Here is a 144,179-nt window from a genome sequence, read left to right as displayed (position 1 = left end):
AACAGCTATGACGGTGCGCCAAACTCAGAGCTAGATACGGACTTCACAGAAAGTGAAGTACGCTTCGCAATGCCCGAACTCAACAGTAACTCTGCAGCCGGCCCCGATGGTATCACAAATCGGGCTCTCCGAAACTTAGAGGACGACTCGGTCACGTTATAACGCAACAAATCAATGAAGTCTGGAAAACTGGCCAACTACCTGCAGAGTGGAAGCATGCCAATACGATCCTCATCCCAAAACCGGGCAAGCCGCTGGGCCTACCCAACCTAAGGCCGATCTCACTGACGTCCTGCCTAGGAAAGCTAGCCGAACACGTCATCCTGAATAGACTATCGGAATACGTAGAAGAAAAGGAGTACTTCCCTTACAATGTGATTGGCTTTAGGCCAGATCTCTCAACGCAAGACGCTATGCTACGCGTCAAGAAAAGTCTGTTGGATCGCCCCAAACGAGACACCAAGGCGCTACTGGGACTCGACGTGGAGCAAGCTTTTGACAAAATCCAACATCAAGCCATTCTCAAAGCCATATCTGACCACAATCTCGGAACACGCTTCTACCACTACGTCAAGGCGTTTCTGCAGGATCGAACGGCCACTATCCGGATAGGCGAACACGTCTCGGAGAGCTTTAATCTGGGTGATAAGGGAACACCACAAGGCTCAGTGCTTTCACCATTCTTATTTAACTTGGCGATGACAAAGCTTTCTCGCGCATTGGGTGAAATTGCTGATGTGGAGCACACCATATACGCAGACGATGTTACCATCTGGAGCACCGGTGGCAGCGATGCCGAATTAGAAGCGCGCATGCAAGAAGCCATCACGGTTACCGAGGCCCATCTTGCCCCAATGGGACTTCGCTGCTCTTCTAGAAAATCCGAGATACTCATCTACCACCCCCCAAGACTAGGCCGCCCGTCCAACGACTGGCGCCGACACCACACACCATGCATAGAGTTACACGACAGGGATGGAAATCGCATACCCACGGTCGATAAAATACGAATTCTAGGACTAATCATCCAAAGCAACGGGTCCAACTGGGCGATGCTTTACAGCATCACGATCAAGATTGCAAAGGCGATCCGGATGTTTCGGCGCATCATGAATAGGCACAGGGGACTGAGCGAGGACAACGCTATTCAAATGGTCCATGCTTTTGTACTCTGTCACATCACATACGTGGCTGCAGTGCTCAACTGGAAAAAGGAACATCAGAGAAGGCTTGAGGTACACATACGCCGAGCTTTCAAGACAGCGTTGGGGCTCCCCGATAATGCCTCCACTGAACTACTCTTACAGCTAGGAGTGCACAATACCCTTGCCGAAATCATCGAGGCACAGCACACGGCACAGATTGCACGCCTATCAAGCACCAAAGCGGGCAGAGAGATTCTCGTTAAGCTCGGTCTGAACACCATAGTAAAAAAGGACAACGTCCTGCAGTTACCTAAAGTCGTGCGAGAAGCGATCAAAGTGTCCCCCTTCCCAAGAAACGTACACCCTATCCACAATCAAGGAAGAAGGCTCGCCCGCGCCAAAGCCCTCGCTGCGGACGCGGCACAGTTCCCCGACCAGACAGCTTTCGTGGATGCAGCGTACATACCGGGAAAGCATGCCTACTCGGTAGCAGTAGTCGACGGACACGGGCGTACGCGCAACTCACTCACACTTTACACCAAGAAGCCAGAGGTAGCTGAACAAGCAGCGATAGCACTAGCTCTAAAAGACTCGGACTTCACAACTGTATACAGCGACTCTAGAGCAGCCACTCGAGCTTTCGCCAAAGGCGGGATAGACAAGACGACGCTACGGATCTTAGGCGGAAGTAACATCACCGATCACTCCATCGTATGGTTCCCGGCACACATGGGCAGCTAGGGGGCAGCCTGCGGAATCTCAATGAGATCGCACACGAGGCGGCGCGAGGACTCATCGACCGCGTCCCTCCGGTTTCCCCTGCTACTCCACATATCGAGTACAGAGATCAATTATTCACGTACAACGAGCTCACTAAGCACTTTTATCTAGGCAGACGAGCATTTCCCCTCCCGGATAAGAAATTAACCCGCAGCCAATCAGTCACGTTACGCTTGCTCCAAACGAACTCATACCCCAACCCCTGGCGCATGAAGTACATCGACTCAGACTACGACGGACAACATGTGTGTGAACGGTGCAGTGACCGTGTAGACTTAAACCATATGCTGTATGGTTGTGCATCGAGCGACGCCTACGCCAAGAACAAGGAACGTTGGGACAAAGTTTTAAAAAGTGCTTCACTACATGATCAGCTTCGGGCTGTCCAGGAGGCCCGCGCGGCGGCGGAGAGCTTCGGGCTCTCTGTTCCGACGTGGGAGCTGCCCTCTACACCTGTCGCCTAGCCGAGTGTCCTCCAGGACCCGTACTGTGGGAAATAAAGTTTTGCCAAACCAAACACCACCAAGAGACATTCCCTCTGCCCGCGAATTTCAAAAAACGCTGTTTCTAAAAATTAATAATAAATCGCTGGCTTTGTTCCAAGGAGTTATACTTTGCGTTAATGCTCAAAAGGATGTGTTCTACACACTGAACACGTTTATCAGTGGTTTCTTGGGGGCCGTTTCTGTGGACCTTTAAGAGAGCCCCCGATCTCCCCATGAACATCCAACCAGCGTCTAATGGGCCTGGGCATGATGAATATGTTCCGGGAGATCCGAGAGGCTCACTTAACCAACCTATACAAACATCTTTCTAAGACACAGTGAGGTCGCCGCCTCCTTGCCCAGGTACACATCCAACATACCACCCTTATGGAAGATCGTGTACGTCTCCCTTTCGAGTGGCGAAGCGCCCTCCACGTACGCCCTCTCCCTAAAAACATGACGCGTGGAGAACAAAATGGCCGGAGCCTGGCTCAGGTGGAAGCCCTGCGCCGGCATTATGGGTCGAGACCCGGCATTTATTACGTGGACGCCTCCGCCCCCCCCTCCTCCCCCCTCATGGGGAATGGTACACGGCCGCAGTGATCCACAAGTCGAAAACTGTTAACGGGCTTAAATTTCGCGCCCGCGACATAACTCACGCGGAGGAGGTCGCTATTGCGCGAGCAGCTACCCGCAGTGATTCCAAAATAATTATCTCCGACTCGCGATGAGCCTGTCGGAACGTCGAGCAAGGCTGAGTTCTATACTTAGCCTACCAACTACTTCAAGATTGCACCCATACCGGAGACCCCGCTCACAGGAAAATAGTATGGGCTCCAGTTCATATAGGTCTCGAGGGGAATGAGGCAGCCGATGCCGCCGCCCGCGCGCTTTTTTTTCCGGGCTTCCCATCTCGACCCCCTAGATAAGGATCTCGAATTCGAACCCGCGTATTCTTTTAAAGACATTGTTCTTTATTATCAGTCTTGCCATAGCCTTTACCATCACCCGAGTAAAGATTTATCTAAGACGGAGGAGCGGCTTCTACTCCGTCTCTATACCATTACTCTGCTGTGCCCGGCAGCACTCCTCCTCACCCCAATCCCACTCGGGAGGACAGGGAGGCGACCCTGCTCGGCTGATATTGAGCCTAATCCCGCTAAGAATACTCTCCCTGTAATGTCACAGGCAATGTCACAGGCAAAGGATTAGATAGAAGCTGTTGTATTACCTGGCGCCTCTGATGTTGAGTGGCCTGCTCTACCATGACAGGCCACCGTCAGGCCTCATCCCAGTTTGGTTGACACAGGTGCAGAAAATTCCGACAACCCCGATAGTCAGTAGGTGAAAGAAATGCTGAAACAGCTTGTTCGTTCAATGCGGGTGCTGCTCTCTAGCATCAACACGTAAACAACAAAGTTTGTTGTTCAGTTTATGGACGCATTTGAGCGGCTCTTGGCGGAATTGCAATAATTCACAATGGCACAACAAACTAACGCCACCTCTGTGACGATGCAACTCCGCCGGGGTGTAGTGATGCAGTGGAATGCCCGAGGCCTGCGTGGGCGTCTGAGTGACTTCCGACAGCAGGTACAGAAGTACCGCTTTCTGGTGATTGTGATCTGTGAGCCCAACATGCCAGCTGCTTTACGCCTTTTTGGATATGTGCTGCTATGGTCTCGAGAAGCAGACGAAACAAGCAAAGTGCTGGTGTGTGTACGCCTAGACATTGCACACGTCCGCCGTGCTCTACAAATACACAACACGAATCACTACATCTGTTTGACAATAACCCTGAAAGGACGAGGATGTTCATTAATTGCGGCTTATATTTAACCGAGGGATGGCTTGGACAGGTCATATCTATTTTCAACAGTCCAGTGTTGTGCAACACCTCATATTATTGTGGGTGGCTTTATTGTTCACCACCCTCAGTGGGGTAGTGCCATAATGAGCAACCGAGGAAGATATCAGGAAGACGTTATGCATACGCAAGATCTTGTCAATATAAACTACAGCTCACCGACGTTTCTACGCGGAACAACCTACAACAACAGCTTTGATGTGGCGTTTGTTTCCAGAAGCCTCCATCCCTCTGTTTCTTGGTGTAGTGATGTGGAAACGCATGGCAGTGATCACATACCAACGTACGTATCAAGTGGTTCGCACATGCCACTTCACCTCGTGTCCAATACACAGACTGGCCCGCCTTTCGGGCATCGGTGGAGACTTCCAGCGTCGACCTCCAGTCACTATCTCAAATAGAGGGCCTCATTACTTCCTGTCTTAGTGAGAACACTCGATATGTTTGTGTGCCGGCGTCGGTGTCCAGCATCGACGTGGAATTCAAGCGGCTTTGCGCGGTCCGTCGGCGAGCTGAAAGGAAGTACAGAAGATCTCGCACTTTCTCGCAAAGCTAACTGACAAGTTTTACGCCACCTGGAGAGGTTAGGATGACAACGTTGGAGGCAGTTCTGCTCATCACTGGATCCCCGTAAGCCCCTTTCGCGTATCTGGCATGTTGCAAGCTTGCGCACACCTCCGCAATAAAGGCACCCTTTTCGTGCGCTGGCCCTTTATCAACGGCGCAATGAAATTGGCGTAGCTGAACTATTTTGAAAAATGGTTGTGGGGCTCAAACTAGCCACAGTCACCAATTTCAGAGGTGTTTGCGACACCTTCACTGAATGATCAATACAACTTGCCCCTTGCAATAGCTTAATTAGACGCTGCTCTTGCTTCTTGTCGGCATTCATCTGCACCTGGTCCTGACGGGATTACTTATACAACATTATCAATCCTAGGCAAGGATGGTAGAACTGCACTACATAAGTATTTCAATGACATATGGGCTTCTAGTACTGTTCCTGAATACTGGAAGATTAGGCGTCTGGTTCCTCTTTTGAAGCCTGGAAAACCCCCTCTCAAACTTACCTCATACCGGCCAGTTGCCTTGGCAAGCTGTGTTGAAAAAGTTATGCAGCAAATGGTGCTGGAAAGACTTGAGTGCTTTTTAGAGAGCAATAATCTTTATCCGAATATGATGACTGTATTTCGCCGGAGACGCTGTTCTATCGACAGCGTCATTGACCTTGTGGCGACAGCACAACACGAAAAGCGTCACCGTCGACTAGTAGCTGCTGTCTTTTCAGATATAAAGGGGGCTTATGACAACGTCCTCCATGATGTTATTCTTGATGGACATGACGACGTGGGATTTGGTGGCTGGCTGTTCATGTGGATTGTGAGCTATCTCAGTGGCCGGACTGTTTACATGACTACGCCTGAAGGAGATACTACCCGCTATCAGGTCGGTCGTGGAGTTCCACAGGGAGGAGTCCTCAGCCCAACTTTATTTAACGTTGGGCTAATTGGCCTGGCGAGTGAACCGCCAACTAACATTCCCATCAGTGCATATGCTGGCGACATGTGCATCTGGGCTTCTGGTTCGACGCGCCCACAACTGCGTGCGAGATTGCAACGAGCTGTGTCATCGACATCGATACATCTACGGGGTCAAGGTTTACTTTTAGCGCCAGAAAAGTGTGCAGCGATCGCATTTATGGGAAAATGCGTCAGCTGCTACCCGATTAGTCTTCATGGATTCGTAATACCGTACGTATCCAGGCACATATTATTGGGGGTAATTATTGACTTAATGGACTGAATCTCGCATTCTTAGGTGCAGTAATTAAGCGCTCTAAAGCCTGAATCGCACTGGTGACTTACGGAGGTCGTGCGACACGATTCGTCACGGAGGGGGAAACCCGAACGAGTCGCCAGTGACCTGTTTGAGGTAGTCGCTCACTGACCGATTTTTTGCGATGCGACTTCAGGTCGCAAAACTCCTCAGCCAGCTTGCGGCCCTTATGCCTCCTTCCTAGGCAGGGAATATTCAAGTGCGCATGCTCGCGTGTGCACGACTTGCTGCGCATATCACGTATGTCAAGGATGTCTGCGAGAATGAAGCCTAACAAATCGCATTTGTTCTCGTATTTTTAGTCATGAAATAAACGGTCGCGAATGAGGCTATTTCGTGATCTGCTATTTCGCGAGACCGCAAACAACGGCGCGCAACCCACCGCTACTTCCGTCTTCGTCGAACTAGAGCACGTTTGGCTATCGAAAAAGTCCTAAACATGGACATAACCATAACATATTCTTCCTCGCTGATAATTGCACATATACATACCCGAAATGATTCCTAACTAATCTACCCCGAGCGCGGTAAAAGGCCGTAAAAGCGCGAAATTCGTCTCTTCGTTCAAATCTAGTTCGGAGGGAAGGTTGTTGTGAAGCAAGCCGCACGCCGGTTGTGAACAATCGGTGTCGAACGGCGCTTGTGGCTGGTCGACGAAACTCTGTCGCGCGACCTTTGCAAGTTCCAGGTCGGAATGCGGATTAGCCCCTCAGCCATCACAGCTGGTCTTGTGCTGTTTTCTAATACAAACGGTGCATCTGATATGGCATTCGGCGATCAAACTGTATTCTGGCGATGAGAACATCTCATTTTATTTAAAATATTTATTTCGCTCGTACGCAGCACCTATGTGAGCTAATTTACCACTCACTAAATGAGACCTATGTGGTCGAGTGGCTTTCAGGCGTCATTCTTTACAGAGCGACGCAGGCCACATATAATTTACCGAAGTGATCATAATTTCCTGCAAAAATCAATTCTCATATAAGAACAATTTGTTAGCACTATGAATGAAAGTTCGGTTCTACACGGCAGCCTATACATCTTTGCTTAAGTTTTCAATAGCGTTCTTAACCAGTTCATCGTGCTGGGCGCACTGCGGAGTCTGTGCCCAGACTAAAATATTGGTACCCGCGCACACATTCGTCAATGTTTTGAGGCAGTCATCCTCCTCGTGTTCTTCCTTTTTGTCCACACCCCAAAGCATGCAATAGGGATTTCCTGCAAGCAAAAAAATGCATTATTGAGTTGGTGAGGCTGAAACAAGTATTCTGAAGATAGTAGTATCACGATTATATTGCAGATCACAAAAGAGGTTAACATTTCTGAAGTATGTGTGCCTGTAAAATGACACTTATTAAACGTCAGCGCACTTAGCAAAATGCAGGCTGAACTTACAGGAGTGCATTTAAGTCTCTTTTCATGTGGAAATTCGGAAACATTACTAGCTAATGACCTGCTTCCTTTATGAGATCATTCTAGGTTTAATTTTATTTCCGACGTGCACAGCTTTGGTTTTCCTATATTTACTTTATTTTTCTAAGATTTTCTATTTTTTGTTTTTTATTTTTAAATGTTTCATCATTGATTTTCTACTATGTGCTCATATTTTATTTCGATTTCTGTGTTTTAATTTTGCGTTTAATATTTATTCCTTGTATTTATTGTATTTTCACTTACGTACATGCTCTACTTCTATTGTCAGTCTCATTGAGCAAGGGAAATTATGACAAGTTCGCGTGAAGTCGGCATACAATTTTCGTTAGCGAGTTCGGCGGGGGCAACACCGAAGTCAGTGTTTCGAGTCATGGCGTGGACATAAGTTCCCTTATTGACTGACAGAGAAAGCTGGTAATACTTTCTCCAGATATTATGTTCACAGCTCCTTGTGATATGAGCAGACTAAAGAGGGCGTTCGCCTCGGCATATAGACTGCAAAAATTTTGTACTTGCAAACCATGCTGACGAAAGAAAAATCGGCAAAACAGCGCATAGCGCTTTGCGAAATTGCGTTTTTCTTTCAATATCTCGTAATATGCTCGGGATATAGCAAATAGCAAACACACGGTGACGACTCTCAGCACTTTCAAACGGAGCTAATCACCTATGTTGCGATTGCGATTTGTGTCTTCTAGTACTAGCCGCTGCTTATTATGTGTCACTCAAAACTGTCCCGAAATACCTGTTTTACTGGTATCGTAAAATGATTGCGGTGTCTTTTGGAGTAAAATACATCTTCCGGGTCTCTGGTGATTGCCTACCTCCTTCGCCTGGCATCATCATCATTATGCGTCGGACTGTACCCACTGCATAGCGAAGGCCTCTCCCATTTTACTTCTATCAGCCCGGTCGTGTCCTAGCTACATCCACGTGACCCCCGTGAACGTCTTAAGCTTATCTGCCCAATAATTGTCTTCTGCGCCTTGCTAGGCTTTTCTTTCCTTGGAATCCAATTGGCTAGTTTCAGGGTCCTTAGGTTATCTTCTCTTCGGACTAGATGTCGCGAACATGACCATCTCTTCTTGAGTTCTACTAGCATATTCGTATCTGGAGTTAATTCGATTACCAACTCTGCACGCTTACTATCTTTTCTTGTTAAACCTGACATCTTCCGTTCAGTAGCCCTTTGTGGTCTCACATTATGTAAAACCTTTTCCGTTAATGTTTATTTTTCAGCTCCATAGGTGACTACCGGTAAAATGCAACGCTTACATACTTTCCTTTTGAGCAATACCGCTTAGCTGGTAGTCATAATCTGCGAATATCTGGCAAACATTTAGTGAAACTGGTGTGAAGTCGAGAGATTTAAAAATTATTCTTTCTCTTGGCGAGGCCATGTTGGGACTATAGGAGAACACGTTGGTGATTGGTCCCACCCATGTTCCTTTTTAAAGCGGCGATGGCATACATGTACTGTGGTTTGTGTGGAATCGACATATATCTAGAAAGGCATTGCGTACTGAACAGAATTACAAAAAAAATGTGTACTTCACATAATTTTTCTAACTCGCAGGAGAAATAAACTAGAACTTAATCCCCTCGCGCTTTCGTGTAACACTCTGCACGTGCAAATTCGCCAAGCCATGCGGTCACACAGATAGCCAACGCACAAAATATTACACATAATTGAAGGTAAATGTTTTCTTGCTCTTTTTCAAGCAGTTGCGTAGTCTGGCCATGAACTGTGTTCTGGCGCGCGCCTCTCCTTTGCTGCCTTTGTGAATTGCGCTAATGGTCCATGAAGCAAAGCGCTAAAAGCAAAAGGAATTTCAGTACTCGCAAGATCTAGCGAGCGCTGTCATTTTGCTTGAGGTTTAGCTAATACGTGGATAGAGGCTTCACACTACAAATATAGGGGCGCGTCGGATCTGAGCAGGTTGGGTTCAAATATGGGTACTGGGGACCAGTAGCCCAATGTTTTAAGCACCTAACCTCTGCGGCGTTATTTGCATAAGGCAGCAGTAAATAGAGCGCCAGCAGCTGCGCAACCGAAGCTGCTGACAGTATCCATCAAGAGTTTAACATCCCATTCCTAAAGGGTAGCCTAAAGGTGTGTTTAATATTTATTGTAGGGAAAGCTACACTACTCTACCCTTGAGCATTTCGCCGGTGCCTTGATGCCTGAAAGAGCGCCAACTCGGGCCCTCTTTTCATATGGTATGGGGACATTAGCATCACTCTGCCGTGACATTTGAATTCACATTATCACTATTCTAATTAGGCTAGTTGATATGACTTAATCGAAGGGAGCCTTTATATATGGACTGGTAGCCTACGCTATCGTGTTATACCCTTCAAATTGGAGCTTAAGTGTGAGCCGTAATTTTATAGCGAAAGCTAGGCTACGATAACCTTGAGCATTTTGCCTGTGCCTGAAAGAGCATGAGCGTGTCGTTTCCTTGGAACCTGTTTGGCCATACATACACACAGATACATTGGTTTTGACTAAGGGGCAAGAAAAATTCAATAAGGATGTCACACAAATTTCCCTATTACCCAATTTATTTTCCCGTATGTTTCTAATGATATATATATATATAACAGTGCCTTGCGCTATCAGCTTCGTTGGTTTCGATTCCACAATTGAACACTTTACCATGACGTTTATCACCCTATAGGCCAATGCTGAGTACCCGTTGTACCTCGGTCACTTCGTTTTTATAGATGGAGCCATACCACGATGACTACACTGCTGGACATTTAGGCCACGTTAAAACTTACGAAAACTTATCAAGAGCCGCTACTTCTGGCCTGGACGTTCTACCTGCGTCGTCAAATACATTTCATCATGTCCCTCTTGCAGCATCGCAAGCGTTCAACATCACTTTCTGCTGGCCTACTGCAACCTCTACCTTGCCCATCTGTGCCTTATGACATGGTCGCCATTGACTTGTTTGCTCCACTTCATTTGACGTCAGACGGCAACCGTTGGTTTGGCACTGCCATCGATCGTCTGACGCGGTACGCTGAAATCGCCCCAATGAAAACACCAATCATTGTAGTTTTTCCTGGAATCTTTTATTTTCCTTGCAAATAAATATTTTCTACTACTACTACTACTATACGCTCCGGTGCCGCCTCTTGAGTCGCCGATTTTTTCCTACATGCGATAGTTTTGCGTCATGGAGCTCCCCGTATTCTCATTAGTGAACGTGGGAAAACATTTCTTTCTCAAGTCTTTGAGGAAGTACTGCACGCAGTCAACACCGTTCATAAGACTTCTAGCTACCAGCCTGAGACCAATGGACTCAACGAGCATTTTCACCGCACTTTGTCCGACATGACATCCATGTGCATCGCTCCTGATCACTGGAACTGGGACTACGTTTTCCCTTTCGTCACCTACGCCTACAGTTACGCTTTTCAACACACTACTGGTTATAGCACTTTCTTTTAGCTTATGGCCGTCAACCATAGGCAGTATTCAATACCACTTTCTTCTCTGCTCCCTCCTCTACGTCTGAATCTCTGGGCGAGGAGTTTGCTACTCGTATCGCCCAGTGTCGCCAATTTGCTCATTTGTACACTGAAGACGCCCAACAGGAACGCAAAGCCCTGTATGAACAACGGCATCGAACTCCCTCATTTTACTCCGGTGATGAAGTTCTCCTGTGGACCAGCCCGCATTCCTGGCTTGTGTGAGAAGTTCCTCCATCGTTACATTGGCCCTTACACAGTATTTCAATAAACGTCTCCTCTGAACTATCGCGTTATTTCTTCGCACACCGTCGCAGATCGACGTCGCCGCTCCGAAGAGATCGTTAGCATCTCGCACATGGAGCCTTATGCCCGTCGTCCTTCATCCCTGTAATCTGCGACCAGGGTAGCCGCTTTCTTCCCGGGGAGATTTTTATGAGCGCAGTGCTCGGACTTTCACCTTTTCATCTATATAGATTCATCATCATCATCATCGCTCATCGCTGCTAAGAGCGTCGCGCGCTGTGCGCCAGCTGGTACTGAAAGAACAGACTTTCGTTCAAGTGCTACCTTAAAATATATATACACTAGCCTGGATCGCCGAGAACGAGCGGAAAAGGGTTTGCACTCTCGCATGCAGATGCCGAACGAGACTATAACTATGTACGTGGAGGACATGACCAGGCTGTTCCGACGATGTGACCCGGCAATGCCCGAAGAGAAAAAGGTGCGCCCTCTCAGGAGCGGCGTTAAGGAGCAACTGTTCGCTGGCCGCGTGCGCAATCTGTCGACCGCGGCTGCCGAGTTTCTTACGGAGGCAGTCACGATGAAAAGGATGCTCCAACAGCGGTCTACAACCTACAGGTCGGTACTCGCCGCTTCGCTCCAAGAGCCGCTTTCGGCCTTCGGGGCTACTCCTGATCTTCTCCGCGATATCATCCCCTACAGTTTGCGAGAAGAGCTTCAGACTCTTTTCGGTGCTCCCCAGCTGACGGTCGGCTCTGCCGCTAGTATCCTCCGAAAAGAGCTTCAGCAAGCATTTCGGCCTGCGGTACCGTCTGCTGACCCGCCATCCTTTTCCACCGAGTCCTGTCGACCAACGTATGCGGACATCTTGCGATGTCCTCCGACTGATTTCACACAATTACTGCCACCCGACCAAGGCTCACTGTATTCAGTCCACCTTAAGCCGTACATCGACAACTGCCGACGACTCCATCGAAAGGAAGACCTGTGGCGTGCCCTATATCAGCAGCGCCTGCGCTTCACTGCGGAGAACCAGGTCACCTGTATCGGCAGTGCCCATATCGACAACTAGGACTGAAGGGTTTCCCGTCGACATGCGTCGCCCTCCATTTGTCCAACGACCCCAGGATATTGAGGACTACGAAGCCCAGCAGCGCATGGAGCCAACTTTTCGGCGACAGTCACCATCTCCGTCTGCACGCCGACCATCCTCGCTGCCCAGCTCCTCCTGGATGGAGCAGCGACGGTCACCTAGTCCGCGTCGGGAAAACTAAAGACAGCGACCTCAGGGGGCGAGGCCGCTTCAAATCGACGCGACGAAGACCGACGGACAACGCGACCTCTGAGCGACCGCGACTTGACGGTCCCGACGACAGTTCGTACATATGAAGATAGATTCTCGCTGGATATACCCGTGGTTCTCGACGGCTATAAGGTTAGCGCATTGGTGGACACTGGCGCTGATTTTTCGATTTTTTAGCGAAATGCTAGCAGCGCTTTTAAAAAAAAGTAATGACGCCATGGTCTGGCACACAGATTCGCACCACAGGCGGGCATGTCGTAACTCCGAGCGGTCAGTGCACGGCGAGAGTCCAAATTCGTAACTCCACGTTTGCTGTCAGCTGCCTTGTGATACCTGACTGCTTCCGCGACTGTATCCTTGGTGTAGATTTTCTCCGGGAGTATGGGGCCAAAATCAATCTCCGGAAGCGTACCGTGGCCTATTCCACCGAGAAAGTTGATAAAACTGACACCGCGGACCGCCAACGCCGCGCCACCCTTCGAAGTTCTGCTAACTGCGAGGAACTACGTGACGGAATGGCGGTTGCTGAGGGCACCCAGTCCCTTTTGCTCACCCAAGGCATCACCTCGGCGCGGAGCCTCAACCACATCCGTAACGGCCGATCTGAGCTCCTGGTGACTAACTTCACGAACGAAACCTGTCACCTTTTCCGCGTTACCGCAATCGCATTCACCGGCTCCTTAGCGGACGTTTCTAAATGTTTTACTTCCGGAGAGGTTGAAAATATGCGCCCATCCCTTGATCGTCCTGATATTAGTACAGATCTCTCGGAAACACAGCAGCGCGAACTGCGTTCTCTCTTCCTAGGATACAGTGCTTGTTTCGCTCATCGAAAATTCGGCAAACGCTTCTTGCGAAGCACCGCATAATTACTCCCGACGATGCCCACCCTATACGCCAGCAGCTGTACCGCATCTCAACGACGGAACGTGAAGCGATTCAGACACAGGTTCAGGAGATGCTTCGTGATGGTCTCATCCAACCCTCCAACAGTCCGTGGTCGTCCCCGGTCGTGCTGGTAAAGAAAAAGGATGTTGTTTATCGAAAGTTGAACGACATCACTTATCTTTAATATAGTCGCGACCGACTATCTCACACGGTATGCGGAAACCAAGGCAGTGCAGCGCGGCACATCAATTGAGATCGCTCAGTTCTTTATGCAGCAAATCGTGTTGCGTCATGGCGCACCGTCCTTAGTCGTCACCGATTGAGGCACCGCGTTTACGGCACAGCTCATGCACGACGTGTTCGAGCTTAGTCATACCAGCCACCGAAAAACTACTGCATATCACCCGCAGACAAATGGCCTTACGGAGAAACTCAACAAAACCATCGCCGACATGATCGCAATGTACATAGACTCGCAGCACAAAAACTGGGATGAGATTCTACCCTACATCACATATGCCTACAACACGGCCACACAAGAGACAATGCGTTTTACACCATTTCGCCTGGTCTACGGACGTGACGTTCAGACAATGTTGGATGCCATGCTTCCGAGCTGCACAGATTATCATCCCCTCACGCCAGACGCCGAGCAGTTTGCTTAGCACGCTGAGGGAACACGTCAACGTGCCTGCATTCACATTCAGCAACAGCAGGGCACGAATGCACGCCGCTACAGCCTCCGCCATCGATACGTCACATACCATTCTGGAGAGAAAGTTTGGGGAGACCGGCTTGTGTGACAAACTGATTGCCTGTTACTTCGGACTTTACGAAGTTCTGCGCCGTGTCACGGAAGTGACATACGAAGTTCTTCCAGCAAGTACTGTACAGCCCTCGCGTCGGCGACCACGTTCATAGGTCGTGCAGGTTGTCTGCATGAACCCTATTTCACGCGGTAGTGTGCTATGCGCTTGTTTCGTTGTCGCGTAGGACACCTTACCTCGCCTCTCTTATCTATTTTGTCCATGTGTTGATCTTTCTTTTAGGTTGCATTGCCCATCACTCGCGCTCCGTCTCTGATTTCGTTTTTAAGAAGGGGAGTAATGCCACCTGGTTTCCCTACGTTCTTGCTGCGCCTGAAAGAAGAGGACACTGAAGTCGGCTCGCGCGCTGTGTTCAGAACGCTGCCTGCTCTTACAGCTTAGCCCTGTCGTTCACGTCTTGCCCTGTTGTCCGCGACAATATTGACACACGCCATTTATAGAAGACGACGGAGAGTGAAGCGCCCGATTATGAAAGGCGGCGAAAGGAAATTGGTCTGAGGCACGCGCTGACCTAATTGGCTGCTGATTAGATCAGAGCCTCGGCCGCCGCCTACGTGGAGAGCCTCGGGATTCGGACCCCATGCTGTCGCTACCAAGATGACGCAGCCTCAGGCGCAGTAGAACCTGCTGCAATGACACCTGAGAAAAGGCTTCCCGTGCACATCCTATGTCACCAGGCGTGAACACGACCGTTGTTTCATGACGACGTGGTTTAGGACGCCGATGACTGGCTTCAGACCTTCGAGTGTGTTACTCGTTACAGCGGGTAGACCGATAATCGTAAGCTCCACAATGTGTACTTCGCTCTTGAAGAGTCGGAACGGACATGGTTTGAAAACAATGAGGCTTCTCTTCATTCCTGTGACGAGTTCTGTTGCGACATGAAGGCTACTTGTCCAAGTACCGAATGCCGGAAGGGAGCAAACGCTGCGCTACACTCGCGCAGCCAGCGGCAGAACGAGAGCGTGCGTATGTTCTTTGAGGAAATGGCACGCCTCTTCAAACGCGCAGATCCACAAATGCCGGAAGAGAACAAGCTGCGCCACACGATGCGGAGCGTGGAGCAAGGGCTATTCGAAGGACTGGTACGCAGACAATCGCGCACTGTGGTGGAGTTTCTCAGTTAGGCTTCCAACATGGAGACAACGCGGCAAGACCGAGACTGTCAATACAACCGAGACCTGAACATTAATGGGTCCGACGCACTCCATATGCATTGAGTAGCGACACGGACGCATTACTCAACTTTATCTGTACTGTCGTGCGAGAGGAACTGCAAGCGCTGCGGATGGCTTGCAACACGCCATCTTTCCCTCATTGGCTGAAGTCGTCTGGGACGAAGTGCGTATGGTAGCTGGTAGCAAGTGCCTGACGTTTATCACTAGTTCGACGCGAGACCCACCTACGAAACTGTCTTATGTAAGGTTCCTACGCTGGACCACGGTATCAACGCCGCAGCTCCAACAATGGAGCCGCAAGGTGCTCCATGCTACTCCCCTCCGCCAACCTACCAGCGACCCCGTAAGAGTCAAGTATGGCGGACCGGAGACCGTCAGCCACTCGGCAATTATTGCGGTGAAGCAGGTCACCTCTACGGGCGTGCCCGTATCGCTGTATCGGCGTGCGAGGTTTTGCACAGGGCAACCCCTGCCCTTAAAATGGCGAACGGCCTGATGATATCGCCAGCCACCTTGCAGCGCGACAGTGTGCTATCACGTCCGGCTACCAAGAGCGTCCGTCTACGTGCACGACTAGCTGCCATTCGCCAGATCCCAACCATTCCAGATGCCACTCTCCCAGCCCTCGCCGGTGAACTAATACCAGTGTCTTTCGGAGGCAGGGTCGCTGATGTCATAAAATGTGAAGATCCTCCGTCATCTTCAAGCCGATTCGACGAGATTTCACTGGTGTCAGGTAGAGACAGCATCCGATATACTCACTCCGATTTGTGCGTAACGATTGATGGAGTGCATTTTACCGCTCTTGGCGTATGCGAATGCTTGTAGATACATTATCTTTGTCGAATGTTCATATATGTGATTTCCTACAACCCTTCATGAAGTATCCAATGTGGTTTACCTTTTATTACCATATATAGTAACTGGAACAAATGTTCGCATTGTTATCAATTATTTGAAAAGTGTCATTTTGTCTGTTTGATAAAACAACATTCTGGCACATAACGGGAAAAAAACGAAGGATGTATTGACCCCGAGGAGGCATATATTGTGCCAATGCAAGCAGGCTGCAGGAGGGGTATTGTTTCTTTGTTATTGCTGATTGCCAGTTGTAGAAATCAATGCATAAAGCCTATCCACAGTTTTATTTTCACATTACATAAACCTGGGATGCCCATATGTAAATAATTTTAGAGCTGTACATCTACTAGCTGCACAAACCGATAACCGTTCGCTTTTTTTTGTTAGGATCTCGGTTCAACCCTGAGTACAACTAAGCATTAGGCAAACTCAAATTCATACTGAGATTTACTCATCGATTAAAATACGATCACCAGGATCACCATTGTTCACAGCCTTTGAAAGCTCCTTCGACCATTTAATTTGACGTTTACTTGGAAATTTCGCTTATATATAACCGCCACGAGGAAGCATTAGATGTGGGTCATTCGCTTTCTGCGTACTTTATAAATATCGGCCGAGCGTCCTGCCTAGGCAGAAAAAGAGAAGCTGGCACAGTCTAATCTCTGTGATCTGCACCGCCGGATGGCAGAACCCGGTTACCCTGTCGACATTGCTCTTAAGGACACACAATTGCCTAAGAACCTGCAACGCCAACGGTAAGCGACAAAGAACCTTCATACGAGCGATTTTCCAGGTCTAGAAATGTGTTGGGGCAGAAAACGTACAAAAATGTAGAAAGCTTTTCACCGAAACTGAAGAAACGAGCTGATTAATTGTGAAAGAATCGAGATGCGCCTATCGAAACCATGCTAAACAGGGCTGTCGCAATTTCAAACAAGGTTCGACATTTACAAAACCTTTCCCAAAGTTTCTGAATTTATCTGTGAACTTTTTTATATCAATTACCACTATAATGTTTTGGTTACGAAATCTTTCAACCTCTTTCTTATCCTGACGTAAATTTATGAACAGCAAAATAGCGGCATGGAATACCAGTACAATAAACGTGAGAAAAGATATAGTTCTTAAGGTTGCAGACTTGAACTAGTTGAGAATTTTACATCAGGAGTCCCAGGTGAGTGTTAATGCAACCGTAGCTTTAAAATGTCTATGCACATTGCTACTTCGAAGCATACAATTGATTACTGATGATTTGTTTTCCTGCTGTATACGGGCAGTCGTATTTTCTCACAGGATCATAGCATAATTCCATTTAAAACTAATTGCTCGGCAAGTTGGTGCATTGCTCTTAAAATGAAAAATTAACAGCGGTAACAAATACACTCACAATCTTTTAAACATAATTCGATTTGTTTTTGCTGCCCGAAGGCCCTGTCAGTGACGCAGGCGTAGACGTCTCGAGGCCACTGCGTGCTCTTCCATCACACTGAATGTGATGTACTGAATGTAGAGACCCTTGGCGACTAAGTACTTCACAGCCGTTCAAAACACGTACATAAAAAAGGAAACGTTATAAAAAACTTCACTGTTTATAATTCAGTTAATATCTACGAAGTCCTTCGCTAATGGTTTATTAGTGAATAAAGACCCGCTTGAAGCTGTCGGCGCTATCAGTTCTAGAATGAAAAATAAATGAAACTAGAATTATCTCAATATTATTTGCAAAGAGGTTTGCTGCGAAGTGCTTCAATAATGAAAATGATTTATTATACAGGCGCTGAAACTTTATCTTTGCACTTGATACTTACGAAAGTGCTGACTTTTAAGCTATCTACCATTTTCGTTGGGGAAGCCAAAAAATCTTTGAACGTGCCATATGAGCTTGTGGGTTCGATGCCAATGAAAAGCAACTCTACAGATGTGCCATTTAGTTTGCTGCTTGAAGTAGCTGAACTCTCCAGGTTGGACTGCTCTTGGCGTACGCTTTACATTTTTACACCAGTTTCTTAATAAAAAAAAGAAAAAAAGACAATTGCTTATCTTGAATTTTTTCATGATATTGTTACGTGCTTAGTACGCACAGGGGGGTTTATTTACAGAGGGATTGATGAAAGTAGGACCGCGACTACAAACGTCTTTCTGACCCTCGTTGTTCTTCTTCATCTCCCGATCGTCCGATAGTTCATCTTCTTCCGCCGATGTGCTATGGTGCGTGACATTTCCCTTTTCGCAGACGAAGCCCGTAGGCCGAGTTAAATAGACCATCTGGAATGAAACCGCTTGAGGCGGGCGACATGCGCCCCCTGAGACTGGCGTGAGCGTCGACTACTTGCAGTTAGGCGTGTTATAACATAGTTCAAATCACAGATGCACTCTAATACTACAAACGGTCCAGTGTAGTGGGACAGCAGTTTCTGACACTCTCCACGCTTACGTAGAGGGGTCCACAACCACACAATGTCACCATAAGCATTAGAAACTTGGTGTCGCGCGTCGTAGCGGTTCTTAGAACGCTCTTGCATAAATAAAATTCGAACACGGGCAAGCCTGCGAGCTTCTTCAGCTCTGCAGAGCGCGGCAGCAAGAGAAGGTTCTTCATGTATGAAAATTGGCAGTATGGTAGAAGCGAGGCGTGCGAGCATAGAGAAGGTAGAAGGGGCTGTAGCCTGTTGTCTCATGTTGCGCTGTGTTGTATGCATGAGTAATGAACGGTAGAACGCCATCCCAGTCTTCATGTACTGCAGCGACGTACATAGCCAACATGAGGGTGAGCGTCCGGTTAGTGCGCTCTACCACATGCACCGTTCGTTTGGAAATGATATGGTGTGGAGCGTCGAAAACTGCAGGCGCTGATGAGAAGTAGTTCTTCGACAATGTCCGCTGTGAATTGGCGTCCACGGTCACTACTGATGAATATGTTTCGCAATGAAAGGGGGGATTTAAAATTGGTTTTAAGGCTTGCACTGCTCCTACAAACTGTGTCCTACTTTCTCTGTCTATCGTAGACGATCCAAGTATGGGGGGCCCTTGTTACAACTTGCAAGACAGGTGGCCTTTCAAAACGCCGGTTCTTGCACACCAACCTCTCACAATAGACTTCCTTGGAAGAATTTTATTGTTTCAGCGTTAAATGCGTCTTTCACCACAACATCCGGTGACGGTGCCTTTGTCGTTGGCGGCTTGAGCGTTGAATCATTACAAGACATCAGGCGAACCGAAAGCTGGCAGACCACATGATCAGTGTTTGACTGATATATGGGCTTTCAGGCAATGCGAAATCTCATGAAGTGGCATTGCTGGAAAGAGTTTCTCATGCCGATGGGAGGAGATATGCTGACAGGAGAGGTACCGAAGCTGCACCAGCGTTGAATCGCATGTCTGCCATGTTATTTCTAGACCACCCAGGTCGGTTCGCATGGTCGAGCTACAGCAAGCTTTATAATATGCTGATTACCTATAACATTTTGAGACAGCTAACAAATGAAGAAAATATGTATACTTGAGGTGAGGTCCACAGAATAAAAAAATTATGAAGGATGCCCGACAATGAACGCCAATTTTGTTTTCCTCAAAATCTATTTTTTTTTTCAAGTTTTGTGAAACTGACTAAGTGCTCTTAAATATATCACGCGGTTTAATATTACTTTTAGGCGCAGTGTCGGTCAGCTCGTCTGATTTCTGCGCTACTAGTTAAAAAAAATGATTCCTCCTTTTCTACCAGCACCCCTTCCGTTAAATCCACTCGGTTTTCAAATCTCAGTTTATATTGTTGTTCTGAAACCCTTATACCTGAAGCGCAGAGGGGAAATGTAAAGCAGCCGTGCCAGATCAACAAGGCAGATAGAGAATCAGAGTGAGGCGAATTGGACAATTCATTCTTTTTGCTTTTACTTTATCTTTCGGAACTGCCATGTGTGCTCATGCTAGCGCTAATAAAACGCCGTAGTATAACGAAGGAATCTGCGCCTTTATTCAGCGTCGGTTCAAAGCTGTAAATTTTGAGTGAGATTCCACAAAAAATTGTTCTCGGTCCGTTCTATATGGGACAGGAATATTCGTGAATTTAACCGTTTATGTAAACATTGTTTTCAGTAAAAATAAGGAGATTACTTTCTACGCCATTTGTCGTGTAACAAAGTGCCTCCATGCCAAGCAACATTTGTTGGGCGAGTCAGAGACACAATCCAAAATGTTCTGACGTTGCACCCTAAATGCGACGCTTCAGTGTAGCCCACATTACATCGTGAGAGTAAATGGGCAGATTAAAAGCAGCGATTAAAGCATCTCTCCACAGAGATGGACACAGCATGATGGCAAGACAAGGATTCGTTTGTTCTTTCAGAAAAATAAAGAACTATGGTGGCATTACAAATTGTTATACAGCAGTCAACCGCAGTGTTAGGCCTCAGGGTCTACAACAAGGACTTTTGCTCGCTTGCACAACGAAAAATAGTTAACCATCCTAATATGCTGGCATTGGCCACACATGTCCTTCGTAAATGGTTGCTAATAAATTCTATTTTTAATGCTTCATAGCTCCTACTCTGATTCTTGTAAAAAACTCACTTCACGATAGAGTTGATTCCAAGGCTCACACTGATTTGAAACTAGGACAGCTAAAACGTTTTTCGAATAACAACATCGCAAATGTAGATTGAAGAAAATAACTGAATACTGTTGATGGCCATATTATACATATTATCAGTAGTTAAGATGCGCGGAACGCAGAAGCATTCTACATTCACCTCACGGGATCAGGTAGAAACTTAACACGTCAATAGTACATTGGTTCAAGAGATATCTGAAAATGAAACCCGTGGTACTTTTCTTTCTGTTAAAGGATTGTCGGCTAGCTCCGCTTCACTTTAGCCGTAAGTCGCATTGAGAACAGCTGGTCATCAAGCACTTATGTTCTCGTCCTTCTAAGCTTTCATGTCATCTTGCCTTCGTTTGATGTTACATCAAGGTCATGAAATACCCAAGTGATTATACTCGCAATGTGTCGGCACATTCGTTGCAACCATTTTAGAAACTGCCTCAGTGCATAGCTAAAACTGACGACTAAAATTTGAAGGAACTTTCGCTAAACAGACTAATTATCGCATTTCGGTAATAAAATCGACGCAACTGAACAAACAAAATAAACAAACAAATCATGCAGAATTCTAAGGAATACGTTTGTTGACATCTTGGGCAGAACTTCTTGAGGACCCCTTACAAATGGAATCAGCAAAACTTCTCCATTATCAAAACGGTTTATTTTAACCTATTTTGTAGTCGGTATGGCTGTGGAACGTGCTCATCGTATTAACTCAGGTAATACCAGATATTCTACCATAGTACAAAACATATTTCAGTTCAATGGAAACGCAGACGGAAGGTTTTTCCTTACGTTGTTTCTGTTACCTGAAGTGGTTATATAGTAAAATTGGTTTTGAGATTAGCTGATATAAGTAGAGGTTATCTGCTGCATAGGCACGCAATCTAATAAGATAGGTGAGTTAGCTAGAAGGGACATGAGTTTTTGGTGACTTTGGACATATTAAGCCTACGAAATTGCTCTGCTGTTAAGCTTCAGACAGTTGTACGTGCGCTTTGTGAATAAACCTGTGTTAAAAAGAGAAATGCACACTTACTAGCTAGTTCTAGTAGCCGGTCATATTAGGCAAGCATCATAAGGACTGAGGCTCAGTCGCCGCTTTTATTGCTATCAATGCAAAATTCAAGCGCGCTATTGGTGTATGAACTGTGGCTGTTATAAGGGGCAGCGTATATAAAGTAAAAAAACGTTACCAAGTCACAGGATGTCTCGACATGACTGGGCTAAGAAAGATTCTTAATTCGTTTCATTTCCTACGAAATGCTGCACTCTATATCTCCGCAGAACTCTGTTCATACCATGATTTACATTCATTCCTTCTAGAAATTAAATAGTTATATACTTACCGCTACTGTTCATGCCAGTTTTCAAAACTATGCAATTTGTATTGGCTGCAAGCACCTCGTATTCGTTTTTCACGGTGAAAAACAGCTTGTCTAAAAGAACAAAAAAGCATAAATTCTTTCACTTTAGAGGAATTAAACTTGTTTCGCCAAACTTCGTCGAATATGTGGACTTGATAACAAATTTGGGAAATGTTATAAGTAAATAGGCCTGTTTTAATGTTTACTGAGCTGAGAATCATTGTTTTTTGGCAATTAAAATCGGTCTAATAGCCTATCTTGCCCGGAACCGCCCCCAGTGCTTGGACACCAGAGCAGGGCGCACATTTCTGTTACTTTATTATGCATAGTTGGCTGCGTAATGTGGATGGTGTAGCAGGCGTGCAAGCTGGTATGTGGAGTAGACATTGAGCTTTAGTCGGTGGTTGGGGATACCATTTGTGGACGGTTCACAGGGTTGATAAAGCGTGATTCGGCTGGCGGCAATCTCGCTAGCCGGCATGCTGCAAAGCCCTTAACATTTAATGTAATTGTTCTTGTCGCGGCTAGTCGAGAGGAAGTCGTGAACGCGATGGCATTGTTATTAGAATTGAAGAAATCTACTAGGGGGTCAAAATCTGGAGGTCAAATACTTACAGGTAACCAACAACGCTAAATCCTGCGGTGACTAACATCGCATTCTCAACATTAATAACCATGCGAACGGAACGCGTCTCGAACGTTCCCCTAAACCAACAGGTGACCCGCCCTAAGCAGAAAAATGAAAAAACCAGTATGGGAACACATGTGACAAAGTCAGGCCCTACAATGGACCTGTGTTGCCGCTAGCTCTCCAAAACAGGCAATGCCACTCTGGCACTTTCTATGAAGGCCCTACAAGACATTTGTATTCTCCACATTGGCAGAGCCACTCCATGACACTTTTTATGGTGGCCATGTTTGTTTTCTGTTCTCTTATATAGTTATTGCCACAGCATTACGCTTCAAATGATGGACATGGTTGTCCACTATTCTGCTCATATCGTCAGTACCGAGCCAAAATACTGGGCGCAACGGCCCTTGTTGCCTGCTTCTCCCCTCGCATTGCAAACGCGATTTCTAAACTGGGGCAGTGTAGTACCTTTGCCGCTGATCATACGATCTTCTTTTAAGAATCAGCTATAATTGTGTAACAAATGCGTAATTTCACATGTGCAGTTTTAGAGGGAGACATGTTATATGAGGTCAGCCATGTGTAGTTAATTTCGCACCTATAGTTATTCAACGGAGCTGCAAAAGACTTAACCGAAAAGCACTTGCGAATCAAGTGGTTAACTACTGCGACCTGAAGAGGACCATAGGAAATGAATCGAGCATGACTTAGACAAGTTGCTATTTTTCGCATGAGAAAGACCAGACAAAGCACTTGCGGAATGGCGCTTGCTTGATTGCCGTGCATAAAACCGAGCTTAGTTTGGAAGGATTAAATGGCATTCTTCTCAAGGCGTTTGCTTCGGTTCGCTGGTATGAGTACCTGCAATCAGCCCGAAAGCCGTCTGCCCTAAAATATTCGCTTCCGAAGTCCTGAGCCGGCGTCTGTCCTTTACAACAGCTGCAAAATAAGTGGTGCCTTTTAGAACGGTATTGACTGAGTGGCATTCGCGCGCTGCTTTAGCTAATGCCAAAAAGAATTTCATAATCTAATGTTTTAAAATATGAGACTGAGCGCGCGGTAAATATGCGGGCTCCACGAATGCAGAGAGGTTTCCATTCTACAGTACGAAGCGCAATTTTTAACAACATATCTTTCCGCATTCCTGGATTTGGTGTTTTGTAGTTTTTCGTTTCATTTAAAATGTAGTAAATTTTTGTTATAAGAATATTTGGCTTTGTTGTAGTATTTTTGTTGCTGCTTCGTGCCTATGTTCAGACTTTTTTGCTTTAGATGTATTTATCTAAAAGATGCATATTACGTACTGACCCACTTTGAATTTTGTTTGTGTGTTCTTTTTCTTCGCATAATTCTATAATGCGAAAACTTCGGAATTCACTTCTTTCAAGCAAGCTTACGCGCTCACGTACGGGGCCCAGAATTATGCCCCTGGCCCACCTTGAAAGGAATCGACCACTGTTTTTGGCATTTGACTTCTTACAATGTGTGCAACATGTATTTGAACAAAATAGAGAATTAGCATGCATTTTGCACAATCTTGATTATGTATTTTAAAATTATTTTCTTAATTTTATCGCAACTCTTTATATCAGCTTGAACCAAGAAAGACCACACCATAGGGTTGCACACATCATGGGAGTTTCAGAGCTGCCAATGGGACAACTATGTGAAAGCCGTGCTTTTCGCTGCGAAAAAAAAAAAAAAAAACGCACGAGGACCTTTTGCTATGTTACTTCTCGCTGTGAATGGCCCACTAAACACGTTCCGTGCTTTTGTCTTCTTCCACTACGTTTGCCTCCTCCAGATGTCCCCTTCGAATCTCTTCTCCCAGCTTGTACCTTTTTTTTTCCTGCAGAACGAAGAAGAGCTCCCTCGTTCGCTCCCCACGCAAAGCGCTTTTTTCTTTGCCATTTTCTCACTCCCAGCTCGACCCTATTTTGCCTCTCGCCTGAACGCCCTCTGCGTGGTTTATTTTCGGCTCATCTTCCTACACATATTTTAGCGACATACCTTTTCTTGCATCCGCAAAAGCAGTACAATAGATAATGAGCCTGGCCTTCTAGCCTGCCTGAAAACCAGTGCGACAAGAAAGCTCGCTCACTCGAGGTGAGCTATTCGTGTTTGTCGTGGCCGGACATAAGCGGCGGCAGTGGTGGCGTCTATGTGTGTGTTCGGAGTCGAGGCTTATATTCGTCTATGGTTCTGTGCGAGAGATAACGCAAGCCATATCTTCTGACACCTTACGAGAGCTCCGCTAAGGTACAGTAGACGGTCACAAAAGTCTACTTGGGAGTAGCAACATCTGTTTACCTTCACACAATTTCGGAAATAATGTTGTTCCAGAAGAAAAAGTTTTCATTTCTCTACTTGGCGTTTCATTTTTGTTAGTAAAAGCGATGCACAACAGCTTTCTGGGACAAATGTCACCGCGAAATATCTTAGTTGCATTGTGGAGGAAGTAATGCTTCCCGAATAGTAAGCTGTTTAATCTTATTTGCGTCAAGGTCCAATCAGGGGACGTTGGCCACCTTGTTAACTTGCGGCATTACGTGTTATGTGGTATCGCATCATATGCAATCGGGCAAACTTTGGTCATTCATCATCTGTGCACGACGAGAATAACACACGCTTGTTTTCTATTTCAGCTGGCATTAAAGGCTGTTCACATGCAATTGATTGAGCGAAAGCAGCAAGAAGCGTTGGCTACGTGGTGATATTTTAATTACCCGAATTTTATTCTCAGTCAAAAAGCTATCACACTTGCTTGTCAAGAGATCGTTTTCTAAGGGGTTCGTAAAAAACCCAATCTTATCAATGCATGCATGCATCCGGAATGACGTAGATATACTATGCATGTTTCATTTTTTAATGAAGGTGGCCTCTGACTCTGTGTTAAGCTCATTTCGCTCGCTTCTGTAGTACTTTCGTATAGCAATGATTTATCCTGTGCAAAAATATATCGTTAAATGTTAACATACACATTGTTCATCTCAGTAAAGGGGGCAAAAATTGAAGGTGTTTGCAGAGAATGAGCTTTGGCTGTGAGAGAGTTTACAACTTGTACAGTAGGTTAGTAAATTAGGTTTTGAAGCGCTGAAGGGCGTACCATGAAAATGAATCTGAACTTCCCTTATATTTGATTCTTGTATATTATCAAGATAGTAACTCCTCAGCACACAAAGATTTAGCCACACTATATTGTGCATTTTTGTCAGCCTCGCGTCATCATGGTAAGTATATGCTGATAATGCTTTGATCTAATTGCTCATGAGTTTAGTTTCGAGTCTTACAGGCGAATAAGCTCAAGATAAGAAAACGGATGGCCGCCGAAGGAGCATCACACCACTGGTACCTGCCTCTCAATGATAGATACTTGTTGCAAATGTAAACCATCACTAATAGCAGGCCAACACTTACGAAGTATAGTTTACCGCGTTGTCGCGACAATCTGCCAGCAGTGTTGGTCCAGAAGGCTAGATAAAGGAATGGGTAAATACTCTGTACATTTTGACCATATGACATCGCGTGTTTAATGACATGCGCTCCGCCCTCTTTTGTCACGTAAGTAACTTGATTGATTTTTTGCAGACTGTGCCGCTTTGAAACGTAATTATTGGTCTTTAGTGAAGAATGACCTTGAGCAGATGTTATATGCGAAAAGCCAGAGATATATGCTGCTGTAATACACGCTGCGCAAAGGTGGCTGCCAAGAGCCTGTAAACTAGGGCCCGCAGTAGAGCTTACCAAGATACTTTGTTGGGCGAGTTGGTACTTATTCATTATTAATATAAACAGCGCGAACACGAAAACAAGGAACAAGAAACAAGAAAGCCACAGTACATGCGCTGACTCACAACTAAGCCTAAGCCGTTTATTCCAAGGCCCAGAAAAACAAACATGAAGAAAACGAAACAGTCACGTGAAAAAACCCCTGGGTTCACCTGCTGCATAAAAATTACTTTAAAAAATCACTTAAAAAAGACACCTCTTTGCTTGAAAGAGCCAGAGACGTCTTGCTGACACACTTATTGTCCGTTGAAATAAAATACGCTTCCACTATCTCTCTCGTTATCTTCTCTTTGTGGCGATATAAAATCTTATCACTGTCGAACTTAGGAGTGCACTTCTTCTTCTCCTTCTTCATTATTTCACATGACTGGCAATGGGATACCAGAAACGTTTTGTCCTTTCCAATTTCCAAGTTATTACAGTGTTCCTGTAGTCTCTTATTTATACACCGTCCGGTTTGTCCTATATAACTGGCTCCACAAGAGAGTGGAAGCCTATACACAACACCTGTTTTGCATCCAACATAGGGGTTTCTATGTTTCACCCCACATTCTTGCTTCTTCTCTTCTCTTTCCCTTTGAACAGCCGGGCAGATCCTCTTCATCTTGAGCGGGGCGGTCAGTGCGACGTCCACATTAAACCTCTTGCCTACATTTTTGAGGCCATGCGAAATCCTGCGCACATACGGTACCACGGCAACCTTCCTCTTCCTCTCACCCATGCTGGGCAGGGATTTCAGTCTGTGCGTTCTTTTAAGGTTCTTCAGTATCCGGCAACTGGCCTTAATAATAATTGACTCCCGATAACCGGCCTTTGCAATTCTCTTCACTTGTCTTTCAAAACTCTTGCCCATGCCGTGGTAACAAGATTTCGTCAACGCATTTAATAAGCAAGTGTTTATCATCCCATCCTTTACTAATTTGGAATGTCCTGAATTGGAGCCTAGCAACGGCTTCATCGATCTCGGGTTGTATTCCCAACAAACATGATCATCACCGAATTGAATCAAAATATCTAAATACTGTAACTGATCGTCCACTGGTTTCTCAACAGTAAATTCCAGGCCGGATCCACACTCAGTAAAAACATCCATAATATCGTTCATTCGTTGATTGAATCCCTCACGGTCTGTTAATACTAAAAAGTCGTTCACATACCTGAAGGTGGAATATAGCAAGCCCTCCAAGTTATCCTTCAGATGTCTGTCCACGTACATTAAGAAGATGTCACTCAAGACCGGTGCAACACTCGATCCAATGCAGACTCCAGCCTTCTGCGTATACAGCTTGTTCTTCCATCCTATGAAGGTGGATTCCAGGTAGAACCTCAAAAGTTCAAGGAAACTTTCAACACTATACCTGAGGCGTCAATGAAGTCACATTCATTATTGTCTTCTGTAATGCACATTTGTACTCGCTTAAGGAGGCAGTCATGGGGAAGGCTATAATATAAATCCTTGACATCCATGCTGAAGCCGACACAATTTCTTGGGTTGTGTTCTTTGAGGAACACGAAAAGGGCTTCAGAGTTAGGTAGCCTTAGAGGGTCTGATAAAGTCAACGAGGAAAGGTGCTTCTGCAAATACTTGGACACCAGGTGCTGCCACGTGCTCTTCTCAGATACGATGGCTCTGAACGGAACATCTGGTTTATGGGTTTTTGCCGAAAAGAATACTTCCAAATGTAGTTGCTTGCATTTCTTCACCTGTTCACGTATCCGTTCAAGCCCCAGGTCATCTAGAAGAGCCATAGCCCTTTCTTTTATCTTGGTCGCTTCCATAGGAAACCTTTTGAAATTCTTCTCAACAGCAGCCTCGGCTTTTTCTTGAAACTGATTCTCAGAAAAAATAGTAAAATACTCTTCTTTATCTGATAGTATAACTCTGAGGTCTCTTGAGGCCATCCATTTAGCAATATAGTTAATAGTTCACCGTTTCCCCTTTAATCCTTCTTTTGTGTGCTCTAGCAATTACATGCAGTCATGGATGCACCGCGACCTTTCAGAATCTTCAACTCTGCAATACAGCGTGACGTGGTCACCTGTTCAGCCTCATCAACTCTAGGCTCAAAAGCATGTTTAGGACGCAGCCTCAGCATCTTATCAATACCTAGAGGTATATCTTCATCAGCGAAATTCAATACCTTGCCTTGCTGATCTTTGGTCATCTTCTTCTTCCGTGGAAGCAGAGGTAGAACCACCTTCCAAAGGAATTCCGTCAATCTTTCACTCAGGGCACTCCACTCTGTGTACTTGCGAAACGCACGCTGCTTGCTATACATGCACTCACACACGAGTCGTAGACAATCTTTGAAATGGCGGGCTTGCCTCCACATCTCAGACACCATTATATGGCAGAGTCTCCTGCAATGACCAGTAGACGGCCTCAGGAACCCAAAGGTCTTCAGGAATTCCGGAGGCACTGTGCCGAGCTCGAGGTACCAAGAGGCCTTTCTTGCTTGGCAGACACAAACTGCGCAAACTTCGTTTTCTTCATGTTTGTTTTTCTGGGCCTTGGAGTAAACGGCTTAGGCTTAGTTGTGAGTCAGCGCATGTACTGTGGCTTTCTTGTTTCTTGTCCCTTGTTTTCGTGTTCGCGCTGTTTATATTAATAATGAATAAGTACCAACACGCCCAACAAAGTATCTTGGTAAGCCATATTTCTTGTGCAACGGGCTCTTCGTGTGTCCTACAGAACCTTTCGTTTAATGACCCTGAGGTGTTAGCGCCTGCCATCGCAGTTTGTGTCTGCCAAGCAAGAAAGGCCTCTTGGTACCTCAAGCTCGGCACAGTGCCTCCGGAATTCCTGAAGACCTTTGGGTTCCTGAGGCCGTCTACTGGTCATTGCAGGAGACTCTGCCGTATAATGGTGTCTGAGATGTGGAGGCAAGCCCGCCATTTCAAAGATTGTCTACGACTCGTGTGAGTGCATGTATAGCAAGCAGCGTGCGTTTCGCAAGTACACAGAGTGGAGTGCCCCGAGTGAAATATTGACGGAATTCCTTTGGAAGGTGGTTCTGCCTCTGCTTCCACGGAAGAAGAAGATGACCAAAGATCAGCAAGGCAAGGTATTGAATACACTATAGCGCAGCAAAAGACGAGGACACAAGAGCGAGAGACGAACACCACGAGCGCCAACTTCCAGTAGCGTGGTGTTCGTCTCTCGCTCTTGTGTCCTCGTCTTTTGCTGCGCTATAGTGTATTGGAATCATGTACCAACAAGCCCCAAAAAACCACGCTACTGAAGGTATTGAATTTCGCTGATGAAGATATACCTCTAGGTATTGATAAGATGCTGAGGCTGGGTCCTAAACATACTTTTGAGCCTAGAGTTGATGAGGCTGAACAGGTGACCATGTCACGCTGTATTGCAAATAGAATTGAAGATTCTGAAAGGTCGCGGTGCATCCATGAGTGCATGGAAGTGCTAGAGCACACAAAAGAAGGATTAAAGGGGAAACGGTGCCCTATTAACTATATTGCTAAATGGATGGCCTCAAGAGACCTCAGAGTTATACTATCAGATAAAGAAGGGTATTTTACTATTTTTTCTGAGAATCAGTTTCAAGAAAAAGCCGAGGCTGCTGTTGAGAAGAATTTCAAAAGGTTTCCTATGGAAGCGACCAGGATAAAAGAGAGGGCTATGGCTCTTCTAGATGATCTGGGGCTTGAACGGATACGTGAACAGGTGAAGAAATGCAAGCAACTACATTTGGAAGTATTCTTTTCGGCAAAAACCCATAAACCAGATGTTCCGTTCAGAGCCATCGTATCTGAGAAGAGCACGTGGCAGCACCTGGTGTCCAAGTATTTGCAGAAGCACCTTTCCTCGTTGACTTTATCAGACCCTCTAAGGCTACCTAACTCTGAAGCCCTTGTCGCGTTCCTCAAAGAACACAACCCAAGAAATTGTGTCGGCTTCAGCATGGATGTCAAGGATTTATATTATAGCCTTCCCCATGACTGCCTCCTTAAGCGAGTACAAATGTGCATTACAGAAGACAATAATGAATGTGACTTCATTGACGCCTCAGGTGTTAGTGTTGAAAGTTTCCTTGAACTTTTGAGGTTCTACCTGGAATCCACCTTCATAGGATGGAAGAACAAGCTGTATACTCAGAAGGCTGGAGTCTGCATTGGATCGAGTGTTGCACCGGTCTTGAGTGACATCTTCTTAATGTACGTGGACAGACACCTGAAGGATAACTTGGAGGGCTTGCATTATTCCACCTTCAGGTATGTGGACGACTTTTTAGTATTAACAGACCGTGAGGGATTCAATCAACGAATGAACGACATTATGGATGTTTTTACTGAGTGTGGATCCGGCCTGGAATTTACTGTTGAGAAACCAGTGGACGATCAGTTACAGTATTTAGATATTTTGATTCAATTTGGTGATGATCATGTTTGTTGGGAATACAACCCGAGATCGATGAAGCCGTTGCTAGGCTGCAATTCAGGACATTCCAAATTAGTAAAGAATGGGATGATAAACACTTGCTTATTAAATGCGTTGACGAAATCTTGTTACCACGGCATGGGCAAGAGTTTTGAAAGACAAGTGAAGAGAATTGCAAAGGCCGGTTATCGGGAGTCAATTATTATTGAGGCCAGTTGCCGGATACTGAAGAACCTTAAAAGAACGCACAGACTGAAATCCCTGCCCAGCATGGGTGAGAGGAAGAGGAAGGTTGCCGTGGTACCGTATGTGCACAGGATTTCGCATGGCCTCAAAAATGTAGGCAAGAGGTATAATGTGGACGTCGCACTGACCGCCCCGCTCAAGATGAAGAGGATCTGCCCGGCTGTTCAAAGGGAAAGAGAAGAGAAGAAGCAAGAATGTGGGGTGAAACATAGAAACCCCTATGTTGGATGCAAAACAGGTGTTATGTATAGGCTTCCACTCTCTTGTGGAGCCAGTTATATAGGACAAACCGGACGGTGTATAAATAAGAGACTACAGGAACACTGTAACAACTTGGAAATTGGAAAGGACAAAACGTCCCATTGCCAGTCATGTGAAATAATGAAGAAGGAGAAGAAGTGCACTCCTAAGTTCGACAGTGTTAAGATTTTATATCGCCACAAAGAGAAGATAACGAGAGAGATAGTGGAAGCGTATTTTATTTCAACGGACAATAAGTGTGTCAGCAAGACGTCTCTGGCTCTTTCAAGCAAAGAGGTGTCTTTTTTAAGGGATTTTTTAAAGTATTTTTTATGCAGCAGGTGAACCCAGGGGTTTTTTCACGTGACTGTTTCGTTTTCTTCATGTTTGTTTTTCTGGGCCTTGGAGTAAACGGCTTAGGCTTAGTTGTGAGTCAGCGCATGTACTGTGGCTTTCTTGTTTCTTGTCCCTTGTTTTCGTGTTCGCGCTGTTTATATTAATAATGAAGCCGCAGTAGAGGATACGCAGGGCCTTTCAATCTACCCCCTCTTCCTTCTCGGTGCCACCCGCGAATCTTTGTGCGTGGTTAGTTTCCTGAGAAGAGCCCCGAATACATAGCCCACATCATATGCCTAGAGCCTCACCGGCCTGCTGTCTCTACGACCTCTTGAGAGTGCAAAGAGCATTTTTATTACCTCTACTTTTCAGCCCGATAGGCGAGTAGAGGTGAGATGAAACTGTTATATACATTCGTCTTGAGCGATACAGGTTACCTGCTTGTCATAATCTGCGATTACTTGTTCAATGCTCTTTGTCCAAACCATATTACCCTTGTTACACTTCCATGGTCTGGAACTGCAGTTACTGCCTGTCGTGTGTAGACATATTCGAGGAACTGCGCTTACTACTGCTCCTATGTAGACAATTTGCCTATAAATTCTAGCAGTCGCTAACTTTTGTTCACTGTTGTTGCTTCCGGAGGCTGTTGTACAGTATTCTGTCTTGTGCATAATAATTTAATAATAACATTCTCCTTTCCTACTAAGGTCATCTATCATTCAGTCTAGTTCACCTCCTTAATGATTTTTAAAGGCAATGTCATCGGCTGATCGCAGATTATTCAGGAATTTTTCCGCATCTCTTGTCCCTAACGGCTCCTATTGCGTCCCTGAATATTTCCCTAACAAGTTTTTAATAGCACGGGAAAGAGCGTGTCTCCTTCCTTATAGCACCTCTTTATTATTTATTATTATTACTTTCCTAATGTTTTCCTGTGTTGGAAAAAGACCTTTGAGTAACTTTACACCCTACATCTAGTTTTATTGCTCTTTGTTACTTGCATGATTGCTGTTTGCTGTACGCTGTTGAAATTTCTTTGGAAATCTACGGCTGATATCCTCTTACTGTGAGTTTTATATGTGGGTTAGATCAAAGGGGTCTAAAACATGCCTCGGGGTGCTAGAGGTCTCGTGTGCCATCCAAGAATGCACTTATTTAAACTACTGTGACCCATTCAAAATTTTTTAAGCTCGAGTTAAGTGAAATCGGGGGCATGTTCGCCTGAGGAATCATCTTGTGCTTTCGTACTGATACCCTTAGCGTCAATTCTCCTTGGAGTGTGCCTTGTCCTCGTTGTCTGTTAGAGGATACTTCTGCAATCATCCTGATTTCTGAGCGCAGCATTCGAAAACTGCTCTTTGGCATCGCATTCTGAGCTTGGGAAATTCTGTGATCTCGTTATTGAGGCATATGCTTTACCATTTGGCATTGACCCGTAGGAAGGGGCGGGTTGAGATTTCTGCAGGCGTGGTTAGCGTATATTTTAAAACAATTGGAAGCACATCTGTAATGTTTGTGTTGCTGAAATAATCAAGTCAATATGTAGCGTGTGTATGTCTTGCTCTTGGCAGGATTCATGTAGTGGCGGAATATATCCAATGCATGCGTAAGGGAGAGATTTTTTGTTAGGCCGTCACATACTTTGGTCCAATTAAGCTGACCCAGTTACGCTCAATGTTGTTTACTTCGGAAATCGGTGGTCTACTTCTGAGTGGCATATTTTGTAATTATATTTCGATGGGCTACATGTAAGCGTCCCATTCTCGCATCCAATTTTGCACCTATGTGTATATCAAAGATATGCGTTTACTGCCGCTGTCCTGAAGGGTTAGTCTCACCTATGGCCCTATTTCTATATCGTCTTAAGCAGAGGTCTTTTGACCTTGTTTTCTTGATATTTTCCACTGCACGAAACGACGCTTTAAGTTTCGCACACGACAAGGTCCTGCAAGGGTAAGGGTGATAGTATAATGCTCTCAACCTAACGTGAGCTCGGCTTGTTGCAATAGCATGTGAAAGAGGTGTCGTTCGAGATGTGTCCATCATCCCAACCACACGCTGTCTGGCGGAATGTAAAAATCGTATGCACGTATAACTGGAAGGGTTTTATCTGATCTTACATTACTCCTATTCTGCATATTTAAGATTGTATCACCCATCAACGTGTGCGCAATTCATGTCCCCTGCGAATAATAAAGGTGCCTTTTTTAGCCTGCTTTGTTCCTGTCTTAATGAGAGTTCCACAGCGAGATGCGGGAATACTATAGGCATTCTATATATTAGAAACTAATATTGATTTCATAGTAGCATCATTCGATATCACTTACATGGTTTCGTGAGCCACATCGTGCGTGATGTGATGTACTGGTATACTCCTGATGTATACTCTACATGCGTGCTGGTGCGAGTAGAGTACATGGGGTACTGTATCTCATGAAATGACACATGTTACTACCAGGAGTATACTGTCGGAAAAAAACGAGTTGCTTATTATGCGTTCTCCTCGAGGATGGAACTTATCTATATTGCTCTTGAAGTTTCACTACCAGGTTATTAATCCAAAGGTGAGGACTTTATAAATTAGAGTAATGATTGCCATGTCGCTACACTTCAGATACTACGACGATGGTATTGGAGGTAGGTCAGGAAAGGAAGCGGAGATAAGGGAATAGAGGGATGCTTGAAGGGGAGTGCAGTTAACATTGTGTCCGCAACCTGCATTGGGTTAGTAGCTACCACCAGACTGTTGTTTGTTCATACAAAGCTCTTATCCGCGCCACGGATTAGGCAGGTTGGGGTTTTAAATCGTTCTTCGATTTATACCTGAACGAAGAGCCAGGGATGGGCGCCGCACTCACAAGCTATACGACATTCCAACAAGACCCCTCGACTTGTCTTTGTGTCCGCAAAAATTATACAGCTAATCTTGTCGACCTCGACCTCCAAATTGTATATTCCTATGTGATGGTGACTCTCCTCCCTCTCCGCAAGCAGGACCCACCACTTCACATTCTCAATGTATACTGTCCTCCTAAACTGCAACACATTTCTTTTGCAGACCTCTTCAGCCGAGCGCTGAGAGTCGCGGGTCGAGACCCCCTCCTGATTGTAGGCGACTTTAACGCCCCCAGTCGGCTTTGGGGCTATCACCGTGAAGAAAAGCGAGGGCGCAGGTTGGCGGAGCTTGCGTCTACGCTGGGCCTCACTCTTCACACTGACTCCGTCCACCCAACCCGACTTGGTAACTCCGTGACAAGGGACACCTGTCCGGACCTCACCTTTACTTATAACATCCAACATGCACACTGGGTCAACACCGAAGAAACCCTCGGCAGCGACCACTGCATTATCAATACCACAATCAGAACTCGTCAACTCTCTAAACCCACAACACAAGCCCGTCTCCCAGATTGGACGAAATTCAGACAAAATTTCGACAACACAACATCCATTACAGAGCAAGGGTACACCTCATGGTCCCAGCATTTGGTTTCACACCTTCGCTCCACCGAAACTCAGATTCAGCTTTCAGAGGTGGTATCGGATGTGGACAACCACCTACTCCACCTCTGGGAAGATCGGCACTCCCTCGTCCGCCGATGGCGCCGGCAGAAACATAACAGAAACCTTAAAGCTCGAATTGCCGAGCTCACCCAGCGAGCGGCTGAGTATGCGGCCCAGCTCGCCGACTCTAACTGGGTGGATAGGTGCAACACGGCAGCGCGTCAAATGTCCAGCCGAAACACATGGCGCCTCTTTCGCGCCCTCATTGATCCAACTCAGACCCGTAGAGAAACACAAAGACATCTTCAGCGTGTAATCCACACCTTCTCTGGTAATACTACACAACTCGCGCACGAACTCAGGGACCGATATTTGTGCAACATACAGGACACCCGTGGGCAGGTGTACTCTTATGCAGGCTCTGAGAACGCTGAGCTTGATCAGCCGTTTAAGCTCCACGACTTACGGGCAGCCCTGGGCAAAATGAAACGTGGTACTGCACCTGGCTGGGACAAAATCACTGTTAAATTACTAGCTAACCTTTCCGACTCAGCTTATACCACTTTATTGGACTACATCAATGCAATATGGCGAGGAGATACGCCACTCCCCGTTGATTGGAAAACCGCTGTGGTCACATTCATACCAAAGGCCGGCAAAGCAATAAACATGGACAACCTTGGCCCCATCTCTCTTACCTCTTGTGTGGGCAAACTTATGGAGACGATGGTGCGGGACCGGTTGTCTGAGTACCTTGAGACACACCATGTCTTCGCGGACACCATGTACGGATTTCGCCCACACAGATCCGCACAGGATGTCTTGCTTCAACTACATCGGGAAGTCCTTGACCCCCTCGAGTGCCCTCATAACGGCAGGGTCGTACTCGCCCTGGATCTTAAGGGGGCTTTCGACAATGTAACGCATGATATTATTCTCATTCATTTAAGTCAAACAAACTGTTGCCACCGTGCCTTCCAATATATCCGCCAATTCCTCACAGACCGCCAATCTTACATCCGCATTCAGGATAACGAACACGGCCCCTTCCCCCTAGGTACCAGGGGAATGCCGCAAGGCGCAGTGCTTTCACCCCTGCTATTCAATTTGGCCATGATGCGCCTGCCGGCCCAGCTGGGTGCTGTCGAGGGCGTGCAGCATGCTCTGTACGCCGACGACATCACCCTGTGGGCTACACAGGGCTCACTCGGAGACATTGAGGCCAGCCTGCAGCAGGCGGCGACTATAGTAGACCGCTATGCTAGCCGCTGCGGCCTTCAATGCTCCCCACAGAAATCGGAATTTGTGCACATCCGCCCCTCTCCCAAATGCACTACTAAAATTCAACTTATTCATCAATCAGGTCCAATTCCAGAAACACAAGAAGTCCGAGTACTGGGACTCTTCATTCACCAACACCGCAAGCCAGACACCACATTGGCTAAACTCCGCAAGGTGGGGGACCAGGTGGGCCGCATGGTCCGCCGGGTTTCCAATAAAAGCGGGGGGTTACGAAGCAAGGATGCCTTGCGGCTGGCAAACGCCTTCGTAACCAGTCGAATCCTTTATTCGACTCCATATCTCCACCTGCGGAAGCAAGATGAGGATGCCCTCGAGGTCATTCTCCGTAAAATCATTAAGCGGGCCCTCGATATTCCGGTGAATACCTCAAACCAGCGCCTCATGGCGCTGGAAATGGTGAACACCTTCAGGGAATTGAGGGAAGTGCACCTCACAAATCAATAGACGCATTTGTCGCAGACGCAGTCGGGCCGCCGCCTTCTTGCCCGGCTCCACATCAAACATACGACACTTATGGAAGAACGGGCACGCATTCCAGCGCCGTGGAGTTGCGCCCTCCGCGTACGCCCTCTTCCCGCCAAAATGGCACGCGAAGACCATGATGGCAGACGCCTGGCGCGGGCGGAAGCCCTGGCACGCCATTATGGTTCTAAACCCGGCGTTTTTTATGTGGATGCCTCTGGCCCGCACCATGGGGGGTGGTACACGGCCGCAGTCGTCCACGAGGCGAAAACAGCCAACGGTCTTAGCTTCAGGGCCCGCCTCATAACTCATGCGGAGGAGGTCGCCATAGCATTGGCTGCTTCCCACTCTGACTCGAAATATATAATTTCCGACTCGCGAGGGGCCTGTCGGAATGTCGAACAGGGCTGTACCCCTTAACTAGCCTACAGAATACTTCAACATAGCTCCTACATTGGGGACCCCGCTACCCGATATATTATTTGGGCTCCTGCTCATCAGGGTCTGGCTGGAAACGAGGCTGCCGACGCCGCCGCCCGCGCGCTCTCTCTCCGGGAAGTTTCCTCCTCCTCCCCCTCCGACCAGGACGCTTATCCTAATCCGGCTTATACATTAAAAGATATCGTAAATTACTACCAATCTAGCCGCAGCCTTTACCCCCGCCCATGTAAAGGCCTTTCAAAGGCGGATGAGCGGCTCTTACTCCGCCTCTATACCAACACACTGCTGTGGCCGGCAGCTCTAAAACACTTCGACCCTGCTTTCTCTGGCAGCTGCCCGCACTGTGGGGTGGTGTCTTCGGACATCTACCGCATGGTGTGGGCCTGCCCCTCAAATCCGGCTATCCCCCCTCACCCCAACCCAACCCGGGAGGAGTGGGAGGCGACCCTGCTCGGCTGCTCCGACCTGAAGGCCCAACGGGCCTTAGTCGGGCGAGCCCGAGCGGCGGCAGACGCCACTGGGGTCCCGAACTAGGGACCTCCACCTAGTGTATGTGAGGGTTGGCCCCTTCAGGGTCAGCTCACGCATAACCTCCTGTATTTGTCCTATATAAATGTTTTCTACCACCACCGCCGAGGTGGTGCAGTTGTAAGATACCAGACTACTGTGCCGGAGTTCCCGGATTCGAACCCGACCACGGCGGCTGCGTTTCGATGGAGGCGAAACGAAGTGGCGTCTGTGTGCTGTGTGATGTCAGCACACGTTAAAGATCCCCAGGTGGTCGAAATTACTCCGTAGACCTCCACTACGGCTCCTCTTTCTCTCTGTCCACTTTCACTCCCACTCTTTTCCCTTCCCTTATGGCGCGGGTCAGGTGTCCACAGAGCAAGTGTGACAGATACTGCGCCTTTCCCTTCCTGTGAACCAACTATTATTATTATTTATTTATAACTTAACATTTGAAATTTATTAACAATGTCGCCTCTGACACTGTTTGACTCAATGTCGTTCAGTTTGCGGATTATTACCGTTTAGGTGAGACATTCATTCCCCGACTACCAAATATATTACACTAGTCACCTATAGGGAAAAAGGCTATAATTGATTCTGAGCTCAATGGTAAATTTGCAGCATTCTCCAGAAAGTCAAACCACAAATGCCGCAGTTCTAACAACAAATGGAGCAACATATCCAATAAATTAATGTGCTCATGGAACACATTTAAACATGTGCAAAAGGCCACAAGACAATACTTTGGTTTGGGCTAGTTGGTTCGTAGCTGATAATTATGAGGATGGCGTGAAAAGGACGAGGACAAAGAAGAAACACGAAAACGTTGGCGCATGTCCTGTTATTCTCATGTTCCTTCTTAGTTTTTGTCTCTTTGGCGCCCCCTCAGAATCAACGTCACCAAGAAGACAGAGACGTCGAAACGCCAACATTCACCTTAACCAGGATGGAACACACGATTGATTTCCTGCCGCTTTTACCGCGAACTCATCCTAGCTCCACCTGCCCTTCGCCATGGCGCTATCTATTCAAGCGCTGAAGGGAACGTTTCGAGTATAAAAAATGGCAGCTGTTAGCCTAAGCATTGGCCCAATGTTTAAAATATTACCATAATTCAAAGAAGAACGGTATAATAACAAAAAAAAAACAACGCTGGGCATTGACACATGTGGCGAAATACCTTCCGGGCCTCGTGCAGTTAAAAAAAAAGACCATTTTGCGAATGCGTTGCCGAACATGGAGGTAACAAAATACCCATTTTTTCGTATTTCTTTGTCCCGCAACGAGATCATTGTGAGCAAGAGACGTTGAAGGCATCTAGAGAAACTTTGTTTCATTTGTTCTAAGCTGCCTAAAAAAGAATGGAATGAAAAGGAAAGAATACTTGCCACTATGTTCAGGCCGTAACGTAATCTTCACATGCCCATTTTTCACCACATCAACAATAACAGTCTGCGTCCTATATAACGAAAAAAATGTATAAAAGGACGTGCATGAGAAGCACAAAAAAAAATTAGCAATCGCGATATAAAAAAATGCAGCAAATTAGGATGCAAACAATGAACTGTGTCCTATTCTTTTGCCCCAGTTGTAAATTGTCATTAAAATAAAAGGATAGTCTTTAGCAGTCATCAGCATATGTTATATATTGCTGCAGAAGGAAGCAAAACACATGTATGCTCATTATGAGCTGAAAAACATTGTCCGTGGTTTAGTTCTGGTTAAAACGGGTTGAAATGCGTTAGCAATACCTCCATGGCTGTGCTTATGGTTCACCATTTATTGTACCTCCTGGCGTAGCTTGAGATGCTAAAGCTGGCCTTTATATGTGGGCGGGCGTAGCTGCTAACTTGGGTCTCTCAGTTCCCATGGGACGGTTATGTCAGAACTAGCGGAACGTAGATACCGGCGCACAAATTCTCGCCTAGACCTCACATACGCAAGGCGCATACAGAAAAAGATCCAGCGCAAAATTTAATCCCTGGAGTCGAACCACTGGAGGACATTTTGTGAAACTCTCGACCCACGGAAGTCATTGTCACGTATCTGGACTGTCATTCGCGGCCTTCGTACATCACCTCAACAACGACACCCTTTCAAATCAATCGCGCTTCACCAGAGATGCAGTGAGGTCGACGTAGCCGAATAATTCTGCGCAAGAATAACAGGACCTTCAAGCACACTCGCGCCACAGCAGTGTAGTGATGTTCCGCCATCGAGGGATTCACGGATGGATCTACTGTTCACACTGGAAGAACTTGACGCTGCTCTCGCTTGTTGTAAAAGGTCATCTTCGCCAGGGCCAAATGGAGTGACGTACTCTGCGCTTGCCAATCTAGGCCAAGAGGCTCGACAGGCTCTCTTGCAGACATACAACAGGTCATGGAGCGACGGCAAAGTTCCTAGTGAATGGAAGACAAGTCGTATCATTCCACTTCTAAAACCCGGAAAATCACCGCTCGATATTAATTCATACCGCCCAATTGCGCTCTCCAGCTGCGTCGGCAAAGTAATGGAAAGAATGCTATTAACACGCATTGAGTGGTGCTTGGAACGACACGAAAAATATCCAGATGTCATGTCTAGGTTTCGACACGGCCGCTCCTCTATAGATAATGTCGTAGACCTGGTTACGTCAGTCAATGTCCAAAAGAATCTGAAAAGATTGACTGCGGCATTGTTTTTAGACATTAAAGGTGCCTACGACAATGTAACGCATGAAGCCATCCTAGATGCACTGGAAACTGCTGATATCGGAGGACAAACTTATAGCTGGATACGCAGTTATTTGTCAGACAGGTCACTGTTCATCCAGACAGAGGACGGACGAACATCCTCACATAGAACCTCTCGCGGAGTTCGGCAGGGTGGGGTACTGAGCCCCACTCTATTCAATCTTGTGCATCGGCCTAGTCGACCTGCTGCCTCAGTCAGCTCAGATCTCCATATATGCGGATGATATTTGCATTTGGGCCTCAAGCGTGACTCGACCCCAAGTTCGTGCAAGAGTACAAAAAGCGGCATTCATGGTGACGTCATATCTTCGTGTACAGAGTCTTACTATCTCAGCAGAGAAGTGTTCTGTGGTGGCCTTCACACGAAAATAATGTCGTAATACGCAGTATACATAAATGGCAAAGCTTTTCCATATGAAAAGAGTCATTGCTTCCTTGGAATCGTCATTGATAGGAACCTCTCGTGGAGTCCACATATCAGTGGTATGAAGAAAAGACTGACGGCGATTGCCCATGTTCCTCTCCTTTCTAGGAGGCAAGTCCTGGGGCGCGTTAGTGCACTCTATGCTGCAACTATACTGTTCACTTTTCCTGGGTTACATGCGGTACAGCTTTCCAATATTCAATAATATTAGGAAGACGAACATCAAGATCCTCCAAAGCGTGCAAGCTCAAGCTCTCCGCATCTGCCTTCGACTGCCAAAATGCACCTCAACCGCAGCAACGGTTCTTCTCTCCCGCGAGCATCCCATAGCTACATATATTTCTGTTGAAACCACGAGGACACATATACGACACCTCACCCAGGTTTTCTGTCACCACCTGGCAACTATCCCAACAATTAGACCACATACTGCATTTCCAAAAACCATAGCAGCTCATCGCACCTACGTTCCTTCACAGTTCACTCCAGCTTAAAGATCGAGTTTACCCGTATGGAGCCTACATGAACCGAAAGTTTACCTATCTATTCCGGGAGTAAAAAAGAAAACGGGTGTACCATTGCCTGCCTTGAAGCAAATGACGTTGGGTCACCTGTATTCTATGCACAATAATCGTGAACACGTCTACACCGATAGCTCAGTTGCTTCAACAAGCTCCGCGGGGTCCGTAGTGATACCGTCGAGGTCCATCGTGCTGAGGATCAAGACGACGTACCCCACCTCTTCAAATGGTGCGGAACTGGCTGCCTTACGTGCAGCTATTGAATACATCGTCCAGGAACTTCCAGGTGTCTGGTCCATTTTTACGGACTCGAAAGCAGTGCTTCAAGGCGTTAAAGCTGCGCTACATCGGGGATCACATGAACAACTAACTGCAGAGATCCGCGTGCTATACCACGACGCTACATCAAAAGGTCATGATATAATTTTCCAGTGGCTACCTGGACATTGCGGTATTGAGGGAAACCACCAGGCAGACCAAGTTGCCCGTTCTGCACACAACGACGGAACTACAGTGAACATTCCTATATATAGAGTTGACGCAGCTTGTCGACTTCGTTCCTTAGCGGCGGAGCTAACGCTTTCAGCCTGGAACAAAGGAGAATTTTCCAATCGACGCCTCAGGGAACTAGACCCTGGGCTGCGCCTTCGTGTTCCCCCTAACAAAGGGCGGCGCGAAACAACACTGATGTGCCGTATGTGGCTCGGTGTTGCATTCACCAAAAAATAGGCTTATGTGATGAGAATGGCGGATAGCCCTAACTGCGAAAGATGCGGCTGCGAAGAGACCCCACAGCAACTCCTTTGCGAGTGCCCTGCTTTTTTAAGCGAAAGATATGCGCTGCGTTCGGCTCTGGACCATCTTCACAGCCGTCCTTTCACAGAGGAGAAAATCCTCGGCCCATGGCCACAGAAGGCGCCTAACGGCAAAGCCTTCAAAGCACTTATGTGTTTTATGAGAGACACAAACTTGATTGAGAAACTGTGACTGCGCTCCTCGCCGCCTTACCTTTTCCAATCATTCTCTTCTATCTTTCTCCTTTAAACTCCTCATTCCCCTTCCCCAGTGCAGGGTAGCAAACCGTAAGCTTTCCTGGTTAACCTCTCCTGTTGCCATTAAAATATATCTCACTATCTCTCTGCCTTCTCTCTCTTTCTCTCTCTCTCTCTCTCTCTCCTATAGGCCACTAAGCCACGTGCATACGGCTTGGTTAAAAGCGTATTTGGCTCGGCTGCTGCTCAAGGTCAAACGTAGCTCTTCCTGGGACTACGCGACTGGCTGAAACCTGGCGCAGTATTAGTAACGCAATAAAAGGTTATGCAGCAATAGCGTGCAATTCTCGGTATTCTGTGACGAGTCATAATTCTTCAGTTGCGATATTACGAGTGTATAGTGTCGACAGAGAAGCGGACGGAGCCATCATACTTTTTACAGCACAACAGGCGAGACCCAGAGCCTGCGTGGGGTCTGAATGATACCACCCTGGAGCAATAGATAGACTTGCTCTTCAATAGCCTGACGTTCGGTTGCAGACACGCGGTGTCGTAGTAGTGCGTCACTGCCACTATCGATGTGATACGCGAGAGTTTGACCCAAAGAGCACTGAAGAGAGTCGAAAAAGGAGCAAAACTATTGAAATGGGTTCAAAAGTTGCGTGTGCTGCACCGGAGGAAAATCGGCGTGTTATCATTTGAGTGCCATAGGTTGCTTGCCCTTGTAGTCGGTCGGTGGTATGATGATGCCGGCTCTTGTACTGACCTCGCCGGGCAGGTAGGCGGTTTAGGTCTTGCGAAGATTTCGGATGAGGCGGTGGAACTGCCATAGATCTTGGGGCGACGTCGGCGTAAGTCACGTGAGTAGTAACGAGTCGCGGGACGCCAGCGGACCTTGGACAGGTGATGTCGGATGAGCGCACAGGACTGCCTCAGCAAGTTGATCTTGTATGGTTTGAAGGAGAGCAGAGACCAAATAGGGGTGACTGTTTTGGCGGCTGGGGAGAAGTGAAAACTGAAGGGCTACCTCTTTAAGAACGAAATATTTAATATGGTGCAGCAAGGAGGAGCTGTCAGTGGCTGTCTTCGCTTAAGCACGGGATTCCACTTGCCTTGTGTGCTGGAGAGTCAGCGCCTTTTGCTTGCGCAGCTGCTTGAAATTTCTGCAGAGCGGGAAGACTTCGAAACCGGTGCGCAAGTCCCGGGATAGTTTATGATAAGTGTCATCGTCTATGACTTTTAAGATGTGCTTTATCTTTTACGTTTTCCAAAATGTTGCATTCGCCCGCTTGCAGAAGTCGACGACATGTTCTATGCGCCCATAATGTTTTCGCCCATCTGCTGCAGCTGATCAGGCAAGCGTTCTTCAGCACATAGTTTTCAGACATCCGGATGGCCAACACATTTGTGAAAGTAAATTTGAAGGTGACCTAACTTGGGATGTCCCCTTCATTGTTCCGGTTCTACAAGTTAGGCACAGCGGTAAGATAAAATATGCTGTTGCTGAACTTTGTGTCATCGCCCCATTTGTTGTAAACGCTCACCCATTCGTAGGAGCTGATCCAATTTTCTACGTCGTGGTCATCGGTGTCACTGAAGATAGCTGGGTCCCGCTGGCGATGCGAGCCGGCACAGATGAAAGCCAGGCCCATCTGCGAGGCTTCGTGTCTAGCGTCCTCAGGCATCGTGGATGTCAAGAGAGAGTGGCTGCGCAGCTTCAGGATCGATATTCTTACCCAGTGACTCCCCCAAATTTAGAATGTTGCTTATATAAAAGTGCTTGAACTGGGAATATCTGCGGCGAACATAACCCGTAGACAGCCAGGTCGAACACACACAGCGATAGTAGTTCCACTGACTGAAATGTTCCCCGCGTACTTCTTTCTCATTCACACTACATTTAGAAGGTAAAACAATAGTATCAACTTTCAAACGTCAAAAATAGGTAGCCAGATCATGGAAAAAAACATGATGCACTTGGTAATTCCACCAAAACACTATCAGCCAAAAGTGAAATATCTTAACAAGAGTAGCGTGCGCTGCTGACAAGCCGAAGCGCAGTTTAATGGAAACATCACCATTTTCTTTATTACACGCAGAGCTTTTGCGATGACTCTGCTAGTAGCGAAGATATAAGAAACCTTTCTGCTCATACGAATGATTCAAGTCACACAAATTAGCCGAGCAGCATCAAAAAACTCTGATCGAATGATATTGCACATATCCGTTTTAGCCTGTTCCTACTATTCTGCACCTCTTGACCATTGTTGAAGTTGCAAACTGTGGCCTTTGCCGGAGCGGGGCTGAATGTATTTTATCCGTTCGATACCCGGGAACAACCCTGTAGTGTGTCTCCGCCAATAATTTCACCCCACTATCTAAAAGAAATACACCAATTTGGGGATGTCCATTCTTCTGACCAGTATGCATGAAGAATAAACCACGCGGCTACATCTGAGTGCTTTAGGATATAGGTTTCCAAAGAGCGTATATTACCGAGATGTTAATATTCCTTCCATTACTGTGCAGTGGTACTAAGAGCACGATTATGAACATAAATATAATACATAATCATGTCTGGGAATAAACTCATTTGCCTTAGGATCATCGAGAATTTGTATAATCGTTTTTCAAAGTCTTCTCTTTTCCTCACCAATCATTTTTTCGTATCCCTAACATAGCATTAAGGATGCAAAAAAGAACAGCACAATAGAACACCAGCGAGTGAATTTTCTGTTCAAAGCACGGTTTCTTGAAAGACATGATGTCCTAGCAAGCGTCCGACCTGTTAACGGCAACTGATTGCAAACCCGTAAGCCTTTCTTTGTTTTTACTCGAAATATTTCCTTCTAACACATCCGTGTACCCCAATACAAGAATTTCACTCTACAAATGGTACCGGTCATATTACCGTCACTTATGTTTTACGGATAAGAACATTTAAATATATAAAACACAGTGTCCATATCAGTCTGAAGAAATTGTTCTCAAATGCTTAACACGTAGTTGAATGTACTAACTTGTTACAGTTGCTCTATAGTTGTAGCATAATGCTCCTATTGAAACTTGCTAAGAATTTGCGTAAGCAATTTCTACGCCGTTTTTTAGGGCTCTCAAAATATACCCTTGTGCAAGTCAATACTTCGTTATCAAACAGACCAAAACAGGAAAGAACAGAAATACAAGGGAAGGCAGAGGTTAGCACGCTAGGTGAAATTCAGAATAAAAACCACCGCTCAGCATGCGTGTGAATTCTCTCCCGTATATAGTATTATGAATTTGGTGATTATCTTCTGACTGAACAAAAAGGAAGGAACCCATTCTGCGCGTGTTAAAGTGATAATATTATTGCAGACCGCAACGGGAAACGCGTAAGAAATATTTACGAATCTCCGTTCTCAAAGCTTAAAACCAATCCGAAGCTAAAGGAAAAAAATTATTTGATTCTGCTCAGAATTAGTCTAGCATTCCCTTTCAAACATGCACTTGACGTGTCAAAGATTAACACGAGGACTACTTTGAAATTCAGGTTTTATCCATTGCATAATATCTACATTGTTAGGCACTGATTTTAAGCTTTACCTGTGTGGATTATTTCCGAACAGTGTGTAAAAAATTTCAAGAAAGATGCCATTTTTCACGCAGATATGCTCTTTGTAAAGTTTATGCGGAAAGAAACGAAAAAAAAAAAGCTCTAAGGTGTGAGGCAGTTCGTAAGTTTTTTAGGAAAATATTGCGCATTTTAGAGGCAATAAGCGCATTTCATGAACACTCCCAACGAAGAAAAATGAAAAACGTTTCCGCGAATTTCCGGGAATAGGCGCAGAATGACATAATTAGATGTAACATCGCATGCTGAGAATGGGAGACATACCGCGCCATCGCAAATCTAGAATGCTAAGCATTTCTCTTCAAATTTACCTATACGACCATGTATTTTAGTTTCAAATATTACTCACTGATTTTTGACCACAATCGCAGGGGGTATATGTTCATATCCACATAAGCTTTGTCATTAAAAAATAAAATTAAGTCTGCGCTTATAATGGGCTTTTATTAAGTCCATGTTGATGGAAATCTGCCTCTTTACTTGGGTCCTTACTGCGTCCTGCGGCAACTCACCGATGTGACCTATGAGATCGCCCTTCTACAGCCCAAGTATCTTTCCATAACCCCTAATACAGAACTCGTGCATGTTGCCCGTATGAAACCGTACCATTGAAGGGCTCCTGTGTAGGGAGCACCGGGACGGTGCTTCTCCCGCGCGGGGAATACTGTTACGGGGCGCAGTATCGAAATCACGACGACGTGCTGGTGTGGTGTTGTTAAATAGACGACGCTCAGGCTAAGCTGGGTTTGTTCTGGTGGTGTGTGCGTCTGACAGTTAACTAGCGTTTACCGCTGTGTACCTTTCCCTTAACAATAATAATTATTAAATGGTTAAAATTTTCAAATCATGAATATTTCACTTAAATGTTCTTACCTTTTCATCATAACATGCGAGTTTTTGCTGAAAATGCAAAAAGAAAACAGTACATTTCTACGAACAATATATAAAGTCCACCTCTATCTGGTTTGCTTGCAGTGCACTTCTACTCTATATATAGCACACAATACGGTGCCTCTCTGAGGTCCCTGTGGTAAGCTGGGCTAGGGCAGCCATTTTATTATATATGAGAGCCCCCTTTAAGCGGTATTTACACAGGGGACAAACCCACTCATTTGGACAACGATGTTGTGAAAACGAGCCGCCCTTCGGGGATGGGATGCTTTTGTCGGCTGGCACAAAACCTGCTCCGGGAGGAGGTGTAACCGCGGCCTTTCCTTTGCTCTCCTGGCAACTTCGCGGGCGGCGCTTGGCGTGAAGCGCGTTGTTGTAGCTGGGTACAGTGGGGTAGGGTGCTCCTTTGCTGTAACAGAGCTTACTGTGACATACTAAGAAATATTCGTTACCATTCTGACTAGCTGAAAAGTACCCGCTATATCGGTAGGTATGTCGTTCCCGATGCGGAGTACAATAAAGCAATCTCGAGTATGTATGTATGGTAGATCATAGTAAAGTGGAGCGTGGTATGCCACCCTCTCTGTTTGTGGGACGAATAATTATTATAGAGTGTTCGTAGTAAGTAATATTAAACGGCTGGCATCCACTGTCACCGCATGCTGTTTTCCAACAACAATGAAATTCTAATGCACAGTGTTTTTCTTCAACCATTTATCACGTACAGCCTTCACATCAGCAACGCGATAACCAAACATAATAGTTAGAATATCTGTCGTGCAAAATCTCATTGCGCAAATTATTGCTAACATGCCGAAGTATGGTCACACTGATGCATACTTCATACCTTACCGTCGTCAGATCAGCGACTTTGTACAATCTGATACTTTGACGCGTGTATAAAAGTGCTCTTTTGGTAACATTGACTGTATGCTTAAAATCCTCCACTTAATTTGGTACACGCTTGCTTATCCAGTGCAAGACCACAAATTTTGATCCTTTAAACTCTGCCGCACCACTAATCATACTCAATCATTGTGCTGCAACTTTCCGAAGCAACTGAACATTCTTGCGAAACAGCATGACCATAGAAAACATGCAAAATATTTAGTTGTAATGCCTCACCTTTTTTTGCCACGTTTTTCTGCACATTTTCGCGTCTTTTGTTTCACAGTAACTTTTTTTGCAGCAAGTTTCATCTAACATTTTTTTCTGCCAAGTTCAATGCCTATGCTTCGTAAAATGCTATTCACATAAGCGGTATGCAATTATTTTGATCTAATAAGTTGATTTTTGTGTACAAGCTAGAAATATCATGCTACCTGCGCGAGTGCTCAAGCTCCGTGGGAAGGATATATACAGGGAGTTTTTCGAGCAGAGGCTGGCTGCTTTTTAATCTTTGCCATGAGTTGTAGTATTGAGGAAAGTAAATGAAATACTTTGATTTCATTTGATTTCATTTTTGAAGTAACTGCATTTCTCATCTAGGGACCTAGTAGTACTAATGTGATATTTTGTAATAAATAAAATACCCTCGCTACTTCATTGTAAAGGTGTCTCCGGCATACTCGTGCCTTTTTTGCCCCATCCACACAACCAGAGTTCAAATTCCAACAATGCACATTGAACCCGTCTGCGGCGAACGAGAGAAGCAGGCAGTGCAGACACCGCTCCCCTCTGCGCGCGCCAAACCTCTGTAGTCTGGCAACAGTGACACCCCTCTCGTACTCTGTCGCCCGTGTGAATGCAGGAGGAAGGGAGGGAGTGCCGCCTGCCGGCGTTGCACCCGCACCCCCTCCCCGAAAGGCTCTTCCTTGTGAATAACGCTTTAAGAATAATCAGGCAAGACCAAATTGGGTTCGCGCAATTATCCCATTCGAACATTGCATATCCATGGCAAGGAATAAATGAGCAAATACTTCAACATCAGGCTCTCAAGGAACCCCCTAGGGTACTTTATGGTAGCCGCAAAGAAAATTCAGGTTTCATGCAGAAAACTTCTGGGCTAACCTAAACTGCGGAGCCCATTTAAAATCGCCACAGTTCTCACATGTGCTGTGACGTGCTAAAAATGGGTATGCCCACACGTTGCCTAAATGGGCTCCTTGTGGAGTACGAAGAGCAATGTCCTACGGAACCGTGGGCATTATTCAGAAATGCCTCTTGCTACCCCAAACGAAGTCTCTACCTCGAAACTCGATAGGCTTCCCTTGGGCGGTAAAACCAGCTTTCTACCCACATTAGTCTCCCGCTGGGCAATTTGGCGCATATGTGACGCAAATGTGGGCCATAAGTAAACAGTAGATGGGCTAGCTCAATAGGTCTGGCACGGCCGCGGCGGGGCATAAATGCGGGCATGCCCATACGTTCCCCACACACAAATTTTGCATTATTTGAAGACAATGCGACATGTAGTAGGTTCTATGTAGTAAGGATAAGATGACCCTGATTGGGGCTGCCAACAGAAGGCAGCAGTGGGCCCCTGAATGGCTAAAGCAGGGCTTAAAAACGGATACTGCAGCACGTTTTGCAAAAGTTGGGGTTTCAGAGGAAAGATATAGTTTTTCATGCTGCGAACTTGAATATCAGATTAAAATTAGTAGAAGAAAGCAGACATAGTCTTTTTTCAGCAGAAATACGCAGCCCGCACGACAGGGCTCACCGCGGGTCGCGCCGCCGCCCGTGATTGGCAAACACGTCGCGTGACGACATTCTGAGGACCACTGAAGCTGCCGATGCGGCTTCGTGAATGTCATTATTGCTTGCCATTTTCACACGAATGACCATCGGGTTTTGTAGCGCATGTGTACGCCCACAAACGATGCAGCACTTCCGCTGTGGGGAGCGTAGATTTGGCATGAAAACTTGCTTTGGTTACAGTGAGGCATTGTAAAAAGTAGTGTGTGTCATTATTAGCAGAAACTGCATGGCCCTCAGCAAAACCTCGGCCCGTATTTTCTTGGGAAGGAAGGGCAGCGAACAATTCCCTAGCCGACTACCTCCGTCTCAGGCCTCTCGCCCCGCCTGAGAGGTCATTGTTGTGAAAAATCAACCCAGAGCTTGGTGTACCAAATCCTGCTTTGAATGCCAGTCCTGGTACCTTGGGGAAACGAAGAATGGTATAGAATGGGTGAAGCAGTACACAGCTACCACCAGACAAATGACCAATAAGCGAAGCGCAGTTGTGGAGCTTTGCAATGTATACGAGGCACTGACGGGGCCATAGTGCTGGAGACCAAGTCAAATGCGCGCAGAATCGTGTTTGCGTCATACGGCATTTAGCAGACGTTGAAAGCCTTTCCTTTTTATCGTTCTGTCACAATACACGTTTAGTGAATTGACGGCTGACGTATATTGAAAGCCAAGCTGCAGCTCCTCCGCACCCATACCTTCATGAGAAAACAGTGTTCCGAAATGTGTTTTCTTACAAGAGCTTCGTCGTTTTCATTTCCAACTTAATGTGCATCCCCAAACAAGACAGAACTACGTAAAATGACGAGGCAGTAACGGGTGCAAAATCGTAAGGCCATGTATGAACAACTTCGATGATTGATTGCTTGGACACACCGAATGAAACGTCGCTCTTTGCGCTCCTTACCTGAATGCGCATATACCCAGCTGAGCAGTACACTCCTTATCTTCTAATAACGCACCCGTAAGGGTTCCACGAACATATCAGGCACATGCCGTGCTGGAAAAGATCTCGCAATCTTCACAACCTAGCTTCGACACAACAGTGGACTCTTCATCATCATCATCAGCAGCAGCCTGACTATACCCACTGCAGAGCGAAGGCCTCTCCCATATTTCTCCAATTAACCCGGTTCTGTGCTAGCTCCCTCCAATTGACCCCTACGAACTTCTTATCCTCATCTACCCACCTAATTTTCTGCAGCCCCCTGCTGCGCTTTCCTTCCTTTGTAATCCAGGTTGTTACCCTAAGCGACCATCGGTTATCCTCTCTTCGCACTACATGTCCTGTCCATGTCCATTTCTTCGTCTTAATTTCCGCTAGAACGTCAGGACTTGAGTTAATTCGCTGACCCAGTCTGCACGATTCCTATCTCCTAATGGTACCCCTACAATGTTTCGTTCCATAGCCCTCTCGGGTGTCTTCAACTTAAGAAGAAACCTCTTGGTTAGCCTCCCCGTTTCAGCCTCCCCGTTTCAGCCTCATAGGTGAGTACAGGTAAGATGCAACTGTTGTATACTTTCCTCTTGAGCGATACCGGTAAGCTGCTAGTAATAATCTGTGAGTGCTTGCCAAATGCACTGCATCCCAACCTTATTCTTGTTGTTATTTAATTTTCATGGTCCGGATCTGCGGTTACTATCGGTCCTAAGTAGACTTATTCGCCTACTACTTCCAGTACTTCGCTACTTAATGTAAACTTCTGTTCCTTCCCGAGGCTGTTGAACATTACTTTAGTCTTCTGCATGTTGATTTTCAAGCCTACCTTTCTACTTTTCCTGTCCAGGTCATGAATAATTATTTGCAGTTCATCCCCTGAGTTGCTTAGCAAGGCAATGTCATCAGCAAAATCGCAGATTACTGAGGTATTCTCCATCTACCCGTAATCTAACTCCTTTCTTTATGGGAATTTGGTTACTTTCTTTATGCAGAACTATGGTTACTGTGCAGCCACTATATATATCTTCCAGCACTTTCACGTACGGCTCGTCTACTCCCTGATATCGCAATGCCTGAATCATCGTGATGTTTCAACTGAGTCAAATGCTTTTTCGTAATCAATGAATGCTATGTATAAGGGCTGGTTATATTACGAGCATTTTTCTATCACCTGGTTGATGGCATGGATATGATCGATAGTAGAGTACCGTTTGCGAAAACCTGCTTGATCTTTTGCTTGATTGCAGTCTAAGGTTGTCCTGATTCTATTAGCGAGAACCTTAGTAAATACCTTTCACGTAACAGACAGTAAGCTGATTGGTCTGTAATTTTTAAGGTCCTTAGAGTCCCCTTTCTTATGAATGAGGATAATGTTTGCATTCTACCATGGTTCCGGTACCGTCGATGACACCAAGCACTGCGTGTACAGGATGGCCAGTTTTTCTAGCACGATATCACCCCTGTTCTTCAACAAATCGGTAGTTACCTGATCCTCTTCAGCTGATTTCCCTCTTTTCATAGTTTCTAATGCTTTCTTGACCTCGTCCTTCGTCACTAGTGGAACGCCTGAATGTTTTTCTCTCCCGCCAATCTCATTATGGTCCTGACTGCTTTGGCTACTGTAGAGATCAGTATAGAACTCCTCGGCAGCTTTGACTATCTTGTCCATATTCGTGATGACGTTGCCCGCCTTGTCCCGTATCGCATACATCTGGTTTTTGCCTATGCCCAATTTCTTCGTTGCCGCTTTAAGGCTTTCCCTGTTGTGTACTGCATGCTCAGTTTTCTCCATGTTATACTTCCTTATATCGGCCACCTTGCGTTTATTGATTAGCTTTGATATCTCGGCCAATTCTATCTGGTCAGTTGGATTGGATGCTTTCATACTCTGGCGTTTCTTAATCAAATCTTTCGTTTCCTTAGACAGCTTACCGGTATCCTCTCTAACTATCCTATCGCCTACTTCTACAGCGCACTCAATAATGATATTGTGAGCCCTCCACGGATCTTCTTTCATTTGTACATACCATGATATTCTTCTTCCTCTTGTACATACCATCATCATCGTCCCGCGGCGCTGGCTCCGGCACGCGCTTTTGTTCTGTGGATCGGAATAAAACGCCAGACACGGCATCCGTTGCCTTGCCGTCTCGACCTTGCCGTCTCGACGCGGCCTTCTTCCACAAGTGGTGGAGGTAAGACTTGATCCCCTTGCCGTTTTGTGCCCTGCCTCTCGCTGGAGCTGCGTTCCGGTCGCTGTTTACCGCCTGCCACCATCGTTATGTCTACCGAGAGTACCCACGAATCGGCAGGACCCTCTACCTCGGCTGCACCACCCCCTCCGACTGTGCCCACACGACAACGCGACCCGCCGCTGTTCGCCGGTCGTCGCGATGAAGACGTCGATGACTGGCTGGACACCTATGAACGATGCAGTAACTACAACGGTGGGACGATGCTCTAAAATTTCTGAATGTTTCTTTCTACCCCATTGAGGTCGCCAGAACCTGGTTTATTAACCGCGAACCCCACACCACTAACTGGACCACATTCAAGCAGCAGCAGTTCCGCCAATATTTCGCGGACCCAGCAGTTCGGACTGAGGTCGCGAAGAACAAGCTCGCCTCTCGCCTCCAAGGTCCCGATGAGTCGTACGCGTCTTACATAGAGGCCATACTTGCACTTTGCCGGCTTATTAGTCCCACCATGCCGGAACCTAAACGCGTACACCACATCTTGAAAGGATTTAATTCTGTGGCTTATAATACCCTGATTGCCCAGAATCCTTCTACCGTGGACGCCATTATTGCGACCTGCCAACGCATCGACCAGCTGCAGTCCTCCCGATTGCAGCCCGGCATTGCTGCTGGCCCAACCTCTGCTGACCTGGATCTGCGGGCACTGATTCGAGCCATCATCCGGGAGGAGCTCCAAGCCCTCAAGCCTGTCTGTCGACATGCGTGCGATCATTCTTCCGTACCTTCTAATGACGCCGGTCTCCGCAACATCATTAAAGATGAGCTTGCAACCATCACCCGACCTACAGCGTCCGACCCTCCTGCACCCCGCCCAGCATCGACTTACGCGCACGTCACAGCATCACCCCCTCCTTTTGTTCCGCCGCCCCAACTGGCATCGCCCTACAACCACATCGACGCCGTGACGACGGCTCAGCCTACACCACCCTACTACGCACCTTGGCGCCCCTCTCGCCCAGTGTGCTACTACTGCGGAATACGAGGACATATATCCCGCTTCTGTCGTCGACGCATTCAGAACGAGCGGCGTGGTTACGACGCCTTCGAAAGTGACGTACCCTCATATTATCAGCGACGACCTAATCCCGGCCCACCTCGTCGATCCTCTCCACCGCCGGTATCCTCGTCTGAACCAAGTGGTGCCCATGTATCCCGACGCCGGTCCCTTTCCCCATACCGCCGCTCTGTCTCTCCACTTCGACCAGCAACAACAGTTCCTATCCGTCACTCGGAAAACTAAGCGATGCAGTTTCCGGAGGTGAAACTGCACTCTGCGAACTAACCAAAAGTCCTCCTCATCGCCCGTACAATATGATTTCCGTTTCAGCTGAAGGATTACCGGTCGAAGCTTTGATTGACACAGGGGCTGCAATTTCTGTTATTCGCGCTGATTTGTGCCACCGTTTGCGGAATGTAACGACACCATACGATGGACCTCAACTTCGTGGAGCAAATGACGTCCCTCTACATCCTTCAGCAAAGTGTACAGTTCGAATTGTTATAGACGGCGTCCGCCACCATGTGCAGTTTGCTGTGCTTTCACCGTGTGCGCATCAGACCATTTTTGGATGGGGTTTTTTGTCGACCGCTTCAGCGTTAATTTCTTGTGGCGACCGTGTCATTCATATGACAGACAGTGATTTTTCATCTGACATTTCTGAAGGACGTCATTCCCTCATTGCCGCAGTTGATACTGTATTGCCTCCACAGTGCGAAAAGCTTGTTACCGTTGTGTCAGAACACATCACTGACGGGGATGTACTCATCGCACCATCTCATCGTCATCTTGCACGTGGAATTGCCTTCCCATCAAGTCTTGTACGATTCGGCAGCGGCTCAGCGATAGTAGCTGCCACGAACACATCCCGTGAATCCCTCGTGCTGACTAAAGGAATTTCCCTGCCGTGCATAGTGGATGCTCACCCTATGATGGCGCTCACCGCCCCGCTACCTCAGCAACGTGATTCATCGCACGTCTCTCTTCACATGCTGTCGAAGACAATCAGTCCGGACCTCATGCCGCACCAACGCAAAGAATTGCTGGAATTGCTTCAAGCCCATCAAGCCATTTTTGACGCCACTTCCCCACCACTGCGACGGACTAGTGTTGCACACCACCGCATCATTACTGAAGGTAACTCGATCGTACGCCGACGACCTTATCGGGTTTCTCTCTCGGAACGAAAAGTAATCGAAGAAAATGTGAATGACATGCTCCGTCGCGATATTATTCGTCAATCAACAAGTCCATGGTCCTCCCCAGTAGTATTAGTTAAAAAAAGGACGGATCGGTACGATTTTGTGTTGATTATCGCGCACTCAACAAAATTACCCGTAAAGATGTCTACCCTATGCCGCGAATAGATGACGCCCTTGACTCTCTACAAGGCGCCGAATATTTCTCGACCTTGGATCTCCGCTCAGGTTATTGGCAAATACCTATGCATGAGAGCGACAAAGAAAAAACCGCTTTCGCAACTCCCGATGGACTTTACGAGTTTAATGTTATGCCCTTCGGCCTGTGTAACGCGCCAGCGACATTTGAAAGAATGATTGATACGGTACTTCGCGGCCTAAATTGGAGAACCTGTTTATGTTACTTGGACGACATTGTTATCTTTTCGGCAACTTTTAACGACCATCTCACGCGCCTGAATGAAGTCCTGGCGTGTCTTTCTTCAGCGGGCCTTCAGCTCAACACCAAGAAGTGCCACTTTGCACAGAAGGAAATTAAAATATTGGGACATCTGGTTAGCCATGATGGCATTCGTCCAGACCCTGATAAAATCAGCGCGGTCTTGAACTTTCCTCGCCCCCAACGGACTACAGATTTGTGCAGTTTCCTCGGCCTGGCGTCATATTTCCGGCGTTTCATAAGGCATTTCGCAACTATTGCGGCGCCACTTCATGAACTACTTAAAGCGCGAAGCTTTTTCGTGTGGACTGAACAGTGCAACACTGCTTTTACCGACCTAAAGCACGCCCTCACATCAGATCCCGTTCTTGGCCACTTCAGCGACAGCGCTCCTACCATCTTGCACACTGATGCCAGTGGTCACGGTCTTGGCGCTGTCCTTCTGCAGCGCGATGCAACTTCGCGTGAGAAAGTTATTGCCTTCGCCAGTCGGACCTTGACTCCAGCTGAGAAAAACTACACCATTACCGAGCAGGAATGTCTTGCCGTCGTCTGGGCTGTTCAAAAGTTTCGCCCCTACCTCTATGGTCGGCACTTTACAGTTGTGACCGATCACCATGCTCTTTGCTGGTTGTCTTCACTGAAAAATTTGACAGGCCGACTTGGCCGCTGGATTCTACGCCAGCAAGAATACAGTTTCGACGTCGTTTATAAATCGCGTCGCCAACACCAAGACGCCGACGCTCTTTCTCGCTGCCCACTTACGGAATCAGCCTGCTGTTTTTCTTCGCAACGCATTTCTACCTCTCACCACAGCCGACCATCTCTTCACCCGACGCATATCACAGCAGTTTCTTTTGACGATTCTGAGCACAAACACGCACTCCGCTCGCAGCAATTAGCTGATGCCTACTGCCGGCCCATCATCGACCGGCTTATCGGCGCTTCTAACCCGCCCAGTGCTAGGCTTCGCCGACAGCTTCGCAATTTCAAGCTGGAAGATGGCATACTGCGCCGCTACGCATATTGCCCTGATGGAACTCGTTGGCTCCCAGACGTGCCGCGTGCGCTTCGCCCACGTATACTGGCGGGTTTCCACGATGACGCCACTGCCGGTCACCTTGGTTTTAACAAAACATATGACCGCGTGAAAAGACGATTCTTTTGGCCTGGCCTATCTTCTACCATAGCTAAATACGTCGCTTCCTGCCATCTGTGCCAACGTCGCAAGCCGCCGACTTCTTCGCCCGCTGGCCTCCTACAGCGTCTTCCATGTCCCGCCACGCCATTCGATGTAGTCGGCATCGACTTATACGGTCCCCTACCTCTCTACGACGGGGGTAACCATTGGATTATAACAGCTGTCGACCACCTTACACGCTATGCTGAGACGGCCCTTTACCGACTGGTTCCGCTGAAGAAGTAGCTAATTTCTTTTTGCGGTCAATTGTATTGCGTCATGGCACTCCTCGGGTGCTTTTTAGTGACCGCGGGACGGCCTTCTTATCTACAGTCGTATCCGAAGTTCTTCGAGCCTCATCCACCCTCCATAAGACAACCTCAAGCTACCATCCCCAGACTAACGGACTGACTGAGCGATTTCATCGCACCCTATCGGACATGATATCCATGTACATCACACCGGATCATCGAAATTGGGATACTGTTCTACCATTCGTCACATTCGCCTATAATACTGCAGTACAGCGGAGTACCGGTTACTCCCCATTTTTTCTCGTTTTCGGCCGTCCTCCCACTACAATCCTCGACACTTCCTTCTTCTCTACGCCCGATTACCCCTCATCAATGCCAGCCCAGTTCTTATCCCGTGTGACTCGATCCCGTCACCTTGCCCGCCTCAACACAAAAGCGTGCCAGCAAGACCGCAAGAGTCGCTACGACTCGAAGCATCGCGTGGTCTCTTTTCGTCCTGGTGACGAAATACTGCTCTATACACCACTGCGCACCCCTGGCCTTAGTGATAAATTTCAGCGCCGCTATGTTGGTCTCTACAAGGTCATCAATCAAACGTCCCCAGTAAACTACCAAGTCACACCTGTTGATCCCCCCGCCGACCGACGCCACCGTGGAGCTGAAATTGTTCATGTATCTCGTTTGAAGCCGTTTGTGCGCCATGGTACATCGGTTGATTAGGAGCGGCTAGGCTGGCCGCTTCCGACCCCCCGGGCAGATTGTGTGAGCCCTCCACGGATCTTCTTTCATTTGTACATGCCGTGATATTCTTCTTCCTCTTGTACATGCCATCATCATCGTCCCGCGGCGCTGGCTCCGGCACGCGCTTAGGTTCTGTGGATCGGAATAAAACGCCAGACACGGCATCCGTTGCCTTGCCGTCTCGACCTTGCCGTCTCGACGTGGCCTTCTTCCACAATATCTATGAAAATATTATTCATTGCTTCTAGGGTTATGTCGACATCCTCGGTTAGAGCTGAATATCTATTCTGTAGCGAGATCCTGAACTCTTCTGCCCTCCCCCTCACCGCTAATTCGTTGATGGGTTTCTTTCCTACTAATCTGTTGCGTTCCTTCTTCAGATTTAGGCTAATTCGGGACTTCACCATCCTGTGGTCAGTGCATTGAATTTTCCCGATTACCTCTAAATCTTGCATAATGGCGGTGGTTGAGCACAGTATGAAGTCAATTTGATTTTTAGTCTCCCCGTTAAGACTTTTCCATGTCCATTTGCGGTTCTTCCGTGTGCTAAAGAAGGTACTCATTATTCTTAAGTTATTGCGCTCTGAAAACTCAACTAGTTACTGCCCCCTGCTATTCCTAGAACCAATGCCATAGTCACCTACTGCCTGGTTTCCTGCCTGCTTTTTCCCTACCTTAGCATTGAAGTCGCCCATTAGTGAACTCTTAATCATCTGCTAGTTCGCAAAAATAATCAGTGCGTGCTACTGAGGAGTTGTCCATGTTTAGCACAGAAGCCGTTGCGCGAAGCTTTTGCGCAAAAAAAAACAAAAAGAAATGCGAGACACGCGAATACAACCATGCGCCGATGCTGTCTGACCGTCCCATCATGAGATTGCAGTCCATGAACGGATCGCAGGTTACTGTCCCGACTGTTTTGAACAAGGAAACAGAAGGAACCGCGTCATTATTTAGCCATGCCTTTTTCTCAAACTCGTATAGAAATCGCATTAGAAACTAACTGCATGTAGTCACAGTTACGAAAACTGCTTCAGGTAGAATGTTTCCTTTCGTCGGCTTGAATTTATCTCTCTTCTCAGCAATGCCGCATTGCGCCGCGAGCTATTAATACAATAAGCGATTACATCGTCGCGTTCACAGCTGTTCGTGCATCCGAACACATGCAGAGCTGTGTTGTATCAGGTGCACGAAACTAAGTTGACGTGTTTTGCACGTCCGCAACGCACGCAAAACGAGTAACAGCGCACGCCGAAAACCACCTCCGTTTGCTCCGAATGCCTCCAGCTCCTCATGGGGATGTCACGACGGACGGAGAAGCGAGGTTCTCCCTCGGCTTTCTTCCTCTGTAGGTGTCGCGCGGAGCGCGGGAAATTTGAATTGCGCGCTTTCAGTTTTATGCATATCAGGTGTTTTATGCACAATCAAAAAAACTAACTTCACAGGCATGATCAACAAATCATCTACTTCAAAATCCTATAGTATTGGTACATTTGAAAACCGCTGCAGAGTCCCTTTAACACTCCGATTTGCAATGCTGTCAATAAGTGTGATATTCCGTTTATATAATTAATATTATGTGCGCCGGTAAATGCCTCTACTGGAGATTGAAGATAACAGTTGTAAGCATACTCATGCCATTACTAAAGGCTTTATGTATTTGACTCTGGCAACTGCGTCAAATATGAAGTAGCAGAAAATATGCAGCAGTATATGTCCCGTCTTACGAGTATGGTCTGGACTACCTACGAATCGTCCCTGCGCCATTATTTTTCGACACAGAGCGCCGAAATAAATTGTTCAGAACTTTTACGGGCCATATCGGTCAGCCCATAATATTATAGTGATATGAATAAACTACTCCTATATTGCTCATTTTAGAATACCAGGCAACACGATAGTGCTCAATGTTTCGCACTGAATGAAACTTTAGCATACCTAAATGAGGGTCGAATGTGTAAAGGCCTATTTGGGCTGCCCACACATGTACGAATTGTGACAGATCGTTACATAGGGGAGCAGCCCCTTCTTGGCACGAGTGCCAAATTCTATAATGGCCCATACGGGCTGCCGCCGTGAGCTCAGCATGGAGTCCCACTTCATAACAGATTTTGTGCTACGTGTGTCTGGCCAACTTAGAGAAGGGAATTCTACAACAAACCAGATAACGTACATAGATGTGCTCTCCAGTTGCTGCTGCATTGTCTGTTTAAGATTGTGGAAACACAGAGAAGGAACTAAACAACTCGCCAGGATGTTCGCATGCCTAAATGAGGCCTATATATATAACTTATCACCCACATGAGACGTGAATGTAGAGAGTTTTTCCGCCATTAGGAATGAAGTAACAGTAAATCTATTTAGCGAAAATCAAATATTCGTTGTGTTCATTGTCATTAAACTTTGTACACTAGACTATCGCGGCCCTCAAGTGGGCCACGTTTGTGTGACGGATTTAGGTGTGCTTCAACACATATCCTTTGCTTATTTTTCCCCTTCTGTCTTCGTCTTTTTTCAGAGTAGAGTAGTAGTCGAGAAATATCATATAGGCAGCCCGCTTAGCAGTTGATTTGTTTTTCCGATTGGCGCGAAACCTTTTTAAGTACGTCTTATTCTTCCTTCCTGGGTGGATGAGGTCAAAAATTACAAATGCGCTTTAAAAATGCCGGTATAAGCTGTGGTTTATGTTCGCATCCACATTCGTCTCTCCTGAGTGTAGAAAAATTGTACAGAAAGAATTTATTTGAAAATTCTTTCACTGAACTGAAATGTTATTTTGCTCTGAGCAAAGTAGATGTTCCCATAGCAAGGATCACAGTATGCAAAGCCCTAGTCCATAACTCATAAAGGAATATACATATATTCTTATATTATCAGCATTGCCTTTTATTTTCAAGGAGGAGAAACAATAACAAAATAGAAGTGTCACCAACAACGTATGCAAATATCTAATTTCATATTACGTTATTGAGGTTGGAAAACATGATATCTCAAATTTATTTAAGGGGCATAGAAAGGCTGATTTATGATTACTTGTCGTTAAAATGGGGTAGATGTACGTAATATGATCATTCAAATTTAGTTAACCCTTCTAAACACTCCTGTCGACAGCCGTTGCCTGTATTTGACCCAAAAAGACTTCAGTGACGCCGGACATCGCTCTGAGTTAACAATGTGCTGCGATCGCGATGCAGCCTAATAGGCCGACCATGTGGACTGGAAAATTATATTTTACTAAGTTTTAATCCAAAAGTAGGCGCAAGTGTTTTACCGTAGACCACAATTTACACGATAAACACTGCGGCTTGTTTTGAGACAAGTGACGTCTTATTTCTATATTGTGTACGAACTTCTGTCTACTGACTTGTGCTGATAGCTGAGCGACATATTGTCCGCCCAGGATAATATCTAATTCTCCAAGTTTGCACGACCATGTATGCAAGCTTGTACAAGAATACCACAAAGCTAGCCTGGCTCCTGCTTAGCATCAAACAGCGGATTTTCTAGAGGCTGCCAGATTCTTCGAATTTTCATTATTCCCGTTGCTTCCACCGGTGTTCCAGTCAAGTGCTTCTTTACATGCTGCCCGCCGTACCACCATCCTTGAATTATTTCAGGTGTTCAAATATATTTGTAACGTGTAAAGCCTTTTTTCAAAGTTTCTTCATGCTTGAGTAGTTCAGCCAAAACGCTTTCTATTTTCATTATATTTTATTCAGCTCTAAATAAGAGATTTCAAGCACGTGATTTCTTACGCTTTATTACATGCTAAGGTTGATTATGCTACTCAGTGATTTGCAGGTTGTGCCGGTCACGGTGGCACTCAGACAGGCACAGTGCATTTCCCAGTGACGTCTTGCCCTACGTATCTCTTCAGTAAATTTATTGACTAGGCTGAATGTTACTTAGCAGCATGCCACAAATCTACGGCCATCAAGTATATAAGCCTGGTACAAGTGGCTGCGGATCTCGATACGTGCAACTGGGCTCCAAACATTCGATTTCTGATATAAGGGGGAACGCATATAATTGGGTTTTAATCAAACTTCTCATTGCACAAGCGTGAAATCGCGAATTAATCCAGCATGCAGCTTCAGTACAGATTGGAAGGTGGGAAATTTGCAGCAAGAATCTTCAAAGCCTCCTCATGACCTGTATCTCTAAATATATCGACGGGGTACATCGCTTTATCTTCGCTCACAAGGAACTAACAACGCAGCTGGCAACATGAATTTCAATGCGAATGTAATGCAAAAGAAAGACACAACTGCAAAAAAAAAAATTTAACAGCCTCATTTGTCAGTCGGAGTAAAGCAAATAATGGGTGAAGGTCTTTAAAAATACATATGTATAATGTAAGATGCGGTTTACAAGAAGCTCCGAAAATACACGAAGCGATGGCAATGCCGCTCATTAAGAAGTTTAAAACTTTTTAGTCACAACAAAAATGTTCTCCATTGTTACAGTTGCATCAGGGGCGAAGAGTAGCTACCCCGACGAGTTATGGCACAGGCAAGATGGCAGGGTCATAATAAGACTAAAGCGCTAACGTCGACACTCTCGCGTCCTTACCGGCGAGTATCAGGAGACGGCGGCAAAGTTTCGAACACCTAAATAACAGGCGAGGAGCATAGAATAATTGGTCGGGGCCATAAACTGTTCAAGAACTTTCGAGGAGAAACCCGAAGTACTGAATGGAATCATAAACTACCGGAGTAAACGCCCAAGGTAGTTTATTCGCTGAGACGGCGGGATTTCTGTAAGTTCTGGGTGTTAGTTGTGAGTGAGCTGCAGTTGTTACACCCTCGTCGTGTCGGGCAGCTTCCGAAAAAGCAACTCAGACGCGTCAGGTTGATTGGGAGAACGGTATCCGGAGGAGCAGAAAACTGATGGCTTTAAAGAATATAGAAGGGAGAGGAGCCGCTAGTCTTCTGCGTTGCGCTATTGTAAGCGTACGTGACGTTTAGTCTACATTAACCAGTTCATAAAGTATTTTTTTCAGAAATTCTTTTGCTCCCTGCATTGAATGTACGATCTTCAGATGTAAAAAACCGACGCTGTTCTAGAGAAGTTGTTTATAGTGGTTCTGTGGTAGTCCGACGTTGAGAAGCGTTTCGGTCTCGTTCGCTTTTGAACTGGCTTTGCGGCAACGGAGATAAAAAAGGGCCCCGTAAGTACTTGTAGCAATAGCAATAGCGAACGCGGCGAAGAAGGCCACGAGCTGCGGCAGTATCGCCGGCGCAAAATGAATTCGGCGATTCCACATCATTACCCCATCGTCGTTCTTCGACAGCCTGCCTGTGGTGTCTGTGGGTTATGCCCAGCTGTAAAGTATTTAAACAGCTTTCTCCAAACAAGCTTTCAATTAAAAGAGCAATAAGTACGATGTATGCCTCGTTTTGTCCTGCTCCACATAATAGGTTTAGCGCATATTGTTACCCGTGGCGCCGTTTGTAGGATTGCATATTTCTGGGTAAATTGTAATCAAAATTTGCAGTGTGGAAATGGAGCATCTCGATAGTTCTCAAAACTTTCAATAGCCATTAACTCAAAGGGAATTGGGATTGCCCATTTGACATAGCTATAAGAAGCTATGCTTAATGGATGAGGCAGGCATAAGATCCGAGCACCTTGGCAATTTCGGAGGCATAGCATTTTGGGGGAAACGAGAGAATGCAGGCTGGCGGGCTTTATCTTAGCAGCAGGCTGAAGCTCGACAAAAGCCTACTCCACCAGGTATGAGGCTTCAGGCGCTGTGAGGATGATGAAGACTTGCCATAGTAGTTTATTAAAACATGACAAAGGTACAATCACAGAGATAGGATGCCGAAACACAGAGGATGCACACTCGCATCTCTGTCAAACACCGAACCCGGAACAAGGGTCGCCACCTGTCCTGTGGGAGGACAAGCTTATCATCATCATCAGCCTGATTATACCCACTGCAGGGCGAAGGCCTCTCCCATATTTCTCCACTTAACCCGGTTCTGTGTAAGCTGCATCCACTTGACCCCTGCGAACTTCTTAATCTCATCCGCCCACCTAACTTTCTGCCGCCCCCTGCTACGCTTTCCTTCCCTTGGAATCCAGTTTGTTACCCTCAGCGACCATCGATTATCGTCTCTTCGCACTACATGTCCTGCCCATGTCCATTTCTTCTTCTTAATTTCCACTAGAATGTCGGTAACTTGAGTTATTTCTCTGACCCACTCTGCACGCTTTATATCCCTTAATGTTACCCCCAACATTTTTCGTTCCATAGCCCTCTGTGTTGTCCTCAACTTAAGTAGAACTCTCTTGGTTAGCCTCCACGTTTCAGCCCCATAGGTGAGTACAGGCAAGATGCAACTGTTGTATACTTTATTCTTGAGCGATACCGGTAAGCTGCTAGTCATAATCTGCGAGTGCTTGCCAAATGTGCACCATCCCAATCTTATTCTTCATGTTATTTCCTTTTCATGGTTCGGATCTGCGGTTACTACCTGTCGTAAGTAGACATATTTGCCTACTACTTCCAGTATTTCGCTACCTAATGTAAACTGCTGTTCCTTCCCGACGCTGTTGAACATTACCTTCAGTTCAGTTCAGTTCAGTCGTTCAGTCGTGTCCGACTCTTCGTGACCCTACGGACCATGTCACGCCACGCTTTCCGGTCTCTCCTTATCTTCCTAACATCACATAACTACATCTGCAGTGCGTCGAGGATGCCATCTAACCATCGCGTTCGCTGCCTACCCCTTCTCCGGCAACCCTCAACCTTTCCCAACATCAAATCTTTCTTCAGCGACTCCTCTCTTGTCATCAGATGACTAAAGTAGCTGAGCTTTAACTTTAGAATTTGACCTTCCAATGAGCAGTCATGATTTATGGCCGACAATATTGACTGATTTGATCTTCTGGCAGTCCAAGGAACTCTCAAGAGTCTTCGCCAGCACCACAATTCAAACGCGTCAATTCTTCGGCGGTCAGCCTTTTTCACAGTCCAACTCTCGCATGCATACATCACAACTGGAAATACCATAGCACGAGTTATACGGATCTTTGTTGGCAGACTAATGTCTCTGCTCTTTACTAAGCGGTCAAGGCTAACCATTGCTCTCTTTCCCAGAAGCAGGCGTCTCCTAATTTCATGGCTGCAGTCTCCTTCCGAGGTAATCTTGGAGCCCAAGAAGAGAAAATCTGTCACAGCTTCCACTTCTTGTCCCTTGATGCTCCAGGACTTGATAGGGCAAGACGCCATGATCTTTGTCTTTTTAATGTTCAGTTTAAGCCCAAACTTCTCTCTCTTCTTGTACGCGCATCAGAAGTCTCTTGAGTTCCGCTTCACTTTCTGTAATTAAAGTGGTATCATCCGCATATCAAAGGTTGTTGACACGTTTTTCAGCAATCTTCACTCCAGCTGAAGACTCGTCCAGACCGGCCTTCCTCATGATGCACTGTGCATATAGGTTAAATAGGCAGGGCGACAGTATGCAGCCTTGCCTCACTCCTTTCTCAATCGGAAACCAATCAGTAAGACCATGCCCAGTTCTGACTGTGGCCTCTTGCCCTTCATACAGGTTCCTGAGGAGACAGATGAGGTGAATTGGAACTCCCATCTCTTGGAGAGCTTGCCACAATCTGCTGTGATCTACGCAGTCAAACGCTTTCGCATAATCAATAAAGCAGAAGTAGATGGGTTTCTGGAACTCTCTTGCATTTTCCATGATCCAGCGAAGGTTAGCACTTTGGTCTCTAGTTCTTCTGCCTTTGCGAAACCCAGCTTGCACGTCCGGAAGCTCCCGATCCACATACTGCTGCAGCCTACCTTGGAGGATTTTCAACATCATTTTGCTAGCATGCCAAATAAGCGCGATCGTGCGGTAGTTGGAACAATCTTTGGCACTGCCTTTCTTTGGAATGGGGATGTAAACTGACCTCCTTCAATCATGTGGCCACTGCAGGGTTGTCCAAATCTTCTAACATAATGTATGCAGAATGTCAAGAGCGTCATGGTTGAGGTTTTGAAGCAACTCAGCTGGAATGCCGTCAATTCCGCTAGCTTTGTTCTTAGCAAGGCTGGATAAGGCCCATTCAACTTCACTCTTCAGGATGCCCGGCTCGAGATCATTAATCACAACCGTCTTATGTTGGGTTTGCACATTCGGGTCCTTCTTGTACAGTACAGGGCTTCAGTGAGGTCCTTGCCCCATTTGTCCTTTATCACGCCCAGCTTAGCACAGAAGCTTCCTTTGATATCTTTTATCGTCTTATACAAAGCTCTTGTGTTCCTTAATTGGCTGTTGTCCTCAACTGCTTGGCACTGTATGTTTAGGAAGGCATTCTTATCTCTCCTTGCTATTTTCTGAAAATCCGCATTAAGAACCTTGTATCTTTCTCTTTCCCCCATAACTTTTGCCATCCTCCTTTCCTCAGCTATTTGCAAAGCCTCTTCAGATAACCAGTTTGCTTTCTTGCATTTCTTTTGCTTTGGAACTACCTTAGTAGCAACTTCTTGTATTATATCACGAACATCAGTCCACATTTCTTCGGGCTCTCTGTCTTCTAGATCTAATTCTTGAAATCGATTCCTCACTTCCACAGCGTATTCTAGTGGAATTTGATCCAGATCATCCCTGAAAGGCCTTCTAGTTTTCTGCGTTTTCCTCAATCCAAGCTTAATTTTGGCAACAAGAAGCTGATGATCGGTGCCACAATCGGCCCCAGGCCTTGTTTTTACTGCTTGTATAGCGCTTCTCCATCTCTGCTAGCAAAGAATATAATCGATCTGATTCCTGTACAGCCCCTCCGGTGAAGCCCATGTGTACAGGCGCCTCTTGTGCTGTTGAAAATGAGTATTCGCTATGGTAAGGTTGTCTTCTTGACAAAACTCTACTAGCCTCTGCCCAGCTTCATTTGGCTCGCCAAGACCGAACTTGCCTGTAATTCCTGATATTTCTTTACTCTCGACCTTAGCATTCCAGTCTCCTATGAGAAAAACGACGCCTGATGATGGGGTGCGGCCTAAAAGGCATTGTAGGTCCGCATAAAATCTCTCAGCGTCAGCTTCTTCAGCAGTAGTGGTCGGTGCGTAGACTTGGATAACTGTTATGTTGAAAGGGTGACCTTGGATTCGAAGTGAAATCATTCGGACGTTTTTGGGGTTGTATCCTAGCACTGCTTTGCCCATTCTTCTGTTTACTATGAGAGCGACCCTATTACTTCTCTTGGGTTCGTGCCCACAGTTAAAGACATAATGGTTGCCAGAGTTAAATTGTCCCATTCCGGTCCACTTGAGCTCGATGATACCCAAGATATCAATGTTCAATCCGTCCATTTCTCGCTTGACGACATCCAGTTTACCTTGCGTCATAGATCTTACATTCCATGTTGCTATGTGATATATCTTCTTGCAACATCGGACTTTCCGGTCGCTTCCCGACACATCCACAACTGAGCGTCCTTTTGGCTTTAGCCCAGCCGCTTCATTCGTCCTGGAGCTACTAGGAATCGCTCTTTGTTAATCCCCAGTAACATATGGGACGCCTTTCAACCTGGGGGCTCATCTTCCGGCGCTATATCATTAATGGTATTGTGACTTGCCATAGGGTTTTCTTGGCAGGAAATACTGGAGTGGGTTGCCATTACCTTCTCCAGTGAATCACATTTTGTCAGAACTCTCTGCCGTGACCTGTCTATCTTGGGTGGCCCTACACAACAGAGCTCACGACTTCATCGAGTTTCGCAAGCCCCTCCGCCACGACAAGGAAGTGATCCATGAAGGGGGAACAGTACCTTAGTCTTCGGCATATTCATTTTCAAGCCTACCTTTCTACTTTTTCTGTCTAGGTCATCAATCAATATTTGGAGTTCATCCCCCGAGTTGGTTAGCAAGGCAATGTCATCAGCAAATCGCAGATTACTGAGGTATTCTCCATCAACCCTTATACCTAACTGTTCCCATTCCAAGTCTCTGAATACTTCCTCTAAACAAGCTGTGAATAGTACTGGGGAGATTGTGTCTCCTTGCCTAACACCGTTCTTTATTGGAATTTTGTTACTTTCTTTATGCAGAACTATGGTTGCGGTGCAGCCACTATATATATCTTCGAGCACTTTCACGTACAGCTCGTCTACCCCCTGATTCCGCAATGCCTGCATTACCGCCGAGGTTTCAACTAAGTCAAATGCTTTTTCGTAATCAATGAATGCTATGTATAAGGGCTGGTTATATTCCGGGCATTTTTTATCACCTGATTGATGGTTTGGATATTGTTACGGGGATGCAATTAATGTAACAGCACTGCGATGGGCTGAACTCGACGCTGAGACTTCAGTAGCCGTGCAGTGTCCACTCTGTGAGCGTCGTCCTCTTTTTCAACTCTTTGTCGTCGTCGTCTTCTTCAGTGAGCACATCACTTTGGTACCGCGTTTCCAGGTAACACTACCCCCCTCGGCAAAAGGCAACGTCCCGGTGCGTATTAGGCGTGCGATGTGGAGGGGGAGTAATAAGGCTTTAGGCGGGCGACATGTACGATTTCGGAAGTGGGTGTAGCAGTCGGTGACTTTGGGTGGAGCGGTGAAATCTCATAGGTCACGTCGGTCACTGGGCGTAGTACACGGTAAGGACCTGTGTAGTGGGGCAGAAGTTTTTGACACATCCCCACACGACGGCACGGAAGCCAGAGCAACACCAGAGATCCGGGAGGATAGTGCACATCGCGGTGGTGAGCGTCGTAGCGGCGTTTTTGAGTTTCTTGAGAGATGGTGAGATTCTGACGAGCAATCTGGCGAGCAGCGTCGGCTCAGGCGATAGTATCGCGGGCATAAGTTGTGACGGGGCTAGGGCGGGTACCGATCGATAGTAGAGTACCGTTTCCGAAAGCCTGCTTGATCCTTTGCTTGATTGCAGTCTAAGGTTGTCCTGATTCTATTAGCGATTACCTTAGTAAATACCTTATACGTAACAGACAGTAAGCTGATTGGACTGTGATTTTTAAGGTCCTTAGAGTCCCCTTTCTTGTGAATGAGGATAATGTTTGCATTCTTCTATGGTTCCGGTGCCGTCGATGACATCAGGCACTGCGTATACAGGGTAGCCAGTTTCTCTAGCACGATATCCCCCGCGTCCTTTAGCAAATCTGTAGTTATCTGATCCTCTCGAGCTGATTTCCCCCGTTTCATAGTTTCTAATGCTTTCTTGATCTCGTCCTTGGTCACTGGTAGAACGTCTGACTGTTTTTCCCTTCCGCCAATCTCATTACGGTCCTGAATACTTTAGCTACTGTAGAGATCTGTATAGAACTCCTCGGCTACTTTGACTATCTTTTCCATATTAGTGATGACGTTGCCCGCCTTGTCCCTTATCGCATACATCTGGTTTTTGCCTATGCCCAATTTCTTCTTTACTGCTTTAAGGCTTCCCCCGTTTGTTAGAGCATGCTAAATTTTCTCCATATATACTTCCTTACATCGGCCACCTTGCGTTTATTGATTAGCTTTGATATCTCGGTCAATTCGATCTGGTCTGTTGGATTGGAAGCTTTCATACTCTGGCGTTTCTTAATCAAATCTTTCGTCTCCTTAGACAGCTTACCGGTATCCTCTCTAACTATCCTACCGCCTACTTCTACCGCGCACTCAGTTATGATATCTCTGAAATTATTGTTCCTTGCCTCTAGGGTAATGTCGTCATCCTCAGTTAGAGATGAATACCTATTCTGTAGCGAGATCCTGAACTCTTCTGCCCTCCCCCTCACCGCTAATTCATTGATGGGTTTCTTTCTTACTAATCTGTTGCGTTCTGTCTTCATATTTAGGCTAATTCTGGACCTCACCATCCTGTGGTCACAGCATCGCACTTTCCCGATTACCTCTACATCCTGCACAGTGGCGGTGGTTGAACACATTATGAAGTCGATTTCATTTTAAGTCTCTGCGTTAGGACTTTTCGATGTTCATTTCCGGTTCTTCCGTTTGCTGAAGAAGGTATTCATGATTCGTAAGTTACTGCGTTCTGCAAACTCAACTAGCAACTCCCCCCTGTTATTCCTAGAACCAATGACATAGTCACCTACTGCCTTGTCTCCTGCCTGTTTTTAAATAAATTGGTTCACAGGAAGGGAAAGGCGCAGTAACTGTCACACTTGCTCTGTGGACACCCGAACCGCGCCGTAGGGGAAGGGAGGAGGGTGGGAATGAAAGTGGAAAGAGAGAAAGAGGAGCCGTAGTGGAGGGCTACGGAGTAATTTCGACCACCTGGGGATCTTTAACGTGCGCTGACATCGCACAGCACACGACGCCTCTTCGTTTCGCCTCCATCGAAACGCAGCCGCCGCAGTCGGGTTCGAACCCGGGAACTCCGGCACAGTAGTCGGGCGTCTTACCACTGCACCACCTACCTTGGCATTGAAGTCGCCCATTAGTACAGTATACTGCGTATTTACCTTTCGCATTGCCGATTCTACATCTTCATAGAAGCTTTCAACTGCCTGGTCATCATAACTACATGTAGGTGCATAGGCCTGTACAACCTTCAGTTTACACCGCTTAGTAAGCCTAATACGATGCCTGCAATCCTCACATTAATACTATAGAATTTATCTATATTACGTGCTATATACTTATTGAAAGGAAACCTACTCCTAGTTGTCGCCTCTCTGGCAAACCTCGATAACACAGTACATGCCCATCCTTCAGTACAATATATGCCTCATTCGGCCTCTTAACCTCACTAAGCCCTATGACATCCCCTTTCATGCCTTCTAGTTCCTCTAACAGCACTGCTAAACTAGCTTCACTAGCTAGGGTTCTAGCATTAAACGTTGCCTGGGTCAGTTTCCAATGGCGGCCTGTCCAGCGGAGCCAGGCTTTCTTAACACCCCCTGCTGCGTCACAGGTCTGACCGCCGCCGTGGTCAGCTCTTCCGCAGCCGCTGGTGACTGATGGCCGGGGTTTTATGGAGCTCATCATAGGAGGTTGTGGCCAATTACTGCACAAGGGTGGCCAACTCCTGTTCTGGTGAGGGAGTGCGTTGCCGGAGGTGTTCACCGGCATCAGGTCGCACCCCAAACCTGTTTATGCAATTCCATCGACACGCGGATTTTTTTTTATCCGGCGGAGAATTGCGCGGCACCGGGATTTGAACCCCGGTCCTCTTGCATGCGAGGCGGATGTTCTACCGCTACGCTACCGCTGCTTATGAGGTGCTGTTATGAGGTGGGACAAGCTTATGAGGTGCTGTTACCAATCACAACCCGTTGTAGGCTTTCTCACACATTCTAATACACTATCACCAATGCTTTCTGAAAATACCCATTTCAAGCCACATCCAGTAGGGCATCTTGTATTGATTACATCTTTGCACGAAACGTTCATGTAACTAGCATTAAATGTGGTTTACTTCATTATCATGTGCCGTGCAATAGACTGGAGAACACGCACGGTTAAAACTGTTTACTCACAAGCTGTCCTTTTTATACCAACTAAACATGAGCTAGCAGGCATAAATTCCTTCAGGGGAATAATCGATGCGTAGAGCGCATTAGACCACCACTGAATTCCAAGCTCTGCTTGCACTATCCATTTGAAACATCAATTGTTTCCATCTCGTTTTCAGACACATATCTTATTCTCTTTCCATACTACTGTGGCACTTGCTGCTATAGCGCGTTGTTCTGGTCTTCCTAGTTTGAATCAAAGGACACTATAGATTGCGGTTTCCCCTCCTATTTCGGTATCAAGAGTAGTCTGCATCTCTAAGTATTCTATGTATAGGTTATGGACGGCACTCGTGATAGCATGATTTCGACAGTTTCGTCTCTTGGGTTTTCATTCCTCCCGGTTAGAAACGTTATCTGCGCTTACGAGTGAAATCCGTGGGCCTCTTCTTCGCTACCTTGCTTATCGGTTCCCCTGCTTGACCTCACCTTCATCAGTAATCTGGAGTTGTCTTCTCTTCATATCGAAGGGTTTCTACGGAGTTTTCCGTTACCACTAGCGTCACTTCAGTATTGCTTGCAGTATGAAGCATACGGCTGAGAACATCTGTGCTGTTCAGTTCTATGTGACCTTCCGTCGAACCTTTGAAAAGGGATTAATACTTAAAGAAAAATCATTTTTATCTAATATTTTAGTAGCTGTACCGCAGTAGAGCTTCTTTTTCTTTCTGATTAATAAATTGTTTTATTCGAACTATCTTACTTTTGAAGGAAAACTGTTGTCTTCGTCTTACTCGGCAGCAGTCTCCTCGGTAGATGAGCCTTCACTAGGAACTATATTTTCAATTTTAATGAGACTGGTGTATTCAGTTCCAGTTACATTTGTGCTTTTAAGCTCGCATTTACTTTGCTGCTGTTACTCTCGTTAAGCGCTAATCTTATAGCCCGTGAAATGTACACTCTTTCCATATTTCATTTTTTTAAAGAAGGACGCATGAATAAATCTTCTGACTGGATAATCTCCATCACAAATGTTGTGGAACATGCCGCCAAAGAAGGCCCGTTCTCGCTCACTGCAGTAAAGATTCCTGAGAAATCTTGGCTCCATTGAGGTCTTCTCGTTTTAGCGTTTGAATTGCAAGATGCCGCGTTTACCAACTGTATCGTACCACTGAAGGTTGTTTAAACTTCTGGCGATCAGCGAATCAGTCGGTAATCTTCCACACGATGAGGTATTGGTTAGCACAACTGACTCTCATAACCATCAAATGCCGAACCTCAGCAAGCTTCTAAAACTGCTTGTTCCTAAAATTATATTCTTCTAACATGCGTATGGTCGATCCTTTCTCTTTTCTAGTTTCCTTTCTGCCTCAGATTGCTTCTTGTCATTATGCAATTTTGCCTATTCCGGTGTCATTATTTTTATTTCCTTGCTTCCGGTTATATTTGTTTCTTTTCATTAACCTTGTCTTCAACATATCACTCCATGTTTAAATAAATCAAGTAGAGGAAGGAATTAGTATTGAGTGGCGGTTCCTATTTTTTCTCTTTCTTCTGCGCTTTTACACTTTTCACCGCGTAGCTAACGCACATGGTGAGATTGATTTCCGATGTAATGTTTATGTAGTCTCGTGGCCAGGAGCGCCCCCTCGTTGCTTTCCATTTACTCTCTCGATCTACCACTGGAAGCTTTTCATGCTATGGTATTCGCAGGAATCGCAGCATTCCTGCAACGCTACCGCTGAATGATGATGGCGCCATCGAAATGGATAAACCTAGTATTGTTCAATGCGGTCTTTCCGAGGCAGCTTCTTCCTTCTATAAAACGATTACGAAGGCAAGACAGTTTGGACGGGATGGAAGCCTGTGCTATTCACCGAATATTGATTGCATTAAAGATCTCCTCAAAACCATCAAAAGCTATTTACTGGAATTTTATCACGCGCCATCAGCCCGTGTTCCATCAATCCTCTATGCACCGGAAGAATATTTTATGCTACCTTAATAAGCACCAAACATATGGACGATCGAAAATGATGCTCTTCCTCTCCCCTCAACTCAACCCATACCGACGCGCAAGAAAAAAAAAGAAGAAAACAGGTCCCGACAGTGCGTTACTGCACCATGTCCCGCTGGCCTAACTTTGGAGTGTCCAAAGAGCGGGTGCGCCTGGCAGCCCCGCTGACGTCAATTGGGAGGCGTGCGCGCGGTGGTGTGTCCCCCAAGTCGTCTGCGAGCCGTCTCCACCACCAGGTTTAAAAATTATTTGCAGATTATCGGCTCCATATAAAGCGATGTGATGCGTTTTAATGGTTTAGGTTTTGTATATCCATCGTATTTTGGAGTTCGACTCTGTGCTGGTTTCTGCTTCGTCAGCTGACAAAATTCGCCCACTATTCTTCTGACGCGGAGGCGAAGGGCGGGGGGGGGGGGGGCTTCATTTTTATCTTGAGCTGTCCAAATTTGCGGCAAAAAGCGCACATTACCTTGAAGCTTGCATACCACCTTTGTTATCTAGATTTCAGTCTACAAGTTTTCGGACGTACCTACGGGTATGTGAATCAGAATTTCACCAAGGCCTGTCTGTTTTGTTGCCAACCGACCTCCTTTTTCGGAATACATTGGCCTAGGTTTGACACACCGCGCACGTAATTCTAACCCCAAAACTTTCTTGATCCTTTACCTGTTCCCGTGCCTTGCATTATCCCGGCGTAAACTGAAGGGTGTTGCGTTGAAGTTGTCCTTGATGCCATTTCCCTCAATAATTCTGATCTGGTATATTCTAATCAGATTATAAGAAGATCACTTAACATGTTTTCCTTCTATCCCAAAAATAGCAGCTCATGAGTCTCAATGTAATGAACATGCGTGTGAGTATATATTATTCGCTTCTAGACGCGTCTTGTTGGCGGCTACAGCATTTCAGCGCAATTTTTAAGTTGAGTTTCTGGCGGTGATATTTGCGGTACGACAACTAGACTGGTCTGTTTCTGCAGTGGCTATCATTACCGTCTTTCTATGCTTGTGCTCGTCTGTTCTTTTCGAAAGTGGATTTTCTCAACATTACGGCCTTCCTATCACTGCTCTCTCATCATTCCAGACGTTTACACATGGTATGGATGCCAGGTCACAGCAATGTGGCTCGAAATGTAACGGCTGACTGCTTGGCAAACACACCCTCAAGTTCAATCGCCTTGTGTTACCTATCTTTCCGGCTAGAGCGTGCGTAGCAGCAGCTATGTTTTGCTGATTTAACAGGCTAGTAACTATAGCAGCGTAACGACCACTACATTAGGTTTTTGCTCAAGATAGACGATACTTCTTTATTGAATTGATTTCGATAAATTTGCCTCTGGTCACAGCTAGGTTTGCGTGAAAAGACTCATTGACTTCCTCCAAGCAAGGTGGCAGGCTGATGTGGCTTGCTGCTTATGATGGTAGGATAAACTACGTACCTCTTTGAAGCCCTACATTTGTTTTGAAAAGCGGAGTTGTTTCTTTCAGTTCGCACGTTTCCGTCCTCATGACCATATTTTTACCCGACAGTATTGAGCACTTTATAGTGCCTAAAGTTCCTCTTTCTCGTCTCCGACATTGAACCAAAAACTCAAGGCGACATTATAGGTAATGAAGTTGTCTGTTCACTGATTGATCAAACATTTTTTGATATCAGAAAGTTACGCGACATGGTCCCGCTTCAGCCGCAGCCCATTACTGTGCATAATTCAAAACTGCAGGTGGCATTATATTCGAAATCAACAATGTGAAATCTCGCTCTAGACAGGCTACCGCTAGGAGTCGCGGGCCCGTTCTTGTGGCGTGGTGAACGTGGGGCTTCAATTACTATTCCGCCAGCTCTTTCTGGTCATATAATGCTGTGCCACTGTTTTTAGGGAGCAATTATAAGGCAGGGAATGCACCTTTATATGTAATATTACATGTATCACCAGCAAAGTATATTTCTGCATGCACAGATGCCTGAGAGAAGCTGGAGACGTAAGCCCTAACGCCATCGAATAACACAGTATATGATGGAGGTTGTGTGGTCAGTTTTATTTTCAGCCCAGACGTACCGAAATGGGGGTCAGCCTCGTATAGAGCGCGCTCTTATCGATTACTCTTTATGTGCCTTTTGATGCTTCCTTAGTAACAGGACGCGACGTTCACAGGTACGGTAAGTAGACGGGAGCTGAAATGCGCGAATTTTGGCTGATTGTAAGAGATCTTCGTTTCCATTCCAACATCATTCAGCCGAAGAGAAATGTCGAACTGACTCGTCCAAAGCATTTTCGAAAACAACTTGTCCGTATTATGAAAAAAGCAGAATTCTTCAATGAGGAAATAACAGATTCACGTAGACTTACCTGCCTTTCATTAAAAAAAAAAACATTGCTTGAGCTTTTGGAACCGGGCTTAAAATTTCAGATTGAGAAATTTCCACTCATGAACTTCTTACGTTTAATCTGCGCTTTTGCACTCACAGTACTTACACGGAACTTTTTGATCAGGTCAATATGCGATTACCGCACTTTATTTCGAAATCGCAGCAATGGCTTTAGATACAATAATTAGTTGAAACAAATAAATTCATTCACACTTTTTTACAAGCGTAGATACTAAAACGTCATCAACATAATAAAACATCCACTGATTATAAAGGGACAAGTAATAACACATAAATTACGTCTCGTCCAGTGCGATGTGCGACCGCAGTTTATCAATCAACATTTTCAGCTGATCTACCAACTAATCCACTGATTGGAGTTCTACTCTTCATGTTATATAGTCCACTCCGCTACCTATGTGAGCTATCAGTGCTGTCTTAATAAATGATTGCCTGCCGGTTCCTACTGATTTTCATGATTTCCATATGTATGCTGATAGCTCTATCTTCTTCCCAGAACCACTGCGGTTGCCTCTCAAATTACAACGTAGAAAATAGAATTTTCTTTCTGGATGAAGTGGGGAGCGGCTGACTCTGTTGTACTAATTCATGTTGAGTCCAATCGTTAGCCATAAGATAGTTTTATGTCATAATGCCTGCTTGTAGCAGGGGCCTTAAATATTTCCTTGTGCAGTCGTATGTCTATATTCCTAGTTAATAAAGGTTGTATAACATATTTGCGTAAAGATACATAAGCAAAATAAACCTTGTCAAGATCGTTTCTTTACTTACGGATCTTGAGGGCGATAGTAACAATCTACGGTACGATCTGCGGAATGTATAAACGACGCCATAAATGTGGACTTCATACAAACGCACAGCGAATCAGCCCATGTCTGCCCAGAAATTCTTAGAAGATGTAAAACCTCGTAGCTCTGAACCACCTGAAAAAGAACAAGTAATATTAGAAGGAAGAAAGTCGTCAGAATATGTTAAAATGTGTCAGTTACAGCGATGACAAAACATTCGTCTGGTGCTTTCGCTCAAAGATGGTGAGCTCATTTTATATCCTCTACATTGTTCTGTTTTTAGCGCGGCCTGACACTTCCCACTTTGCAGATCGAAGCCTCTGGTGAACTGGGTAAGGGCCTTGGGGGCTGCACAGCTCCGTTCGTGCGACATCATACCTACTGTTTTCCAAGAGCCGCCACGTTGGAAACATTGGCGACACACCACGTATTTGAACATATGTATCGCACTAAGCACCAATAACAGGCCTGTGAAGTGCACCAAGAGCGTCAGGAACAAACGAGCTTTGCCAAGAACCCATTCATAGCCATACTAATTCGCCTGCAAATTAGCGGGCATCTCTGTAGCCACGGTCATAGCGTTGTTTATAAAGTGGCCCTGTAAGGTCAGAATGCTTAGCCAGCAACGACATCAAGCCTCTTCAGCTTTGCAGTGGGTGCCAGAAACACAAGTCTCAATTTTAATACAGAACAATAAGATGAAGTCTAGAATGCATCTGGCGAACGTGCACAAAAAATAAAAAAACTGTGTTTAAGCAGTACCTCGAGAGCATAAAGCGTTATGAAAGAAATGAAAGGACGTCGTGCCAGTTCTTGTGACCAGAGGTGACATACATTATATTTCTACCGCAGTGTCCGGCTTGTAAGTTAAACGAGGCCATTTATCTGGCAAGTGCGTCGTTGACTTAGGTGAATTGCGAGAAGATATGCACTGATATTGTTTCACCACATCTGTCGTCACTGTCGGCCACGGTCACCAACAATGATACGGGGAGGACCACGACGGACGACGAGAGCACCAAAAGAAAGAAGGAGACATCAGCTGTGGTCACGGGAGAGATGACGGATATCTCACAGTAAGGCACGAGATGAATATTGAGCATAATAATATAGCGACCACACTTATACTATCTTCATTCTTATAGCGCTGAAGAAACACCACAGGAAGAAAGACACAAAAGGACAGACGCGCTTCTGTCCATTTGTGTCTTTCTTCCTGTGGTGTTTCTTCAGCGCTATAAGAATCAAGATCATGTACCAACTAACCCGTCAAAATATCCCACTTATTCTAAGTTAAAAGAAGGCTTAAGAGCTCAACACTAGCCCCCCTAATATCATTTGTCCAGTGGTTTCAGCGGAATCGCTGTCAGTGCACACATGGAGTCGGTAACACTGAGTCGAACTATTTCGGCTAGTTGGTAGATTGTTCACAATTACAGCCGAAGATTTTCCGCGACAGTGCACCAGCTGGTGTATTCCCGAGGGCTGGTTTTTCTTTGGTGTGCCTACTTTGCCTCCGTCCGTCGTGGTATCTTTCCTCTGAACACTGAACCGTACGACGCAATTTTGGCAAGCGAAACGTTCCTTAATGCGGGCGCCCAGACCTTACGCCATCGTGCAGTGAGTAAGGGCGTGCCGCCAAAAATAAATTTTTCGGTAGATTAAAGTCTCGCAAATTGGTGAAATGCTTGAAAAAAGCGATACAAATAAAGTGTTTAGTTTTGCGTTCTCAGCGGAAAGTGCAAGATTCGGAAACTGTAAAGAAACGGGAGTAAGATAGTCGTCAATGCTGTCATCGTCGCAATGGGCAGTCGTAAATAGAAGCTGCGAGAGGCGAAACCGGTCGGCGCGTTGGCGGCTACTTTTGTATGACAATGTAAGGTTTAGGTTTCGAGGCCTAAGACTTGCAGGCCAAACAACCGCAGGGGTCGCGCAGATTCACAAGCCAGCAAAACGAATTATGATAAGTGATTATTTTAAAGGCAGACCCATGAAGGTACAAGCTAAACATTTGGGAGGAGAAAAGATTAGCGAGATATTTTGCATTGTCAGGGGATAAATACGATAAGATTTCCTTAGTCCGCCGAAGTTTGTCGCTAGCGGAGGACCGCTTGCTGCAGTTGCGTAGCCAAATTGGAGGTTGTGTTCCCTATCAGCTTTTTTCCGCCTTCATGTTCTCTCGCTCTGTTTTTTTTTTTTTTTTTTTTTTTTTTTAATTCGAGGTTACCAACTAGCTCAAAGAGCTCACCTTCTCTGTTCCACCTACCTGCACGGCCTTTTCGAAGAGCTTGTCATTATGTTCGTTTTCACCTCTATTCACTTTCTGTTTCACCTCTGAAAAAAAAAAGGCAAAGAGACAGGACCAACTGGTACTGCGCACCAAGCAAACCAATGTGATTGCGGTATTTTGCTTACAGTATGTAACCTATAAAAGTAGCATACCATGTATAAAACAATACGACGACCTAGCGCCACAGAGGTCTAGCTTGACAAGCTTGTAGCTGCACGCGGTTATCTTGGCCTAGCTCTAGCTCAGTAACGACAACGCTTGTTACACATGCTTTATTGTTACTACCTACCGATTGCTTCGTTGAATGGCTGTCGACTATTTTTGTGGTAATCATGATTATGAAATAAATATATTGTCACGAAGCAGCAAGCCGATGAAGACAGGAGACAGAACATGACCGATGACGATGGTAGATGACGTTTAATAAATGTTCGCGGGCCTAGCGCGAGCGCTCCTGCCCGCGCCACTGCCCGCTTCTTCTTTCTTGTCGTACGTAACATGACCCGGGGCCACCGAGCGATCATCCCGATCGTGGACGAGGAAGTTTAGCGATGTTAATGATTTTATGGCATGATGATGGGCGTGTCTGGATGCTTGAAGAAGAAGAGGAAGAAAGAGGAATAGAACGGCTTGCCGGTACGATGTCTGATGCGTGGGTGATCCGCCTCCCTTGGAGCTGTCAACCATCCGTCACCAGAGTCCATGGGACCGATGGCTCGAGGTCACGTCGGGCAGCTTAGGCGGGGGTTGCGTGTTCGAGTCCATCAGTTCCTTCGGGTCATTCGGGCCTTTCGGGTCCTTCGTCGCGGTTCTCATTGGTATGTCTGTTCTCCTTGTATTCAGGTCCGGGCTGGGGCTGGGCGGTGGTAGTTGTTCAGGTCTGGGCTTGAAGGGCTGGGGCGAAGCTGCTCGGCGATGTCCCTGGGCCCTGGGTGATGGTTCCGGCTTGAAGATGGCGTTGATGGTTCAAGGCGAGGATGGGGATGCCGTACCACGCACCTCCAACCAAATGTTACGAAGCGGCAAGCCGATGAAGACAGGAGACAGAACATGACCGATGACGATGGTAGATGACGTTTAATAAATGTTCGAGGGCCTAGCGCGAGCGCTCCTGCCCGCGCCACTGCCCGCTTCTTCTTTCTTGTCGTCCGTAACAATATAATTAAACATATACATTTCTCCCAATTGTAGAGAGGCCACATGTCACAATAAAAAGAAAACGATTTGCGCCGTCTAAAATATTATTTGCAATGTAGCTACAGATGCTGTATGCTCGCCCATTAGAGATCTTCCTCATTTTGTTCAGAGGGGAAAAAATTAAGAAGTAGCTTGCCTAAACGAATAAGCTAAAAATCACCAATGCATGCTGTATTTGTAGAATGTGTTTCATCCGTTGTCATAGAAATCTGTAGCTGGTAAAAAGGGAGTTCTTTCCGGAAGCTGCATTGTACCACATCTTTGACCAAAAATTGGTTGTACTGAAATTTCATTACAGATATTTCGTATTCCATTTATATTCATTTCGAGCTTTTTCTCTGTAGTAGGTGCCAGAATGGATACTTTCTGAATACACAAGCATGGAGTATATGAATATTTTTTAATATATTGTAACAGTACTGAAGAAGATGAAGTTTAGAAGACAAGTGAAGGAGAAAGACGTTAAAAAAGGACTCTCGTGCCGGACGCGCTGCCGTTGACCAGCTGAGCTCCCGACCCTATCGTCTTGTTGTTCAGCGCTCCGACGTCTTACCCCCTTCGTAACAATATGATAAAACCACAAACTTTGCCCTCCTATTAAAGTTGAACTCGTTGAAATGTGCTATATTGAGTTCAGGAGGGTAGGAAGAATATAAAATATATGATAGACAAATATATTCCGCCTTCCTTTATTACGTTTTGCAATAGCGGAGGTTACCACCACACATATAAATGATACTTTAGGCGAAAATCTATATTGTATGGTAGTAATTTAGGCAACAACAGTGGGCTGTGGGAGGTACATGCACCACAAGTTATTTTCTGTTTACATCTTAGCGGTATTCAAAAGCAACCTTTCAGGATTTAGGATCCTCATCGGCTTTCAGCATGTGCACCATAAAACACATCACTGTTGAAAAATAAATCGTATCGCCACGTTTTACGTCTCATTTAGACAAATTCGCTCGACGTAGTTTCCGTTTGGGTTTCTATTTAGTATGACATCCTCCCTACTGCCAAGAAATGAACTTAAGCTTTCCTCTTGAGATAACTGTTATTTTTATACAATATAACTTTAGATATGTGGCATGCCACCTAAAACATTTATTTAGCAGTGTATTCTGTCAACAATAGATAGCAAAGGCAAATATCTGGAATGCAAATGTTTACAGCCTGTCTGTATATCAATATACATTTTCAGCAACTACTCAAAATTAGTAGCTCTGACGTGTGACACCGGTTGACAGCAGCTTGATGAACTCTTATTGTGAAAAAAAAAAACCGTCTCTGCTGTTGAGTAGAAATCGGTTAATATAGAAGGAAGTCTTTTAGCTCACTTTTAGCATCCAAGCATAATCTGTTTCGAGACGAAAATATTCATAATCTGTTTCAAGGTTTCTTGACGTATACTAAAACGGAGCGGCCAGGCAATAAAGAAAACCAGTGGCGCCGAATGAGAACTCTGATAAAGGGTGACAAAGCGCATCAGCAATTATAAAAAACGTCAGCGGCCTCGCCGGAGGGCGTTGAGAGAAGTGGCAACATATGCGGTAGGGAAGAGAAAAATGTCAGTGGTGAGGGCTACACCGCTGGAAGAAAATGTCAACAACGGCTCTTGTTAGTCGTTTTGGAGAAGACGGCGGTATTCTGGCAACGCGCTCACCCGCCTTGTGTGCATCGCCACTCGTTCTCAAAGCTTGATTCCGCATCTCTATGGGAGGTGACGCTCCTGGCCTTAGTCTGGGGAAGGAAGACCAACATATGTCGAGGCGGCGTGAGGCGTCAGAGAAGCCCAAAAGTGCGCTTGCCGTAACGGCTGTTGGAAGGAAGCAGCTATGGATGAAGTTCTTGGAGCGGCCTAATGGGAGCTAACGAGCAGAAACTACCACATAAACATGCCAAAAGGCCTTTGCACTCGAAATCATGAAAAACTCCTAAGCTTCACCCATAATCTTTAACTAGCTCGTAAGCTTCCAGCACGTTTTAACCCAGCAGATTTAAGGCAATAAAAGCATATATGAGCGAAATTTCTATGCTAGATACCATGTAAATCTGCTTTCTTGAACGTTAAAGTAATTCGCATTGTATTATAAACGGGTAAGCTCAGTGATATTCAAATTTACATTAGCCTTCATAATGAGTTTAAGGCACACTCTACAAACAGGTCTTAAAATGCGCTACCTCACAGACTAGGCAACAACTAGTCGACGAACACTAGTCAACAATCACGGCATAGTGTAAAATAAAAGAATTGTCTGACGTAGCATCAGTGAGCAGAACATCAGCGGTCTCTAAGTTCCCAAAACCTAGGGATCTGCTCCCCAGCATCTGCATTCATATGTGAGTTAAAACCAGCAAGCTCGATATTCCCATTCGACAATAAATGCGCAAGGTTGCTCAAAGTTTATTGTCCTCAGTAGCAATAAGCTGATGATGCTTCGGATGAGAACTGCAAGTTGATTATTGTCTGACGACCACAAAGCGAATTTCTGCGGGGCGCTGGCTCAAACTTGTAGCGTATTCTACTTAAAAATTGCATTTAAGTAGAATAACGATACCAGATATAACGACACCAGATATAGCGATATATTGGTAATAACGATCAAAATCATTTTTTCCATTGCCCCCAACCCCCTCTATATACAATAAACCAGATACAGCGATCAATTATAGGCGGTATATCGGATACAACGATAGCTGCATCGCTTCCCAGTAGGTGTTTACGAGGAACATTAGACTCAATATTCAATGAAAGATAAAATATTAAGAAGAGAATGACGTGACAGCTCGACATACGCGGAAAACACTGAAGGATATGAGCACTATCATCATCGCAATCGCAACCGCGCAAAGGGACTTTAGAACTGGATAAGGCATACTAGATAAATAGAGTTGGTGGCGTTGCACCATGGCTGGACAGACTCCGTCACAGTAGGGAACTGACTTGGCTAGGGCCTTTCTGGTCCACCTGGTAAAAAAAGGGAAGCGTCAATACCAACACAATCCAATGCAATCCAAAAAGCTGCTGCTGTGGCCATATCGTTATCGCTATCGCCGAATCTAAGATGGTGGCGACCACATTGACGGAAGGCGCGATAGCTCACGAGATGAAACGGCAGATGCACCCGATTCATGACAAGGAACGAAGACAGCAGAGAGAAAAATTTATTCAAAGCAAACTAATAAACAAACCTCCTGAGGAGTCAGCCTATTGCGATGCTGCCTACGGGCTAGAAGGGGCCGCGGTCATAGCAGTGGTAGATGGGAACCACCCCCAGAATGTAATTGTATCCATTAATACGCGTAACGCTTTAATAGCCGAAGAGGCTGCGTAAGCGCTAACATGTACAGGCACTAAAGCCAGAATTATCCTTTCAGATAATAAGGCGGCTGTTAGGAACTTCGGCAAAGGCCTAATTTTCAAGCAGGCAGCCAGTGTACTGAGAAAGCACCAGCTAAACCGGGAGGTTTCAGTCATCTGGGTTACAGCTCACGAGGGTCTATCAGGCAATGAGGCTGCCCATCCCCTCGCTCGAGATGTATACACTTGAGCGGCCACAGAGACCCCGGAACACGGAGACAAAGACCCCCTCATCACCTCCAAGGAGCTCTCTGAGACTCCCAGACTAAATAGAAGGATCTATCCACCACCAGATAGGGCCCTAATACCCTCAGAATGCAGGGCCTGGCGAAAACGTCCGGCCAATCGTTTCTTTTCTCATGTTACTCTGCATAATGAGTTGACAAGGGACCCAGAGGCTTGCAATCTCTGCAACGTAAATCTGAGTCAAAATCACCTAATCTGGCAATACCTCGATTCTTCGGGAGCTAAAGAAGCTGATCCCCTTGATTAAATTATCTGGGAGTTCTACATCCGCAGCCGAAATTTAGATGAACAAAAGATCGTCCTACGCCTGGCGGAGGAGGTTTACTCCAAGCCCTTCTCTGCAGCCACGGCGCAGGAAAGCCGGCAAGAAGACACTCCCCCTGGCTGAGCCCCTGCCCCGAGGTCCATGTCGGTGTAAATAGAGTCTTCTCACTCACTCGCTCCGGAGTTTTGGCAGGGTTTCAAAGTCGGAAGCCTCGTGCAAAAATACGGACGTTCGCACTCTACGATTTCAACAATCATCAAGGCTGAGGATGTCCTTCAGCTCATCCAGTCGCTAATCGGTTTCGTGCACACAAAATGACTGCCGCCAGCGTACAAGCTACTGAAACCGATGCTCACAGCGATTCTCAAGCTTTAGCTGCTGCTCAAGCGAGCCCGAATTTCCGCCTTCATTAAGTAGGCTTAAGTCATTTTATGGCTATTGATGTATACTCCAATAAAGTGTTTAGTGCTCTTTACGACGATTAGCGTTGTTCAAACCAATTTGCTCATCCATAGTAAGAGGCAAGCCTACAGGCGTGGGAAAATACGCACGTGGGTGTGCTTTTTTCATATTTTTTTTTCTTTTTCGCTGGTCCAGATATACCGATAATCGGTTATAACGATTGGATTTTCAGGTTAATCTCAATATTGCTATAAGTGGACTGCACTGTATAGCCTCAGGATTTGATGATAATGTCGGTCTACTCGCTCAGACGCCGTCACGTACCTGTAAGTAGTCGCACGATATGCAATGTGGCTAAATATTGTGCTCAAGTACGTCACATGTCTCTATGACAGAATTGGTAACTGATGCTTCCCCATCCGCTAGGCCTGCTGATTATTGTATTGGGGCTTTGTCAAACAATGATGTATTTGTCACACATTGATTGCGGATGCGAAAACCTAGCGCGTACAGTACTATTTACTTAATATTTAGGGCATCAGCTCTACAGCGACTATAGCGTTTTTTTCTTGACCAAATGCCACATGCAGTCCACAGAAGGTGTCGCTTGCTCGCAGCCCTTATGTTATTTAATCTCGTATTGCGCAGCAAACATCTTGTCGTTATCTCTCTCTCTGATGTAAACAAAGTCGTCTTCGTCAATTCTCAAATGCAAAATATTGTCGCGACATGGAGTGAACGTCGTCTTAAGTTCAACCTGCGTCGCTCTTTCATTTAATCTATGTAAATGCTTCCGATATAAGTGCCATCTAGCTAAAGGCTGTGATATTAGCAGTGCCAGATAGGCTGGCAAGAGCATTTAACAACGAGAAGTCAGATTAGCCAGCTGCCGGGAACAATAGCAAGCGCAGAAGTGACAGCGGTGGCGGGAGTGGCTGATGGCTCATGGCAATAAAGATTGGCGAATAGATAGTTCGAATCCTACAAATTTTTTGTGGCAGCTTTAGTAGTTTTCCTCTCGCTGGTGATATTATTTCGAAGAAGAAGGCAGTGGCGCGAGAGGAGCCCTCGCGCTAGTCCAGCCATTAAATCAACCTTCACACTGTCGTGACGTTGTGCCGTCTTCGTGCTTGTCGCCACGTAACAGTATTTAGTTCTCTATCGCTGCTATTCCCACTTGAAATCTCCCAGTACCGCTTCGTTTGTGGTTTTACAGTGAGTCCTTAGTGAAAACTCTTCGATTTGTTGTCTTATCTCGAACTGTACTTCTTCAATAACCGCAAAACCGACTTCCCGAAATAACCGCTGGAACCATAACGTCTTCCCTATAACTCCTCAGCACATGAAACGTATTTTACCACCGAAATGCCCTATGCTTCATAGTCCAGGTATGTTTTTGCCCTTTTGTCTGAAAATTATTTGTGCTTTCCATGTCGCTGAGACATGTTTACGCGTTACCTCAGTTACTTATGTTCTACATCACTGGGTGTTTCATTTTCTTTTATTTTAGGCACCTCATCAGTTATACCTTTGACTATCAGTACCCGAGATTTAACTGCACGAAATTTTAATATTTGAGCACCGCCTTTGTCTCCGGAAGAAATAACGTGAATTAAAGCCTTTCTGGATATCTACTAACATCATAATATTTTATGCAAATGCTAATCCAGGAAATCTCTGCTCTGCAACTCTTTTTGTGTAACCGATGCGATCGATCATTATCTACATTCGTTTATGTAGCCTTCTTTCAATATTTATCAAATAAAGCATCAACAGCGGAGGTATAAGAGGACAAACGTGGTTTATGCTTCGCATATCTTAAATGTTGTCGTACTTCTTATTCATTTCCTATGCAATTTCCAATTATACCAATTATTTTAATTATGAAATCGGTTATCTCATCACGGATATACTCTCACATTAGGGTATTTGTTACAAGCAGCTCCTTTTTATTTTGCCATATGACCGCTTTATGTCAAGGAAGGGTAAGTACAAGCGTCTGTTTCCGCGCTAGCTAATTATATGCGTGGTATAAGTGAAACCAGGCTCTCAATAGACCTCTCCCTCGAGTAAACAACGTGACATCGCGGAACGCACGTGCGGCGACTGCAGCGCTCTTCGATGCAGCGGCGATGGGCAAAATCCGTCGTTTTTCTCGGCCGCGGCCGTACTAAATGCAGCGGCGCGCGCTTGTGTCTCGATTATTTCTTACGCCATGGTCTCGATCAAGGCCCATTCCTTGTCTCGACTAGCCTTCAATGCGTTCCTGTGTATTTTAAACCGATGGAGCTGCCTGAGTACGCGACGTTATTGCCTGAAATCGCTCGCCGGCGGTATGTTGAAAAGTTAGTAGTTGACGGGGACCAATACCCCGACCCCTTCCTTTTGAAGGACTGAAAAAATGACCCCAAATTGTGGCCGAATGTTCGTTTTGGTGACATATGCGTATATCTTGTTCAGACGCCCGGCCCTAGCTACGCCACGGATAGCTTGAAGTCCTATCGCTCGTTGAAGGCTTACGTTCTTGCAGCGGAAGGGCATGTGCGCCAAGGTTTCATTGCCGACGCTGGCTTAAAGTGCCTCTTTTTAAAAGCTAAAGTGGCGCCGCCGCAGAAGACCACCGGCAAGCTATATGAAGCCTGGACGCTTTTGCACAAGGACGGAATCGTACAGGCAGCTCACTGCACATGCATGGCCGGGTAAGCTGTGTTCGGTGTGACGTCGAGCAATAGCGTTTTAACAGATTACTTTGAATGAATGCATGCGGCAGATTGGAAGTGCAGTACACGCAAATCGTCTCGCCAGAATATATCCTTCACGCGTGAAATCAGCCTGCGATACGCTGAGCATAGGATCTCGCATGTCTTGATCGTGTTATACGGTTTTCGACGTCGCTGGTTCGATCCCGGCCGCGGTTGCAGCGGCGGCCACATATCGATGGGGCCTAAGTTGAAAGCGTGCTCTTGTGTCGTGCAGTGTCAGGTCTTAGGTGGCCAAAATGCTCCGGATCCGTGTTATGCGACGTGCCTCACAACCCATGTGCCGCCTGAGCTCTTCAAACCCTGCCTATCTAGCCTTTACGCTTGTAAGTCTAGCCTTTACACTTGAAAGTCGTACTATGCAACCAGTTTGCTACAATTAAAATGTTTATTACCTTCTGCCATCCCTGTGCACGCTGAACGTTTTCTAGAGGTTCTGGCACTTTAGTTGCTGTGATAGCTCGAATGGTAGTCTAAAAGTTTCAAAGTGTGCGCGCTCTTGTAATGCTTGGCATTTAACAGTAATAAACATTTGTCTTTTAGTTTAGCCACGCATGTAGCTTATTTTTTGGGACGGAGTGTTGCATATGTCTCCTCCCATAGCCAGGCTCATGTCTGGCCGGGCCCGTAAATCCAAGCTTCTGGGTGGCTGGAGCGGGACTACAACACGGGTGAGCAGACACCCGAGAGCCCTCCGCGGAAGCGGAGAGGACTCAGCTGTGACCTGATGAAGAGGGACAGGTCAGCCTGGTGGCATTAGTTTGTCATCGAGCAAACTAAGGCAGTTTTCCCGATGATGGGTGGATTGACTTTTGGTTGGCCACTGGGAGGGGCTGCGTCCTCCTGTAACCGAGAGGGGTGCAACCATTGGCGATGAAGCTCTGAGGGATAAGGCTGGGAGCAATGGCGCGCTCCTGTAATCGAGAGAGGTCACGCCGGTGAATGCTCAGACGGCCGACTGGAACCTCGGAGCCTTGTGCACTCTGAGGAAGTCTACCCCGCTAAAGCGGGGTAGATTCTCGGGCTTAGGAACTGCTACTATGGGGCCCACTGAAAATGACAGCCTTTACCGATGATGTACCCTATTGATAAACGGGACTAGGGATAAGGCTGGGGAGCGACCAACTCTCTGTAATCCATGGTGGAAGCCGCTGGAGTTGGAGGTGACCACTCCTCGTAGCGGGAAATAAGAGTCTGTTCCCCGCCGGTGCAGTCCAGGGATGGGCTGTGCCGGCTAAGTCTCTATGTATGGACGCCGCGGGGGAATCCCCGCTGACTTATGTCATCAGGGGTAGGGGCAACCCCGTGTAACCCAGCCCGCGAGGAGGCATGGGGGCGCTGTTAGAGACTGTCTTCACTCCACCTCCGGCGTGCCTGGTCCGTCCTGGGAAACACTGAGGCCTTCGGGCGTCTCAGCAGGCTAAGAGAGTGAAGGCGAAGCGAAAGCAGAACTGGTGCAAGCACCCTCTGAGAGTCTGTCAGTAGTACCGCTGTGAGACCAGAGGGGTGGAGGATGAAGCCTCCACTCGCGCTTCCGGTACGTAGGCGGTAGGTCCCAAAAGGTTTTGGAATACGGGGCCGGCGTCCAAAACCAAGACGCTTAACAAAATTTGGTAGAATCGGGCTCTCGCGTGGAGCGCAGCACGAAGGGAGTTACCAAAGTCGGGGGCGCGAAGGCGTCTGGCAGGGGTGCACGTCATGGGAGTGCACCACGGGTGTTGTGATCCCGCCTGCCCGAGCACGTGGGTGCGACCCACAACACGACCAACGCGGTGGCAGTAGTTGACAAGACCGCCACGCGCGCTGGGAGAGCTGCAGGATTCGTTTTCAGCTCGACGATGACCAGACGTAAACTGGGACAAGAGCGGTACCCGGCGTGGGTGTCCGCCATTTTGTGGGACTTAGCTCTTGGGAAGGGGCTCGGCCTGGGCGATCCCATGTAAGCCTGGGGGATACTTGTTGGCGAGCTAAAACCCTTCTTCCCCTTCATGGATCACTGCCTTGTCGTGGCGGAGGGGCTTGCGAAACTCGATGAAGTCGTGAGCTCTGCTGTGTAGGGCCACCCAAGATAGACAGGTCACGGCAGAGAGTTCTGACAAAATGTGATTCACTGGAGAAGGTAATGGCAACCCACTCCAGTATTTCCTGCCAAGAAAACCCTATGGCCAGTCACAATACCATTATCGATATGGCGCCGGAAAATGAGCACCCCAGGTTGGAAGGCGTCCGACATATTACTGGGGATGAACAAAGGGCGATTCCTAGTAGCTCCAGGACGAATGAAGCGGCTGGGCTAAAGCCAAAAGGACGCTTAGTTGTGAATGTGTCGGGAAGCGACCGGAAAGTCCGATGTTGCAAGGAGATATATCACATAGCAACATGGAATGTAAGATCTATGACGCAAGGTAAACTGGATATCGTCAAGCGAGAAATGGACAGATTGAACATTGATATCATGGGTATCAGCGAGCTCAAGTGGACCGGAATGGGAGAATTTAACTCCGGCGACCATTATGTCTTTTATTGTGGGCACGAATCCAAGAGAAGGAATGGGGTCGCTCTCATAGTAAACAGAAGAATGGGCAAAGCAGTGCTAGGGTACAACCCCAAAAACGACCGAATGATTTCACTTCGGATCCAAGGTCACCCTTTCAACATAACAGTTATCCAAGTCTATGCACCGACCACTGCTGCTGAAGAAGCTGACGTTGAGAGATTTTATGCGGACCTACAATGCCTTTTAGACCGCACCCCATCATCAGACGTCGTTTTTCTCATAGGAGACTGGAATGCTAAGGTCGGGAGTGAAGAAATATCCGGAATTACAGGCAAGTTCGGTCTTGGTAAGCCAAATGAAGCTGGGCAGAGGCTAGTAGAGTTCTGTCAAGAAAACAACCTGACCATAGCGAATACTCATTTTCAACAGCACAAGAGGCGCCTGTACACATGGATTTCACCGGACGGTCTGTACAGGAATCAATTCGATTATATTATTTGCCGGCAGAGATGGAGAAGCGCTATACAAGCAGTAAAAACAAGGCCTGGGGCCGATTGTGGCACCGATCATCAGCTTCTTGTTGCCAAAATTAAGCTTCGATTGAGAAAAACGCAGAAAACTAGAAGGCCTTTCAGGTATGATCTGGATCAGATTCCATTAGAATATGCTGTGGAAGTGAGCAATCGATTTCAAGAATTAGATCTAGAAGACAAAGAGCCCGAAGAGATGTGGACTGATGTTCGTGATATAATACAAGAAGTTGCTACTAGGGTAGTTCCAAAGCAAAAGAAATGCAAAAAAGCAAACTGGTTATCTGAAGAGGCTTTGCAAATAGCTGAGGAAAGGAGGATGGCAAAAGGCATGGGGGAAAGAGAAAGATACAAGGTTCTCAATGCCGATTTTCAGAAAATAGCAAGGAGAGATAAGAATGCCTTCTTGAACATACAGTGTCAAGCAGTTGAGGACAACAGCCAATTAAGGAACACAAGATCTCTGTACAAGACAATCAAAGATATCAAAGGAAGTTTCTGTGCTAAGCTGGGCGTGATAAAGGACAAACGAGGCAAGGACCTGACTGAAGCCTCAGAGATAAAGAAGAGGTGGCAGGAATACACAGAAGAACTATACAAGAAGGACCCGGATGTGCAAACCCAACATAGGACGGTTGTGATTACTGATCTCGAGCCGGGCATCCTGAAGAGTGAAGTTGAATGGGCCTTAGCCAGCCTTGCTAAGAACAAAGCTAGCGGAATTGATGGTATTCCAGCTGAGTTGCTTCAAAACCTCAACCACGACGCTGTTAACACACTGCATACATTATGTCAAAAGATTTGGACAACCCTGCAGTGGCCACAGGATTGGAGGAGGTCAGTTTACATCCCCATTCCAAAGAAAGGCACTGCCAAAGATTGTTCCAACTACCGCACGATCGCGCTTATTTCGCATGTTAGCAAGGTGATGTTAAAAATCCTGCATGGTAGGCTGCAGCAGTATGTGGATCGGGAGCTTCCGGACGTGCAAGCTGGGTTTCGCAAGGGAAGAGGAACTAGAGACCAAATTGCCAACCTTCGCTGGATCATGGAAAAAGCAAGAGAGTTCCAGAAACCCATTTACTTCTGCTTTATTGATTATGCGAAAGCGTTTGACTGCGTAGGTCACAGCAGATTGTGGCAAGCTATCCAAGAGATGGGAGTTCCAATTCACCTCAACTGTCTTCTCAGGAACCTTTATGAAGGGCAAGAGGCCACAGTCAGAACTGGGCATGGTCTTACTGATTGGTTTCCGATTGAGAAAAGGGTGAGGCAAGGCTGCATACTGTCGCCCTGCCTATTTAACCTATATGCAGAGTGCATCATGAGGAAGGCCGGTCTGGACGAGTCTTCAGCTGGAGTGAAGATCGCTGGAAAACGCATCAACAACCTTAGATATGCGGATGATACCACTTTAATGGCAGAAAGTGAAGTGGATCTCAAGAGACTTCTGATGCGCGTACAAGAAGAGAGTGAGAAGTTTGGGCTTAAACTGAACATTAAAAAGTCAAAGATCATGGCGTCTTGCCCTATCAAGTCCTGGAGCATCAATGGACAAGAAGTGGAAGCTGTGACAGATTTTCTGTTCTTGGGCGCCAAGATTACCTCGGAAGAAGACTGCAGCCATGAAATTAGGAGACGCCTGCTTCTGGGAAAGAGAGCAATGGTTAGCCTTGACCGCCTAGTAAAGAGCAGAGACATTAGTCTGCCAACCAAGATCCGTATAACCCGTGCTATGGTCTTTCCAGTTGTGATGTATGGATGCGAGAGTTGGACTGTGAAAAAGGCTGACCGCCGAAGAATTGACGCGTTTGAATTGTGGTGCTGGCGAAGACTCTTAAGAGTTCCTTGGACTGCCAGAAGATCAAATCAGTCGATATTGTCGACCATAAACCCTGACTGCTCATTGGAGGGTCAAATTCTAAAGTTAAAGCTCAGCTACTTTGGTCATCTGATGAGAAGAGAGGAGTCGCTGGAGAAAGATTTGATGTTGGGAAAGGTTGAGGGTCGCCGGAGAAGGGGTAGGCAGCGAACGCGTTGGTTAGATGGCATTCTCGAGGCATTGCAGATGAAGCTATGTGATGTTAAGAAGATAGTGAGAGACCGGAAAGCGTGGCGTGACATGGTCCATAGGGTCATGAAGAGTCGGACACGACTGAACGCCTGAACTGAACTTAACTGTAGCTTATTTACTCTTCAAAGTGGAAATGCTCGTTTCATCTGGACTCATTCGGTCCACTAGTTCACAGCTTTGTGAGTGGAACAACAAGTTCCGTGAAAGTGCATGTAACAATTTTTTTATTCCCTCTAACTATACTTGATCTTTATTACCTTAGTTTTAGCTTAAACGCTCTGACAACATACCTTACTAGTTGCTACTTACCATTGAGATGAGCTGCATATATATGAGCCCAACAAAGGTTGAGTTGAGCACCCTTTTTGAGGAAACATGAAAAAATGTTAACGAAGAACGTAAATAATGAGGTACGGCTTGCCTTCTGAAAGCCCCTACTTCTATGGGTACAAGACAACCTGCAGTCAAACAGTTTTATGTAAATCACTAGATAGTGTAATAAGTCCAGTGAATGATAAACTAGCTGAACTCTAGAACAAATCAGCATGGACAAGTTCCGCAGATCCGGTCTGTGGGCTTCCATTTATCTCGGCACAGTGCGTGCACACACACTTTCAGATTTTCGTCCCGTGGAAAACGAAAAAAGCGTATACCAGAGCCTTTCTTGGAGCAGTTGCTGCATCCCACTGCACAGCAGCTCGTAGGCATTGCGATTCAGGGTCGAGGCAAAGGTCCCAATGCCCGCAATGAAGATTATTGTTGCTCGCGCAGCGAATCTCTATGCGAGCGCATGCATTCAGGCGACTGTTTTGCCCATCGGCGTCTGCGGCGCAAACCGGAAACGTCACCACCGTGACGTCACTCGCATCGCGTGACGTACCCGAGGAGAGGTCTATTAGGTACCTGCAATATGCGAACTCGTTCGGAAGTACTTCTAATGCCTTCTAGGTTTCTATCCGATACATATTTTTAGTTGCACAGCATAAAATGCAAGCCTGCATATAAATATCGTTATCCTGATCGGGTTGTAATATTTTGTGTGCATACTAATTATTTTCACTTTACATATCTACTTTATTAATTTGGTTGTCAGCAGTTCGGAATTGGCGTGTTCGCTATTTTTTTCTGATGCGTTATTCTTTCCTGGCTTCTCACACCCAGCTGGTTATTAAGTTTGATTGTTTTAGAGTGTGCCTTGAGGGTATTTGTTTCTGGTTTTATCTATTTGAGATTGTTAAGTTTTAAGCTGCTTTCTATCAAGACATCCTGTGCTGTTTCGTCGTTCGTGGAGATTACCCTTTCTCCGCTCCTAAATGTCTCACCTATACGCGATGCTATGTAATTCCTAGCAATGTCTTCCTCTAAATATTTTTCTTTAGCATCTTGAATTCCTTTATACATTTTGTTCTTTCTTTTTACCTAGGCAGCAAGTGGGAAGTATTTGTGGTGCACAGCATAGCTTCTAGGGTGTAAGCCCTAGTTAGCACCGATAAGGCGATTAGTTATGTCTCCATGCAGGACTTCGCTATTTTGCCTCTACCATATTATGTCGGCAGCTCTGGCATATATAGGTGCGTACCCCATGCATGCTACCAGAACTACAAGGCCATGAAATACCCAGAGTGGCAGAACATAAATATCGGGTGGTATGGGTAAACGACCCCTTCATGGATCACTGCCTTGTCGTGGCGGAGGGGCTTGAGAAACTCGATGAAGTCGTGAGCTCTGCTGTGTAGGGCCACCCAAGATAGACAGGTCACGGCAGAGAGTTCTGACAAAATGTGATCCACTGGAGAAGGTAATGGCAACCCACTCCAGTATTTGCTGCCAAGAAAACCCTATGGCCAGTCACAATACCATTAATGATATGGCGCCGGAAGATGAGCCCCCCAGGTTGGAAGGCGTCCCACATGTTACTGGGGATGAACAAAGGGCGATTCCTAGTAGCTCCAGGACGAATGAAGCGGCTGGGCTAAAGCCAAAAGGACGCTCAGTTGTGGATGTGTCGGGAAGCGACCGGAAAGTCCGATGTTGAAAGGAGATGTATCACATAGCAACATGGAATGTAAGATCTATGACGCAAGGTAAACTCGATATCGTCAAGCGAGAAATCGACAGACTGAACATTGATATCTTGGGTATCAGCGAGCTCAAGTGGACCGGAATAGGAGAATTTAACTCCGGCGACCATTATGTCTTTTATTGAGGGCACGAATCCAAGAGAAGGAATGGGGTCGCTCTCATAGTAAACAGAAGAATGGGCAAAGCAGTGCTAGGGTACAACCCCAAAAACGACCGAATGATTTCACTTCGGATCCAAGGTCACCCTTTCAACATAACAGTTATCCAAGTCTATGCACCGACCACTACCGCTGAAGAAGCTGACGTTGAGAGATTTTATGCGGACCTACAATGCCTTTTAGACCGCACCCCATCATCAGACGTCGTTTTTCTCATAGGAGAATGGAATGCTAAGGTAGGGAGTGAAGAAATATCCGAAATTACAGGCAAGTTCGGTCTTGGTGAGCTAAATGAAGCTGGGGAGAGGCTAGTAGAGTTTTGTCAAGAAAACAACCTGACCATAGCGAATACTCATTTTCAACAGCACAAGAGGCGCCAGTACACATGGACTTCACCGGACGGTCTCTACAGGAATCAGATCGATTATATTATTTGCCGGTAGAGATGGAGAAGCGCTATACAAGCAGTAAAAACAAGGCCTGGGGCCGATGGTGGCACCGATCATCAGCTTCTTGTTGCCAAGATTAAGCTTCGCTTGAGGAAAACGGAGAAAACTAGAAGGCCTTTCAGGTATAATCTGGATTAAGTTCCATTAGAATATGCTGTGGAAGTGAGGAATCGATTTCAAGAATTAGATCTAGAAGACAAAGAGCCCGAAGAGATGTGGACTGATGTTCATGATATAATACAAGAAGTTGCTACTAAGGTAGTTCCAAAGCAAAAGAAATGCAAAAAAGCAAACTGGTTATCTGAAGAGGCTTTGCAAATAGCTGAGGAAAGGAGGATGGCAAAAGGCATGGGGGAAAGAGAAAGATACAAGGTTCTCAATGCGGATTTTCAGAAAATAGCAAGGAGAGATAAGAATGCCTTCCTGAACATACAGTGCCAAGCAGTTGAGGACAACAGCCAATTAAGGAACACAAGAACTCTGTATAAGACAATCAAAGATATCAAAGGAAGCTTCTGTGCTAAGATGGGCGTGATAAAGGACAAACGAGGCTAGGACCTCACTGAAGCCGCAGAGATAAAGAAGAGGTGGCAGGAATACACAGAAGAACTGTACAAGAAGGACCCGAATGTGCAAACCTAACATAAGACGGTTGTGACAACTGATCTCGAGCCGGGCATCCTGAAGAGTTAAGTTGAATGGGCCTTAGCCAGCCTTGCTAAGAACAAAGCTAGCGGAATTGATAGCATTCCAGCTGAGTTGCTTCAAAACCTCAACCGTGACGCTGTTAACATTCTGCATACATTATGTCAAAAGATTTGAACAACCCTGCAGTGGCCACAGGATTGGAGGAGGTCAGTTTACATCCCCATTCCAAAGAAAGGCAGTGTCAAAGATTGTTCCAACTACCGCACGATCGCGCTCATTTCGCATGCTAGCAAGGTGATGTTGAAAATCCTCCAAGGTAGGCTGCAGCAGTATGTGGATCGGGAGCTTCCGGACGTGCAAGCTGGGTTTCGCAAGGGCAGATGAACTAGAGACCAAGTTGCCAACCTTTGCTGGATCATGGAAAAAGGAAGAGAGTTCCCGAAACCAATCTACTTCTGCTTTATTGATTATGCGAAAGCGTTTGACTGCGTAGATCACAGCAGATTGTGGCAAGCTCTCCAAGCGATGGGAGTTCCAATTGACCTCATCTGTCTCCTCAGGAACCTGTATGAAGGGCAAGAGGCCACAGTCAGAACTGGGCATGGTCTTACTGATTGGTTTCCGATTGAGAAAGGAGTGAGGCAAGGCTGCATACTGTCGCCCTGCCTATTTAACCTATATGCAGAGTGCATCATGAGGAAGGCCGGTCTGGACGAGTCTTCAGCTGGAGTGAAGATTGCTGAAAAACGTGTCAACAACCTTAGATATGCGGATGATACCACTTTAACTGCAGAAAGTGAAGCGGAACTCAAGAGACTTCTGATGCGCGTACAAGAAGAGAGTGAGAAGTTTGGGCTTGAACTGAACATTAAAAAGACAAAGATCATGGCGTCTTGCCCTATCAAGTCCTGGAGCATCAAGGGACAAGAAGTGGAAGCTGTGACAGATTTTCTCTTCTTGGGCTCCAAGATTACCTCGGAAGGAGACTGCAGCCATGAAATTAGGAGACGCCTGCTTCTGGGAAAGAGAGCAATGGTTAGTCTTGACCGCTTAGTAAAGAGCAGAGACATTAGTCTGCCAACAAAGATCCGTATAACTCGTGCTATGGTCTTTCCAGTTGTGATGTATGCATGCGAGAGTTGGACTGTGTAAAAGGCTGACCGCCGAAGAATTGACGCGTTTGAATTGTGGTGCTGGCGAAGACTCTTGAGAGTTCCTTGGACTGCCAGAAGATCAAATCAATCAATATTGTCGGCCATAAACCCTGACTGCTCATTGGAGGGTCAAATTCTAAAGTTAAAGCTCAGCTACTTTAGTCATCTGATGACAAGAGAGGAGTCGCTGAAGAAAGATTTGATGTTGGGAAAGGTTGAGGGTTGCCGGAGAACGGGTAGGCAGCGAACGCGATGGTTAGATGGCATCCTCGAGGCACTGCAGATGTTATGTGATGTTAGGAAGATATTGAGAGACCGGAAAGCGTGGCGTGACATGGTCAATAGGGTCACGAAGAGTCGGACACGACTGAACGACTGAACTGAACTGATGGGTAAACGAAGGATTGACATATATTGAAAAGCATGAGCAATCACGTAAAAGGGCGAAGAAATGACGGGATAATGAAGCATAGGGCATTGTGGGGATACAACAGGTATGAGGTTTTAAGGGGTATTTGCAAAGGAATTATGGTGCCCTGGCTTACTTTCGGAAGTATGATTTTGTGCCTAAAATCAGAGGTGCAGTCGACATTAGAAATAAATCAGGGCGCCGTCGGACGGTTAGCACTAGGTACCCACGCCAAAACCACAAATGAGGCTGTACAGGGAGATATGGGAAGGGCATCTTTCGAAGTACGGGAAGCTCAGAGTAAAATATTATATAAAGAAACTTCTGAGGAAACTGGACAATAACAGAGTGGCCACTAAATTTTTAAATATCTATACCTAAAGTCGTTGACAGACAATGGAAGAAAAGAGCTAGGAAACTAACCAGTAAGTATGCTGGTCACAAGGACAAAGAAATGAAGAGCGTTATGCAAAAGGTGAAAAACACAAAAGGTAAAAATTGGATAAATTCTATGAAAAAAAAAAACAGTATAAACACTATACCAAAGGTGAAAAAGGCAGATTAGGAAGGAAGCTTTCTTTGATAACTCAAGAAGCAGTGCCCTACTTTAGAAGCTAGATTAAGATGCCTTAGAACACGTAGCTACAAAAAAATTTAATATTGAACATGACACATGTGCAGTATGTGGTAAATCCACAGAAACAATTAACCATGTTATACTCTAATGTAATGGTATCCATCCGGAAATCGATGCAGGCGCAGTCACTATTCCTGAATCTCTGGTTTCTAGAGATACCAGTGGCCGGGTGAATGAATCTGCGGTGGAAGCTAGCAAAACACGATTCGAGAATTGGTGGCTTAAAAGCATAAAAGTGACCTAATGCTAGTAATTTAGAAACAAAAAATCATTAAATAGAATGATGGTAGAGTTAACCATTCTAAAACAAAAATAAAGGCTTCGGGGGGAAAATTAGCATGATAGCAACTGGTACCAGCCTGTTTCAAAGGGGACGCTCCTATATTCCATCCATCCATTCATCAGTCTAGCAGGACAGTCCATGTCTGTTATTGCGTTGATTGGAAAACCTGTCCCGGCCTTGTTTTTTTGGGCGAAAGTTTTTAAGCGCTCATACTCGCGATGACCACCCATCCGTTACATCTAAAGGCTAGAAACAGAAGGACAAGAACAAGCCGGGGGAGGCGGTTGCAGGCAGCTGACAATGCCGAGCACTAACTGGACGTAGGGCTTCCTGACATAACGTTTGGCAGGAGCTGCCAACTCGCCCTCTCCTCTCATTGGAGAGGATGATATCAGAATCAGCCTGCTAACTTTGCATTCACGTTATCCCTAGAAAGCGCACGCAAATTCACACGGCTGGGCTAAACTTGGGCTTTATATGTCATCGTGTCATCCGAAGGTGGGATTGAAAACAAAGAGAAGGAGGTGTCGTAGTGGAGGACTTCAGACCAACGTGCGATAGAAGCTTTCGCCTCATCGCAGATTAGTGATTCAATGTGCAACCCAGAATTCTTTTTTTCTTAGTTGACAGTTCCTGTGGACACACCATGTCCAAAACTCCTATCTACAACTGTCGTTCATGACGCTAGAGTCATGATGCTCTCACTTTAAATAGAGGTGCATCAATAAATGGATAGCCTCTATCTCTAGTGTAATTCCTACCTTGTTTAAAGAAGGTAATAAAGATTTATTCGCAAAGTAAAAAAGTAGTAATGACGAATACCTCACTATCATTCGATTGGATAAACGGTTGTCTTCATTGCCAAGCAACTGACATATGTTCTGAGCCTAATCAATTATCTACAAACCTATGGTGCGATTGTAGGTACGAAAATTATATGCATAACAAACAATGATCTACAGCCCCTGAAACTAACAGCCGTGTACGACTGCTAGAGAGGCATTGTGTATTACCAAGGAATGAATATACCCAGGCAGGAATTGACCGAAGCCCGAGGCTTGGACCGAAAATGACTTGAAGACAAGAATGAGTCCTAGCGCTTCTGGTAGGTACTTTCCGATCCGAATTGGCATTTACAGCATATGTATAAGCAGAATATGTGTAATACGCGTATATTATTTCAAAATTGTAGATCCTACGCTGACAGTTAAGCGGAACGGTAGGCCTAAAACGAACATGTAGAAGGCTAAGGCAGTATGCAAGAGCATCAGAAAGTAGCAGCAGTTTACAATCGCTAGATAAACAGTGGAAGTGCCAAGGGAATATGTTTAGAAAAGGTAGTAACCGCAGATCCGGACTATGGAAGGGAAATGATTACGGGAATCAGATTGGGATGAAGCGCATTCGGAATGTAGTCGCAGGGCATGACTAGCAGCTTACAGATGTTGCTTAAGAGAAAGTATAACAGTCGTATATTACCTGTACTGACCTAAGGGGTCAGTAAGTGTAGGCTAATGAAAAGGGTTCTAGTTAACTTGAGGGCAACGCAGAGAGCTATTGAACGCAAACTAGTTAGCGTAAGCTAAAATAGAAAACGCACAGAGTGGATTAGAGATTAAATTCGGTGGCGGGTGCAATGATGGCCTACAGCAGGTATAACCAACGGTGGCAGGATAGCGCTGGTTAATGGTATTCCTTCGAGATCGAATAGAAACGCATATGGTCAAGACATATAAAGCGAGGAAAGGATAACCGATGGTCCCTGAGAACAACAAGTTGAATTACGCTTAACAAAAAAAAAACAAGGTAGCAGGGGGCTGTAGAAAATTAGATGAAGGGATGAAGCTAACAAGTGTGTAAAGGTCAACTGGATGCAGACCGCGTTAATCGTGGAAATACACGTTAGGCCTTCGCCCTGCAGTGGGAGTAGTATGTCTGATGATGAGGGTGTAAAGGTATGTAGAATATATCTAGCACTGGCGAGAAGGAAATAAGCTCTAGAAAGGAAAGTGGCTGATATTGATTGAGATCATTTTATGAGATAGGAGCGAGAAAATTTCGGCAGATAATAAAAGCCTAACATTGACGTATGGGACTAAATAAATCCGAAATTAGAACAAACAGCGCAAGTAAGTCAGGAGGCGATAATCAAAGATTCTTTATGCCTGACGGAGTGTACTGCACTGTACTGTCACCACAGTACAATAGGCCTGCGTAGAACGTAACCACCAAAATTTCCCTGGGGGTTAGAGATTAGGTGCCTTGCGGATATGAGTGGGCTGCTGCCGGTAAAGAACCACAACGATGCCTGGAAAATACTTCTGCGCAGATAATTGCGAAGAAATGCAGACTATGATGTAAATAGTGATTTCTTTTATATTCTGATAAAATTATATGCCGCTTACATTTCGAACCTATAATTTTTTTGGTGATTTTCTCACTGTTCCTTTTGAGCTCCACTGAGTGAAGGAATGCTTCAGTGAAATTGCACACGTGCCCGGAGTCCACAAATGTATTCAATAATTAGTAAAGGGTAATGGGTCGCTGTTCTACCTCCAAGGTGTAATAGTTTTGAAAGTGGAGCGTGCATAACGCAAGCTCCTGTAGAGCAACAGCTGCATTGTTAGCGTCGTCAGTTTTAGGCTTTTTCGCTAAGGGCTGCTGAGAACATAAATTTCAAGATGTTAAATCACGCAACTCTTGAATTGCTACGTTCAAACGTGTGGCGACAAAAATATGGCTTACACTTACTTGGGCACATGGGTACACTTTTACCATTTTTATCAGTTTTGCTCGATTAACTGAAGGTATATTTTGTGTGAATTTTTAGGGTTGGGGTTTTCGTTAGGGAATATAATAATAATATAAAGGTTATGTGGATGCCTCGTGAGAGGTTACCTTTGTTTCAATACTGATGTAACAAGCTACGGTGATTTTATTTTATGCAATAATAAAACATTTTCATCTTCTGTATGTGATAAGTGCCCTAGTGTGGACGATAATATCAGACTTTCATATTCCTGAAGCTATCCTACTTCCAGCCAGACTAAACAGTTTAGTCATCAACACATAGATCTGTACATAATGTGCATTATGCAGTGTTCCTTGAGCATCGCACGAGGGTTAGCGTTTTTACTGGAGCTTTCATAATGAAAGGACGGCTCAACCATCTTTTCCCGTTCACCTGTGGACTTCGTTATACGCTGATATTAGGCAGCCGAAGGAAGGATTTCATTTCAGTGGGAATTGTGGAAGAAAAGCAGGTACCAAACCTGTAGCATATGCTCGGTAGCCAAATTCACTCTTGAATTTTATGTTTATTCCTTTCCTACATTCAATGTGTAGACTGTGTGTTCATTTGACCCTAATACACTGTATATTGGCGGTATCTTAGTTGCTACTGCAGCAGTCTTTCGTACGCTCTCTTTTGGAGAGCAGGTCGAAAAAGTAATAGCAAGGCACAAGATTCGCACTGGGGACCACCCTGGCATCCACCTCTCGTATGCGCTGAAAACGAGCGCCGAGCGGGGATCTGCAGCAGGCTACAAAAGCGCTGGGCCAACACAGCCACCAGGGTTTAAGCAGACCCGTCTTAAGTCCGATCGGTGATTGCTGCATACGTGCAACCATGGCATCTGCTACAGTATCGAGATTCTAATGAAATATTTTAGGAATATTTCTTGCTACGACAGCCGTGCTTCGAGATAGTTGGCACCAGGCGGAGTTGAATAGTGAGGCTGGAAGGCCCGCAATAAATAAATACGTTGAGACTAAAAATACCCGATCCGCGTATAGGGGCGGCCTTCTTTCTCATTTTCAGTGCAGCACTATGAGCTTACTGTCGTTCAATGTATTACGCACATCGCTCTAAGCCAGTTTGAAAATCTCCCTATTATCAAATTGAATGCGCATCAAGCTGTAGGCGCAGGCAGTGACCCACTCTAAGCAGAAAAAGAAATTGTTCAGACACAGCAGATTCCTTTTTCGTGTATTTTCTTGCGAAGTGCCAATTTGATATAGCTATAGCAAAACTATGAATTTCGATGTGAGCGCTGGATTTTGGCACGGCATATGTATTGGCTAACTCCAAGAAAAGATTACCCCAAGTCAAAAAGTATTTTTTTTCAAGCTTGACAATACGATTTATCGAAAATGTGATATGACCGTTCTATCACCAGTGGCAGTTGCGCGAATGACAAAAAAATCATCCCTCTTTATTGTGAATCTAGACTAATAGCGGGCATATCGAAGCGCAAAAAGGTGTAAAAACTTACTATTATCAGCTGCTGTGGTACCGATGTTCCGTTCAGGAGGATCGCTTGGTTCTGAAAAGAACGCGTCATCAACATTTCTGAAAAGCAATGCGCACTAGAAGAATAGTAAAAATATCGGCAGTAAAATGCGCACTACATATATATATATATATATATATATATATATATATATATATATATATATATATATATATATATATATATATATATATATAGTGTCACGCACTTCCTGCGGTCCTTATTGAAGGAAGATGAGGTTTGGTGGAATAAGCAGAAGAGGACGAGGAAGCTGGGTCTGTCCGCTGTGGTGTGCTAATCTCTAGCGTATCCTACCATCTGTGTAAATAAACGTCGTAACAAGTGGGGTGGAGGTGCGGGGTACAGATCACCACGGAACCTCTCCTACTTCGCCGGAGCAGACGATTTGCTGGGCTACCCCCCCTTTGGACGGAGATGGCGCAAGCAGATGTTCAATGCAGCCCACGCCAGCAGCTCATCCGACCACCGCACAGCCTTATCGGGAACCCCGGCCCTTCTATGGCAAGGCCGGGGAAGACGTGGATGACTGGCTCACCCTCTACAATCGGGTGAGCAAATACAACCGCTGGGATGCGACTACCAAGTTGGCGAATGCGGTATTTTTTCTTGAAGAAACTGCGCTGACATGTTTTGACAATCATGAAGCATATCTTACCACCTGGGATTGCTTCATGGAAGAAATGAGAGCGGGATTTGGTGATGCCGATGCTCGAAAAAAAAAGCGGCGAACAGATTCTGGCTCAACGAGCGCAAGTACCGGGGGAGACCTGCACAACTTACATAGAAGTCCTCAAGCTGTGCAGAATAGTTGAAGTTCGGATGACTGAGGAAGACAGAGTGGGTCATCTCCTGAAAGGAATAGCGCGAGACGTGCACAACTTTCTTATCTGCAAGGACGATTTGAATACCACCGCTAATGTAACACGACATTGCCGCACGTTTGAATCTTTGAAGCGACGCTGTATCATTCCGAAGTTTGGTCGGCTGCCTAATGTGACAACTGTCGCTAGTGTGGATGTGTCTGAAACGACAAGCCTGGCAGATACAATTCGCCAGATCGTCCGCGAAGAGCTTCGGAGGCATCAAGATATTGGGGGCCACGTCAGACCCGTCTACAGTGGCACCTCTTCGTCAGACAATGCCTGTTATGATCCCTCTGTTACGTCTCCTTCGGACACCCGATGCTCTGCTGCTCATTGCCCGAACATCCAGCCTCTCACCATTAACGCCTACAACAGCGAGCACTCTCGTCCTCCTCGTCGACCACATCCAGAGCATGAAACGTTTAATACAAGCGACGACGAGCATTATTCATCGAATGAACGTGAGCCGCCAGTGTGTTATGCCTGTGGAATGATCGGCCACATTTCCCGCTTTTGCCGCAACCGTCGTCCGTACCAGCAGTATCGCCGACAGTGGGTGAACTCCCGTACAAGGCTTCCTGCTAACAATGATGATTCATATAGAAGAACACCTGGCCGGAATGAGTACAGAGCAACAACTAGCCGACAAGAACGCGCAATGGCGTTGAATGGAAACGAATTGCCTCTGACCGTAGCCTCACACCACCATCTCGGCACCTACCACCCTCCCCTTCTCCCTGACGACGGTCGCCACCTCCGGGAAACTAGTGAGTGCGGCCGATGGAGGTGAGGTCGCAAATGATTCTAGCTTACCCATACCTCTGCCCGTTTCGATGTTAAAGAACCGAATTGAAGTGTTTGTGGACGGTGTACGTGCTATGGCGTTGTTGGACACAGGTGCAACTATTTCTATTATAAGTCTCGCTTTTAAAAACTGCCTTGGTCGTAAAATTATGTTTGCTTGGGATAGTACGACAACATTAGTGGTGTTGGTGGCGAATCGCTTAACCCACTTGGAGTCTGTTCTGTGAATGTTGTTATCGCCGGCCACACATTCCGAACTGAATTCGCAGTACTTACTCGATCAACGCATGACGTAAATCTTGGACTCGATTTTCTGGAGCAAAATGGGCCACTCTCGACTTTCGCAATGGAGACATTTCTGTGAGCCCTCGAATTGAATCTGCTTTGCGTGAAAATTCGCGGACCCATCCTAGCACGCTTTCGGTTTCGGAAAACATAGTCATTCCTGCATTGTCAGCAGAGTTTATACGAGTTGTTAGTTCCAGCTGTGCCAGTGATGCGTTCGACGCTGTGGTTGAACCACTCACCCTCAACTGCGCGAAGAAAAGTGTTCTGATTCCCCGCTGCATCATCTCAGTCATGAATGGCCATTCTTCTTTGTGGACGACTAACTGCTCTAAAGAACCTGTTGTATTACCACGTGGTCTAAAACTTGCCAACTTTGACGAAGACACTTTTAAATCAGTGGCCGTGCTCAGCACAGACAATTCCCAGCATACCGCATGCTCAGAAGAAGATGAGACAAAATTTCTTGCCATGATTAACAAATCCCGCCCAACAAGTGATCGTCACAGTTTATTGGAAGTTCTGGCGAAACATACTGCTGCTTTCGATTTCTCTCGGGACTCGCCACCACGGATTCCCATTTCCCAAACTCAGCACCGAATCAATACAGGAACTGCTGATCCAATCCGCCAGAAGCCTTATCGTGTATCCCCATCAGAGTGCCAAACAATCGAAGAACAAGTTCGTCACATGCTGCATAAGGGCATAATTCAGGAATCTCTAATCCATGGGCTGCCCCTGTGATTCCAGTCAAAAAGAAAAATGGCACATGGCGATTTTGTGTTCATTATCGATGTCGGAATACTGTTACCAAGAAGGACGTGTATCCCCTGCTACGTATTGATGACGCCATGATTCCTTACATTCCGCCTCCTATTTTTCCTCAGTTGACCTGCGATCAGGCTATTGGCAGATCCCCATGCACCCGGAAGATAAAGAAAAGATGGCATTCTTCACCCCAGACGGGCTGTATGAATTTAATGTGATGCCGTTTGGATTATGTAATGCTCCAGCCACGTTCGAAAGATTCATGGATACAGTTTTGCGCGGGCTGAAGTGGCACATTTGTATGTGTTATTTGGACGATGGAGTGATATTCGGGACAACTTTTCATGAACACAACAGTCGACTAGAGATTGTCTTGGAGTGTAGTGAGAAAGCTGGTCTGGTACTCAATTCCAAGAAATGTCGTTTTGGAGAACGCCAGACTGTGGTACTTGGACATCTCATAGACAAGGATGGAATCAGGCCTGATCCGAAAAAGATTGAAGCTGTCACTTGTTTTAAACCGCCGAAATCGTTAAAACAGCTCAGGAGTTTTTTGGGGCGTTGACCCTATTTTCGGCGTTTTGTTCCGAAGTTTGCTGATCTAGCATATCCCCTTACGTGCCTTCTGCAAAAAGATGTGCCCTTCAAGTGGACTGCCGATTGTGACTCCGCCTTTCGTCAGTCAAAGTTTATTTTGACATCAAGGCCAGTACTACGCCACTTCTGTCCATCAGCTCCAACAGTGCTTCACACTGACGCCAGCGAAGTTGGAATTGGTGCTGTGCTCATACAGCCCCACAATGGCGATGAACATGTCGTTGCGTATGCAAGCCGTTCTTTGAGCAAGGCTGAGCGTAATTACACAGGGAATGCTCAGCTGTTGTATTCGGTGTGCGAAGGTTTAGGTCATATCTTTATGGATGTGCATTTAAAATTGTGACAGACCGTCATTCCTTATGTTGGCTTGTAAACCTTCGTGACCCCTGTGGACGCCTTTCGCGGTGGGCTTTGCCCTTCAAGAATTCAATTTTACTGTGTCTTTTAAGAGTGGTCGTAAGCACGGTGATGCTGACTGCTTGTCACGGTTGCCACTTGAAACTACTGATTGCGACAATGAGGTCTTGGATGAATATATAGCTACTATCTCTACAAGTTTCCCTGATGTTGGTGAATTCAAGATTGCGCAGCGGAACGACGAGTTGGCGCCGCTTTTTGAGGCAGCAAGTTCCCGGAACCCTATGACCTCATTCTGCATTCGTGACGGTGTACTATACAGGAAGAACTACTCGTCAGTAGGAGCGCGGCTTCTTCTGGTAGTTCCTAGAAGTCTTAGGTGTCAGGTTCTTCGGGTAATGCACGACGATGCCACAGCTGGACACTTGGGTTTCACAAGAACATTGCACTGGACTAAGGAACGTTTTTATTGGCCGAAGATGCGTCAAACTACTCAACGTTATGTGGCCAGCTGCCTCCAGTGCCAGCGTTTCAAGCACCCAACCTGCTCACAGCCGGGTCATCTTCAGCCTATAACGCCACCACGAACCCCATTCGAACAGGCTGGAATTGATCTTCTAGGACCGTTTCCCCGTTCCTCCAACGGAAACCACTCGGTCATAGTGTGCGTAGACTATTTTACGCGGTACTGTGAAACTGCTTCTGATGACTCGCTAGACTTCGCACTCTAGCCTCCCAGCAACGCTACAAGCAACGCTATGACAAGCGTAATCAAGATGTTAATTTTGTCCCTGGTGACTTGGTGTGGCTTTAGACGCCGTTGCGTAAGCGCGGCTTGTGCCAGAAACTGTTGCACCACTATACTGGCCCTTTCGTTGTATTGGAACGCCTCAGCGCAGTAAACTTTGTAGTCTCTCGCGTGACCACCCAAGGACGTCGTTCTTGGAAGACTCAAGTAGTCCACGTGGCCCGCATGAAGCCCTTCTATCAACGTGACGAACCTTGACTCGCCCGGCGGGCATCGTCTGCGAAGGGGGCAGTGTCACGCACATCCCGCGGTCCTTATTGAAGGAAGATGAGGTTTGGCGGAATAAGGAGAAGAGGACGAGGAAGCTGGGTCTGTCCGCTGTGGTGTGCTAATCTCCAGCGTATCCTACCATCTGTGTAAATAAACGTCATAACAATATATATATCTATATATATATTAAAAAGTTGGACTATAGATATGATACACATGTATGTATGTGTATTATATATATATATATATATATATATATATATATATATATATATATATATATATATATATATATATATATATACATACACACATGGCTGTGTGTGTGTTTAGGTATATCGAACATTCCGCCTTGCACAGTTCAATTTGCAGGCATTTTCTGCTGCGCAGTATACTGCAAATATTACTGTTGTTCTTCTAGTGTGTGCACAAGGGCGTACAGTGCTTACATAAGTTATTTACGTTTATGAAAAGCTACAACATTATTTATATTAACACGAAGAACATGCAATTATATACAAAACAAGGGGGATTACACTCTCTCATTACTTTTAGCTAACAGGTCTTCGCGATGAGTGAAGTGGGGCTTAAATTGTAAACAGCTCCGACCATTTTGTCACAATCGAAGCACAAAATGCGAGCGATGCTTGCTGCTTCCAAGCCACCCGGGTATTCGCTGAATTGGGATAGTTCGTGTATTATCAGTGTATAGGGAGTGCGTTTGTGGAAATACATAGCGCTGGTTTCAGTGTTTATACTATTGATTTCTTTATTAAGTACGAATTTAGGGTCTTGAGAAACTACGCGATGTCTCCGTAGAAATATCAATGCGCGCATCGCGACACAAAATTTAAAAAGTTGGACTATAGATATGATGCTGACACCTGACTGCTTTATAATTGAGCAACAAATGACTGATCAAATAGCGCTCGACCATCACCCGATGTTCTTTGACTGATGTGTGTTTTCAATAACTTCTCACCACTCTGAGACAGCATGCGCTCCTGGAGTGGCTCATATCCTATTTCCCGCAACACGGCGACTGCAGTGGAGCAATGATCTGGCGGAGATCACAGCGGCACAGTGATGCGTTCTACGTTCCCGTGGCTGCGACAGGCTAGACAAGGAGACGCGACATGTTTCACAGTAGCCCGGTGTGGCGTAGTGGTTTGAGCCTTCGGCTGGGGATCAGAGGGATATTTGTCCGATTATATATGGCCAAGAAAGGTTCTTTCTTCAGACGCAAAAACAGGATAGGAACTTCTTTTCTTTAAAAGGTAAAAAAGCAACTGTCAGCAGTGCCGTCCTAATGATTTAAAATATGTTTTAACAGTAAGCCTACAAATTACTCCACGAACACGATCACTATCCAAAATATTTCGATTTCAACCTACATTTATTTTTTTGGTAATGAATACTGTCCAACGAAAGTGTGCAAATTGGTTGCTATGTGTGCATGTTGGTTAAGTTTATATATAGAGCTTTTAAATAGTTTACTACAAATTACCGGAATGAAATAAAAGGTAGTTTCATAAAGCATAGTATAGATATACCATCCTAGCTGGGTGAGCCAGGCACCGCTATGTTTCGTTTTATTAAAGAAGAAATCTAAGTGCTATTTTAGGTATTTAATTCAACTGTGCTGGAACTATACCGAAGAACGTCGCACCCTACATCGAATCATCGCAGCCTACCAATCTTAAACCAACGGGTTGACTTAGCGCTTCAATCATACTCTCGGAGAGATGCTCACGATGTAAGTTCCCGCCATTCACGTGTACAACAGCCAGTCGACCACTGGCTTTAGCTATTTCTTTCTGCTTTATAGCTGTGAAACATCGTTCACGAGTGACACAATTTACCTCAAAGTCGCAATGCCTCCAAGTGAAGTCCCCTTTTTGAAATTGCCAAGCATGCTTGGAATGTCCCTAGTTGGCCCAGTTTTTTACATCGGAATTTCAAGGCCTCCAAAAGCATCGCCCAGAGAAGATCAGGTACCGCAAGTTTTCTGTACAGAATCCCTAGTTTTTCTGTGGGTTCCTGGCACCTCACTACGATTGCCTCCCAAATTTAGCACTGACGAAGAGCACGGACTGTATCATATAGTCTACCAAACATTCTCATTAAATACATCGCGGTGCCGCTCGCTGCCTCTTCGGACGTGTGTCATTTGGGTCGAAACACTGCCCACGTAACCAGCTGCCTCAATACTGCATATATCCGATTCTCTTTACCTCGCCATAGGTCGGCATTGTTCCTTCTCTTTGCTTAGTGATAATTGTAGTGAGCCATGCCGGCCGCATCTCAGGAAAACGAAAAGAAGAGCGACGAAGTGCCGCCGAGTTGCTCGAGCTCGCTTTTATGCCTAGACAGGCTGTGTTTCCGTCGCCAGCCGCTCAGTTCAGGGAGAATTATATTCCCCGTTTAGTCACTGGATAAAACCCCTTTCAAAACAATAAAATCACGCACAACACAACAGGCAGTAATATATGAGATTATGAACACGACACGAGAAGAAAAAGTGAAACGAGCAGTCCGCACACGCCGATCAGGGCGAATTCGCAGAATGGGGTGTTGGCTAAGGGTCACTCGGTGAGGGAAAACAATTATTCGCAGTCTGTAATTGGCCCTAACGCGCTGGCATACGAATTGTGCAACATATTCCGGCTCTTGCTTCCCCCCAACCAAGCTGGCGCGATTCATGTGGGTCATGACGCTCACAGTCTTGATGAACAACAGGGAAGAGAAATACCTTCATGCCTGCAAAAGCACCCTCCGATTTATCACACTCCAGCTTCAGCGCAGAACATGAGATAACGCATGAATCGCCGGCACAGGATGGCACAGCAGAATTCCCGGCGAAAATAAAGGTCGTATTCTTGGCCCAAATTATCTATACAACTCGGAGCCTCTTTCATCTCTTAATAGCCGTGTTGTGCTTTTCTTTTGCGTTTAACAAGAAAATCCCCATAGTGAGCTACGAACGTTAAGAGCATGCATAGGTTTTACGCGGGAGGTCTCCAGTATCACGCTTCGCTTCACACTTTCCAGGCTAGCTGGACGGTGGGACCGTTCTCTGTTACCTCAATTTTTCTGTGCGCTGCAATGTTTCCTCGGCACGACAACTCGTTATCCCGGCTCATTAATGCTGCTGCCGTAGAAAGCTTATAATTTCACAGAAACTGTGTACTGCAAACCGATTTGCTTACGATAGCACACAACTGCACACCGAGATAATGAGCTTCAATGTCTGTATTCACCGAGAGTAAAATAATGCATTTAAAAATTTACTCGAATGCCTGTGCACTCACAATGAAAACAAATTGAGGGTAGAAATACGTAACTCGCTTTTCTCCTAAAATTACACAAAACAGCGAAATTAATCCTTTCCAGCGATCAATAACCCTGCCAAAAAGCGAGAAACGACTTCATAATAGAAGCGCTGACAAAGCTTTGGATATTGAATGAGATGAACTGTAATTGCAACCAGAAAACGATAAAAAGTTCCAACGCTTTTGCATAAGGGGGAAGCCCGAAGAATATTAATAAATAGCCTATTCGCATGCTTTAGTATTTATAATTAAGTATTAAAATTTATAATTTATACTTTAAGTATTAAAGTTTATAATGAAGCAAGTTGTATTTAAGCCTTATGAAGAAAGGCAGATGTTTGGTTCTCTACTTACTAAAAATCGAATAAATAGTTTCTTTATTTGCAATAAGTTTTGTTTATTTTTATGTTTTTAAAATTTTGCTGATTTTGAATGGCTCTGAAGAAAGCGCTTACACGTCTAAGCCACATAATTTACCAGAAATAAAGAACAAAACCTGCATAATACCGAGAAATTGCTAACATGGCCACACTTAGGCGCATTGTATCAAAACGTGAGGCTGTAATACATCTTTTTTGAGGGCATGGTATGATATTTCTTTTTATAGTTTTAAACATACTAATGCAACATTTTGAGGGTGCTGAGAAATATTGGGGATTTTAATATAAATTATTATTTGCAATAAAACTTGTCAATTTTTATGTGTTTTAATTTTGGACGAGTTTGATGTGGTGGTGAGAAAAAAGCTTAACAGTTTAGAGATAAATATTTTGCCTTAAGCGAAAACTATTATGCGCACAATTGAGAGCAACTGATTATCTCAAACCACCCGACTGCTTAGGGCCAAAATGTAGGGCTTAGTTTTTTTTGTGTGTCATTTTAGCAGCCCGTCGCTCCTAGAGCAGTTTGCGATTTTTTGTACAATTATTTTGGCTAAAAAAAGCCTTTAGATCTTTCAAATTATTAATTCTGCAAAACTTTATTTAGTGCAGAATTGATCGATTATAGAATTCAACTGCGCAAGCACAGGGGCTCTGAACTTGAATCTTTCTGAAAAAGTAAAACTGCTCTTTAAAACTCGCTAGGTACGATTTGTTTAGAAAACCAATCCGCATGTTGCACTACTAGCGATTTCTCTATGTCGAAACATCGGTACCCCATGCATAAAATTTTCTTTAAAATAAATAATCAAGGGGCCTAAATCGCGTTCTTGTCCGAACATGCATCAAGTTCCAACATAGTTCTTAATGGGCCTGAGAATGAGCTAGTAGCAAACAATGCACAGCCGAAAAAATCTTTCCAAGAACAACAAGTTAAACTACTGGAATATTTCACGAATGATATTACGATGCGCGAGATATTATTTCAATTGCTACCTTATTGTCATGCTGTAATTCGCAACCAAAGAAACACCGACATACCACAGTCCTTCGTCGAAACACAGTAGCCATTTCTATGTCGGGAATAGCCGGTATCGCATGCACATCGAAATGTGTACTGGGTGCACAGCAACATATTTACTCCTGGACACATGGGTTCAATGATGCCTCCCCACCAGCAGTAATAACTTTTGGTACCTTGCTTACACGCTGAAAAACAAACAGTGATGATGACATTACATCAGCATGCTCTTCACTCTCATTTACAAATAACGTTAATACTACAAAAGTTTTTTAAGGGCAAAAGGTGTTACTCGCCGCATAGGTTGCTTGTGTATAGAAGAGGGTATTTCTGAGCGTAAATCACCAGGAAAACTCTGGGGTGTAATTCTCAAGATAATTTTTCAAAAGAAATATGACTAGTTATTATTCCTGTGAGACAGTTGACATTACATGCAATGTATGCCTGAATTGCGCTTTTTTCTGTTCTTTCAAGCCAAATGCCAATCTTTTCCGTTATCAGCAGTGCGTCGTCGGAAAAATAAATCAGTTTTCGTTTCTTAAATAGAAACTGGATGAAGTCAAGGGACCGTAAAGGATGCTCTTACTGTCTACAGATTTAGAGTTCGTTCAAGATGTGAAATCTGTTTTTTTTTCTAAGCATGAATTTTAGCTGGTTAGGTTTTCAGTTAAAAATGATAATAGGTTTCAAAAAAGAGAAATGAGGACGCGACTCTTTCTGCTGTCCGCGCCAACTATTTCACAAATTTCTGATAATCCATTCTCGCACAATCTAGAACATTTTTATATCAAATTATTAAACGTGTGCTTTGTAAAGACACTGTGTCAAGGAGCCTGAAGGACATCGAATTCCTGTCATCATTACTGAGCGGAAGCATAAGGCACGTAGTTTATCAGACGGCATAAAATACCCATAAGGTTCTTGAAAGGGTAATAAAAATCATTTGTACGCCGAGCAGTAGCATATCTTCCAATGTGTACGATTTCTTAACACTGTACCTTGTCACTATGTAGAGAAGGTTCTACGTAATTCAATAAAATGAAGCAAAGTACAAAAGTGCGTTGGGTGCTATGGACTGACATATGTTTCGCTTGCGCTCAGGCTAAATACGCTATCGTGTAATTAGTTATTTTTGTGTCGGTCCTGCGGACGCCTACTGAAAAATTATGTACACTATCGGACACTGTATCCTTTCTACAACTCAACGCCGGAGTTGCGCAGTGATTACGGCATTCGATCGACTACTGTGCCCAATGATGCGGGATCGAATCCTTGCTTCGGAGGCCGCTTTTCATTTGCTGCGAAAAAGCAAGGCTGCCGTGTGCTGTGCGATGTCAGTGCACGTTAAAGAACCCCAGGTGGTCGATATTTCAAGAGTCCTGTACTACGGCGTCTCTCATAGCCGGACTCGCTTTGGGACGTTAAACCTCACAAAACCAAAAGCCAACCTTCCTAGAACTCGTGTTCGGTTTTAACACTCAATGTGATAAACACGTTGTGTACTAACTATTAATCTTGTCCTGAACCTGAATTTTTGACTATGTCGATTACATATCGCTAAATTCCTCATTTATAGCCTTAGCAAATCTTACGCAAATACATTATGCATGTAGTTGCAACTTAATGGATGCCTCACGGGTGGCAGGTTCAAGGAACGATAAATCAAATAATCTTTGCGCACTCAAGATTTGATACTTAATATTGCGCTTTGTAAGTAAAGAAGAAAAGCACAGTATCTGTCGCAATTTTTCTTTGGACAACTGACCAGCGCATTAAGGCAAGGGAGTGAGGTGACTGAAAGCGGAAAGAGAGAAAAGGGTGCCGGTAGTGGTGGGTTACGGAGTAATTTTGGCTACCTGGGGATCTTTGCTATGCTGTGACATAGCACAACACACTAATGTCTCTTCGTTTTGCCTGCTCGAAATGCAACCGCTGGCAGTGGGGATAGAGTCCGGGAACAGCGGCACAGTAGTAGGGCACCTCAGCTGCTTCACTACCGCGGCAACGCACAGTTGTTAAGTCTACTTTTCATCATCATCATCATCATCAGCCTGATTATACCCACTGCAGGGCGAAGGCCTCTCCCATATTTCTCCACTTAACCCGGTTCTGTGCTAGCTGCATCCACTTGACCCCTGCGAACTTCTTAATATCATCCACCCACCTAACTTTCTGCCGGCCCCTGCTCCGCTTTCCTTCCCTTGGAATCCAGTTTGTTACCCTCAGCGACCATCGGTTATCCTCTCTTCGCACTACATGTCCTGCTCATGTCCATTTCTTCTTAATTTCTACTAGAATGTCGGTAACTTGAGTTATTTCTCTGACCCACTCTGCACGCTTTCTATCTCTTAATGTTACCCCTACCATTTTTCGTTCCATAGCCCTCTGGGTTGTCCTCAACTTAAGTAGAACTCTCTTGGTTAGCCGGCACGTTTCAGCCCCATAGGTGAGTACAGGCAAGATGCAACTGTTGTATACTTTCCTCTTGAGTGACACCGGTAAGCTGCTAGTCACAATCTGCGAGTGCTTGTCAAATGCGCTCCATCCCAATTGTATTCTTCTTGTTATTTCCTTTTCGTGGTCCGGATCTGCGGTTACTACCTGTCCTAAGTAGGGATATTCGCCTACTACTTCCAGTATTTCGCTACCTAATGTAAACTGCTGTTCCTTTCCGAGGCTGTTGAACATTACCTTAGTCTTTTGCATATTGATTTTCAAGCCTACCTTTCTACTTTTCCTGTCTAGGTCATCAATCATTAATTGCAGTTCATCCCCCGAGTTGCTTAGCAAGGCAATGTCATCAGCAAATCGCAGATTACTGAGGTATTCTCCATCTACCCTGATCCCTAACTGCTCCCATTCCAAGTCTCTGAATAGTTCCTCTAAACAAGCTGTGAATAGTACTGGGGAGATTGTGTCTCCTTGCCTAACATCTTTCTTTATGGGAATTTTGTTACTTTCTTTATGCAGAACTATGGTTGCTGTGCAGCCACTATATATATCTTCCAGCACTTTCACGTACGGCTCGTCTACCCCCTGATTTCGCAATGCCTGCATCACCGCCGAGGTTTCAACTGAGTCAAATGCTTTTTCGTAATCAATGAATGCTATGTATAAGGGCTGGTTATATTCCGAGCATTTTTCTATCACCTGATTGATGGTATGGATATGATCGATAGTAGAGTAACGTTTCCGAAACCCTGCTTGATCCTTTGCTTGACTGAAGTCTAAGGTTGTCCTGATTCTATTAGCGATTACCTTAGTAAATACCTTATACGTAACAGACAGTAAGCTGATTGGTCTACTTTTCCGCAGCAGCTAAGATTTGGTTATTCCTGTCCTCGTTTTGTAGTTAGCTTTCTATTTATTCATTCGGCAGTGATCTAATGCGAGGTCGAATTAATATGTTCTTCAGACTCTTCACAGTTCATTCTATGTCATTTATGGGAACATTTTGCAATTGCTCGAGTTGCAACACTTGTTACCAGCGTAAACCTTCCGATTATAGGTAAGTTGGCAGCTTGGCAAGGATTTCTTGCCAAGCTTCTCATTAACGCATGCCCTGCTCCGTTAGAGGAAAGCAACGATCGATTCTTCACTCCCTTGGTACTCGCAACGCAATGACTGCGTTGTGAGCATCAATGATCTGCAACGCCTTCTATAGCAGACACCACCAGGCAGGTACGGTATGAGGAGGGGATCCTGCACGCAGCCCCTGGTAATCAGGGCGTGTAGCAACGAAACTGCTTCCTGTAATGTATGAAGCCGAGACAAGTGAACAAGTAGGGCTGCAATAGAAAATCGCATATATATCCACTCTGTTAACGTCTGCCTGTTTTGCACACGTTGATGTACTAGTCACAAACTCGAATGCATGTTTGTCAACCAGAGTACCTAGGCATGATGAACTGTACTTTGTTTTTGGGAGCTAAGCATACCATGAATGCAGTAGCGCTCCATCAAGTGACCATAACCCATCGACAGCTTCGAAAATGTACAGAAGGCTAAAAGAAAACCTGATGTCACACATCACACCTTTGTGAACAAGTGCAAAAAGATATGTTGTGATTTGTCTCGAAACATTTACATTTCATAAATTACACTCCCTTTTCGCGCAGATTGGCCTGCTTGTGCGAATATCAAAATGTCTCTTCGACACTAGAATTAGAGGCCCATTCTTCGTTGGTGGTGCAATTTATTAAAAATCCGTAATTATCACTATCGGCGCCTTCTTCCGTGTTATAACGTTTACACACCCCTGTCCCGAAAAGCCTCCACCGGTGCAGTAGGCGGCAAATCTGAAAATTCCACGCTGCTTTAAAGACTAATGATGTCATTAGCCTTTAAAGCAGTGTGTAATTGACAAGGAAATCACATAGCATGGATATTTAAAACAACTCTGATTTCAATAAAACATACGAATTTGTGAAGCGCCAATTTTAAAGCATCAAACATTGTAAGGAGAATCCTCAAATAGAAGCATGTCAGAAAGGAGCAATTATTTTCAAGTAATTTCAGATTGTGGGCATTAAGGCAGGCCCTTTCAATGCCATGCGGAAACTAAAACCGAAACCTCATAGAGCCGCTGAAATAAGGTGTGTTTCAAGGCGATCCAGGAAAGCGGGGTTGTGCATACGACTTACGATGGTTTGGTTTGGCTGTTTACTAACAATGCAGTTGTAATTCTTGAAACACATTAGAGATGCAAGCAAAAATAACAGCTGCGGGATGGAAAATGTTTAAGGAATGTGATGCACACCATCGAATTTATGCAGTCACTGACTGCCTAAAAGATTGTGTGATTTGAAAGTGAGCAGTGTAGCTTCCTGGTACCTGAAGAGAGGGTGTATAGATCATGTAAAGCAAGCTGGTCAATTCTCGCACAATATATTGCGCCGATAGCACTGCCGTCCTAGGCCTCTATTTCCAGCCGCTTAGTTGCGAAACTCTGCCCACTCTGCTTTTGTAGTATACCAAACGTGTTTTATCCAGGTGGCGGCTAATGCGAAACTGTTCCGAGATCTCACTGACCTTTTCTAGTGTTGTGGTGACAAGACAATGCTAGGCTGTCTCGCCTTGCGGTGAAGGCATCCGAGACATAAAAAGAAATAAACAAAAACGAAAAATATGCCTTTTTCGACGGGTTGCAGCGGATCACGCTATTGTCGAGTCATCAGATAACGCATTACTTTGCTTTGTCTAATAAATATTTGCCAAGCTCTGTCATGGCCAAGAAAATAGCAAAGGGCCGATATTATACGGGTTCCAACAACTCTTCAGCTAAGCTGCAAGAAATACAGCAAGGTACTGATTATGCAATCAACTGGTAGCGACCTATGCTTGCGTTAAGTTGTCCCCTCTAGAGCACACAGTTTCGCTTTGCACATATTCATATCGTGGCTTTTTCTCGACCATGAAGCACTATTGTTTCCTCATCAGCGGTAACAAAGCACATGGTTCGAGTTCATTTTAACTTCTCAGGGCTGCCTTTATACTTAACGGAATGCACTAAGAAGTGAAACAAGTTCTTCCTGTTGTCGGATCAAGGAGAAATTTCACGGAACAGCTCACGTGTAGGAATTTTCGGGGATTGCTCGTTTTTCTGAAGTTGTTTTCTGTTTCTCCAATTTCGCATGCTTTTATGAAAAGAACATGGGAGTTGTTACTTCCAGCAAAACTCGTAGAAGAATCACATAGTTTACCCGGGTTCTAACATCAGCAATGGCAGGGTTTTCGAGGATGACCGATGTCAAATCACGCTAGCAGCATGGATATAATATCTCTCTTTCGCTGCTCCATTGTCGAACTTTTCCGAGTGCTGTTGAAGTGATGCGGTGCAGGCGCCTAATTGTTTTCCCGGGAGGTGTGCAAGGTAATTTCATATCACGCAAGTCAGAGAGCCAGGAAAGTTGGTGTGTTTTATCAAGGCAAGTACAAAGTTAGGCCATGAAATATGTGCGCCTATCGCATAAGCAGGGAAGGTTTAAACTGTTTCAGCAAGCCTTCACTTGTCTTGTCCAAAAAAGACGAAATGTACCACAGAACAGTTTGCCATATTTTGATTAGTTTTTGCTTGTATTGTAATATCCTAGTGTGCGCATGCACCACCTAAGTTCATTTATGTCACTCGTCTTGCCTTTTTTTATGTCTGTGTTCTTGTTACATTCGCTAGTCTTTTTAGTTAATAATTTTCACTGCACGATTGGTGGAACGAGAAAGTGGCACTCGAGCTTTCTTTTTCCTCTTTATTCGGTGATACCTCACTTCTGTGATGAAAACATGTGTCTATTTTTAACCATTGAATGGAACGTACGGTCGATATCGCAGTTCCTAGAAATGTTTTTTTGAATAGAACACAATGTATAACCAGCATTGTGCACATTGCAGAAAAGGGCAGTCAAATACAACTACAGGAGTTACTCAGATAGAAATGCTGCTGATTACAGCGATGATATTACAGCTACAGAAAAATAGCTGAATGTAGGAGAATGGTAATGAATGATCATTCTGTGATGTTTCAACTTTATTGCCATAGTAGAAACTCGATCAAGCTGTAATAAACAGCACTGTTTGCTTGGTAGCTATGTTTTATGAGGAGTTGTTTTTCAGAGCAGTCGTCACTGATTTCGCAACGTTTCCTCGTGAAGACATCAGCCGATACACTGAGCACTTTACATGTGAACGCTGGCGCTTAGGCGGTGTTATACTGTACGAACAACTGTCTTAACCGTTCATATTTGCGTGATACTTTGATGGATTTTTTACATCCTCTATCACACGCCGCTGTGGCTCAGTGGTTAAACGCTCGACTGCTAAATTTACGGATCCTGAGAAATTAGACTGTCGTTAAAACAACTTGGATTTGAGCCTTTAAGCTAGCGTGGGCATCCATGGAATCTGCTAAGCACCTGTATAATTATATCCACATTTCACCAACTAAAATACACAGCAGTAAAAACAAATCTTTCAAACTCCGGTGTGGTGATAATTACGAGCTTGGATTTGTTCTACCCAGGCTGTCTTATGAAGAGTTGAAGAAAGAAGGTATAGAAGCTTACAGGATGCTACGAGTTTGTCTTCAAATTGGGACTGGTTTTCGAAGCTAGAAGTAAATGACCAAATAAGAAGCCAAAAACAATGATGTGATGACACAAACTTGCATCCACAGAACGCATTTCATCGCCCGCAAAAGCTGGAAGAGAGTTTTGCCGAACGGCGCAAACGCGTCCCCAGCTGGAAAATCAGAAGATGCTAAATTATTGTGGGATAATGTGTTCAAATTTGGGATCGCCAATGACCCCCGTTGTAAAAAGAATATAGACTTGATGACGCTTCGCTTTCTCCACGAACCTGAGAACTACGAACTAACATCTATGTAGAAATCATCAGCGTGAAGTTGTTAAAACACGTGGTCATCAATTCTGCTCAACGATGCTGCCAGATATACCAGACCCGAAATGCACAACCTTCGTTTTGCGTCTTGACCAGACATTAATTTACCACGCAAGCCACGGCTAACTGTCAGGGGTATAGCCCGCTTCATAAAAACTTTGAAATCGCTCAACTCGACTTTATATGTTTTCATATCTGTTAACCGTATATATTTCTCTATGCAGATGTTACCTGACGTAGGTTTTGCAGACTTAAGTTGGTAATTTTTGTTCGAAAAGGGTGCAAAACCATGCATACCTTTCAAGCTATCTTGCCTGAGCGAAGCTACTAATTTGAGATTGTAAATTCTTCCGTTCTGCTTCCAGTTGCGCGAAGGGTGCCGACGCCTTGTAGCAGATACATACGAGTGTCATTTAAGCTTGAGTTTTCAGCTAGTTAGAGAAGCATGCTTCTACCAAGCTTGTTATTTCAGTCACAACAGTTCTTTTATTAAAGGTAAAACATTTGCTTCTGAGACTCAGCGAGTGAAACACCGTAGAATCTTTATTTGGCTCAGATTTATTTATCCGATTTTATTTGGTACGTTCGGGGAGCTGGGAGAATCAGGTAGCCACAGGCGTGTTTAAGGGCTAGGGGGGATATTGTGCTAGAAAAACTGGCCACCCTATATTCGCATGCCTGGTGACATAAAAGGTAACCGAACGATTTACGAACGCGAACGTTACCAGAGTAAATAAAAAGGGGATGCTAAGGGCTGAAAAGTTACAGACCAACCAGCTTCTCAACTCTTACCTAAAATCTTTCCAATAAGGGCATAGCTAATACAAAAAGGGCAACCTTAGACTTCGATGAGCCAAAGGATCAAGCAAATTTTCATAAAGGGTGCTCTAGCATGAATCATATTTACGCATTTATTCAAGTTACCCCTAAAGGGCTTCGAAAGTAGGGTATTACATTGGGGGAGGGGGAAGTTCACAATCAGCCATGGGAAAGCAAAATACTCGGACTATTATCCAGCCCTTATACATAATATTTATTAATTGCGAAAAAACGTTTTGCTCAGTTGAACCCTTGACAGTCATGCTGGTGTGCGAAGTCAGGGTTTGTATGAATATTATGTGAATGTATTGGGTGATATCTATAGTGAATGGGCAGCAACCATGGTTATGTATGGTCTTAGTCGAAGAAACACGATCGCTGTAGTAACAGTCACAGCTTGCTTGGATGAAGTATTCAGAGACATGAAATGGAAGAAACTAGGAATAGGGATGATAGGGAATACCTGAAATAGCTGTGATTCTCTGAAGACATTGAATTGGTAAACATCTTGGGGTATGAATTGCAAACATTATCACCTAGAGAGGAATAGGAGAGATAAGCCTAAATGTATATATGCACGAAACTAAAATAATATTCAACACCCCTGGGAAGGAAAAGTAGTTTAGAATAGTAAGCGAAGCATTGCCTTCTTAAGACAAGTAATAACCGCACATCCTGACCACGTAAGGGAAATAACTATGAGAATATGATTTTAATCAAGCGCATTCGATAAGATGTTGCACATTGCGTCTAGCAACTTGCCGGTATCGCTCCAATTGAATGTATATAGCAGTTGCATCTTCCTCAAACTCACCTATGGGGCTGAAACGTTGAGCCTAAAAAAAAAGTATTCTATTTATGCTGACGACCACGCGAAAAGCTAGACAACACAACGAGGTTAATGTAACGTTAGGAGATGGGTAGCTTGCAGAGTGGGTCAGAGAAATGAATTCAGGTAATAATATTGTATGGGAAATCATCAGGAAAGAGCCATGGGTGAACATATAGTGCAAATAGAGGATAACAGATGGTTCTGGAGCTTAAAAGTTGGGTTTTAAAGGAAGAAAGTCATAACTAGGAAGCGGGCGAAACTTATGTGGCGCGAATGATTTTAACAAGCTCGCAGAGGTCAAGTCTATGCAGAGGATAAGCTGAGAGGCTTTCATTCTACCGTGGCTAGAGCCCGGCTGATGGATGGTGATGATGATTTGACACCGTTACCTAGTGGTTGTATTTCCGCTGTGTATAGCTGCATGAGTCCTACTTTGCAAATATATCATGTACAGTCATGACCAAAATGAGGGAAAAAGCTTTTCACAGAAAATTGCAAGTATTAGCTGTATTTTTCCATAAAATATGAGGAAGGCTTCTGGATTGATGCATTTAGAAGGATACAAGTTCGTGAACAGAATAAATGAGCCTGTCAAAATAATTATGGAGTTTATAATAAATGAATGTTTAGGTTCTGTTGTCTTACATATTGCTCATGACTGCACGATGTTCTAAAAGCGTAAATTTTCGTGCTGCAATGAAGAAACATGTGTCACGGATTATCAGCACAGTGCCTGCCTCGCCAAATTGAGGTCCCGGGTATTAATCACAAAGCTGCCCACGTTCACTGAATCTTCTGTACAGCTCAATCGTTTTTCTTTTTCTTCTGTTTTATTAGGGCATCCTGTCCGAGAGAGAGAGAGAGAAAACTTTTAATGAGAATAATAATCAGTAAGAACTCGCAAGAGCTGGGTGGTCGGTGCCCCTAGTCCAGGGCTCCACTGGCAGCAGCTGACTTGCGGACTAGCTGGATAATCCAGGCTTGCTGGTCCAGGTTGTCGCTGGTCAGGGCCGCTTCCCACTGCTCGTGTGTCGAGCATGGCACTAGTAATGTTGGGTCAGGTTTGTCCTGGCATTCCCAAGAGATGTGATAGTGTGGGGCTTGCACCGCACCAAGGACAGTAACTCGTGTATTTTATTGGACTTATCTTATTTAAAATGTGAAGATTAGGGAATGTGTTCGTATTTTTCTCCAGTCTATAGCGTCCGAGGAAGGAAGTTGTTTGTGTGGTGGTGAGAAAATTCTTCTTTCTAACCGTAGGTGTTCCAGCTTGTCGCCGTAGGGTCCTAGGAGAGGGGTGGGGTAGGGATGGGGATCCGCCCGGTTTGTGAGAGCTCGGGCTAGATCATTCGCTACCTCATTTCCTTCTAGGCCTTCGTGTCCAGGTGTCCATGTAATTGTGTGCGTCTGGGAGATGGAACGTAATATTGCGCACGCTCTTCTGTGAGGCTTTCTGGCCAGGTAGTCCCTGCAGGCTGGTTGGGAGTCCGTCACTACGTGTGATGACTTTTTTTGGTGGTCTTGTGTTTTTATGGTGACGGCTATTGCCAGTGATTCCGCTTCCGCAGGATCCTTGACATAGATCGAAGCCTGAATAATTGGCCTCTTCTGGTGGTCAACTGCAGCTATTGTGAACTTGCCAGGCTCGCCGTAAGCCCCTATGTCCACGTAGACAACTTCCGCGTCTTTAGACAATTGTTTTTCCAATGATTTGACTGTGGCTTTCCTTCGACCCTTCTGTAACTCATGGTGCATGTGCGTGGGTATCGGGTTCACATAGATGTTGTTTCTTGTGGATGTCGGAATTTGTGATTTGATCTCAATTCTTAGTGCCTGCCATAGCCCTAGTTTTGAAAGGATTTCCCTACCCGCCTGCGTTGTTGTTAGGCGTTGTTTCTGACACTCTAGAACCGTCTCCTTGAGCTCCTCGAAGTTGTTGTGCACTCCGAGTGCCCAAAGACATTCCGTTGATGTTGTTGGGGGGAGGTTTAGGGCCGTTTTATAGGCTTCTCTTTATGATAGTGTCAATGGCCTTTTTATCAGTGATTCTAATTTCGTGATATGGGAGCCCGTAGGTAATCCTGCTATCGACTAGGGCTTGTACAAGGCGGAGGGTGTCCTCCTCCCTCATCCCTTTCCGGTGCCCGGTCACCCTTCTAATCATTCTGGAAATTTCGTTGACTGTGCTTTTGAGTGTTTTGATTGTATAATCACTCTCAAATTGCTTTGCAACCACAGCCCCAAAACTCTGATCTTGTCTTTCTCTTGAATTGTCTGGTCTCCTAGAGAGAGCTGAATTTCTCCTGGGGACTTGTAATTTCTTCTGTGTAGCCTGATAAGTTCGGATTTTTCTGGGGAGCATTGAAGACCGCTCTCCCCGGCAAATTCCTCGACTAGGTCTATAGCAGCTTGCAGAGCTTCTTCTTTTTGCGCCAAGGATCCCTGAGTAGCCCAGATGGTGATGTCGTCCGCGTATAAAGTGAAGCCAATATCATTGCGGGTCAACAGTTTTTTTGCTAAATTTATCATTGCTATGTTAAATAGCATTGGAGAGATTATAGAACCCTGCGGTGTACCTTTGTTCGGCATGGGTACTTTTGGTGATCGGATCTCTCCAATTCCTATGGTGGCTGTGCGATCTGAGAGGAAAGCCTTTACGTATTTGAAGATTTTCTCCCCGCAGTTGATATTGTTTAATTCGTGCAATATGGTTTGGTGGCCAATGTTGTCGAATGCTCCTTTGAGATCTAGTGCTAGAATGAAATTTTTGCCTTTTCGGGGTATGGTGTTGATGACTTCTTCCCTAATCCGGAGGAAAGCATCTTGCGTGCAGAGTCCCTTGCGGAAGCCCAGCATACAGGAAGGAAAGGTGTTGTTTTCGTCGATGTAATTTTGGAGCCTGAGGTGGACTACTTTTTCATACAGTTTTCCCAGGCAAGAAGTGAGGGAGATAGGACGGAGACTTTCCACAGCCGGTGGCTTTCCAGCCTTTGGTATGGTGATGATATCCGCATGTCTCCAAGCTGATGGGACCTGTCCCTTCTCCCACAGTTCTTAGTTGATGTACTTCGCTAGGTCTTGCAGATGTTCGGTGCTTAAGTTCCTAATCATGGCGTAGGTGACTTTGTCTCCTCCAGGGGCAGTGTTTCTTGTAAATGTAAGGGCGGCTGAGTAGACCTCCGCCAGTGTTATGGGGGAGTCAAGGGAGGGGTTTGATTGACCCGCATATGAAGTTTGGCAAGCCGGAGTAGGGCCTCCTATGTATTTCTTGTGCATGGCGGTGATCAACTCTGCATCTGTGCCCAGGTATTTATGCACTATGGTGTGGAGGGTTCTTCTTGTGGTCGTTTTGATTTTTGAGGGGTCTATCATGCTTCTTAATATTGACCATGCTTTAGCCGTGCTTAGGGTACCTTTCAGCGAATTGCAGAAATCTGCCCAGTTTTGCTTGGCGAGCTTTATATCATACTCTTGTGCTTCAGCCGTAACCTGTGCTATCTTCATTTTAAGTTTTCTATTAATTTTTGCATTTTCCACCGTTTTAATAGACTTTTTCGGGCTTCCCATAAATGTAGAAGATGTCTGTCTATTTCTGCGATTTTTGTCGTTGTGTTGATAGTCTTCGTCGTTTTTGCATGAGCATCCTTTAAGCTTTGAACCCAATCTTCAATTGTTGTGATGCCGTCGTGTGGCCGTCTAATTTGTCTGAACTTATCCCAGTCTGTTAATTTAGTAGAGCCAATGTTCCTTTTCATACGGGTTGTCATTAGGGATAAGCTAAGGATTTTGTGATCGCTGCCGAGTGTTTCTTCTAGATTGGTCCAGGTGCAATGTCTTATGTTTATGGTGAAAGTAAGGTCTGGGCAGGTGTCTCTGCTTACACTGTTTCCTATTCTAGTGGGGGACATGGTGTTCGTCATAAGACAGAGAACCAGCTGCTCAGCCGCTTCCAACAACTTGATTTCCTTCGGGGTGTCCTTGTTGTAGCCCGATGCCGTATGTACAGCGTTAGGTCCCCATAATAATAAGGGGGTTCGTTCCTGCTATGCGTGTGCATTCCAGTAAAAGTGACTTGAAATCTTCCTGCGTGTTTCTTGGAGGACTTAAAGGTTCAGGACAAACACACTCTGCTTTCTTCTTTTTTGAGAGAGGACCTCGATGAGAACTTGATTAATTTCACTGTCGTGCGGTATGACTGTTAGTGTGGGGGCCACTAGTGTAGCTATTTTAGGTGCCGTGTCATGGGTGTATGTGAGGTATCCTTTGAGGTATGTTGTGCATCCTGTTTCTTGGAGACAGATGACGTCCGGAGGTATCGGTTGATTTTGAATAAACATCTGCAGGGAGCTGCGTTTCCTCTTGAAGGAGCGAGGGTTCCACTGCCAGAGCTCTAGGTGGTTTGGTTGCCGGTTAGGGGAGGCAGCCATCAGCGTTGCTCGCCACTGACTCGCAGTTGCTGATATCTGTCATGCCAGCGGACCTTCGGTGGGCTTTTAGTCGAGAGTCATCAGGAATTCCCATGCGTTTTCGCCCCCCCCCCCTGAGTTATTATTTGGATTTCCGAATTGAATCCTTCTTGAACTGCCGCAAATTGAGTTTGCGCGGCAATTTGTTGGTCTTGGAGTTGTTTGGTTAGTTGTGTCATGGTCTGCTGCATTTGATTAATCATTTGTTGCATTTGAGTAAGAATGCTTGGTGCGTTTTCTTGAGTGTGAAGTCCGAGAGTTTGTGAAAGCGGTTTCTGCCGTTGCGTTTGGAGTTCACTCGCCTGTTGAGTTTGAGATGTGGAGGTGTTTACAGCATTTTGTACCGGTTGTGGCTGTACCGATTCTATTGATGAGGGTTGGGGGCAGTTTGCTTCTGACCCATTTGTAGGAGTTGCAGTTGTTGTTCTACCTTATTAGCGCGTTTATGTTGTTCTGATAGTTTGATTTCCAGTTGTCTATTTTGCTCTTCGAGCCTAGTGCAATCCTGGCATGGACCATACCCGTTTAGAGCAGTGGGAGAGGCAACCTGAGCCCAGCTTACCCTTTTGGTGTCGTGCTCTAGCTTGTCTGGCGTCGCCCCTATAGCTTCGGGTGGTCCCTGCTGGTTGGGCCTAATCTGTTGTGTCTTCTGTTGGGAATAGTAGGCTGTCAAGTCCCGCCCCTTGGATCTCGATCGGGACTGGGGTCTCTGTTTCTCTGCCAGCTGCTGTTCCTTCTCCTCCGATGAAAACCAGCGGCGCTCCATCGGCTTGATCTGCTGATCTCTCCGGCTGACGTGCTGATTGGGGGGCTTCTGTTGCTGATTGTTATTGTTTTGTTTAGCTTTGTTGTTGTAACGTCCGATATGTGCCCTGAGGCGCTGCTTGCAGGCCTTGTCTCCCGTTGGGTGGTTTCCCTGGCAGGCCACGCACTTGGCTTCACAGGTGTGGTTTTCCTCTGGTTCATGAAGGCCGCAGTTCCGACATACTTTGGCGTTGGTTGTTGGGCAGACATCCGCTCTGTGGCCTGCCTTGAGACAGTCTTGGCTGTTTGGTTGGTCGATATAGGTAACATGCCATCTCTCCCTCGTGATAGATGACGTAGCAGGGGAGAATGGGGCCTACGAATGTTAGCACTGCCGTGCGAGACTTTCCCAACATTCTTGCTTGAACGATCTCGACCCCTTGTGTGCGTAGTCGGATGTTTGATAGAAGCTCCTCTGATGGGGTGTTTGGATCCACTCCATGAATAACTCCTCTGATGACGTCCTCAGGCGCCGCCAGGTAGACGTTGACTTCGTAAGCCTTGTTTTCCAAGGTCAGACTCTTGATGTGCCGTATGGCGTCCGCAGTCTCGTCGTAAGGAGTGCTGACTATGAGGATGTTCGATCTTGTGCGGGGTGTCACAATAAATTTGGAGAATGCTGGGTTGTTGCAGGCAGCCACGATGGCTCTTGACAACCTGTCCGAAGATTTCAGCCGCAATCATAAATTGCATGATTTCTTAAAATGTATGACCTTTTACTTTTATTGAAGGCCTTGCTTCCTGTTATCACAGCGACACCGAAAACGATGACGCCAATTTTCATCGACGTGCGGCTGTTAGCCACGCTTTAAAAAGATGCCTTAAGTGTTATTAAAACCGCACATTGGCGCTGATATAGACGTGTGATATCGAAGCCTTTCCGTAGTGTTTAGAATTGAAACAACAATTTTCTGTTGCATTTTCGAAACGTTATCATTCAGAAAAAGAATCTTCAAGAGTCTTGAATAATACCGTGTAACCTTTATATAAAGAAAGGTTACATGATTATTTAACATTTAGATACCACAGGTATGATGTATATTGCCAAACGCTATTAAAAGCTCAATTTGTGGTTTTTAGCATCCGCAAGTACGTGAACTTATCACTGCGATCATAGTGCATGAGACTATTTTGTTCATTCTCGTCGCAATGCGCAGCATAATTACATTCTTTCTAGCCCAGGATGCACCTACATTTCTCTCGAGGGATCGCAACGAAACAAAACTGCTTCCGTAGCTTTCCTAGCTTTCGCAGGTTTATTGACCCTGTTATATTGCTAGCTCTTTGCCGACTACGAGCTCAGCGCTGCTCAATTCTGCTGGAATTCGCAGTTTGCCGACCAAGGTGCACGAGAGCTGCTATTGCAGCCGCCGAGTTGGTGTTTTCCCCTCTGGGATGCTCAGTAGTTTTTAGCGCTCGACTGGCAGTCCCGAGGATGCGGGATCGAATCCCGGCCTCGTTAGGAGCTTTTCGATGGCGGGGAAGAGCAAGGCGCCCATGTGCTGTGCGATGTCAGTGCATGCTAAAGATCCCCAAGCGGTCAAAATTTCCGAAGTCCTCCACTACGGCGTCTTTTATAGTCTGAGTTGCTTTGGGACGTTAAGCCCCAAAAGCACAACTCAATCCCAGTTCCTTTTTTGCGGGCGCAGTTCAGCGCAATAAAAATGTTTTCGTCTCTGTCGCTAGGACATCAAAATTGGTAGATGGTATTTCATCAGCGTGAAATACGCTTGATGGTTCCTGACGAACCGAGCAGCCATCGGTCTTCGTGCAGCGCCAGAAACCGCTCATAATTCAAAGAATGTCCAATGAAATACCGAAGAATGGATGGCCCTCTTTTATCGTGTTGTGGGATTCAACCCGTGATGCTTCTCAGTAGAGTGGAGGCAAGTTTACTTCGCCTTTCAGGAGCCCACACGAATCTGGTTTGAAGCAATGGGGCTTGTTTAATTTATATGTGTACATTCAAGCAAGACATTTTAAAGCAATTGAACAGTGTGTTCAGGCCAGAAAAAGCGTAGTTACCCATTTGCATCAAGGATTCAACTATACCAATGAATTTCTTCTGGCTAATGTAGAGAGAATGAAGCGCTTCTTTTCCCGCACCGCCCTAAAACGCGCGAAGTCAAAAAATTGAAAGTATTGAGGAGGGGTGTCTGAAATCTACAAAAATCGGGGCAATATTTGAAAGTAAAGCGTCCACCATTTTGAAGACGATATGCCTTAAAGTTGCTGTCGACGGCCGCACAGTCATAATAGACACATGCGCTGGATTCATTCATAAATGGACAATTTGCCTTCGAACTCCAAAGTAACGACCTTTGTGACGTGTGATTTAAACCTAAATCGCGCCGCTTTTGATAAATTCTTTACTCCGTCGGGGCGTTGCATGGCAAGAGTTAACATAAACTATCCTGCTTAATCTATGAGTTTCCCAGCTCTGAAGCAGTGTTAACACGAAGTAATTTTGGGCATGACCTTTCTGAATGTAAAACGCGCGATCATCGACCCTCGCTCAACGCTAATTTGTGGCGCAGCCCACAACTCCGACACATCCCGTTGCCTAAATGTCCAAGCATATCCCCCCACTTACGTGTCGTCCAATAGGGTACTGAAGATATCGAAACATCCGGTGACGTCGTTGAGAGAAACATATCATGGATTGAGGACAGGCCACTGCAAGACGCATGACCAATTTATGGAAGACCGGACAAACTGGGGCGTTGGTGGCAATAATCCCCGAATAATACCTGCATCTCAACAAAGACACAACGTTCCCTTTCCTTGTAGAGCTAGCATACAACCGAGAGATGTTCGTCTTACCCGACAAACCCATGGAAACGCTACCTTACCAAGACTTGAGACCCACGTTCGACATCCCCTAATCCTACACCGGAACAGACAAGACCAGTATGCTTGAAATGGTAAATTTGAATTGTAGTTAGGCGACATCGATGTTTATAGGAAATTTGAAGTTCACGTAAAAAGAGTCGGATAGTTCTCGACAATCAAATCGTCAAGGCAAACGTTAACACCATAGAAGTGCCCCTTAGTCTACGAGGAGCTGTTCCTGAGTGACATAATGAGCAAGAACTGAATTCCTCTAACCCTTAAGAAAAGAGTGTCCGCGGCCTGCTGACAGAGAGAAGTGCGCCGATTACTTGCGTTGCGCGAGTGTTACTACAAATTTGTGATGCAATTTTTGCATATTTTGGAACCTGTGTGCAACTTACAAAGCCAGGTATGTCATTTAAATGGGAAATGCCACAAAAGCAATTTTTCAAGGAACCTAAAGGGGCACTAAAGACACCCAAATATGCTGTACAAATCTAATAAACGGCATTTGGTGACGCCGTACATCCAGCAGCAAGAAATCAAATTATTGCTGAATTGTTGCGAAAAGAAGAGTTTTTTTTTGTTCCCGCCGGTCGAATTCAAACTGTTTTCTCCTGCTACGTAGTAGGGTAGGAGGACGCACACTATGACGTAACAGGAGACTCCGTGATTGCTGGCGCGCGGAGAGCGGAAACTACTTCGCAGGTCCGCGCCGAGTCATGGTCTTCATTCGATACGCATTTAGGGTGGGCGCATCTTTTACTCCGCGCTCAATATCAGGCGCCGTAGTCCCAAACTAAACTATCCGAGCACGTACGAAGTGCCTGAGCTAGAACATAACCGAAACTGAAGTGGATGCCTGTAGCATTGTGTTAGCTGTGAGACTGGCGGCATTTACCGACAAGCAGACGAAATGAGTATATTTTTTATGCTTGCCTTGCAACATTTACGTTGTCTTTTCGTCTTTTCGTCTTTGTTTATGTGTGATAAAAGCATGTTATTATATTCGAGACAAAATACATTACCGCATTGAAAATGTCAACGTAATTCGCATTTGTAAGCCTCCGGAATCCCTTGCGCTTCACGTGATTTGTAGTTACGAGCCTCGGCCGTTTCGGGTGGGGAGGCGATACCTGTATTCCTGTTCTTCCTCTTTACTACTTTATAACAGCTCTGTTTTAAGTAAGAGTGGCTTTTTTGTAACCAGGAACTGGCATTCTATCGATGCAAGCCCACTTCATTTTTCTCTTTAGTCTCCTTTTCTCTTTGGCCAATTTGATGGAAACGCCGAGACAGCAATTCACACGGACCCAACAAGTCGGTGGCTAGGCGCTGTTAGCGCTCAGAAGAGTGCGGTCTGGAGAAAGATATCGCGTACGCTAGCAAGTGTTTTTCAAAAGGCGAACTAAATTACTCAACCAACGCGAAGGAATGCCTCGAGATCATCGGAGCAACTACAAATTTCCGCCGCAGGGGGAATAATAAAGTATAGTAAACCATCACCGTGCACTCAGCTGGCTCGCCAATTTGAAAGACGCATTGCCCGATAAAGCCCTTACCTTCTAAAAATTCTACATTTCTCTATTCTATAAGCGCACCGCAAGCATTCTGATGTAGACTTCTCATCCCGAGGCCCTCTTTGCACTACCCCGAATGAAGAACATGACGACGCCTTCATTGGACCGGTATACGACAGCAGGTTCCTACAACATCATTTGGATCCTGAACTCCAAAACGTAATCTATACCTGGAAGGTAAGAGCTTCCTCTACTGTCTGAAGTCTTCAGGCGACAGTTGTTCTTCACACTACGCGACGGGATCCACGTACAGAACGTCGAACTCAGGAGAGCCACACATCTTGCTTTTCTCAAAAACCTCCGAGAGGAAATTTTGCAATCTTCCAAATATGAGGCGAAATTCGGGCATCTCGTGTTCTTACGCCAGTTGTGCGGAATAAAAGAGAAGTAGTACTGGCCTCATTTAGTAGCTGACTTCCACATTACGTGAAAAAATGTGTTGAGTGCCCGCGAACCATCATGCACCCGGTCAGACCTGTCGGGCTAATGAATCCCTTATAAAACACGGCCAAACCCTTTCAACACGTTAGGATGGGTCTCTTCGGCCCATTCCCAATTTAATCGACTGCTATCAAGTCGGTTATTATAGCAACCAACTGCCTTACACACTAAGCCGAAGCAAAAACACTGTCAAATAGTGCCACAGGGTAATTCGGTTATTTTTTTTCATCGAAAGAATTCTCGTTAGAATAGCGCCCCAGAAGTGCTTATCATGCATAGTTGATACACATATACGCTGGAGCTCATGCAAGCCACCTTCAATTACAGCATACATTCAACCGAAGAGCAATTTTGCTCAATTTCTGATTTCATAATATAAATAAGCCTATTTCCATTATTTTGATCTATTCATAATTTATCCTTACATATCCCTGTGATGCCCCTGAGGCACAAAATTGTTAATAAATAAACTATTGCCGGCGCCTTGACCACGTACACACTTGGACGTCAAACATGACACACGGAATGACATTCTGCAAACTGCGTGACCTTCGCTATATTAATGCTCTTCAGGAGACGACACCGTTTCAACCTTTGTATGGCAGGCAGCTCTAAGCCACGCCGGTGCAGCGCTGCCACACGTGAGAGAAGAGGACAACGTCGGCCTGGCCGCCTGCCTGCACCGCGCAGATGAAGTCCGATGACTGGCCCGGCTGCATATTAAAGATTACCAATGAACTGATGCCCGACGTTACAACTTACAATGAAGCGATACTCAGTAGATACCGGGAGATAAGGTCTTATTTGAAAACGATTCGCCAGCGAGAACTAAGTGAAACATTTTTACGCCGACACTTTGGCCCGGAAAGGACCTTAGCCATGTCAGAGAACTTGACTACGAGGTTAGTGTTGTTGGTGGTAGTGCAAAACGTTTAATGAGTGAAAAGGTGTGAAGGTATGCATGAGCCGGAGTTTTGAAGATCCGGCCCTTACAAATACTAGATGGGGTTCCTAGTACGGGACCCCAGTGGCGTCGGCCGCTGCTCAGGAGTGCTCGACCAAGACCTTTTGGGCTTGCAAGTCATGACAGGCGAGCATAGTCGCCTCCCAGTCTCCCGAGAGGAGTTGGGGTGAGGAGCAATAGCTGGGTTGAATGACCAAGCCCACACCATGTGGTAGATGTCTGAAGACGTCTCCGCACAGTGCGGAAAACTGCTCGTGAAGGAAGAATTGAAATGTTTGAGTGCCATCAGGCACAGCAGAGTGATGGTATAGAGATGGAGTAGAAGCCGCTCCTCATTATTAGATAGTCCTTTACTCGGGCGAGGGTAAATGCTATGGCTAGATTGATAATAAAGAACAATGTCGGTAAAATATTACGCGGGTTCGAACTCGAGATCCTGATGTAGCGTGTCGAGATGGGAAGCCCGGAAAGAAAGCGCGCGGGCAGCGGCGTCTATTGCCTCGTTCCCCTCGAGACCCATATGAGAAGGAGCCCATTCTATTTTCCGGTGAGCTGGGTCCCCGGTATAGATGCAATTTTGAAGTAGTGGGTAGGCTAAGTATGTGTCCCAGCCTTACTCGACGTTCCGACAAGCCCCTCGCGAGTCGAAGATAATTTTTTGGAGTCAGTGTGGTGTAGCTGCTAGCGCAATGGCGACCTCCTCTGCCGAGTTATGTCGCGGACGTGAAATGTAAAGCCATTAATAGTTATAGATTGGTGGACTACTGCGGCCGTGTATTATCCCCCATGGCGGGGTCGGAAACGTCCACGTAATAAATGCGGGGTTTCGGCCCATAATGACGGCCCAGGGTTTCCGGTTGCGCCAGCCGTCGGCCATTATGGTCTTCACGTATGGTGTTGTTACACCGGGCGCACTGAGAAAGTCTGCATATTTGATGCCTCAAGCCCTACTATGGGCGACGAAACCTCTGGTTATTTATTTTCTAGTCTTTCGTGTGATCCTTCTTGTCTATTTTGATACATCCAGGTCATGCTAAATACAGGGGAAGTAGTGTCACGAATAATTAAAAACTTGATTGTCGATTTCAACCGCCGCCAGCACGAGGCCTTATCGCTGTGATTGAATCGTACAGAAAAATATGGGTCACACTCGTGGCCGCGAGGCGCGCCTTTATCCCATCCTTTGTACAGCGAGACACTTCGACAATTTTCCCAAATAATTCAGCGAACCACCACTCTTTTCAGTATCGTCGCGCACCTTTTCCAGTTATTTTTGGGCCGGTTAGCAAGATGATCCAGCGCCGATTTCAAATTAAGAGCAGCTGAATTCTGCGAGAATTCGTGGTTCGACGACTGACATGCACGCTTGCGGTTATTGGTGCCGGCGTATTGGTTATTTCTTTCCCTGTCCCAATTCAGCCCACTAGAGTGTCCAGTTAGTGCACTTCCATTCGCCTCGTGACTTGCTTTCGGCCTGGTTACTAACGCGTGACAATATTGAATTACAAGTATAGCTGCGATCATGAAATACAAAGCGGGAGATAAAAGGGATAATATAATGTGCATGCTGAAGAGCTGATAAATGGGGGAAATTTCAACGTGCTAAATTAAAACCTAGCATACGTAGCGATCAATTATGTTCGCTAGCTTATTACGCAGTCGTGAGGTAACCAGACGAACTGTGCCATTCGCTAGAGGCGGTCGCTGTGCCCTAGTCTTCTAGTCGATTGAGACGTTGTCAGCGCAGTTCTGGCGCCCCTATTCACGGTCTTGGATTAGCTCTGACACTATGGGCATACCAGGTCGCAACAGCTTTTGTTTTGCTAGCTCGCATTGAATGGAATCGGAATTTCTAGTGCTGGGATGCTAAAAACTGTTTTCTTGCCTGTAGAGAGTTCAGTATCACCTTCCATGAGTAGTGGATCATAAACAACATTTCCAAATACCTCTCACCTGTCATGCATTAAAGCTCAACCATTTTTCTAGCTACGTACTATAATGACAACTTTATAGCCCATAATCTTTCAATATAGACAATTTACCAACCGGCGCAATATGTTAACTTTGTCATTTTAATAAAATATGCAAGGTGCTTGCTGCTCAATGAAACATATACTTCTAGAAAACTAATAAAATGACCATGCAAATCCAGCAAAAAATATTTAAATTTCTAATGGAAATTGATTTGAATGAAGTTAATAAAGACACTCACAGTGCACAGAGGTTATTGCGAAAGAACAAAGGAATAATAAGGCTCCACTCATTTCCATTTTCCAAACAGAATGGCTCATTCTGAAAAAAAAATGATAACCTTATTATTGTATTGGTTAATGAAAAACTCTGCCATTGCATTTTCATTTGTTGTCGACTGAGCATGAGGGTCTATATTATGTTGAATTTATTAGGGCCACTCAATAGGAATCATTCAATGTTCGCCAATACCAGAAGTGTTCATTTTTATTTTATTATTGCTTAATATTTTGCCCTTGCCGAATTAAGAAAGATGGCTGGTATATAATTTACTCCTTTTCCGGCACTGAACCTATATTCTCGATTTTTCCATCGTTCAGATCAGTTCAGTCGTTCAGTCGTGTCCGACTCTTCGTGACCCTATGGGCCATGTCACGCCATGCTTTCCGGTCTATCACTATCTTCCTAACATCACATAACTTCATCTGCAGTGCCTCGAGGATGCCATCTAACCATCGCGTTCGCTGCCTACCCCTTCTCGGGAAACCCTTTCCCAACATCAAATCTTTCTCCAGCGACTCCTCTCTTCTCATCAGATGACCAAAGTATCTGAGTTTTAACTTTAGAATTTGACCCTCCAATGAGCAATCAGGGTTTATGGTCGACAATATCGACTGATTTGATCTTCTGGCAGTCCAAGGAACTCTCAAGAGTCTTCACCAGCACCACAATTCAAAATCGTCAATTCTTCGGCGGTCAGCCTTTTTCACAGTCCTTTTTCGCATCCATACATCACAACTGGAAAGACCATAGCACGAGTTATACGCATCTTGGTTGGCCGACTAATGTCTCTGCCCTTCACTAGGCGGTCAAGGCTAACTATTGCTCTCTTTCCTAAAAGCAGGCATCTCCTAATTTCATGGCTGCAATCTCCTTCCGAGGTAATCTTGGAGCCCAAGAAGAGAAAATATCTCACAGCTTCCACGTGGATTTAAAAGAATTCATGTGGATTTAAAAGAATTCACAGATGTGTACACTTCAAGTTGTGATTGTGTATGACAGCTTTGCAATATTGCTCGAATAGAACAGAACTACTTTGCTGGACCTCGGCTAGAATACAAAATCTGCAGATAATGATATGTTGCTGGTCACAGCCATGATTATGCGATAACCACATATTCAATTTTTATATCGCGATTCTATTGAAATCAACGTCGAAGACTGCTGCTCGACAAGAGCTGTAGCCGATGGCTTGGGATATATTTGAGGTTACCTGACGATAAGGTGCGTCAATCATAGCTGATCTGATGATGCTCCTATCAAGGATTGTTATCAATATGTCAATAAAAAAATTTCACGTATTGCATTTAGTTTGGAAGGACACAAAGCCTCCTGAATATCTATCAAAATATTGCTGCCACGTTTGTTTTGAAAGAGCATGATATGTTTGCCCGCAAAAATGCAGCTTTAGTTGCAAATATTTGACTTTTGTGCGATACAAAATTCTAAAATTATAGTTCTCGAGATTTCTTCCTACTTTGCACACCAGTTTCCCCCTCTATCTGTTATGCAGTTCCCGCATCTCTCTAGCGCAGAAGTTCAGGATAGATCAACGAAATCAGTCATCAAGTGCAACGCTTCCTTAAAGTTCAGGCATTCCGAGATCCTAGGTGGCTAGAATTTAGCAACTTTAATAAAGAAGTAGACGCTTTGACAGGTGTATAACCTTTAATTACTGCCATAAAACCTCGCTGCAAATATGAAAGTTAACGTAACCGCTGCCCATAAGAAAATACTTCCGCGACTACAATTCTTAAATATTAAAAAAAAACATATAGCCTTTATGTGAATTTCTTTTGCGAAAATTGAGGCACTATTTTCAAGCTTCCTTAAGGGCCTTCTGTGCTTATCGATTCTGCGAAGCCGATATGATAAGATTGTGTCTTACCTGCTACGAAGACAGGGAACTATGCTACTTGCTAGCGCTTTGCCTTTAATTTACAGCTTTGATCTTTGACAATTGTAGCCGGGCTCAGTCGGCGCCCTTTCATTCCGACAAAGACCTTTCCAAAAAAAATCATGTTTTCGAAATAGCGAAGGGAAAGAAGCCGGTACCTTCTGCATGTAGCTGTCAAAGTATACAAGTGCCTTTGATTACCCCCTCCCCCCAAGCACTCTCATCCATCACTTCTAAAAGCGCAATATAACCTGGAGCTGATCTGCTGTTCATGACAAGGTTCCAGTTCATGTTTACGCAATATTGCTTCAATGGCTGCTAATAACGTAGATTAATAACAGTGACGCAGTAAGCAAGTAAGGCAGCCAGCTGAAAATCATTCATTTAGGCCCGCTTCTGAAAGCTTATGTAAACGTTGTCGTTTTCATTATTTTATTAGTAATGCATAATAACCACCTCAGCCCTTTAACTATTTATTTAAAAAACGCTTATGTAGCTCTAAAATTCAACGCTTATGACGGTTAGTTTATGCCGCCTGGACAAAGCAACAGTCGTCGTATTTTTACGGCTCAATGCGGCCACTATTCTCGAGTCTTCAACATCATTTTCTCTAAACGGCAACTGCAGGAGAAGACGAGACATTCATGCAAAATATGTTTGGCTTTAAAACCCACCTATGGGCTTCTTAGTGTCATAAAACGATGTGTACGATGGGGGTTATTGGAGGCACTGCAATTGGAGGATTGCGGCGGAAACAATCTTATATACAGGCAAGTCAAGCAGACGCAGCGATAGTGATGCCACTGAAGAGAGCGATACGAGTCAAGTTCTTCATCTTGAGAATCTCTTCTTCATTTTTACAAGGGCCGTAATAGAGGACAGGGCGCCTCCATTTGACATACGGCGTAAGTATGATGGCAAGGTCATCTCCCTGCAAACAATATATACTATAAGCAACGGGCGAACGTAACTCCGGCGCCGACGGGAGCACTGCACGCGGCGAACAGCGCACGTGTTGCAGGGTACACTTGCCGGCCGCGCGTGAGAAACGGCTGCAATGCGTTTCCTGCGAGGAGGATATGCTGCATTCCTAATTAGCAAAGACAGCCGATTTTAAACATAAATTGTTGCGTTGTTGATTCAGCAGGCATGAACATATAATACTTCTCCATGACCCCCTTTAGCAGCTCACCATCTTCGTTTGACTGCGGCTGACATTGCGGCAAACGTTCGCTCCTCAAGCTTGATACAGCACTTTTCGGTCACCGGGGGATGAATGCAATAATGCAGCTTCCGCAACATCGGCCTAAGTTTCCTCCCCATACGTCAGTAGAGAATAGGGAGCAAACATTTTGTTCCCGTTTCGAAGGCAAAGGAAGAAGACCATCCCAAGTGTTATAAAACCGACACTAATACCAATTGCCAGGTGATCGCTGTATTATTGAAAATTTTCTAGAAAAAAAACGTTCAGAATTTCTGCCTCGCTCTACGTCTACCATCCCAAATACGTTTGTTATAACTACCATTGTTCGTTTCCATTTGATTGCCATTATATGCCGATTTGAGAAACAACGGCACGCGGGGCATACTGCTGCAAAGCCAGATTTTACCTGAAGCATGCTGCTGAGTCCGTCGTACGTGATCTAAATTAACAGCTGGCAAACTTCCGGGGTACGCCGGAACAGTGCGCAAAAAGAAATAGTTTACCAAGTTTTTCCAAATAAGCATGCCTACTTCTTGTTTAGGTCGTCTGAAAGGATTATCACCCGTCTCCTCTAAAGTGAAAATAATTTAGTGTTGGAAATAGGTAAGGGAAAGTTATTACGGGCTTATTTCAGCTGGAATCAGCTGTGCGCGAACTTGAAAAATTTCATTTCTCCTTAGCCAGATGTGAATTAGCAGCAGTAGTTTTTCATTTGCAAGCCATTCTCCTCATCTGTCCAACAATTCCTCCGATGAACATTCTGTTTACCTGCGTAACACATGCCAGACTTGGCTGGTTCGTCATCGAAATTTCGTGTCGAATGAGTAGCGCAACAGCTGCACCATGTTCATATATTTTTAGTGCATTAGAAAAGACATAATACGCTCAAATCCAACCACGAATCTCGTGTGAAGCCTCTGCCCTGCAGAGAGGGGAAAGCTGACGGAAATGAGTGCATTTGAATCCAGTTATTTCTTTTGGGAAGCGGTTACGAAGTCCCGTAGCGATCACCTCAGCCAATCACCACGCGTGCAGAGTGCCACATACTCTCGCGCTGTTCATTACACGTCGTCAGCTGTATCAACTTCCATTTGTGTTGAAAATCTTTCGCTCATGCCACTAAATCAGTGTTGATGTGGTTGTAGGAAGAAGGAAAAGAAAATACAAAGAGAGTGACAACTGGTTCACATCCCTCCATTCCCTTATGGCATGGTACATGTGTGCACGGAGAAACGCCGCTGTTGGCAGGCTTCTACAAGCTTTGAAATTCGATTTCATTCGACTCTATTTGATTGCGTTAAAATCTTATCATTTTTGTTGTTCTTATTGTCCTTCACACAGCCTTACGACGTCGGGAGGACTTGGGTGTCCTCACAAAGTCCTCGAATTCTCGTGCTATAAATATGCTCAAAACTTCGACATGGCAGCTTTTGCGGCCAGGTACGCGGCTCAGCATCATTTCGTTTTTTCAAAGGGACCATCCCAGGGTTTCCGCCTGAGCAGAGACACAGTTTAGGTTTCATTCCCATACTGAAAAATCATAAATAAAATTCATACCGGAAATTGTATACAAGTTTACTGTACAGGATCTGGGATACAGGATTGTGAGCGACTTCAGGAAATTCCTGTATTGCCCTAGAAAGTCCGGAATGAAACCGCGCGGATTTATGATACCGGAATGCCCTGTATGGTTGATGGCCCTCGTTCCCGGAAAGAAACGCGTCACCAGGCTGGAAAAAGCATGCAAGAATATACAACTATATTTGGAAAAGAAATAAAGAAATAAGAACTCCCATTGCGAAGTATGGGAATCGAACTTCGCTCTTCATGTTCTTGAGACGGGCACCTTAACCACTACTACACGGCAGGTTTTTTTTTCTGACATGGTATTTATTATACAGAAAGGGTTATGTACACAGACTATTTACAATTCCTTCAGCCATTGCTGAGATGCACAACAGAAGGCACAACTTTTTAAAAGGCAGGCAAAAATAAGCACCGTGTCACCAGCGGAAACCAATCAGGTTGAAAGTCATTTTCATCATAAGTGTCCTTCAGTTGCAGCATCATTCTGCTAAAATGTAGTCTAGGTGGAATAACAGGTTCAGCGTTGCTATCCGACATGCGTGTCTTCCACAAGCTAAGTCCAATGAGGAAAAACATGTCATATGGTTCGTGATCAGATTGTGTAACAGCAAGATAGCGCACACTGTACGAATTTAGAACAAAGTCTTTCTTTAGAGTTCTTTGCAGCACATCCCAAAAATGAATCGCGTCTTTGCAATTAATGAAACAGTGCTCAATTGTTTCGTGCACATCACATAGACGGCAGTTTACAGAAGATACAAAATATTTTTTCTATGGAGCCGTAGAGCGTCGGTGTGTAATTTAAAGAAAAATGCTTTCGTGCAAGGAGAAATCTGCATTTTGCGCACCCTTTTTAACCCATTATGACCCTTAAAGCCAAAGTATAAAGAACGATACAGTGTAGGTTGAAAAAGCATTGCTACCAAATCCTTATACAGTATCTTGCGCGAAACAGAATATAAATACTCATTCGAGAATCGTACTGTCAAAAAACTCACCGAAGCATAAACTTCCTGAATAAATCCTAGTAACTGCGGGCGATCAGTAAAATCTGAAGAAACCACTAAGTCGGGAAGCAGATTCATGAAATTAACTTCTAGGAATGCTCCAATAATCGGATGTGAACAATCACGAAAAAAGGAGAAACGGGAAACTAACTGCCTTACATACAGATGCACTAAGCCGAGCCCCTCTGCACAAACAGGTCTGAATAGGTTATCACGCCGAATCCGTTCAAAATTGGATGACCAAATAAACGTCGCAAATATTCGGTGAAAACGCTGGATGTAATGCCTAGCCCAGTGGAGGACCTGAAGCACATAATAAAGTTTTGTCGCCAAAAACATGTTGCAGGCCTAAGCCCGATCGAATATTGAAAGCCGATAGGGGACAAATGTATTAGCATAACGCTGGACTACTGGAACGCGCTGTTTCGAGTAATTTGAACTTGACCTAAATGCATGCAGTGGAGCGCCTACATATTCAGGGCGCACACATGACCATTCAATTCCTGCATATAGGGGTGGTGTTGAGCCCCATGAACAAAACCAAAGGCCGGAACTCTTGGAGTGATTCATCTGAGCACCAGAAACAACGCCAAATTCTTCTATGCTGGATATACCTTTTCTATGCTTGGTTTGTCAGTGCAGAAAAACGCAAGATGATCCGCATATCCAAGCACTTTAACCTCATTTCCAAGGAGAGGGAAGCCATGGATACTACTGTTATGTAAAACACTCTGACAAAGTGGCTCCAATTAAAGAGCAAAAAGCAGTGGAGACTAAGGACAGCCTTGCTTCACAGAAGAGTTGATTGGTATGGGGCTTGATAGGTGGCCATCTACAATTAGGCGAGTCGAACAATTTCTATAGCAAAGTTGCACCCCCTTCAGTACTACAGAACCAACGTTCGCTCGTTACAGAAGAGAAAACAGGAAAGAAGGACGAACTCGATAAAATGCTTTTGCGAGGTCGACCTGATGTAAAGCAACCTGATCATGAGAGCAGGAGCACGATTCGAGGACTGTGCGCGCAATATGTACATTACTTTGTATGGCTCGGCCCCTCAAGCCGCATGTCTGGTGAGGGCCAATGCGATCCGTCATTGCGAACTATAGGCGATTTGATAAAATTTTGGCGAAAATCTTGTAATCCACCTTTGCCAGGGTGATTGGTCTATAGCCTTCCACTGAGCGTAATTTTTCTTCATCAGTACTCTTAGGACTGTGTGGCATTTTGTAAAAGTCTCGGGAAGGGCTTCTAGATCAAAACTTATCGCAAAGACATCTAGCAGGATAGGAGCAAGAACAGTTTTAAAAGCTTTGTAAAATTGAGAGGAAATGCCATCAGGACCAGGCGTTTTTGAGAGGTAATTGATCAATTGCCACTTCTACCTCCTACTGCGTGAAAGAGCTACTAATTACAGAACAATCGTCTTCTGATAAAGGGGTCACCAGGGATGTGAAACGCGAGATGTTAGAATTTCTTACAGGAATGGCACTAAACAACATCAAGTAATAATCCACGAATGCAGACGTAACCTCATTCGTACTCGTAACCAATGTGCCATTACGCATAATTCCAGGAATCAGCTTTGCAGTCGCATGATGAGGTTCATCAGGCAAAGCTTGCCGCGTCGGCCGTTCGCAGTGCAAAGCACGCTTGACACGAGATCGAATTAAGGCACCCCTGCATCGTTCTACATCATGCCTTTGTAACTCACTTTTGACACTAGCAATCTCGTCCGTATATGATACAGGGGAATCACATTCTAGCTCATACAGGTTGCACAAGTTTTTGTTAAGTGTCTCCTCCTGATGTTTTCTGTAGAAAGATTTAATTGAGCCAAGTTCAATTGCTATCGCACGTACTTCCTGCTTGAACATTTCCCAAGTGGCGAACAACGGTAGATTTCTGGAAAAACATGATTGGAACTGTGAGCGCATACGAATGATAAATTCTTGATCATTTACCAGCGATGAATTTAACTTCCAAAGTTCCCACTGCGGCCTAAACTTTCAATGGTCGTTGCCACCGAGCCGGGCTACTACCATGGTATGATCGGAAAACGAAACCGGAATAGTTTCGCAAACAAGCCAGCGGGAAACTAATGTACGAGATGCATAGATCCAGTCTAGACGAGCGTGAGAATGCCCCTGAATGTGGGTGAATGATCTAAAAGCACGGCAGGACGCTCCTGTATCAACCAGTCCCGCATCTTCTGTAACACGGAACAAAATTTCCCCACTCCTGTCACAGCGTGCGTCTGGACTAGAAGGATCTATGGGGTTGCAAACACAGTTGAAATCACCCATTAGCACAAGATGTCGGTCACAGTCAAGTAAGCTGGCAATGTGTTCAAAAAACTTATGCGCTGTGTCACAGTATTAAAAGCATAAACATTAATTATCCGCCATGGCTTCCTAAAGAGTAGAAGATCGCAACATATCAACCGGCCCTCGGCGTCGATATTATAAGTTAGGCCTGTACAAGGCAGCGTCTTTCGCAGAAACAGAAAACAACCTGCGGACAAGACCACAGCATGCGCAACAATGACATTAAAATCTGCCAAAAAGGGCTGTAGCGCCCTCTGGGTTTCCTCCTCTCTCTCTCTATCTTCGTCTCTTGGACTGCCACAATATCTAGACGCCTGCTGTGCAAAAGTCGGCGAAGTTGCATCTGTCTCTGGCAAGACCTAAGACACCGTACATTGAGAGTTGCAAGCACTATCTCTTCAGAGAGCGCCATGGTGACAGCACATAGTTTTGCCTACAATTCCATTTGAATCTCTTAAGACGGCGAAGCCGCCTCCGAACCACCGCCAGGCATCCGCGACCGCGAATGCCGGCACTTCCCTTTGTGCTTCGACGCTCGACCGCGACGAAGATGCCTGTTGCCAGCTTGATCGTCCTCCTCACTGGACTCGGAGGCACATGATGCACGGCGTTTCAAGACTGGCACGTCGGCAGCTGCGAGCCCGTCAGCTACAGGAACTTGGCCCAGGTCTGGACGTTGTCGCACAGCAACGGCCACAGGGGTCATAATATCCGCGACGACATTCGCTGGGTGTTCGGGAACGATTGGTGGATTGTCCGAGGTTGGCTCCTTGTCCTAAGCTTGACACGACATCTCGTCGAAGGCCTGCGACGCTGAGTTGTTCTCATTACCCTCGGACGCATGAGCAGTATTTTGTTCCAGTATCCTGTGGAGTAGCACTTGAGGACTCGGCTACAACGCCGACAGGAAGGTAGCCAGACGCATCAATTATCTCAGACGCGTCCATGATGTGCTCCCGTAATGCTTCGTCAGGAGGCCGGACTCGGTGCCGAAGCTTGTCTGCGTATGTAACCGCACACTCCTCTGCTGTGTGGCCGAAACGCCGGCAATTTTCGCAACGCGGCGTACGGCACTGCCGACACGGCGCACGCACTACGCGGCAGGTTACGGTTACAATGTTTACAATGGATTCAGTATATGTAGCTATTTGTGCTCCTCAGTACTTTATATATTTTCTTTGGCTGTTGAATTTGTGGCCGTAATTCACCGACAACCCTCTAAATACGCTGAATCGTTTTCCAGGCTATCACGAGGGTTCACAAATGCCCCGTATCTTTATTATGCGTCGCTTTATTGCAGGCAAACATTAAGACATCATATTTACTAGTGCTGATGTGTTTACCATCGTGTACGAACGCTTGTAAGTTTTGCTACATACAGAGATATCCGGTGCACTAATACTTGTATAACATGGAAACAATTGAGCATGCTGTAAAGAACCGGGGAAGCCTTAAAATAGTTAGGAAATTGGGCATAGGCAAAAACCAGATGTATGCGCTAAGGGACACAGCGGGCAACGTCATCACGAATATAGACAAGATAGTCAAAGTAGCTGAGGCGTTCTACACTGATCTCTACAGCAGCCAAAGTAGTCAGGACCGTAATGAGATTGGTGGTCGGGAAAAACATTCCGACGTTCCACCAGTGACGAACGACGAGGTCAAGAAAGCATTAGAAACTATGAAAGGAGGGAAATTAGCTGGAGAGGATCAGATAACTACAGATTTGTTGAAGGACGGGGGGGGGCGGGGATTCAGTCGTTCAGTCGTGTCCGACTCTTCGTGACCCTATGGACCATGTCACGCCACGCTTTCCGGTCTCTCACTATCTTCCTAACATCACATAACTTCATCTTCAGTGCCTCGAGGATGTCATCTAACCATCGCAATCGTTGCCTACCCCTTCTCCGGCGACCCTCAACCTTTCCCAACATCAAATCTTTCTCCAGCGACTCCTC

General features: G+C 45.5%; 1 protein-coding gene across 1 annotated transcript; it reads right to left on the bottom strand.

Annotated features, from left to right (window-relative positions):
- Window positions 1–39,433: 39,433 nt before the first annotated feature.
- Window positions 39,434–134,238, bottom strand: LOC146188378 (uncharacterized). The gene is made up of 7 exons (XM_084603099.1): window positions 134,162–134,238; window positions 111,840–112,007; window positions 102,356–102,406; window positions 78,907–78,974; window positions 76,624–76,775; window positions 47,316–47,342; window positions 39,434–39,619 (listed from the first exon to the last, which is right to left on the bottom strand). The coding sequence occupies exons 1-7, from the start codon at window positions 134,217–134,219 to the stop codon at window positions 39,478–39,480; spliced, it is 666 nt and encodes a 221-aa protein (XP_084459225.1). The 5' UTR covers window positions 134,220–134,238; the 3' UTR covers window positions 39,434–39,477.
- Window positions 134,239–144,179: the final 9,941 nt, after the last annotated feature.

This window comes from Amblyomma maculatum, chromosome 5 (genome assembly GCF_055883805.1).
Source record: "Amblyomma maculatum isolate TAMU_Amacu chromosome 5, ASM5588380v1, whole genome shotgun sequence".
Taxonomy (NCBI): Eukaryota; Metazoa; Arthropoda; class Arachnida; order Ixodida; family Ixodidae; genus Amblyomma; species Amblyomma maculatum.
This window is presented reverse-complemented; position numbering and strand designations above follow the sequence as displayed.

Bases quoted from the DNA above. Each gene is read 5' to 3' on its own strand.
- LOC146188378 (XM_084603099.1), bottom strand. From the start codon at position 134,219: ATGGAAATGAGTGGAGCCTTATTATTCCTTTGTTCTTTCGCAATAACC. The intron at 112,008-134,161 runs GTGAGTGTCTTT...TTTGTTTTTCAG, and splicing joins CGCAATAACCTCTGTGCACT to CGTGTAAGCAAGGTACCAAA. The intron at 102,407-111,839 runs GTATGTCGGTGT...CGTTCTTTTCAG, and splicing joins TGTTTCGACGAAGGACTGTG to AACCAAGCGATCCTCCTGAA.